The sequence below is a fragment of the Schistocerca americana genome, chromosome 2, assembly GCF_021461395.2.
Source record: "Schistocerca americana isolate TAMUIC-IGC-003095 chromosome 2, iqSchAmer2.1, whole genome shotgun sequence".
NCBI lineage: Eukaryota > Metazoa > Arthropoda > Insecta > Orthoptera > Acrididae > Schistocerca > Schistocerca americana.
The window spans coordinates 877,058,576-877,202,754 of NC_060120.1; positions in this window are offsets into that span (position 1 = coordinate 877,058,576).

A 144,179-nucleotide genomic window follows, 5' to 3' on the forward strand; every position below is an offset into this window, starting at 1 on the left:
AAGACAAGATAAGAAAGCAAGACAATGGATGAAAATACTGACCAAAATCTATTCTACCAATCACTAAATATAACATGCTACTATAATGCTACGACGAGTGTATACCATGATAGGGCCGGCGTATGTGCTGGCCAGAGCTGTTCCGAGCAGTAGGTAAACACTGCCAGTCTGACTGTCTGGGCATGCTTATAAAGCTGGGTCAGCAGAATGCTACATGAGCCATATGAGTTCCGATTTGTAGACCACTGTCACATGTCATCTGGTGAAGTAGTTCAATGTTTATTTGGAAAGCCTCTTATTGTTCATACCCGCTAGCGATGTTTCTCTCTGCACTCCTGCAAGGAGGTCGGCAACCCATCTTGCGTTTCAGTAGTACCGGCACTCTAACTAATAAGGGGCCGCTACGACGTTTTATCCCTGGGGAAAAAAAAGATATTCTGCACCACGAATGTCCACAGGAGTAGGGGCATACTGGTTGACGTCCATGGGTTCATGGCCAGCAGGGGCAGCAGCGATGCAGTATGGCCATCTGGCGGCGGGGACTGTGGCTGAGGCGGAGGTGGAAGTGAAGGTTCGCATCAGGGAGGCCAGCGATAGGCACCTTCAGATCCTCTAGTGTGTCATGGTCCACCAGATGGAGGCGGAGCTGGTTCAGGTGCTGGCAGGTAGCGGAACCATCAGCCAACCAGAGAAACACCATCGCCCACCCACAGAGCTTGGTGCTGATTGCAGGCATCCAGCGCACCAATTGATGAGCGAATATCTGCTCCCAGACTTCCTGCCCGACACGAAAGTACTGCGCCGACGTGCAGATGGGACTGTGAGAAGCAGAATGTACGTCCACGAAGTATCTCCACTGGACTTTTACTGGCATGGGGGGCAGCGCAGTATGTGTCCAAAAATGGACAGCCTCCTCCAGTGGGTGATAGCTCAGAAGCTTATCGAGCTGGGTCTCTAATGTCCACACATGACGCAGTGTGAAAAGGGCAGTTTGGACGAGGGAAATTATATTGGCGCTACAGAACTGCTTAAACTTGGTTGAAGTAATCGGTGGATCATTATCTGTAACAATTGTTTTGAGGAGTCCCTCGACAGCAAAGATGCGCTGGAGAATTTTGATAGTTTCAGCAGAAGTGGTGTTCCTCATGTAGGACACATAATGGTATCCTGACCTGGAGTTGATCGGTATGGGGCACTGTGAACCATGAAACGGCCATGTGAAATCCAAATGGAGATGTTCCCATGGAGCAGCTGCATCTGGCCACAAAAAATACAAGTGCAGGATCGCTGCCTGACGTGATTGGCAAGTAGTGCAGGCTGACACCAGGGAGGTAATGTCTTTACCCAAACCGAACCAATGAAGGTGTCGCCAGGTCAGCTGTTTGGTGAGGACGATACCCCAATGGCCTGGTTGGAGGAGGTCGAGGACTTGGCGGCGCAGCGCATGCATTATGACCACCTGGGGATCACTGCAATCTCTATGCAAAAGGATGACGCCACTGTGGAAAAAGAGACTGTGCCAACGATCCCAAAAAAGCTGGACTTCTGCATCATGGACTCTACAAGGGCTGGTAGGCTAAAACGCAGTGATTTGGTGGCGAACAGCTTGCAGTGTCTGATCCTGAGCAGTGGCCTGCCAGACTGCATCGGTATCCAGTGTAAGCCCGTCCAGAGCTGTGTCCACGCAATCTCTATGCAAAAGGATGACGCCACTGTGGAAAAAGAGACTGTGCCAAAGATCCCAAAAAAGCTGGACTTCTGCATCATGGACTCTACGAGGGCTGGTACGCTAAAACGCAGTAATTTGGTTGCGAACAGCTTGCAGTGTCTGATCCTGAGCAGTGGCCTGCCAGACTGCATCGGTATCCAGTGTAAGCCCGTCCAGAGTTGTGTCCACGTCCAGTTCCACATGGAAACAAACCAAGGGGGAGTCGTCAAACTCAAAGTATGCCCTGGCAGGCAGCCACGATGTAAACTCGGCGTTTGCGTGCTGTTCAGAGGTGCGATAGACAATGTCAAAGTCGAACATCACCAGAAAGGGAGCCCAACTCTGGAGACAGCGTGCCGTCCAGGTGGGCACTGCAGCATCTGGGTGAAAGAATGAAACCACAGGTTTCTAGTTGGTCTGCAGAGTGAAATGACGACCATACACGAAATTGTAGAATTTCGTCAGGGCGAAAACCAGGACTAAAGTTTTGATTTCAATTTGACTATATTTGGTTTGAGCATAGGTAAATATTTTTGATGCTAAAGGCACTGGCCTCTCAACGCTGTCAACGACTTGCGACAGGACTGCATCCAGGCCATAATCGGAGGCATCGGTGGTGACGATGAGAGGCAGGGGAGGATCGTAAGTGGCCAGACAAGGAGGGTGGGAGAGGGCTGACTTAGGACATGTGAAAGTCTTCCAACGTGCACCATTGTGCAATAACGCTGACAGGGGTGACGAAACCCTGGCGGCGTGGGATATAAAACGCACGTAATAGTTGATTTAACAAAGGATAGATTCACCTCGAAAGGACAGATTCAGTTGCTTCACATTGGTTGGAGGAGGTAGGTTTTGAATCACCTCGAAATATTCCTTAGATGCGTGTAGGCCTCGGGCATCAATCGTGAGCCCGAGATAGCTGACCTCTCGGGCAAAAAAATCATACTTTTCCGTCTGGCAATGCAGGTTACCATCGGAATGAAGCTTGAAACAACCGATCTAGCTTGTCCGCGAGGTCCACAGCGGATGAGCCACCGACGATGACATCGTCTAGATAATTGGCCGCACCAGGCACCTGGCTTGTGAGGCATTACAAATAACAATAGAAAATGGCGGGGGGGGGGGGGGGGGATGGGAGGCGGTTGTACTGGAAAAGGCCACACGGGATATTGATGACTATGATCTGCTGCTATTTCTCGTCCTACAGCAGCTGCCAATAAGCATCGCTCAAATCAATCTTGGCGGAAACGGTCGAGCCAGCAAGATGTGTGAGTTTGTCACCCACTGACGGGACAGGACATGCATCGATGTTGTTGTTGTTGTTGTGGTCTTCACTCCTGAGACTGGTTTGATGCAGCTCTCCATGCTAATCTATCCTGTGCAAGCTCCTTCATCTCCCAGTACCTACTGCAACCTACATCCTTCTGAATCTGCTTAGTGCATTCATCTCCTGGTCTCCCTCTACGATTTTTACCCTCCACACTGCCTTCCAATGCTAAATTTGTGATCCCTTGATGCCTCAGGACATGGCATACCAACCGATCCCTTCTTCTAGTCAAGTTGTGCCACAGACTTCTCTTCTCCCCAAACCTATTCAATACCTCCTCATTAGTTACGTGATCTACCCACCTAATCTTCAACATTCTTCTGTAGCACCACATTTCAAAAGCTTCTATTCTCTTCTTGTCCAAACTATTTATTGTCCATGTTTCACTTCCATACATGGCTACACTCCACAGAAATACTTTCAGAAACGACTTCCTGACACTTAAATCTATACTCGATGTTAACAAATTTCTCTTCTTCAGAAACGCTTTCCTTGCCACTGCCAGTCTACATTTTATATCGTCTCTACTTCGACCATCATCAGTTATTTTGCTCCCCAAATAGCAAAACTCCTTTACTACTTTAAGTGTCTCATTTCCTAATCTAATTCCCTCAGCATCACCCGACTTCATTCGACTACATTCCATTATCCTCGTTTTGCTTTTTTTATGTTCCTCTTTTATCCTCCTTTTAAGACACTGTCCATTCCGTTCAACTGCTCTTCCAAGTCCTTTGCTGTCTCTGACAGAATTACAATGTCATCGACGAGCCTGGATTTTAATACCTACTCCAAATTTTTCTTTTGTTTCCTTTACTGCTTGATAACGGACTGATAATTGACCATGACTTTAATATCACCACAGGTGGCAGAAAGGATGCCTTCGTCTTGTATGCGGCGAAGTTCCACCTGGAGCCTGTCTCGGAGAGCAAAGGGAACCGAGCTGGCCTTAGAAAAACGAGGAATAGCAGAGGAAAGAAGCTGAACATGCGCGGTAAAACCCTTCACCCCCGTGTGGAGAATGAGAAAAACGTTTCGTATTTGCCGAGTAATGGGGCAAGGAGGGTATCCGATGAGGGAATCGTCACTGCCTATATCGCATCCTGCACTGATAAACCTGGACGACCAGAAATGTCGACAATCAGGTTAGTAGTGCCGGGGGATCCGACCACCAAAAACTGAGCGGTGGAGGAACGACTGTTCTAAGAGATTTTTGTGGAAAAAACGCCATCGACTGAGTGATTACTGAAACTGCACAAGGTGCGAGTGTATGAGGATAAATCTGGTTAGCCCAAGCATTGGTACGTGGCACCATACACAATAGAAACAGATGGCGCCATGTCAATTTAGAAGACCACCAGAATTTGTGCGATCTCCAAGGTGAGTAGAAAACAGGCACCTGACTGGGGAATGATGAGAATACTTTGCTGTCAATGGAATGCGAGGCTTCCAGATCTTGAGGTGACGATTTGTGAGAAGACTGTGAGTCCGCAGGAAGCGCGGCATCCATGCAATGTTTCTGCGAAGCCTGAAACACCACGGCGATATGGCCCTTTCAGCTGCAAACCATGCGTCTTGCTCGGCCTTCATGGGTCCAGAAACAGTCCAGACAGGATGGAAGCCAGGTGAAAGACCTCCTGTCACGGAATGGACAAATGGATCAACGAGACTCATGCTCGGCGCTAGGAAACTGGCGAGCCGCAAAAACAGATGGATAAAGACACGGTGAGGCTGTTGAATCTCATGAACGATCGGCAGACAGGTGTCGAGGGAAAGGTCTTTTAACTTCAAAATATCAACTCGAAGACCCTCATCTGGTGCATGAAACACCACAATATCACGAATAAACCAAGAGGCATAAGACAGCTTGCATGCAACATTGGCGCACTCTAATTTCCAGTCGCAGGAGAGACCCTGGAGCGTCGTAATCCAATTCTGATTAGTCTGACCTGGTGACTTTCGACAAGGAAAGATAGTCTGACAGGCGAAGGTGACGTGTATTTGTGCGTCAAAGTACTCAAAAAGGCAGCCTTTTATATGATAAATAAGAGATTGTGAGGCGTCTGCTCAGTGTTCAGTTGTTGAATTAAACGAAACACCTGTGGACCGACTGTTGCTAAAAAAAAAAAAAAAGGCCTGACTCTGATTTTCGTCTTGGATCCTATGTGCCACTAAATGTTGTTTAAACCATTCGACATAATTTGACCATGGTTTGACAGAACTATCGAAAGCTGTCAATGTTGGTGGAGCCATGTGCAAAGTGTTCAATTTACCTGCACTCGAATCAACTCTATGAGCTACCTCTTGCCACGGTGGTGAGTGATGGCGAAGTTCTGAACGCATGAGCGCTGCCTGTAGAGTTGCCACCAAGGATTGAAGAAGTTCCTCACAGGAGTCCATCTCTTTCGAAAATGAAAGTTTTATCCTCGTCACCAATAACTGTTGTGTACTGTGGTCGGTAGGAAAGAACTACCAGTCAATTTGAAAACACTTTATTATAATTAAAGAAAAAAACACCTTCTTGGCATACACAAAGTTTCAAATGCAAGGACAACAGGAAAACCCCACAACTCTTGTGGTGGCAGACCATTAAGGAAACAAGGCAATGGAAGAAAATACTGACCAAAATCTTCTCTACCAATTACAAAATATAACATGCTACTACAATGCTACGGCGAGTCTATACAATGCTAGGGCCAGCGTAAGTACTGATTGGAGCTGTTCCTGGTGGTGGGTAAACACTGCTGGTCTGACCGTCTGGGCGTACTTATAAAGCCGGGTCAGTGGAGTGCTACATGTGTCATATGAGTTCCAATTGCTGGAACACTGTCACATGTTGTGTTGAGTAGTAGTTCCATGTTTGTTTGGAAAGCCTGTTATTGTTTATATCCGCTGGCGATGTTTCTTTCCACGCTCCTGCAAGGAGGTCGCAACCTGTCTTGCGTATCGGTTGTACCGGCCCTCCAACTAATAAGGGGCCGCTACAACAAAAACGACTATTCATGATGGTGTGTAGAATTTAGGAGTCTCGCGATAAACCATTTGACTTTCGGAAAAACATCATTCACTCAATTTTGAAGATTTCAAGAACTGAAAAGGGTGAGAATTATCGCACTGTCAGCATAACAGCCCATGCATCCAAGCTGGTGACAAGAAAACTAACTGAAGAATGGAAAATGAAATAGATATGTGAGATGACGATCAGTTTGGCTTTAGAAAAGGTAAAGGCAGCAGAGAGCTAGTTCTGAAATAGTGATTGACAGTGGAAGGAAGACTAAAGAAAAGTCAAGACATGTTCATAATATTTGTTGACCTGAGGAAAGCATTCGGCAGTGTCAAAATGTGCAATCTGTTCTAAATTGTAAGAAAAATAGGGGTAAGCTATAGGGAAAGACCGGTAGCATTCAATATGTACAAGAACCAAGTGGGAACAATAAGACTAGAAGACCAGCAATGAAGTGCTCGGATGAAAAGTGGTATATTAAAGGGGTGCAGTCGTTGGTGAAGCAACAACAGAAATAAAAGAAAAGGTCAAGACAGAGTACAGAACATAGATTGAGAGAAAATGAAAGAAAGACGAAAGTAATGAGAGTTATCAGAAATGGGAACAGTGAGGAACTTAACATTAGGATTGGTGATCACAAAGTAGATGAAGTCAAGGAATTCTGCTACTTAGCAGCAAAATAACACATGGCGAATTGAGTTACAAGGACATAAAAGCAGACAGGCACTTGTAAAATGGGTATTCCTGGCCCAGAGAAGTCTTCTGCTATCAAACATAGGCCTTAATTGAGGAAGAAATTTATGAGAATGTACTTTTTGGTTAGGTTAGTGGTGTTTAACGTCCCGTCGACAACGAGGTCATTAGAGACGGAGCGCAAGCTCGGGTTAGGGAAGGATGGGGAAGGAAATCGGCCGTGCCCTTTCAAAGGAACCATCCCGGCATTTGCCTGAAACGGTTTAGGGAAATCACGGAAAACCTAAATCAGGATGGCCGGAGACGGGATTGAACCGTCGTCCTCCCGAATGCGAGTCCAGTGTGCTAACCACTGCGCCACCTCGGTTGTACTTTTTGGCACACCATTGTATGGAAGTGAAATACAGACTGTGGGAAAACCAGAGGAGAAGAGAATCGAAGCATTTGAGATGTGGTGCTACAGAAGAATGTAGAAAATTCGGTGTGCTGGTAAGGTAAGGGATAAGGAGATTCTCTGAAGAATCATTGAGGAAACATATATATGGAAAACACTGACATGCAGAAGGAATGGGAAGGTAGGACATAAGACATCGCGGAATAACTACCATGGTACTAGACGGAGCTGTTGAGGGTAAAAGCTGCAGAGGAAGACGAAGATAGGAACAGACTCAGAAACGTAAGTTGCAAGTGTTACAGGAAGATGAACAGGTTGACACAGGACAGAAATTAGTTTCCGGTTTGCGTCAAACCAGTCAGAAGAGTGATGACTCTATATTAAAAAAAAACAAAAAAGAAACCAACCGGTTCTGTGAATTAGACACAAGTTTTTAATGTTCTGGTACTCGGATATTTTTTGTGTGAGCGCCGGCCGCAGTGGCCGTGCGGTTCTAGGTGCTTCGGTCTGGAACCGCGAGCCTGCTACAGTCACAGGTTCGAATCCTGCCTTGGGCATTGATGTGTGTGATGTCCTTAGGTTAGTTAGGTTTAAGTAGTTCTAAGTTCTAGGGGACTGATGACCTCAGATGTTAAGTTCCATAGTGCTCAGAGCCATTTTTTTTGTGTGAGCATTGTGATGGCCACCAAAAATGATTATGAATGTAAAGATGTTTCATTGTTCTTGACCCTTGATATATATAGTGTTTCGTAAAAGAATCTGCATAAGAAAATAAAAAGGAGAAACCTTAGCTGATTAACTATTAAATAGATAATTGTCATGTTGCTGTTGTAGTCACCAGCCCGAATGTCGGTTTGATGCAGTGATAGTCTCTCTTTTGCTAGCCTTCCTGTCACTACATAACTGCTGCAACCTGCAACCATTTGAACCTGCTTGCTACAGTGAAGTCTTGGTCTTCCACTACAGTTTCTTCCCCGACATTGCCCTCGATTACCAATTTAACTATTCCTTCATGTATTAGGATGTGAACTCAAAGCCTCTTTTTATAACATAATGCTCCTTCCTGTCCTAATTCTAACGAGTACACTGAATGTGCAGATCAGGCACACATTAATGTACAGAGCTACCTGTTGCCTGTTGTACATGTGACTGCAGGGTTGCCAATATGTCTTTCTTTAATGCGAATATTGGTTCATCTTGTATACCTTCCTAGTCATAACCTTGTAAAATAATCAGTGCTTTGACGTAATTTGTCTAGCTGCATCAGAAAAGGAAATAAGTTCAACACTAAGTACATCATGTGGTTCTTTAAGAAAATATATGTACGTGGGGGGAGGCCAGAGTAAATCTGAAATGTCGGAACATGCGTTTACCTCAGCGTGATGACTATCCTGAGATGAAGAAGAGACACAAAAGGTACATCGAAAGTGGAAACGTCAATATTTAATAGCAGTATTGACAGAATTTAAGCAAATCTCCCACTGATTCCGTACTCTGTTGCCCCTTAAGTTCCCTGATATGATAAAATTAGGCACAGAGATGATGGCAGGAGAGTGATAAGTTGTGTGATGGTTGATCGTGTTAAAATGCAGCACAATACTATAATGGTTGTATGTTACAGTGTGCTGCGAGTGTAATCTGATTTGGTATAACGAACAGCTTAAATTTTAGGATCTATGCGAAAAAATACAAATATCCGTGTGATAGCATGCTGACGGCGCGTAATCGACACATCACGAAACTTTCCCTTGTCAACGGCATTAAGCTGTTGAAACATACAATAAATCTGTACAGATAATAAATAATGTTCGAGATACATTTTCTGTAAAATAATACGTCGTTTTAACTAACAGCAACGTTATTATTGACAATTATCTTACAGCTACAAAATTGGTGGCCCTACATCCGTCAAGACAGAAGAAGGGGAGATAGCGAGGAGGACTCTAAGGGAACTTCCTTTGTTGTATACAAAAGACCAATGTAATCATTCCATCGCGTGTAACACACTGAGCACAAAGAAACAGATATTTCTCAGTACGCCACTTAATTAAAAGAACCAATATAATTTGTTAAACCGTTAAGCAAAAGTGTGCCGAAATACATTAACGTTAATACAAACATTGAATATAAACCCAACACTGATGACTCCAGTTTCACACGTGCGGGTCAGTGATCAAACAAATCCCTGGAAATCGAACAGTGTCATGTTGGTGTTTGTATACTTACGGAAACATTCGTTTGCGCCAAGTATGATCTTTTTGAAATTTTGTAGAATTCGAGATACTGTTGCAGATTAAAGATTTAGAGGCTATTTGTGTCTTGTCCGAATTAAGTATTCGTATCTTGGGAGCTGACGACAGAAACAGAAGTAAGTCTGAAGGTAGAGAGCAAAGATGATTTCGAAATATTAGCCTGCAAATTTCTCTTATCACCTGAAACTAAAGGGATTATTGGTAATTTTCATTTGTGTGCCAGTTTCTTAAGCATAGCCAGGTATTTTTTTTTCCTTTATTATCATTTTGAATCCTCATACAAGGCAGGCCGGCAGCGGCATGACTACGCCCCTCTTCGGCCACAGAGAATACATTCAGTTACAATTGGAGACATCGAAAAACGAAACAACACGATGGATAGACAACAGTTGACATACAAACTTAAAATACATGAAGTCGTTCACTGGTGCAGCGTCCAAATAAAAACGTTCAGCACTCGGACACTAACAGTGACGACAGAAATGGCACACGCGAACGAAGGAGCACAAATGAGGAAACACTGAAGCACTAACACGACGGCACACACACATACCGGCAACGATCTCTGGCGTGCGAATGTTCACTGTCGTGTACGAGTCAGGGGACCTGTCAAAAGGGGAAAAGGTGGGGGAGGAGGGAGAAGGGAAGGTGTAGATGCCAGTGGCAGAAGGGAGGGGGAGGAAAGAAGGTAGATGGGTAGGGGAAGCCCGGGGGGAGGAGGGAAGGAGGAAGGGAAGAGGGAGAGAAGGGAGAGAGGGTGCCCTAAGGAAAAAAACACTGGGGGAGAAGGGGTGGGTCATAGTTGGTAGGAGGGGTAGATGGAGGGGATGAGGGCATCATCAGGGACTGGGAGTTGGTGGAAGCCACCTTGCATAACCAGGCATGAAATGAACCTGCTTATATATGGTTATTTGTCAGAGTATATACTTTGTGAATGTATATGGGATCGCTCAGCGACTCTGCAACTAACTCTTGAACACGCGAAAGGACGTTCGCAGATAACATTTTGTTTGTAATTAACGTATTCCTTTTAGCTGTCGTTTATGCATGTGAGATTTTCGTAAGATTCCGAGAATGAATACCAAGTGTACAGCTACTCATCTACGTCTATATGGCTACAATTAAATTCACAGTGAAGTCCTTGACAGAGGGTACATAGAACCTCTTCCAAATTATTTCTCGACCGTTCTTCTCTCGAATAGCACGTGGGAAAAAGTCTTTCTGTGCGAGCTCTTATATCGTTTATTTTATTAAGATGTTCATTCCTAGCTATGTAGTACAAAGAGAGAGAGTAGGACATTGATTCCAACATTGTACGAACAGAAAGACTAAAAAAATTTGAACGTATTCTAAGAATTTCCTGTAAACGGAGTAAAAAAAAGGTTTCCAGCCTCTCACATTACCGAAGAAAATATGTGACAGTGTTTCACCATTGATTAATCGTCAATAAAACAGAGGGCGACATCATTGCCACATGATTCACTGCCGTCACTGTAGTTGCTAAAGCATTTTTCGAAGGAACTACTGATAACTTTGCATTTACTTACAAATATCTGTATTTCCTCTCCCATTGTTTAGTGAAAAACAATAGGCACACATTGAAAAGGGGTCATGGAGCGTTGGTAAGGCGTCGTATTAGTATTCGATTGTTAACACCCTGGTCCGGCAGTACAGACCTAGTTTTTCTTCCCACCTTTCTTTAAACGAGACAGGGTTTGAAACGTATCTTGAAAACTAAAATTCTTTAAGTAGATGAGTGTTTTTGCGGTTAATACTAGTCAAAACTGTAACCTTTCCTGGCTAGCAAGTTACAACATTCGTGAGGAGGCTTTAGGATGGATAGTAATCAATATTCTCTGCGTCTAAGGTTTGCAGGTTTGTGTCAGAACTGTGTTATCCACTGAAAGATTGCAGGAATTACGACTGCGAATCAATAACTTCTGTGAAGTATGGTGGTAGAAATGGTTCAACATTAGAGCAGATTACTGGCTGATTAATACTGTGTGCCCAACCGAGACTCGAACTCGGGACATTTGCCTTTTGCGGGCATGTGCTCTACCATCTGAGCTACCGAAGCACGACTCACGCCCGGTACTCACAGCTTTACTTCTGCCAGTATCTCGTCTCCTACCTTCCAAACTTTACAGAAGCTCTCCTGCGAACCTTGCAGAACTAGCACTCCTGAAAGAAAGGATATAGCGGAGACATGGCTTAGCCACATTCTGGGGGATGTTTCCAGAATGAGATTTTCACTCTGCAGCGGAGTGTGCGCTGATATGAAACTTCCTGGCAGATTAAAACTGTGTGCCCGACCGAGACTCGAACTCGGGACCTTTGCCTTTCGCGGGCAAGTGCTCTACCATCTGAGCTACCGAAGCACGACTCACGCCCGGTACTCACAGCTTTACTTCTGCCAGTACCTCGTCTCCTACCTTCCAAACTTTACAGAAGCTCTCCTGCGAACCTTGCAGAACTAGCGCTAGTGAAAGAAAGGATATTGCGGAGACATGGCTTAGCCACAGCCTGGGGGATGTTTCCAGAATGAGATTTTCACTCTGCAGCGGAGTGTGCGCTGATATGAAACTTCCTGGCAGATTAAAACTGTGTGCCCGACCGAGACTCGAACTCGGGACCTTTGCCTTTCGCGGGCAAGTGCTCTACCATCTGAGCTACCAAAGCACGACTCACATCCGGTACTCACAGCTTTACTTCTGCCAGTACCTCGTCTCCTACCTTCCAAACTTTACAGAAGCTCTCCTGCGAACCTTGCAGAACTAGCGCTAGTGAAAGGATATTGCGGAGACATGGCTTAGCCACAGCCTGGGGGATGATTCCAGAATGAGATTTTCACTCTGCAGCGGAGTGTGCGCTGATATGAAACTTCTTGGCAGATTAAAACTGCGAAGGGCAAGAGTCCCGAGTTCGAGTATCGGTCGGGCACACAGTTTTAATCTGCCAAGAAGTTTCATATCAGCGCACACTCCGCTGCAGAGTGAAAATCTCATTCTGGAAACATCCCCCAGGCTGTGGCTAAGCCATGTCTCCGCAATATCCTTTCTTTCACTAGCGCTAGTTCTGCAAGGTTCGCAGGAGAGCTTCTGTAAAGTTTGGAAGGTAGGAGACGAGGTACTGGCAGAAGTAAAGCTGTGAGTACCGGGCGTGAGTCGTGCTTCGGTAGCTCAGATGGTAGAGCACTTGCCCGGGAAAGGCAAAGGTCCCGAGTTCGAGTCTCGGTCGGGCACACAGTTTTAATCTGCCAGGAAGTTTCATATCAGCGCACACTCCGCTGCAGAGTGAAAATCTCATTAGAGCAGATTGTTATACCTTCGTCTACTTTTCAGGCTTCCGCTTCCAGCCAGCTCTCTATTAGAAGTTTAGTATATTTTCTTATACGATGTTTAAATGATAGAATTCACTCTTTATGTGCAGTAGTCGTTTTCTGGAACTACCACAATAACTCCGGAAAGTTAAGGTTTTCTATATGTAAAGACATGTTCCAAGGTAGAACGTGGTCATATACCTGGAAACAAATATTCGATTAACTTTTAAAAGCGTTATAGTGTATTAAATTGCCCTCTTTGTTAAATCGTTACTCTACGTTGCTAATTACTAAGTAAAATCAAGTTAAGCAGAAGTATGATCAAAAACCAGTTACAAATTAAATACGTTTAGAAGCAGAAACAATTGGAAAGTAGCTCGAATATCCATTTTCAAGTCAGGTATAACTGTTAAGACATTAAGGAAATTTAGTTCATTTGCTATTATCACATGTTCTCTGGTAAGAGAAAAAAATGTTCAAATGTGTGTGAAATCTTATGGGACTTAACTGCTAATTTCATCAGTCCCTAAGCTTACACACTACTTAACCTAAATTATCCTAAGGACAAACACATACACCCATGCCCGAGGGAGGACTTGAACCTACGCCGAGACCAGCCTCACAGTCCATGACTGCAGCGCCTTAGACCGCTTGGCTAATTCCGTGCGGCTATAGGAAGAGAGCTTCTTCTGATACAGGGTACAAGATGGTACACGACCAACGAATTGTGACCTATTCGTCAATATATAATATCATTAGTTCTAAAAATATATAGCAGTTTCTTCATCATAATATGTACACTCTAAGGCAAAAAGTGACGCACCAAGAGGTGATTATCCGACTAGCACGAAAATCGGTAGATGTGGTGGACATGTACAGACAAACAAATGGCTACAATTTCAGAAATAGGGATGATTTATTGAGAAGAAAGAAGTTCAGATATTGCTCAAGTCTACCTCTGGTTCATATGCAAGCAGTCAGTCAGGGGGCATTAACTGGTAGAGTCTGAGGGATATCGTGCCATATTATGTCCAATTGGCGTCTTAGACTGTCAAAATCCCGAACTGGTTTTAGGGCCTGCCCATAGTGCTCCAAACGTTCTGAGTTGGGGAGAGGTACGGCGACCACGCTGGCCGATGTAGGATTTCGCAATCACGAAGTCAGGTAGTAGAAACTCTCTCCGTGTGTGGGTGGGCGTTGTCTTTCTGAAATAAAACCTAGGGATGGCTTGCCCTGAAAGTCAACAAAACTGGGGGTAGAAATCGTCGACGTACTGCTGTGCTGCAAAGGCGCCGTCGATGACAACCGAAGGGGTCTTGCAATGAAAAGAAATGGCACCCATGACAGTAACTCCCGGCTGTCGGGCCATACGGCGTGCGACAGTCATATATGTGTCGCACCTGTGTCTGCGACGTCATCAGTCACATCTTCGCTGGTCATCGGGGCTCAATTTGAAGCGGAACTCATCACTGAAGACAACTCTACTCCCATCAATGAGATTCCAGATGGAGCTGTTAGGACATAGGTTAAATCCACAATAGACAACGTGAATGTTGCACACAAATCAAGACATCCAAATTCGTATCCTCACGTTTGCTTCATTCATGCCACATTACTTCCCAAAAAGCAAGAGTTCTTTCTGTGCACAGAATATCTGTTTTAAGACATCGATATACACTCCTGGAAATTGAAATAAGAACACCGTGAATTCATTGTCCCAGGAAGGGTAAACATTATTGACACATTCCTGGGGTCAGTTACATCACATGATCACACTGACAGAACCACAGGCACATAGACACAGGCAACAGAGCATGCACAATGTCGGCACTCGTACAGTGTATATCCACCTTTCGCAGCAATGCAGGCTGCTATTCTCCCATGGAGACGATCGTAGAGATGCTGGATATAGTCCTGTGGAACGGCTTGCCATGCCATTTCCACCTGGCGCCTCAGTTGGACCAGCGTTCGTGCTGGACGTGCGGACCGCGTGAGACGACGCTTCATCCAGTCCCAAACATGCTCGATGGGGGACAGATCCGGAGATCTTGCTGGCCAGGGTAGTTGACTTACACCTTCTAGAGCACGTTGGGTGGCACGGGATACATGCGGACGTGCATTGTCCTGTTGGAACAGCAAGTTCCCTTGCCGGTCTAGGAATGGTAGAACGATGGGTTCGATGACGGTTTGGATGTACCGTGCACTATTCAGTGTCCCCTCGACGATCACCAGTGGTGTACGGCCAGTGTAGGAGATCGCTCCCCACAGCATGATGCCGGGTGTTGGCCCTGTGTGCCTCGGTCGTATGCAGTCCTGATTGTGGCGCTCACCTGCACGGCGCCAAACACGCATACGACCATCATTGGCACCAAGGCAGAAGCGACTCTCATCGCTGAAGACGACACGTCTCCATTCGTCCCTCCATTCACGCCTGTCGCGACACCACTGGAGGCGGGCTGCACGATGTTGGGGCGTGAGCGGAAGACGGCCTAACGGTGGGCGGGACCGTAGCCCAGCTTCATGGAGACGGTTGCGAATGGTCCTCGCCGATACCCCAGGAGCAACAGTGTCCCTAATTTGCTGGGAAGTGGCGGTGCGGTCCCCTACGGCACTGCGTAGGATCCTACGGTCTTGGCGTGCATCCGTGCGTCGCTGCGGTCCGGTCCCAGGTCGACGGGCACGTGCACCTTCCGCCGACCACTGGCGACAACATCGATGTACTGTGGAGACCTCACGCCCCACGTGTTGAGCAATTCGGCGGTACGTCCACCCGGCCTCCCGCATGCCCACTATACGCCCTCGCTCAAAGTCCGTCAACTGCACATACGGTTCACGTCCACGCTGTCGCGGCATGCTACCAGTGTTAAAGACTGCGATGGAGCTCCGTATGCCACGGCAAACTGGCTGACACTGACGGCGGCGGTGCACAAATGCTGCGCAGCTAGCGCCATTCGACGGCCAACACCGCGGTTCCTGGTGTGTCCGCTGTGCCGTGCGTGTGATCATTGCTTGTACAGCCCTCTCGCAGTGTCCGGAGCAAGTATGGTGGGTCTGACACACCGGTGTCAATGTGTTCTTTTTTCCATTTCCAGGAGTGTATATTGTTTTAAAAATCCTTATTTTGCTCTGGAGACATAGTAGCCTGATACCATAGAGCGAGTGATGTGCGTGTGTTGAGAATAGCTACGTACTTAGAGAAATTTACTTGCATCCAATTCTGATGCCGTGTGAGACTTCGTTATTTGCAGCTGTTCATTACTGCGAATGGGAGTTTTCTTTTAAAACGGAAGTTTTAGCAGCTTAGACTAAACGCTGGGCTACTGAATTACGTAATACGTAGTGAAAACCTACAGTGTTGACAATGTTGACTGGAATACTCTTTTTCAAATTCTGAATGTCGCAGGGGTAAAATACAGGGAGAGAAAGGCTATTTACAATTTGTACAGAAACCAGATGGCAGTTATAAGAATCGAGGACACGAAAGTGAAGGAGTGGTTGGGAAGGGAGTGAGACAGGGTTGTAGCCTCTCCCCAGTGTTATTCAATCTGTATTTGAGCAAGCAGTGAAGGAAAGAAAAGAAAAATTCGGAGTAGGTATTAAAATCCATGGAGAAGAAATAAAAACTTTGAGGTTTGCCGATGACATTGTAATTCTGTCACAGACAGCAAAGGACTTGGAAGAGCAGTTGAACGGAATGGATAGTGTCTTGAAAGGAGGATATAAGATGAACATCAACAAAAGCAAAATGAGGATAATGGAATATAGTCGAATTAAGTCGGGTGATGCTGAGGGAATTAGATTAGGAAATGAGATACTTAAAGTAGTAAAGGAGTTTTGCTATTTGGGGATCAAAATAACTGATGATGGTCGAAGTAGAAAGGATATAAAATGTAGATTGGCAATGGTGAGGAAAGCGTTTCTGAAGAAGAGAAATTTGTTCACATCGAGTATAGATTTAAATGTCAGGAAGTAGTCCCTGAAAGTATTTGTATGGAGTGTAGCCATGTATGGAAGTGAAACATTGACGATAAATAGTTTGGACAAGAAGAGAATAGAAGCTTTCGAAATGTGGTGCTACAGAAGAATGGGAAGATCACATAACTAATGAGGAGTTATTGAATAGAATTGGGAAGGAGTTTGTGGCACAACTTGACTAGAGGAAGGGATCGCTTGTTAGTACATGTTCTAAGGCATCAAGGGATCACCTATTTAGTATTGGAGGGCAGCGTGGAGAGTAGAAATCGTAGAGGGTGACCAAGAGATGAATAGGCTAAGCATATTCAGAAGAATGTAGGTTGCAGTAGGTACTGCGAGATGAAGAAGCTTGCACGGGATAGGGTAGCATGGAGAGCTGCATGAAACCAGTCTCAGGACTGAAGACCACAACAGCAACAACAATTCGATGCATCCATAATAGGCATTGGGTGGTTTTCATACATTGATATATACTGCCCATCCCTAGAAGGGTTACACTATAGTACCAGATTGGTGTAGTAAGGATGCCCCAGTTCGGACCTTAACGGGAAACGAAGGGAAAAAAGAAATCGGGTGAAAGTTTGCAAATGCAGAAAGCTTGCGGCAGCATAGCTGTTAAGGCGTGCACAGTCTGCCATAACCGACAAAAATAGAAATGAAAACAACAGTAGTCATCTTGTGACCCTTCAGTCACAGCCCATAACATAGTCACAGCGGAAACAGCAGCTTGTGTCGCTCCTGGTAACGACGTCCTCCTGAGTAGTCCCCGCCCTATTTTACCTCCGGAATATTTTACCCAACACAACAGTGCGAAAACTTATCCTGGCGCCTGTTACTTCCGAAGTGTGACTGGTAAGTTGTAATGTTATTGCTTGCAAATGAACGTCTTAAGAGATACAGTTTCTTCTTTTTGTACATTGATAATACTGCTTAGTCACTATACAGAACTAATTACAAAATTGCATTCTTGTAGGGTGAATCCGATCATGCAAGTATACCAAAAGGTTCTGCGACCAACACGGAAATCTTACTACAAACCAGAATTTCTTATAAATGTGGTGAAAGCCAAATCAGGAAAATCAATCCATCGGAAAGCTTCAGAGCAATACGCAGTTCCATACCACATTAAATGACAAACTCAAGGAAAGGTACAAATACGAAATAGACGCCAACCAGCGTAAGCCAATAGGGAGGAAAGAAGTCTGGTTGAACGGTAGTTGTGTAGTGCGAAATGGATGTTTCCTTTCAGCAATAATGATGTTAGGGACATTGCACATGCGTATCTCGATCGAGCACCGAGGAATGAAAAAAGATTTCGTGACAATCGACCTGGGAAGGAGTGGGTAAAATCTTTTCGTAAAAGAAATAAAGAACTAATGGTAAGAGTAAGCGAAAATGCGAAGAGCGCAAAGGCAACAGTTACCTAAGAAACAGTGACTGATTATTTTAAAAACCTGGGAGTTACCTTGAGTGGTGTCCCTCCCGCCAACATTATAAACTATGACGAGACAAACTTTTGTGACGATCCTGGACAAGTGAAAGTAATAGTGAAGTGAGGGACAAAACATCCTGAAATGGCAGTGGGTAGTTTTAAGTCAAGTATCAGTGTCATGAAAGCAGCAGCAGCCAACAGCTCCATCCTCCAACCATACACAGTTTATAGGGCAAAACACCTGTACGAAAGTTGGACTGAAGGGGCCCTTACTGGTGCTGGTTATAATAAGAATCAAAGTGGTTGGTTAGACCCAAAAAATGTTTGAATCATGGTTTGTTGAAATTTTCTTGCTTCATGCCCGGCAATTATAGGGACCCGAAGTGATCATAGATGACTATCTCTCGAGTCATCTGTCATATAACGTGATTAAACTGTGCCATGAACAGGCATTAAATTTGTGCTTCTACCACCTTATTTTACTCATTTGTGTAACCCCTTGATGTGACCTTTTTTAAAACTTTAAAACTTGCTTGAAGAAATGTGCTAGATGATTGGGAAAGGAAGAATAGAGGAGTGGTGCCAAAATCTAAATTTCCTAAGTTATTGAAAAAAACATTTGAAAATATAGCTATAAAGTCCAAATCAAATGCAATATCTGGGTTCAGAAAGCAGGAATTTTTCGATTCTGTCCTGACAAAGTCATTTCATAGATTGCAGAAGCAACCGATAACAATACACATGGCACGAGCTCATCAGAAGTTTCTTGGGCAGCAGCCTTCGAAATGCAATTGAAACATGTTAGCTCTAATGAAACAAAAGGAAGCCTGTGCCAAGCAAAGCGTTGAGCATTAACTCCAGGAAAAGGAATTGTTATCAACGACTTCAGTGTAAATGACAAAAAAATGGTTCAAATGGCTCTGAGCACTATGGGACTTAACATCTATGGTCATCAGTCCCCTAGAACTTAGAACTACTTAAACCTAACTAACCTAAGGACATCACACAACACCCAGCCATCACGAGGCAGAGAAAATTCCCGACCCCGCCGGGAATCGAACCCGGGAACCCGGGCGTGGGAAGCGAGAACGCTACCGCACGACCACGAGATGCGGGCAGTGTAAATGATAGTAACGGGGCTGCAGGCAGTGAGTGCCTATCCGGAACATCTAACAATTATCTAGAAAAGCACGAGTCAAATGAAACTGAAGAAATGGACACGGGGAAGGATAGAGATTGGCATGAAATTAAAGAAAATGATTTCACCATGGTAAAATTTCCTGCGAAAAAAGCTTCAGGTTTCTTATTGGTAAAATTGAAAGCATCTCTAATGAAACCTATGGAATGACATTTCTGAGAAAGAAAGATCTTGATGGTAATGTTTATTTTGTCCTTCCACAAATTGACGATACAACTGAGATAGAAAGAGTCCAAATTATTAAAAAAGTTGTTCCTGAATATAGAAGGCGAGGTAAATTTATTTTTGTTGGGTTAGATACTTACGACATTGAGTAAATACTTTTCATTGTGATTATGAAATACAAAAAGTAAAAGTTAATATTTCTTTGTCAAATTCCGTGAATACAGTTGTTTTTATAGCAAAAATCTCAAGTTTAATGTGGTTGTAATAGTTTGTTTAGTCTAGAAATTGTAATTATTTTTGCAAAATGCGGCAAGATATTTTTTAAAAAATCAAAATAGCGATCTGATTCACTCCACTGGAAGTCTGATTCCGCTCCTGCATACAAAATATAATGGTGAGCATATTCGCCCCAACTGAGGAGGCGACACCAATCAGCAACTAAATTACAATAATTACTGCACTTATAAACTAAAAGTGACGTAATACATTAATATATCATTATACTGGTTGTGAAATTAACATACTGAACTTTTATTCCGATATCACAACCGTAAGTGGACAAAACTAAAAAAAAAACTACCGATTTTGATGTGATTCACTTCATTTTACGGTATTCTCTTTCTGTCCATCATTTTCCGTTTACTGATCACTTCATCTTTGTGAACTTTGAAGACATTCAGAGAAATAAAATATCCCTGTCTTTCCTCTCTGCTTGCATTAATTGGTTTTGCGATACTGTTTCCTGTGTCCTTAACAGTTTACGAGCTTGTGTATTGAGTCTTAACAGCATTTATGAGGTGAGATGTATAACCTCATTCAGTCATTATACTTCACGGCATTGCTTTGGTCACATAGCAAATTCCTCTCCAAAATATACAATGCAAGATGGGTTTTCTTATTGGATTCTCATATCTTTCACCTAACTTATTGTACTGAAAATTATTGTCAGCACTTGATGGTCCCTTTCTAAAACCATTTTAGTCTTGCTTTCAGAATTTTGGTACATAATTTATAGGCTGAATCCAGACTATTATGCCTATTTAGTTATGTATTTTATCATCCTTCTTAAAGGTAGACATTACTTTGGCTTTTGGCCATTCTTACTTCTCCAACACTTATTAAAAATGTGAATAACTCTTAGCTGTAGGAATAATGCTCCATATTTCCCCAGTACCATATTAATACGATCCACACCGCTGGCTTATCTATTCTTCGTAGCTTTAGGATATTCCATAAGTTCTCTTACATCAATATAGCCCAGGCCTTCTGTGCCATTTATTTCGAGTAATGTCTGAATTACATGGTCATATCCTATAATTTTGTATAATGATATATCCTCTCTTTCTCTCCTATTTCATTCTTCTGTGTTTCAGTGTTTTCACCGCTTTATAAACAAGATAGTAAATCATCCTCTATACTGATAATAAATCATTCCCATGATTCTGAGTATGCTTTCCGACTTAAGTTTTCAACATTTCCTTTCTCTTTGTGATCATTATAGATTTTATTTGTGTAGTTATTTAAGTAGGTCTTCTTCTTATTATTCTTGAAATGTGTTTCCAGTTCTTGTGTCTATACTCTAACTTTCCTGTATTCTTTCTTCATCGCATGAATTTCTTTAGTTACTAGCTATGTTTGTTACAGTTATTTTTAAGTCTTCCATTGTTCTTCTAAGTCTTTTGCCGTTTCCAAATTTACTAATGTTTATTCCATCCGAGTTTGCTAAATACTTATTGTATTGCTATCTTCCGAAAGGTACATCTTGAAAACTTGCTCTTCCTTTGTTCCTTAATTGCCCTGTTTGGTTTTTTCCAATTTGCATAGATGTCAACTGTAGATACCAATAAGAAGGGGTGCCTTCTAAAATCCATTCGTCGATAAACTTAAGTGCTTGTAGCTTGTTCAGGAAATCCCTCGTTTATTATTATATAATCACATGTCATCTTATAACCTCTTTCCTAGACACTATTTATTCCTAACTGCTCTTGGAAGCTCATTGTCGTCTCTGCAAAATTGTAATATCGTCAGAAAACCACAAAGTTTTAATTTCTTTTCCATGAATTTTAATTACAATTGAATATTTCTACATGGTTCCGTTTATGGCCTACGTATTGTGCTGACTGACGGAGGGGGAGGAGGTACAACTTTCCCTTCCTTCTCAACTACTGCTTCTCTTTAAAGTCCTGCAGTCTGCTTTCTGTAGAAGTTGTACATAACGTTTTTTCCTGCTCCCATCAGAATTTCGAAGAATGTATTCTAGTCACATTGTTAAATGCTTTCTCCATTTCTACAAATGCTATTAACCTAAGTTTGCCATTCTTCAATATCAGTACGACTTAGTGTGTCTCTGTATTTTCCGAAACCGTAACTTATCCACCCCTAGGTCGCCTTAAGCCGATTTCTCCATTCATCAGAAAATAAATATTAGCGTTTGTATTTCGTAATTAAGACCTACTAAACTGATGGGCGGTATTATTCTCGCCTGTCAGCACCTGTCATCCACGGAATGGGAATTGTTGTATACACCCGCAGTCTGAAGACATTAGGTCTGTCTTATATGTATTGCACATCAGGTGAAATAGTTTAGTCACCAATGTCAATAATTCTGAGGTATATCCTATACCCCAGGTGTGTCCTTTCGACTTAGATCTTTTGTTGTTGTATTAAAATGTTCTCTCAGTATCACACATCTCGTTTCTCCTTCTTCATTTACTTATTCTTCAGCTTCCATAATACTGTCTTAAAGTTTCTTTACATCGTACAGCCCATTCATAAATTCCGTCCCCCAACCAGCCCTCCCTTCTTCGCTTTACCTTGTGCTTGTCACGTGACCTCTTAATATTCATACATGTGAGTCCCTTTTCTCCAAATCTCCATTTAATTTTCCTGCACACTATATCTATTTTTCATGAAGACATGAGTGCCTCTTCTGTCTTGCATTTCCAGGTTACCCACTTCCTACTTTGAAAGTTTCCACTTCCTATCACTCTCATGTTACACGTCTGTTTTCCGTTTTTCTGCTGCATTTTTATATTTTATTCTTTCATAAATTAAATTCATTGTCCGCTGCGCCTTTTGTTATTAGGTTGGGCATAAGTTCGTAGTGGTTTTGTTTTGTACGTTAATATTGTGGTTTATATGAGTTTATTTGTCGACTGCGGTTTTATTTATCGATTGCCATTTTTTATTTGTTGTTCACTGTAGCAATTTGAGTCAACATATTGTCACTGCATCATATGGAGATAAGTGAATGGAGCTGTGGATGCCAGAAATTGTGGCGCCAAGTGGAGAAATCGGAACATTTTCGACACATACTTCAGTTTGAGTTCAGTAAAGGGATGTGGCAGCGTAGGCAGCCAGAAACTTTGCGTTGTGTATTGGGCCAATGCCACTGGATAGAGCACGCCAAGAAAATGGTTTTCTTGGTTTAAGGAGTATGATTCTGACATTAGCGACCCTCCACGTTCCTTCGAGGTTTGACGAAGGCCGTCTAAACGCATTAATCAAAAATGAACTACGTCGGTGCACTCGAGAACTGGCAAATGTGATAAACTGTGAACATTACACATCGTACGACAGTTGCACGCAGTGGGGAAGGTTCAAAACTCAGTTGTATGGGTACCGCAAGCTCTCATCAAAAGTCGTAACATTAATGAACGCCATCTGTTGACTCGTGAACAACACCAACCATTCTTATCCAATATCGTTACTGGTGACGAGGAATGGTATCTTTATTTTAACATAAGGAAAAGAAGGGAATGGTGGAGCCCAAACAAAGCAGCAAGTACCCGTGGAAAGACCTGCGCTTATCCACGAAATGTAATGTTACGCATCTGTTGGAACAGCGACGATGTGGTGTACTACAAATTCCTTCCTCATGTTGCGAGGTGTAACCAACAGTGTTGACACTTATTGTTAACAAGTGACATCTTCCAGACGCAATCACCGAGTGAGGTGGAGCAGTGGCTAGATACTGGACTCGCATTCGGGAGGACGACGGTTCAATCCCGAGTCCGGCCATCCCGATTTAGGTTTTCCGTGATTTCCCTAAATCTCTTCAGGCAAATGCTGGGATGGTTCCTTTGAAAGGGCACGGCCGACTTCCTTCCCCATCCTTCCCCAATCCGATGAGACCAATGACCTCGCTGTCTGGTCTCCTTCCCTAAACAACCCAACCCAGACGCAATCTAGGAACAATGACCGGCCGGCCGGTGTGGCCGAGCGGCTCTAGGAGCTACAGTCTGGAACCGCGCGATCGCCACGGTCGCAGGTTCGAATCCTGCCTCGGGCTTGGACGTTTGTGATGTCCTTAGGTTGGTTAGGTTTAAGTAGTTCTAAGGTCTAGGGGACTGATGACCTCAGAAGTCAAGTCCCATAGTGCTTAGAGCCATTTGAACTATTTGAACAATGACTGGGAAGATTGAGTGAAGTGATGCTATCCCACAGTAACGCCTGCCCGCATTCTGCTAGACTGATAAAAAGCGCTGCACAGGAGTTCAGTTGGAAAGTCATTCCGCACCCACCTCATTCATCTGGTCTTGTGTCCTCAGATTTTTACCTTTTCCACTCTATATCGAACAACCTTCAGGGAACTTCGTCTCCGGATGGAAATGTGCTCCGATCATGGCTCGAATAGCTCTTCGCTTCAAACCCATGTGATTTCTACAGTCGCGGAAACGAAAAGTTATCCCAGCGTTGTATAGTGAATGAGACTATACTTCTGATGCCTAAAGCTTCTGTTATGTGTACCTGTTGTGTTTATTAAACTTATAGAAAAAACGCTACGAACGTATGCACAGAACCAACAAATGGTTTAAATAATTACGATAATATGAAAATTAAAATTTACTATATGCATTCTTTGTTCGTGAAGTACTTGCTACGGAAATCGATCGAAGTTATTTAATCGATGTGCATTATGTGTTGCGTGCCACGCTGTAATCTACAACTTTTGTTAGATGAAAGAAGAGAAGAATATTTCTGGAATGTAGGCTGTTTTCTGTAAAGGCCCGGAGCTAGTGCCCGCATGCAGATGTGATGGGCAAACACGGCGATCGGATAGCGGGGCGCGCCATCGGCTGCATTCGCAGGGCGCTCGCAACCCTTTACAGGGCCTCGTTTGACGCCTCTACCCTTGCTCGTTCACGCTCCGTTAGGCAGCAGAGGCGCGGAGCCTATATGTCAGATTCTCAAGTTTACTGTTTGCGGACATTTAAACCCGGTTACGCTGATGAAGTGCTTACACAAGCAGGATTCAAAATTCTGGCTTCTCCTCTTTGGAAATCACCGTTCGCGCTTATATTCCCGAGAGTCTCGCCTTTTTATGGAACGAGCCCTATTTCCGAATCACCGCTTTCGCCTTTACTGTTCTTTTCTTTGTTCCCCGAAGTTCGCACCCTACATTCTTCCAATAACTGTAACAGGAGTTTCGGAGAGGGAAGTAAATTTTGCGGGCGACTGTCGATAGACAATTGAGCTTTACACTGTTACGTATCTCTCTGCAGCTTAAGGTCCACACATTTATTTTCTTTGTACGATCTATATTTCCGGTAAAATAATATTATCGCCAAGGACTGCTGTCAGAAGTAAACTTGTCGTGAAATTGAAGTAGATACTTCCTGTGAGTTGGTATGGGCAGAGGTCATTGTTGGCAACCGGAATAAAATAATAATTGCATCCTTTTATCGACCTCAAAATTCAGATGATACGGTTGCTGAAAGGTTCTAAGAAAACTTGAGTTTGATTTAAAACACGTACCCGGCTTATACGATAATAGTTGGTGGTGACTTTAATTTACCGATATGTTGGCAGAAATACATGTTTAATTCCGGATGTACTCATTAAATATTATCCGAAATTGTGCTAAACGCATTCTCTGTGAATTATTTCGAGCACTTAGTTCATGAGCCCACGCGAATAGTTCAAATGAAAAGTGGTTCAAATGGCTCTGAGCACTATGGGACTTAACATCTGAGGGCATCAGTCCCCTAGAACTTAGAACTACTTAAACCTAACTAACCTAAGGACATCACACGCATCCATTCCCGAGGCAAGATTCGAACCTGTGACCGTAGCGGTCGCGCGGTTCCAGACTGAAGTGCCTAGAACCGCTCGGCCACACCTGCCGGCACACGTGAATAGTAAACGGTTGTGAAAACACACTTGACCTCTTAGCAACAAATAATCCTGAGTTAATAACTAACATCAAAACTGATTCAGGAATTAGTGAACACAGGGTTGTCCCAGCGAGATTGACTATTGTAATCCTCAAATCCCCGAAAAATATACCAGTTCAAAAAATCAGATAAAAATTCACTTGAAGCCTTCCTGAGACACAATCTCGAGTGATTCCAAAGACCAGATGTGGCTTAAATTCATAGAAATAGTATCGGCAGCAATTGAGAAATTTATAGCAAATAAATTAACAAATGACGGAGCTGATCCTCCTTGGTACACAAAACCGGTTAGAACACTGTTGCAGAAACAACGACATATACATGCAAAATTTAAACAGACGCAAAATCCCCAAGATTGGCGATCTTCTACAGAAGCTCGAAATTTAGCGGGGACTTCAATGCGAGATGCCTATAACAGTTTCCACAATGAAACGTTGTCTCGAAACCTAGCAGAAAATCCAAAGAGATTCTGGTCGTATGTGAAGTACGTTAGCGGCAGGAAACAATCAATGCCTTCTCTGCGTGATAGCAATGGAGATACTATCGAAGACAGTGCTGCCAGAGCAGAGTTACTAAACACAGTCTTTCGAAATGCCTTCACAAAAGAAGACGAAGTAAATATTCCAGAATTCGAATCAAGAACAGTTGCCAACATGAGTAACGTAGAAGTAAATATCCTCGGAGTAGTGAAACAACTTAAATCACTTAATAAAAGCAAGACTTGTGGTCCAGACTGTATACCAATCACATTCCTTTCTGAGTATGCTGATGCATTAGCTCCTTTACTTAACATACACAACCGTTCGCTCGATGAAAGATCCGTACCCAAAGACTGGAAAGTTGCACAGGTCACACCAATATTCAAGAAAGGTAGTATGAGTAATCCACTAAACTACAGGCCCATATCGTTAACGTCGATATGTAGCAGGATTTCGGAACATATATATTGTGTTAGAACATTATGAATTACCTCGAAGAAAACTGTATTGACACATAGTCAACATAGGTTTAGAAAACATCGTTCCTGTGAAACTCAACTAGCTCTTTATTCACATGAAGTGTTGAGTGCTATTGACAACGGATTTAAGATCGATTCCGTATTTCTGGATTTCCGGAAGGCTTTCGACACTGTACCAGACAAGAGGCTCGTATTGAAGCTGCGTGCTTGTGGAATATCGTCTCAGTTATGTGACTGGATTTGTGATTTCCTGTCAGAGAGGTCACAGTTCGTAGTAACAGATGGAAAGTCATCGTGTAAAACAGAAGTGATTTCTGGCCTTCCCCAAGGTAGTGTTATAGGCCCTTTGCTGTTCCTTATGTATATAACCGATTTGGGATACAATCCGAGCAGCCGTCTTCGGTTGTTCGCAGATGACGCTGTCGTTTATCGACTAATAAAGTCATCAGAAGATCAAAATAAACTGAAAAATGATTTAGAAACAATATCTGAATGGCGCGAAAAGTGGCAGTTGACCCTGAATAACGAAAAGCGTGAGGTCATCCACATGAGTGCTAAAAGGAACTCATTAAACCTCGGTTACACGAAAAATCAGTCTAATCTAAAAGCCGCAAATTCAACTAAGTACCTAGGTATTACAATTACGAACAACTTATATTGGAAGGAACACATAGAAAATGTTGTGGGGAAGGCTAACGAAAGACTGAGTTTTATTGGCAGGACACTACTAAGGAGACTGTCTACGCTACGCTTGTCCGACCTCTTTTAGAATACTGCTGCGCGGTGTGGGATCCTTACCAGATAGGACTGCCGGAGTATATCCAAAAAGTTCAAGAAAAGGCAGCACGTTTTGTATTATCGCGAAATTTGGGAGAGAGTGTCACACAAATTATACAGGATTAGTGCTGGAAATCGTTAAAAGAAAGGCGTTTTTTGTTGCGACGGAATCTTCTCACGAAATTCCAATCACCGACTTTCTCCTCCGAATGCGAAAATATTTTGTTGACACCGACCTACATAAGGAGGAACGGTCACCACAATAAAATAACGGAAATAAGAGCTCGTACGAAAAGATATAGGTGTTCGTTCTTTCCGCACGCTATACGAGATTGGAATAATAGAGAATTGTGAAGGTAGGTCGATGAACCCTCTGCCAGGCACTTAAATGTGATTGGCAGAGTATCCATGTAGATGTAGATATTAATGGACCATTGTGATATGAACACAAGAATATATTCATCAACCGAGGTACATATCAAGGTGCTACATTGCACGGTGTCTGGATATGAAATTAATAACTACAAAGCTTATTCCATTCCATGTTACGCGCCGGCCGCCGTGGTCGAGCGGTTCTAGGCGCTTCAGTCCGGAACCACGCGACTGCTACGGTAGCATGGATGTGTGTGATGTCCTTAGGTTAGTTAGGTTTAAGTAGTTCTAAGTTCTAGAGGACTGATGACCTCAGATGTTAAGTCCCATAGTGCTCAGAGCTAATTGAACCATTTGAACAATGTTAAGCTGATGGGTACGGCAAACGGTTTACATAATTACGTAATGAGGCAGTCTTCATTGCAGGCGTTTCGTCTGGTTAAGGCCTTTTCAGAAGTATCTAAAAGAAAAGCAAACGCGAGGATATAATTATATAAACTTTTCCAAAGCAAATTAACTCTCACGAAAGGGCATCAAAGCAAAGCATATTACCGGCTTGTAGGGCGGTTAGTAAGAACGATGGTAACAACCTTATAAAGGAAGAACCGTCGAACAACTGGAACAAAACCAGATTTATAAGCAAGAAAAATACGAACCAGAGAAAGACTGATGAAGGAAAAAATTAAATGTAGGGGGACCAGGCAAATAAAGTAAATTACTTTGAATTAGTCATAGTAACTTAGAGTCACACGTACTTTGAGTAAACCTGGAGAGCAGCTGTGGAAATGGTCTAATGGACGGCCGCAATGAAACTAGAGGTGCCACCTCATCAGCTTTACTTGTTTCCTGTAGCTACTTTCCATAATATTGCGCCTAGATTAGTTTTTACAGACACTGGCGCCTTTTGTTGACGTACTGTCCTACTAACGAGGCAACCATCGTTTTCCTCTGCACTGCACTTTCAATCAATTAAACCGTTTTCGCACCTGCTCTCTACGTTCATTTAGTGTCCCACGAACACGTATACGGCAAACATTACATGCGGAAACTTTGTCCCCATTTCACATACTGTATTTCAACAATGTTCACATTGACAGGAACGCCACACGACTTGAGCTTCGTCACTGGTTAAATGAAAATTGTTTTTGCTTCCATTAAACCATTCACTGATGAAACCACGTTTACACCGAACTGAAACAACAACATAGGTAATAATCATCGATGGTCGCAGGAAAATTCACACACTACAGTGGAAACTAATTTCCAAGTTCATCTTTCGATCAGTGTTTGGTGCGGCGTGATCTTTAACATCTCGACATGTCCAGTGATTTTAAGAGAATGAATGGAAGGAGAGTAACATTTGCATTTCGTTTGTTCAACACCTTGAGGACGTTCCTTTGGTTACGTGGACTGCAATGTGCTTCGAGCAGCACGAAATCCCTCTCCATTTGCCAGACTTGTGAGGGGTCATCCCAACCGCACATATCCTAATAGCGGGATTTGTCGTCATAGTACAATTAATTGGCTACCAAAATCGCCAGACCTTACGCTAGTAGACTATTGTTGATGGGATTGGATGGATTTCGAGGTGTACAAACAAAAAGTGAATACGAGAGATGAACTGCTTGGTCGCATCGTCGGCGCTGCTGCCCTTCTACATCTACATCTACATCTACATGCTTACTCTGCAATTCAAATTTAAGTGCTTGGCAGAGGGTTCATCGAAACACAATCATACTATCTCTCTACCATTCCATTCCCGAACAGCGCGCGGGAAAAACGAACACCTAAACCTTTCTGTTCGAGTTCTGATTTTTCTTATTTTATTTTGATGATCATTCCTATCTATGTAGGTTGGGCTCAACAAAATATTTGCATTCGGAAGAGAAAGTTGGTGACTGAAATTTCGTAAATAGATCTCGCCGCGACGAAAAACGTCTTTGCTTTAATGACTTCCATCCCAACTCGCGTATCATATCTGCCACACTCGCTTCCCTATTATGCGATAATACAAAAGAAGCTGCCCTTTTTTGCACCCTTTCGATGTCCTCGGTCAATCCCATCTGGCAAGGATCCCACACCGCGCAGCAATATTCTAACAGAGGACGAACGAGTGTAGTGTAAGCCGTCTCTTTAGTGGACTTGTTGCATCTTCTAAGTGTCCTGCCAATGAAACGCAACCTTTGGCACGCCTTCCGAACAATGTTATCTATGTGGTCTTTCCAACTGAAGTTGTTCGTAATTTTTACACCCAGGTACTTAGTTGAATTGACAGCCTTGAGAATTGTACTATTTATCGAGTAATCGAATTCCAACGGATTTCTTTTGGAACTCATGTGGATCACCTCACACTTATCGTTATTTAGCGTCAACTGCCACCTGCCACACCATGCAGCAATCTTTTCTAAATCGCTTTGCAACTCATACTGGTCTTCGGATGACCTTACTAGACGGTAAATTACAGCATCATCTGCGAACAACCCAAGAGAACCGCTCAGATTGTCACCCAGGTCATTTATATAGATCAGGAACAGCAGAGGTCCCAGGATGCTTCCCAGGGGAACACCTGATATCACTTCAGTTATACTCGATGATTTGCCGTCTATTACTACGAACTGCGACCTTCCTGACAGGAAATGACGAATCCAGTAGCACAACTGGGACGATACCCCATAGGCCCGCAGCTTGATTAGAAGTCGTGAAAGGTGGCTACACTGAGCCACTGCGCCAGAGATTGCGCCAAAGAGTATTATTAAGCCGCCTACACAGTGCCTATCGCGAGCTCGTAGTAGTCAGTGCCTGTCGAGGTCTCGTGGTAGTCTGTGCTGAGATGTCGTAGCAGAGAGTGTTTGTTGAGATGTGCTAGTAGGCAGTGCTTGCTGAGATGTGATACTGAAGAGTCTTGTTGAGATGTGGTAGTAGAGAGTCGGTGTGGAGATATATTGTAAGGATTAGAGTGATTTTCATCAATATAAATGAGGTAACAAACTCCGTTTCTTTTTTTTCATTATTTCAATGTCCTGAATAATGCGTCATTACAGGTTCAGTCAACAAAGCATCTGGCGTGTGTTCTTGTATTAGAGTTTAATTCTGCTTTCCTTACGCAATTATAGTAGTTCTAATTTTCTTTTATCACGTCAGTAAAATTGGTATTTAAAAATTCTTGTCTTGTTGAAGAAGAACCGTGCCAGATGTGCGTTGAGTCATACTTCCACATACAGAACAGTTATACTTGTGCTTGGTTTCGTAGGTTTCATAGTTGCTGGGGACTTAATTAATTAATTGTGTCAACGAAAATTTTCATTTCATTCTTTGTTGTTGTTCGTTGTAGTCAGATAGCGTAATAATACTAGTCAGGGCCAACCGTTTACGAAACAGCGTAATCGGACAAACAGCTACCAAAAAATATTTTCAAACTAAATAATTAAGCCCCCATGCACGTGGCGACCGCTGCTTCGGATCGTCCCTTGGAATTCTTCTGATTGTAAAAATAGTAGACCGTAGTATTGTATTTGAGTTTAGTAATTGTAGTCTGTACTGCATGTGTAGATTTGGTAATTGTCATTCTTCTAATGGTATTTTTCAAAATTTAAATTTGTATCTTGTCTACGGGTTTGACAATTTAGTGAAATTATTTCAATTGTTCGATTAATCGTGTTTGAGGGAAACTTTTCATGTAAATGGTATTGTCGGAGATAAAGAGTCATTGTGTGTAATTTTCGTACAGTGACGAGTTTTGTATATTTTGTAAATGATTACGCGATCGATGAAAAAGGCAAAAATGATGAATAGTGAGAATGACGAAATTGTTGACATGGCGAACTCGCCAGCACAGGACAACAGTATGATGAATAATGGAATTGAAAACAATTTAATAAGTCGGGAAGACAGTCCGGAACCATTTCAAAATTTTTCTCAATCAGAAAATTCACAGAATACGAGATTAACGATAGAAGATTCTGAAATAGCATTGAACACAGATAGCCTTACAGCTATGACAAAGGAAGTTGGTTTTGTGGGAAATGTTAGGGGCGAAAAGAATTTCGAACAAGTTAGTATGGAGCAGTTGATGAATGCAATATTAAATTTACGATCTGAATTAAAAAGAGATAGGACAATGGAAACACAGTTTAGATCTGAATTAAAAACACAGATGGGAACAATGGAAACACGGTTAGACTCATTGGGATCACAAATAGGAACAATTAAAACCGAGATGGGAACTTTGAGATCTGAATTAAAAACTGATATGGCAACACTGGAAACACGGTTAGACTCACGAATAGGGACATGTTTCAAAAATATGAAAGATGAGTTAAAGAAAGAAATCAGAGAAGAAGTACAACCGATTTTGAATTCTCACAATAATAGATTAATTGCAGTAGACATTAGACAAAGGGAACAGGATAGAGAACAGGAAGAAAGAGATCGCGTGATAGTACAAAAATTTTCAGAGTTAAATTTACAACGTGCACACGATAAGAAAGAAATATTTGATAGAATCGAGGAATCCGTACCAAATGACAGAATAAATAATCTAACACAACAATATGAACAGTTAACTACCAAATGTGTCAATACTGAAACCCGAGTCGCAATACTTACGGAAGACGTAAATAAACAGAAAGAAAAAATAGGTGATTTAGCGGAAAGAGTTGAGGAGATATCAGATAAATTGACAAATCTTAGTTTACATGGGGACAGAGATTCGGATGATACAGCTCCATTACCATTCGCAGAAACCGAAGAGTATCAGAACATAAATAAATATGTTGAAAATCAGGGAAAATTTAATGAACGCGTTAAAAGGGAAGTTGAGGCATTACGAAAGCAAGTCAAACAGATCGAAGGCGAAATTGTAGGAAAAGACAGCAAAAGAAATTTGGAATCACAGATAGCAGAGGGGTTTGAAGAAAATAATTTGTTTCATTTACGGGATGCAACAAGAGAGCGCCAGGCGCGCGAACTTGACAATAATCGTCATTGGGACTGGGACAGACGCGGTAGGTGTTTGTCGCCACGAGGCGAAAACTTTGACTATAAACACTTTTTGACTGTTCGGAAATTTAAGATCTTTCGGAATTCTAAGAATGACATACATCCATGTTCATGGTTAGATCAATTTATGTACGCACTTCCGCCAAATTTGCCACTAAATCACAAACTAGAATTTATGTGCGGCTATTAATGTCCTCAGGGGATTCACTACACTAAGTGAATATGTGCCGTAGCGAGCATAGGGCCCCGAGCTGTAGTGGTGCTATTTCCCTTTTAGTTTTCTGCACCGCTGCCTACTCTTTTACTATTCTTTGCATCTGACAAACCAACTCTTCGACTATCAATCTATCTAGTGAGTAAGTAAACAATAACCGGATATGACTATTTTACCTAAAAGTGATTTCGGAAATTACCGATTGGACTTACTGTATCTTCAGCAGCATTCATTCGTAGCTTAAATGAAATTTTACCTGTTTATATTCGTGACAATATTATTTCATATGTTGGCGATATTCTTATTGCTAAACATTCTTGGAGTGAACACAACAAAATTTTGGATTCATTGTTACATATCTTTGCAAGAGTTGGCATTACAGTGAACTTAGAAAAATCTGAATTTGGTCGTTCTCAGGTGAAATTTCTCGGTCACATTATTTCTACAGAAGGTATTCTTCCTGATCCAGAAAACTAGATGCTATTCAGTTCGCAATGACATTCTTTTTAAACGAAAATCGGTCGACAACTCTGTTTGGTTAGTTTGTATTCCTGATGAGTGGGTTAATAAGCTGATTTGGTATACGCATTTTAGTTATGCACACTTTGGTCCCAGAAAATGCTTTCATATATTACGAGAAAATTGTTATTTCAGTAATATGGAAAAACGTATTCGATCTGTTCTGGCCAAATGCAAATTATGTCAAAAGGCTAAGCCGCCAACAATTTCTCACAGAGCACCGTTGTTTCCTATCATTCCAGCGAAATTAAAGGACATGGCTGCAGTTGATTTGTTCGGTCCAGTGGTTCGATCTACTAACGGTTTTGCGTACATTTTCATAGCAGTGGAGTTGACATCAAAATATGTGTGTTTTACACCGTTACGCAAAGCAACAGCTCGTTCAGTATCTAACGCTTTCATCAAACATTTTCTTAAAGAAGTTGGTCACGTTGATAAGGTTATATCAGATAATGGATCACAGTTTCGTTCTAAAATTAGGCTTCGTACTCTACGGCGTCGTAAAATTAAACCTATTTTCATTTCACTTTTTCACCCTCAATCTTACGCTTCAGAGAGATGGATGAAGGAAATCAATAAATTGTGTCGCCTTTATTGTCATCAGAATCACAGAACGTGGGATCAGTATCTTCATATTTTTCAAAACATTCTGAATGAACTCCCTAATGATTCAACTTCTTTACCGCCTATACTGACATTAAAAAACAAAGCACCGACAAATCGCATATCTGAAATCGTTCCTTTTCCGCCTTTACCGAAACTGCGGCATTCAGAAGTTGTGAGCCTGGCTCTACAAAATATTGCATCTGCGGCTGCTAGAAGAGAGAAATCATCTAAGCGTCCTGGTCGTTCAAAAATCTTGTCAGTTGGTCAGAAGGTGTTAATTAAGTCTCACCGTTTGTCTCACAAAGGAAAAGGCTTGTGTCGCAAATTTTTTCTGCTTTATAACGGTCCATATAGAATTCGTAAAATTATTCATGATAACACTGTCGAAGTAGAAACTCTTAAATCTCGACGATCTAAAGGAATACATCATATATCTAACGTAAAAATTTTTGTGGAATGACATACTTTAGAGAAACTCACAGCTACATGTGAACATGCAGAGAGTACAAGGATACCGCGCTGTGTTTTGGCGGCGGCACATACTCAAAGCAACAGTTAAGTCTGCGCGCCGCACAAGGCAGTCGTTGACCGCGAACAATTGCTTCCAACGTCACGCGCCTACAGCTGATCGAGCGCTCAGTGCGAATGCACTGACAGCCGTAAACAAATACACAGTTTAATTTCTCCGATTAAATTCAGTATAAAGCTATAGTGACTTGATGAATTATGTTATTAACATTCAGTATTTTTCAGGATACGGTTGTATAAAATATTTAAGAACTTCAGGTAAATTCTGTGCGTGTCCGACGTTAAGACGACTTGCTATCGAGAAATTTTCAGGAAGAATGTAATTTCGAAGAAGAAACTAATAAACTAAAAAAAGGTAACTATTAATTGAGTTCATTTTTCAGGTAACAAATTTCCACTTAGGTACGTACTTTAGACGTAATTTGCTGCTCGCGATTACGTGATTCATACTTTGTGCTAATTTCATGTTCTATGAAATTACTTGTGAAGCGACGTGCTTGCGTACGTTAACTGATTTTGACAATGATTATTAATGAACTGGGTTGTAACTTGTGTATATTATGCATCGCTTGGCTGCACTGCTTTTTCACTGATGTCATATTTTTTCTATTATGTGCCTGCTGTGCTTATTTATTTAAATTATAATTGTCACCTGATTAATTGTGCTGACTGTGGTTATGTATGTAGGTTACACTTTGTCATTTATCTGCTTGCGCCTTCATGTTTACTTATTAAGATTACATATGAACATTTATTTGCTTATGCTGATATGATGCTAATGACCTGTTTATTACGTAAGATATATGTTTACTACTATGCGTAGGGATTGCATATTTACACATTTCTGTTTTGTCGTCACAACTACTCTTTAATTTGGTATATAGAAATGCTGATGTACTGTGTACGAACAGAGAGTTTAGGTCACACTATGGTATTAATTATAGATTGTTCGCTTGGCAGAGCCTCGTTGTAAGAATTGTGCTGCATCCACTTGTTGACATTCTGTTCTCTATTGGTAAGAAAATGAACTGCTATAATTCGACGAACAACATTAGTACAAGAAACTTCATAGAAGTCACATGAGCTGGAGGTTTTATGGAAGCTGTATAAATTTATGCTAATAGGAAGGAAGCTAACGACATGACATACCAACACTAGGTTTAGACCATTGACAGTCATTACACTGCATTTTTCGTGAGCAATTGAAATAGTAAGTGACACATGACACAAAAAATACTCCACATGTTTGCTTCTGCCATAATTCTTGAAGTGATGTACACACTGTGAAATATTATGATCATTCACACTCCGTTATCGTACTCAATTACTGAGAGTTATCCGAACTAAGTCTGTCAGAGGTCATGTATGCATTTCTTTGTTTATAATTCATAATGAGTAGAAGATTTGGGTCAGATGGATTACACAGAGGTTGTGTGTTGACAATGTGTCTTCGGATTGTATGGGATGATGAGGTTTGCATTAGGATTTTATCTGTACTTGTTCGAGGAGACTGACTAGAGGAGAGAGTTGTTATGGAAGTGAATTGATATTGGTAATAAGGTTTATATGTATCGACGTATTGAAGAGGTATTATTGAGGTATTATTGAGATTATGTGAAGTTGATGATTATTAGAGTTTTGGTGGACAAGAGGTAAGGTAAATGCTATTAATGATAAGGTTTATATGTATCGACGTAAGAGGTATTATTGAAGTATTGAGATTATGTGATGCTAATGATTATTGGAGTTTTGGTGTATAAGAGGTGAAGTAAGTGAGGTGCATTTTTTTTTTGTTGGTCTATATGGAACAAGGAAGATGAAGATAGCAGACTAGAATACTAAAGTGGAAGGAAGATTGTCTACACACACTTTGTTAAATCGCTAAGCGGTATATACTTTTTTTGGAGAGAGGAAGTAATTGCATATCTTGGCTCACTGACAGTTGTTCAGCAACCGTACATTTTGATCTGGCTTGGCAAACATTGGTCTTGACATGATGACTATGACGTTGACTTAACTATTATTGACTGTTATACATTGCTGCCACTACTACTTGATACACATGATGAACATCAAATTTTGACAGAATTGCATTTACACAGTTAACACTATTCAATTACACAGTAGTACTTAATGTGGATGAAAGATGAGTGAGTGTGTTTTGTGTGTTTTCCTTTCCTAATCTTACCCACCTATCTCCTAAATATTATTTTATTTGTTTGTAGTGGCTTGCACTGACACCCATAAATATTATGGGTTTACTGATATTTGAGTATTTGTAATAGTTAATATGACAATTATCTGATAGCATTTGTGTGTTTATTAGAATTTATATGTCTAGTGTGTAAAAGCATTTGTATGTGTATTCAAACTATTGTTCATGCCTGAATTGTCTTATTAGTGATGGTGAATATTATGAACTGTTACCTGCACCTCTTCAACATAATGGGTGCCACTTAGAAAAGTTTAATTTCTGTTGATGAACTGTGTGATCAGTGATAGTGAATATTATGGACTGTTACTTGTACTTTTTCTACTTGATTGATGCCACTAGGACATGTTTAATTTCTGCTTATAAACTTTGATGAACAGTGTGATCAGTGATAGTGAATATTATGGACTGCTCTCTGGACCTATTCAACATTGCTGAGTGCCACTAATGGAACTGATTCTACTGAAATGATGTCACTTGTTGCTGTTTGCACCTGCTCAACATTGCTGGGTGCCACTGATGAACTGCTTCTGCTGAAATGATGTCACTTGTTGGTGTCTGCACCTGCTCAACATTACTGGGTGCACAGATGGAGCTACTTCTATGGAAATGATGTCACTTGTCGGTGTCTGCACCAGCCCAACTTTACTGGGTGCCACTGATGAACTGCTTCTACTGAAATAATGCGACTTGTTGCTGTGTGTACCTGCTCAACACTACTAGGTGCAACAGATGGAACTGTTTCTACTGAGATAATGTCACTTGTTGGTGTCTGCACCTGCTCAACATTGCCGGGTGCCACTGATAGACTGCTTCTACTGAAATGATGTCACTTGTTGGTGTCTGCACCTCCTCAACATTGCTGGGTGCCACTAATGGAACTGCTTCTGCTGAGAAATGTGACTTGTTGCTGTGTGTACCTGCTCAACACTACTAGGTGCAACAGATGGAACTGTTTCTACTGAGATAATGTCACTTGTTGGTGTCTGCACCTGCTCAACATTGCTGGGTGCCACTGATGGACTGCTTCTACCGAAATGATGTCACTTGTTGGTGTCTGCACCTCCTCAACATTGCTGGGTGCCACTAATGGAACTGCTTCTGCTGAGATATGTGACTTGTTGCTGTGTGTACCTGCTCAACTTTACTGGGTGCCACTGATGAACTGCTTCTACTGAAATAATGTCACTTGTTGCTGTGTGTACCTGCTCAACTTTACTGGGTGCCACTGATGAAACTGCTTTTACTAAAATGATGTCACTTGTTGGTGTTTGCACCTGTTGACCATCGCTGGGTGCTACTACTGGAACTAATCATTGAAAGCATTTTATGTGAACATTTGTATAAACTGATTTTTTGTGTATTGTGTAAACTATTATGTAAAGCCACATGTATGAAAGAATTTGTATTGCCTACTGTATTTTATATATTAAGTTACCGAAAGGTCAGTGCAAAGCCAAAATTTTAACTAATTATGTGAAATTTAGGTATTAATATTATCTTTTATTTTTGTCTGTATTTTTGTGAACGAATTTGGTGGTATTTTCACCACCAATGCTGGCAAAAATACCATCAAATTCTGGCCTGTGGAGGAGGGGCATATGAAAGGTGGCTACACTGAGCCACTGCGCCAGAGATTGCGCCAAAGAGTATTATTAAGCCGCCTACACAGTGCCTATCGAGAGCTCGTAGTAGTCAGTGCCTGTCGAGGTCTCGTGGTAGTCTGTGCTGAGATGTCGTAGCAGAGAGTGTTTGTTGAGATGTGCTAGTAGGCAGTGCTTGCTGAGATGTGATACTGAAGAGTCTTGTTGAGATGTGGTAGTAGAGAGTCGGTGTGGAGATATATTGTAAGGATTAGAGTGATTTTCATCAATATAAATGAGGTAACAAAATCCGTTTCTTTTTTTTTTCATTATTTCAATGTCCTGAATAATGCGTCATTACAGGTTCAGTCAACAAAGCATCTGGCGTGTGTTCTTGTATTAGAGTTTAATTCTGCTTTCCTTACGCAATTATAGTATTTCTAATTTTCTTTTATCACGTCAGTAAAATTGGTATTTAAAAATTCTTGTCTTGTTGAAGGAGAATCGTGCCAGATGTGCGTTGAGTCATACTTCCACATACAGAACAGTTATACTTGTGCTTGGTTTCGTAGGTTTCATAGTTGCTGGGGACTTAATTAATTAATTGTGTTAACGAAAATTTTCATTTCATTCTTTGTTGTTGTTCTTTGCAGTCAGATAGCGTAATAATACTAGTCAGGGCCAACCGTTTACGAAACAGCGTAATCGGACAAAGAGCTACGAAAAATAAAAAGAAGTATTTTCATTTATATATAATTAAGCCCCCATGCAGTCGCTTGTGAGGAACGGTATCAAAAGCTTTCTGGAAATCTAGAAATACGGAATCAACTTGAGATCCACTGTCGATAGCGGCCATTACTTCGTGCGAATAAAGAGCTAGCTGCGTTGCACAAGAACGATGTTTCCTGAAACCATGCTGATTACGTATCAATAGATCGTTCCTCTCGAGGTGATTCATAATGTTTGAATACAGTATATGCTCCAAAACCCTACTGCAAACCGACGTCAATGATATAGGTCTGTAGTTCGATGGATTACTCCTACTACCCTTCTTAAACACTGGTGCCACCTGCGCAATTTTCCAATCTGTAGGTACAGATCTATCGGTGAGCGAGCGGTTGTATATCATTGCTAAGCAGGGAGCTATTGTATCAGCGTAATCTGAAAGGAACCTAATCGGTATACAATCTGGACCTGAAGACTTGCCCGTATCAAGCGATTTGAGTTGCTTCGCAACCCCTAAGGTATCTACTTCTAAGAAACTCATGCTAGCAGCTGTTCGTGTTTAAAATTCTAGAATATTCCATTCGTCTTCCCTGGTGAAGGAATTTCGGAAAACTGCGTTCAATAACTCCGCTTTAGCGGCACAATCGTCGGTAACAGTACCATCGGCACTGCGCAGCCAAGGTATTTACTGCGTCTTGTCGCTTGTGTACTTTACATACGACCAGAATTTCTTCGGATTTTCTACCAAATTTCGAGACAATGTTTCGTTGTGGAACCTATTAAAGGCATCTCGCATTGAAGTCCGTGCCAAATTTCGCGCGTCTGTAAATTTTAGCCAATCTTCGGGATTTCGCGTTCTTCTGAACTTCGCATGCTTTTTCCGTTGCCTCTGCAACAGCGTTCGGACCTGTTTTGTGTACCATGGGGGATCAGTTCCATCTCTTACCAATTTATGAGGTATGTTTTCGCAACCAATTACAATTCGCGTGGGTTCGTGGACTGACTGCTCGAAATAATTTTCGGAAAAAGCATTTAGGACAATCTCGGAAGTTGTTTTCTGCCTACCACCGGTTTTGAACAAGTATTTTTGCCAACATATCGAGGGAAGGTTGAAGTCCCCACCAACTATAATCGTATGAGTGGGGTATTTATTTGTTACGAGACTCAGATTTTCTCTGAACTGTTCAGCAACTATATCATCGGAGGCTGGGGGTCGGTAGAAGGAGCCAATTATTAACTTAATTCGGCTGTTAAGTGTAACCTCCACCCATACCAATTCGCACGGAGTATCTGCTTCGACTTCACTACAATATAAACCATTACTGACAGACACAAACACCCCACCACCAGTTCTGCCTAATCTATCTTTCCTGAACACCGTCTGAGATTTCGTAAAAATTTCTGCATAACTTATTTCAGGCTTTAGCCAGCTTTCTGTACCTATAACGATTTCAGCTTCTGCGCTTTCTATTAGCGCTTGAAGCTCAGGGACTTTCCCAACACAACTACAACAACTTACAACTACAATTCCGACTGTTCCTTGATCCAAGCACGTCCTGCATTTGCCATACACCCTTTGAGATTGCAGCCAACCCCTTACTTTCCCGAGGCCTTCTAACATAAAAAATCGCCCAGTCCACGCCACACAGCCTCCGCTACCCGTGTAGCCATCAGATGAGTGTAGTGAACTCCTGACCTATTCAGCGGAACCCGAAACCCCACCACCCTATGGTGCAAGTCAAGGAATCTGCAGCCAACACGGTCGCAAAACCGTCTGAGCCTCTGATTCAGACCCTGCACCAAAGGTCCGCAGTCGGTTCTGTCAACGATGCTTCAGATGGTGAACTCTGCCTTCATCTCGTAAGCAAGACCGGCAGCCTTCATCAAATCAAATAGCCGCTGGAATCCAGAGAGAATTTCCTCAGATCCAAAGCGACACACGTCATTAGTGCCGACATGTGCCACCACCTGCAGCTGGCTGCACCCTGTGCTCTTCATGGCATCCGGAAGGACCCTTTCCACGTCAGGAATGACTCCACCCGGAATGCACACGGAGTGCACACTGGATTTCTTCCCCTCCTTAGCCGCCATATCCCTAAGGGGCCCCATTACGCGCCTAACATTGGAGTGTGCAAAGATACTTAGACGAGTAACACAATTTGTTCCCCGAACACTGCACGAATGCACTGAAGTTGACGGTGGGATATTTGAATATTTATTGTGAACTGTACAATGACTGTAATATGATGTGTACGATGATGCTTGGATATTAATGTGCTAAAAATACATGTTTTGCAATCGATATTCTGTAAAACGATTGTTGTAATGCTTACTAAACGTTGTACATGTTACATGTGTCAACACGACACCGTATTGAATAATACAAAGAATAAATAACAGTTTACATTAAATGCTGTTATGGTAAATCCCTATAAGAATGAATACGAAATGTAAAAAGCCGAAGCGGCTGAGCGCTCGTCTTGTTGTGATATAAAATGCACACGGCTGGATCAGTGCTCGTGTTTTGACGTCTAGCAAGAGAAAGCCGCGAGGCTCGGATCACGGATTTACTTCAGATTCTGTTGACTTCTGGTAGTCCATTAAGACAATAAAATGTGTATGTAGTAATGCATACTACATAGTTGAGTTCGAGGAAATTGCAAGAGAAGTTTAATGCGTCATTGACGTACCGGTACGTTGAGGTTCTGACCATGAGATGGCGGCGATCTTGTGGATAGGATTCAAGCTACATGATCAGTGACTCGCTGGATCGAGTCCCGCTATCGGTTTCTTCAAGTTATATTTTCTTATACTCTATTCACTATGATGAAAAGACAAGAGTATTTGCACCAACTTGTGCTGAATTTCCAAAGTATTTGGTTGTTTGGTTGTATTTGTTATCACAACAAATATTAGATAATAGGTAAACGATCAAGAGTATCAAGTTTTCCTGAAAATGCATGCCCATCGTGATTTCCAAAATCTCTCATATCTGCAGTTAAGTAAAGCATCGAAAATTGTATTCCACCTGGAAGCTTCGTTCTGCAGTCACAGGTCTGAAGGACGACGGACTGGCTTGGAAAGCCCAAATCTAACACCGATAAATGTAGGTGTAAATAACTTTATTCGGTATCACAGTGAATTACAAAGTTGACAATACACGACTAAATGTATTTTAATGGCTTCTTCAGTACAAGCAATTCCTCGTTCGTTTTTAAACAAATATGTGGGTAATGTACGATTATCGTCTGGTGTGCTTTCGACATTACAAGCTGCAAGGTCATATTTTTCATACAGTAACGAAAAACATAAATTAAAACGGCATCTGTTACATTGAATAAATGCAATGTTTACGACTGCCCTAGGAATCTTCAGAGTTTCTCAGGAAAAGCGAAGCTCGCTGACGTGTTGAAAAATTTTTTTTTCTTCCGACGCTTTGGATGGAACACGTGTCAACGTAACGTTTTCGTAAATATCGGTGCCGAAAGTTAACAATATACGACTAAATGTATTTTAATGGCATCCTCAGGACAAGCAATTTCTCGTTCGTTTATAATCTAATATGAGCAAGTCTGAAGACGTTTCATAAAATATTTAACTTTCCTATGGAATTAAAATTCGCTTAATACCTGCTATAACAATAAAAATTAGTAAGCAAACAAATAACGTGAGGAATTCAGTAAAAGTTCATATAGACAGACGTGTCTTTTCCTCGTATTATCTTTCATGTGTAATATGTACGAAGTAACAGGAATAGTGTTGATAAAATATAGATTTAAAAAAAAAAGTTGGATTCAGTCCAGCGACCCACCAAATTTGGAGATCGAGCGGCAACCACATGACCGCCGCCAGCTGGTGCTCGGGTCACAACGCACTATTACTTCCCTGATGGCTAAACTTCTCTTTCGATTTCCTAGAAATTGTCTAAGAAGTAGACCTTACTACTTACGCTTTTTTTTGTCCTAATGGTCTACTAAAAGTGTACAAAGTGAATCTGTGATAGGAACGTCTTGGTTTCCCTTTGCAATAAGGCTTGCCAGCCTTGGAAGACTGTGCTCAGTGAGCCAACCAAGTTTCGGGGAGTCGTCGACAGGTGACGGCATCTACGAGTCCTAGTGACTGTCGCTCACAATGAGTATGAGAAATTATTTGAATGCGCAGCAGTGAAATGAGGTATTTATATTGAAGGGGGTCACTGCTGCAGTGGGACATTAAGCGAAGCGCCAACAGCGGCGACGAGCACCGGGATTCGAACCCGGGATCTCCTGCTTATTAGGCATGTGAGTTAACCACTCCGCCACCTGGGACACAGGGTTATCGTAACTGCACGTACTATCTCGGCAAGTCTCATGGCTGATCCACATTCTCACAGAGCGCCACCTTTACGCAGTTTCTGTCCATTATACTCCCTTTCACTACTCTGAGAATCCCAGAGTATGTCGAACCCATTTGTGCATCCGCACCGTAGAAGGTATATCCGTTGTGTGGCGTCTGTTCTTTCGGTTCCTGGATTCAAATCCCAGGCCAGTACTTGTTTTCGCTCGTCGCTGCTGATTCCGCGTTATGTCCCTCCGCTGCTACAGCTGCGGATTCTGCGTAGTGTCCATTCTTTTGGGCATTTCTGAAAGAACAGGCATCACACATTCATGTAATTGATATGTCCAGCTGGGCATTGGGTCTACCTTCTTCAGTGCGGATGCATAAGTGTGTCCAACCTCCCCTGGGAATGTCAGAGTAGCGAACGGGAGAATAATTACCAGGGGCTGCAGATAGATGGCGTTCGGTGGGAATGTGAATCGGCCGTGAGGCTTGCTGAGTTATCCGCGCAGTTGAGATGACACTGTGTTGAGGATGGTGCAGTCTTTGATGCACCTGCCTATTAGAGGAGATCCAGGTTCGTTACACATTTTCACCTGTCGCCACTGATTCCGCCTAATGTTCTGCTGCAGGTGAGAGCAGTGGTCCCCTTCAGTTTACACAGTATGGGAAATAGGCCTACCATGTCTGCAAGAGAAAGGGCAGATAATTGCACTCTCGGACAAATGAGCCGTCAAAATCAGAAGATGTTGTTGACTGAATACATGGAACGGGAAACCGCCACCATTGCTGAACTGAGTGACAAGCTTAGACCTTAAATAATATTCAATAAAATCTGATCCCCTCTAGCTGCAGAAAAAATAAGATGAGTGCGTGGATGATAACACACTGTAGATCGAAAAAGGAGTTCCTAAATTGTATAATACGAAAGGTTTAGCAATAAAAATGAACTGTGCAAGTTAATATAATTAATGTATGGACCTCAAAACAAGAAATTTGCCTGAGTAGCTATAGAGCAGTTTCCAAAAGGTATTGACACAGCGTTTTGCATCCATTTAGCATAGGGAATCAAAGAAAGAAAGAAAACACATTACATTGCATTTACTCCCTGTTCCATGACAAAAATAAATTATTTGAAGAATCTCCTGTGAAAGGAAAAAGAACAGGATGTGATGCTCTAATTATAGCGCACTGGATCAGAAACAATTAAATTAATTCTGTGCCACATTGATTTATTTCATACTAGTGTAATACAATACTCATAAAATAAAAACGGTTTTGTGCCTCCGTTGCTACCGAGTGTGAAACACAAATTGTAGGCAGGTTTTATGGGTCACCACTCAACAGCATTACACCATTAAGAGTGAGGAGTGGAGCAGATGTTATCGGCAGAAGGTGAGGCAGTGCAGTGCCTTAGCCCTCCCCGGTAGGCAGCAAACAGGTCCCAGAGAACTCAGACGCATGTGGTGTTCAGAGGCAGATGGTCAGACAAGAAATCTCTCGCTAAAATATTTTCGAACCAAACTGTAATTAACAATGTGACAGAAAGTGAAATATATTGTAGATTCGCTTGAATCACCGAGAGGAGAGGGGCGACGTGTGCTTTCGGTTGCCAGATATTGTATTAGCTAGTCTCGCATTTTACCTCAAGACTATGGTCATACTCAAGAGTGATGTACTCAGACTGCAGTCAAGACTTCCTCCGGCAGGTGCTGCAGTTTTCAGTGTTGCCAGTTCGACCATATTGCTGAACATAGAAGTCTGAGGGGAGCACGTCTATGTTGTCCACCTTACGTGAACGACTTGGTGTTCAATGTTTTTGTCTATGGCTGTATCTACAACACATATTGCAGGCTGAAGGCCCAGAAGAATAAAAAAAACAAAATTAGTTTATGAGAGCAACGTTAACTATAGCGTTCGAAGTATTCATAGTATTGTATACGTATGTGTAAACACCTTCCAATGCCAACTCAAGACAAGGATACACAGTCTAGCTTCAATATTATAAATACGCCTCAGATTTTGGATGAACTCAGACTTAGGTTGATAATCATTTTGAATATTTAGGAGTATTGTACCCATTGGTGTTAAACTCGTTTTCAAACCAATGATTCCCACAGCTACAGGAACACTACTTGTGATACTTCTTAGGCAAAATACTTATACAGTGCTATCAGAAGTAAAGATCGACCTGACACCAACTGTGGGAAGTTTGTTTTACAACCTTCATACCCGGGTAAAGAGCTTTTCCTATTTGAGATATCTGTGTACGTTGCTGCATAAGACGATTTAAGCAGAAACTAAATTCCTTCAGCTACGACAATGTTTTAAGATATCGTCTTAGCGGCACTAATTCGCGTTTGTGAATCGTACTATGCCGCATTTCGCTGGTTGGAAGGCAAAAAATTTTCTGACAAATTTCATAGAAGGAAAAGAAGGAAGAAATATCTCCCACTGGAAGGTCGTGGGTGTTTTATTTAAATGACTACAAAATCGGGTAAAACGAACAGTGAGGTTGACAGTGTAAGCACATTACTGTTGTCAGTATGATGTTACACTGCCCAGGGCCTGTAATGATAAAGGGCCGGTTTAGGTCAGGCATATTGTATACAGAAGTGTTATTCTACAATTCGTATGCATTGCATACACACAGAAATTACTGTTATAGTGTACTTATGGAGCCCAATGAGTGAATTGCGTATTTTCCGGTGAGAAAGAGCAGTGGCAAACAGTCTTCGGTACGTTAGGTTACTTAAACTGGTGTCACTCTGAGGTAGAATTTATGGTCAGCGACTAAGTGTAAAGTCAATGACTCGGATGCGGGTTCTGCAACTGTGAAATACTTTCCCACATTATAGAAGCGAATATTAAATTTGAACTAATATTGCGAAAATTTTGAACTTGGATGGCTTAGAATGAAAATCTTTATGTTTATTGCAAAGTAAAAACAATTGATTTTGTGAAATATTCTCTGCCATACACAACTTGTGACAGGTTACGTCGACCAAATCATATGGAAGAACTGACAGCGACATACATCGGAAGGCAGTAAGATCCCTTGGCTTTTGGTTTGGCAGTATTCGACAGCCATTTCTAGGCGCAAGTAAATGAAGAAGGGCAGCTCGTTTTTATTATCAAGTAGCGTCTTCAGCAATTACTTCAGTTTTAATGTAATCTACGAGTAATGGCTTATATTTGATATTAACATGAAAAGGATCTCCGTAGAGAGAGAGAGAGAGAGAGAGGGCCTGTTCTTGGGCAACTACTTCTATAATGACCAAAAGGCATTAAATGATCTTCAAGCACATGTGTTCCAGCAGCGGCATGAAGAAAATGATAGTAATAATGACGGTAATAATCGAAATATCCCGTAGCTTCACCCTTCACACTGGATTTTATCGAGCTAAGAAATTTTCTGAATTAGTGAAAATTGTAAAATGGCTTCACATCGAGGCTCTGATGCCTAGAAGGGTCTTTACATCCTGCTGACATGAGAACAGCATAATCTTCACGTCAGAAGCTTGCTTCTACTTAACCATTTAACAGACTCGCATTTTTTCCACCGTGACTAATTTTGTAAGCTAAGCACATCATCCGTTACAGCACACTCCTGGGGCAGGATATGTGGTCACAATGGTCTGGTGGAACGAACTGTCACAAGTGCAATGCGTGGGTTCAGGCATTTACTTTTAGGAGGCACAAACAGATTTACTTTACCTCTGGTAACCTCAAGAGAAAGACGTTGTAATCCAGAATCCCTATCAAACATCACGTCCCTTCATTACCAACTGGGCAGAGCCGGTTTACGTTGGGAAATGACATAGGCGGAAGTCATGGTAAGCATAAATATTGTCGGCAGTAAACTTACTTACATTAGGAAATTTTATTTTATTTGATGAACCGACAGCCATTTAAATTAACATGGCTCTTATTTTACTTGTACTTGATTGAACTAGAGACGTTGAAAAATTTGGTGCTGCACTTTGATTTGAATTCGTATCTCCTCTTTCGAGGATCTGAATCTCTCGGAACAGTATAGTTCAGTCATATCGTTCCTTTACCGAAGACTGCAATCTTCTCTAGGACACCTCCAGAGGTAAATGTGTGGGTCCGAATCCTGAGCCAGTACAAACATATTCATAATTTCATATCAAGCCCTATCACATGCACACCGGCGTGCTAGTGAAAATTACCATCCATTTTTAATGTCTGTTCATGTATTGCCAACAATCGCAATAGGTGTCGTTATTTCCGGTCAAACACAAACACATCTTACTGTTGGTGAGTAAGCAACTGATACTTAAGCTATATTCGTGGATGATAAAGAAAGACGGTAGGTGTGCGGTTCGATTGACGCTCAGGCACAAAAATTTGTATCCTTACTTTAGAGTCAAACGCCTAACACCTAGTAAGAAAAACCGATACGTAACATTTGATTTTACTTAGTTAACGATCCGATTATGTGTTGGGTTCGTATCTCCGTCACAGAACTCCACATCATGCTCTTCATCTTTAAATGTGTGCATACTTTGTTACTTCTGAATGGAGGTATATCAGACATCTTTCATGGTTAGTTAACAGGGACGAAACGGTCTTAACAGGAGTCCCGGTTCATTACAAAAACTGTCGTCTTTTATTTTACAAGTTTAGATTTGGTTACTGATATTGCCGAAAATTTCTGTAATTCATGACTCTTCATGGCTAGTCAGCAATATGATATGATTATATTAGATTAGATTAGATTAATACTTGCTCCAAAGATCGTGAATACGACATTTCATAATGATGTGGAACGTGCCATTTTAATGAATGATTTCCTTACATACCATGATTCAATTTCTTTACAACATTTTTTTTTACTCTCTCTCTCATTCTTTTTTATTTATCTCCCTTTCTCTCTCTCTCTCTCTCTCTCTCTCTCTCTCTCTCTCTCTCTCGCTCTCTCTCTCTCTATCTGTCTCTCACACACACACACATTTTTATTTTTTTTTTTTATTTGCTAGTTGTGCTCGACTATCGGCGACGCACGGAAACGTCTGTGAATGGGTTCCTTAGTTTTGAGTACACTTACCAAAGAAATATAGAAACAACTATGAGAGTTACTGATTTATGATTCTTAGTTTGAAGTCAGTTCTGAGTATTATTAGTAACTACGCTGCAGTCCCTAAACCTAGTTACAGAAATGTGAATCAGATGCATTACGTATTCCAGGCCGTAGCAGCCGCGTCTTTGAGAAGCCAGCTGTAATTACTTCCCAGCCCGCTGTAGGATCTCATCAATTCTTCTTCTTCCTGGTGGTACTGCTACTGAGATTTGGCAACAAGGCAAGGTATGTTTGACAACTCTGTGATCGACGAGTTACTTCCTGGTGAGCACGGAATTAAGCCTCAAAGTTCACTTGTTTTTCCTGTCATTTACATTGAATAATCTGAGTTATTATCGCTTGAGGTGTAGCAAAAAATTGTAAATTTACGTGTTTCAGCCCAGGAAAGTCGTTGCAAGTGGAAACTAATCTCGTCCTTTAAAAAGCGGTTTACGAGTTCTAGCCACTATTGGCTCGTTAGAGAAAGCCAAGACACATACCTCTGTGGTAACGTGCTGACCTTTGATAAAGCATCTTTCATGGTTCGCGGTTCTAGTCTCGCTGACTGTAACGTTTTCATACCTTCTGTGAAAGAGCTACAAGCAGTCAGATCAGACATCGATAAGTAAATCCTAACGAAATACTTTCGGCTCATAGTGCAATGGTGAAAAACTTATAATGCTGCACAACAGGTAGCGCCTCTTTCGGCTGCTGACAAGCAAATTTTGGGTTTCTAGGAATACATAACTTTATTTATGAAATGCCACATTTGCATGCCTCTTGAGTATGACACAGCATACCAATCAAACACAGACACAGTCGAAATGTAAGTGAGTAGTATTTTATTAGTTTGTGTCGATAGAGGCATGATTGTGTACAGATACTCAGTTTTATTAAAACAGAAGTTCGTCGCAAGGTTATCGTGGGTAGTTTTATTTCATTTCTTATAATACAGGGAAACAATTTTCGTCAGGGTTCTTTGAGTGTTGTTAAAACAATACTAAACATGAGAGAGAAATTAATCATCAACGATATATGTGAATTCTCTGATGTTATCTGTAAGAGCCTGACAATGGACATATAGTTTATTGATTACATGCATGTAGAAAACTTGTTCCGAGTTAAACCTGTCAAACAAGGTGTGAAGAAGAATAAAATGCCACTACCACATGACAGCTAATGTAGAAAATACTTTTCTGACGTATTTTGGCACGATGCGCTCTCCCCATACATGATACAAAAGTTTCGAGATGCATCTGCTGCTTGGCCGTCTATTAAACCTGAAAAGAACAAAATGTCGCGGAAGTTAGCTCTTTTGCCACATGCGGCTATTTTTCGTAGAGAAGTGAAAGGAATTGTGTTCAGAGTTCTATTAGATTGATAACTTCAGCTGACAGTACGGGACACTTACCATTATGCTACTAGCTGACACGTAGCTAGAGCAGCTCCAGAAATCAACAAAAATTCCTCGAGAACTTCCGTAGTCCACAGTGCTGTGAGATAATGGATATGGCTGGATCTAGAATTCTGAGAGACAGACAATTACAGCTTTTCTTTTGCACTGCACGACGTTTTCAACAAACAGATAGCGCAATAGAGTAGCTCAAGTGGAAAAGAACACTTCCTATATAAATTTCTGCGTCCTACAGTGTTGGCAGTTCTGCGTAGGTGTCAGTTACGTGATTTTATTTCGGTGATTACGAAACAGAGTCGAATGTATGCATTGGATAGCCGAGGCAGCTAGTTCATGGCGATTCGGTCAACCAAGCAAATAAATGTACTGAGCATGCTGCAAACCACTACAGGGAGCCTATGTGTCAGAATTCTCATCCAGTGTGGTGCAATGGCGTTAAGATAGAAAAATGAGTCACAGAGAAGGGGATTTGGTTGAGTTGTTGGATTGATGATAGGTTCATTTACTTATGTTCTGGGTTAATTTCCAACTTCTCCTGATGAATTTTGATAGGGAGAGACAGATTCTTTTCTCTTCTCACTACGCCAAGTGAAGAAGGTATAATGGCATTGTAGTCTGAAATTCACATTAAACATGATATTCCTTCTCTACCAAGTAGACGTTAAATTGAAAGACAATCAAGTCAAGACTGGCGACATATAGAAACAGTATCACCAGTAACCTTTCTTATACTAGTTATTTGTTGCTAGTGTCGAAACAAACGCTATGTAGGGTCACAGGAGACTTATTCCATTTTTATTTGGGCTTCTGTATGTCGATAAAATTGGTTCGGAACTGGGAATGCAACTCAGACCACCCTTAACGCGGAATTTGATCCCTTCGTGACAATACAGCTCGAATACAATGTGTTGTTTGTTCAAAACTGGAGATTCCTCAACATCTCCGCATATTGCGCGTGAATTGATTAGAATCCTGGCCCGGCACTAAAGTTTTCATTATGTATTACCAAGCTCTAGCATCAGAACACCTATCTGCTGGTGGATAATAATTTTGATTTTTAATGTATTTTCTTTCGTAGTCAACACTAACGATATCTGACATTTTTGACTCCCAGTGAGACATTGAATTATTTGCGAAATCACTGTAAGTTCGAGGATGTTATTCGGCGCTGTGGTGGAGAATAATTCGGTAACGGACGTCTCTTTGTGTGTAGTCATCAACGACGGATTCCCAGTCAGCAATGAACTCTTCGTCATATTATTTCTAGTTCATACATGCTGATGGTGCAACAAACCCATATTTAACGTTCGTTTTTTCTCTAGAATGTAACAGCGATAGGTGCCGGGTTGGAGTACTGAGAAGGACTTTCAAATGGTTCAAATGGCTCTGAGCACTATGGGACTTAACATCTGAGGTCATCAGTAGCCCAGAACTTAGAACTTCTTAAACCTAACTAACCTATGGACATCACACACATCCATGCCCGAGACAGGATTCAAACCAGCGACCGTAGCAGTCGCGCGGTTCCGGACTGAAGCGCCTAGAACCGCTCGGACACCGCGGCCGACCCAAGGACTTTCAGATTCATCCTGTCATTGGTCTCCTTACGTTGACATATGCTTCGTTCAGCTCAAATCTGGGAGGAAGGTGTCTTTGGAACACGGCTATTAAGCCACGGTGGTTCCTCCCGTCCCTTAAAACATTGCTCGGGACACACTTGTTTAAAGGATGTTGAAATATGCTTTTCCAATTTTATTCATTTGTACTCCACATCTTCGTCCTCAGACCTGAATAGTTGTTGTTGACCACTCAGGTATTCTGCAGTACGGATCCTGTCACTCTTAAATATTTTCCATCCGTCCTAATATTTCTTGTTACACTCACAGCCATTGATGCCCTCTTTTACGTTAACTGATTCGTAAAGCTTGGGTCTCTTTGCGGGTAGGAGTTCTAAGATGTGACCCTCTGTCTGCTCGAAGTAATTTTAGGACAACAAATTCAGAATAACGTAACGCCAATCCAACTCTCTGGCAACCTGTTTTGAAATACAGCACTGTCGAGTTTCGACTAATAGCGGTTGGCAACACTGATTAGATAACAACGCTCTCAACTTTTCTGCCTGTCTCCGTATGCGTTTCACAAAGTTTATGTATTTTTGTATATTTTTTAATTTGCCATTGTCTGTAACAGCGATGTAACTTACATGGAACAAAGAGGATGAGCGGTGCGCCAGTCTGCTAGTCTTGGCAGTTACCTCAGCGTCGCTCAGTACTGAGTCCCGGCAGCTGTGTAGTGGCGGACACAGGGGCTGTCTTAGAAGATTGCGAGCAATCTCAGTAATGAAGCGGCCGCGCAGCGCCACGCCTGTCGGAGACCCACACCAGAGCCACAGAGGTCTGCGCCCTTCTGGGCCCGCTATTGGCGGCCGGCGTTTGAGGTGGCTTCCCGCGGTGGCCCTCCGCCACGCACAAGTTCGTAATTTTCTGCGGACCGTTGCCAGCGCCGCGCACGCGGCAGGCGGAAGGACGGCAAGAGCCCTCCAGGCTTCCTCCGTCCGACATATCTCGGCTCCTTTCCAGCGCCAAACCGCAACAACCAGCTAAAAGTGGAACACACTGTTATTTACTCAGGTGTAATTAATCTACTCCCCAAGTGCAAAGTGTGATGAATAATGCTTAAGAACTAAAGTTCTTGTAAGGGAGTCACTGTGTAGATTTTTAGGGATTTTAGGTTACCCTTCATTACTCCCCTGATTTCTTATGAACAAGATACTGTGGTGACCTTGGTACTTACGGATTCTAAAGCGCTTAGTAGTTTGTCACTCGCCATGCTATTTCTTAGGCTACCGATTTGCAAGGGACAGATCCCTACAACGTATAGTCTCTGCCACTGCGTTAATAACCGCCGCCCTTGACCGATGACTTAATGGTAATGACTGCTGTGACTTCCCTTCTTGGTGATTTTGAATTACATTCGTTGCTTTCGAGAGAAATTATATTACACTACCTGCCATTAAAATTGCTGCTCCAAGAAGAAATGCAGATGATAAACGGATATTTATTAGACAAATATACTAGAACTGACATGTGGTTACATTTTCACGCAATTTGGGTGCATAGATCCTGAGAAATCAGTACCCAGAACAACCACCTCTTGCCGTAATAACAGCCTTGATACGCCTGGGCATTGACTCAAACCGAGCTTGGATGGCGTGTACAGGTACAGCTGCCCATGCAGCTTCAACACGATACCACAGTTCATCATGAGTAGTGACTGGCGTATTATGACGAGCCGGTTGCTCGACCACCATTGACCAGAAGATTTCAGTTGGTGAGAGGTCTGGAGAATGTGCTGGCCAGGGCAGCAGTCGAACATTTTCTGTATCCAGAAAGGCCCGTACATGACCTGCAACATGCGGTCGTGCATTATCCTGCTGAAATGTAGTGTTTCGCATGGTTCGAATGAGGGGTAGAGCCACGGGTCGTAACACATCTGAAATGTAACGTCCACTGTTCAAAGTGCCGTCAATGCGAACAAGTGGTGACCGAGACGTGTAACCAATGGCACTCCATACCATCACGCCGGGTGATACGCTAGTATGGCGATGACAATTACACGCTTCCAATGTGCGTTCACCGCGATGTCGCCAAACACGGACGTGACCATCATGATGCTGTAAACAGAACCTGGATTCATCCAAGAAACTGACATTTTGCCATTCGTGCACCCAGGTTCGTCGTTGAGTACACCATCGCAGGCACTGCTGTCTGTGATGCAGCGTCAGGGGTAATCGCAGACATGGTTTCTGAGCTGATAGTCCGTGCTGCTACAAACGTCGTCGAACTATTCGTGCAGATGGTTGTTGTCTTGCAAACGTCCCCATCTGTTGACACAGTGATCGAGACGTGGCTGCCCGATCCGTTACAGGCATGCGGATAAGATGCCTGTCATCTCGACTGCTGTGATACCCTCGAATCTAGCACGGCATTCCGTATTACCCTTCTGAACCCACCGATTCCGTATTCTGCTAACAGTCATTGGATCTCGACGAACGCGAGCAGCAAGATCGCGATACGACGATAAACCGCAATCGCGATAGGCTACAATCCGACCTTTATCAAAGTCGGAAACGTGATGGGAAGCATTTCTCCTCCGTACACGAGGCATCACAACAACGTTTTGCCAGGCAACGCCGGTCAACTGCTGTTTGTGTATGAGTAATCGGTAGGAAACTTTCCTCATGTCAGCACGTTGTAGGTGTCGCCACCGGCGCCAACCTTGTGTGAATGCTCTGAAAAGCTAATCATTTGCATATCACAGCATCTTCTTCCTGTCGGTTAAATTTCGCGTTTGTAGCACATCATCTTCGTCGTGTAGCAATTTTAATGGCCAGTAGTTTATTAATATCTGCTGTGTGTGAGAAGCAAAATATTACCTCTTCTATTTCGGAACGAAGGAATTACGATATTTAATCTATTTATTGCTCTTTTTCTACGGTACCATTCTTTTAAGATTCCTACTGCTTTACGTCGTCCCTAAATAGTCGTAGTGCTTTTTTTATTTTCTACAATACTCGGATCTTTTTCTTTTTCTGATAGCCCGGTTTGGATATACTAACATACACACATATACTGGGTGATTCACCTGCCCCTACCTATGTGTTTTAAGGATCTCGCAACATCTTCCAATAACGTGTGGAATATTTTCGTGTTCCCTCGGCCGCCATATGCATATTATTAGTGCTACAGAAAAAAATGAGTGGAGCCTTTTTTGTAGAAAATTTAATACAGTTAGACTTTGGACTAGGGTACGTTTTCGCCATAGCCCGTAGTTCTCGAATCTAAAGAAAAAGAAAAACAAAACGAAACCAGTACCGTAAATTTTTCCCATATGACTCAATGATCGCACTTAGCGTGTGAGAGAATATGAAAATCTCGCAGATTGAAGGAGGTCCAGGCTGTATAAAAGCCATGTATAGGGTTGTTTAGTTTTAGGTAGTATTGTACTTCTTAATCTATGTGATGACAATTTCCACATTCTGCTCAATATTATGTATATTCATAACTGCTTGCCGCCGTCTCCACTTGAGCTGTATTGTTGAAAGGTACTTTTTGGTACTACTTCCTAGTTTTCACGAAACATATTTTATTTTGAGTTCGAACTGCGTATAGATACCTACACTGCAGCTGCAGGCCTATTTCTACGGTACCCGATCCGGTTTCTATTCAACAAACAGTTCTTTTCAAAACCTCTTCTATTTACTATATGAAACTATTACATCAATTTTCGAAACTGCGTGTTCCAGCCTCCAGTTTAGTTTCACAGGATAACGGTAAAAGAATCAATTTTAGGTCAGAGATCCTCGTCCGGAAACGGCCGAGTCGTAACTGGTAAGAGAAAACCGTTCTGATTCCTATGACAGTAGGACACACGTACTGGTGCTGTTCTTGCTAAGATTATGGAGTAGACATCTTAAAGGGATGGTAGTATGGATCAAAACAAGAAAAACTGTCTTGTAAACATACGCTCTAAAATGCATACCTACAGAGCTGTGAACACTTGTTTATCTTCGATGCTGTGAAATATGTGTCTGCTATTGCAAACTCCTTGGTGTCATCTTTGAAGGAGCCAGTATGAACCAAAACAACGAAAGAGTGTCTAGTGAATATTGGCTTTAAAAAGCTTGCCTTAAGGACTACGGCCACTTATTCGCAGTATCGAGATGAAGAAGTGCTTATAGCTCCCAAGATATGCTATTTAGAATCCATGTTTACTCGATATTGTTTTTTTTTTTTCGTATGGTACCACCAGGATTGTAGCCTCTTCCCGATGTTATTCAATCTGTATATTGAGCAAGCAGTGAAGGAAGCAAAAGAAAAATTCGGAGTAGGAATTAAAATCCATGGAGAAGCAATAAAAACTTTGAGGTTGGCCGATTACATTGTAATTCTGTCAGAGACAGCAAAGGACTTGGAAGAGCAGTTGAACGGAATGGATAGTGTCTGGAAAGGAGGGTATAAGATAAAGATCAACAAAAGCTAAACGAGGATAATGGAATGTACTCGAATTATGTCGGGTGATGCTGAGGGAATTAGATTAGGAAATGACACACTTAAAGTAGTAAAGGAGTTTTGCTATTTGGGGACCAAAATAACTGATGATGGTCGAAGTAGAGAGGATATGAAATGTAGACTGGCAATGGCAAGGAAAGCGTTTCTGAAGAAGAGAAATTTGTTAACATCGAGTATTGATTTAAGTGTCAGGAAATCGTTTCTGAAAGTATTTGTATGGAGTGTAGCCTTGTATGGAAGTGAAACATGGACGGTAACTAGTTTGGACAAGAAGAGAATAGAAGCTTTCGAAATGTGGTGCTACAGAAGAATGCTGATGATTAGGTGGGTAGATCATATAACTAATGAGGAGGTATTGAATAGGATTGGGGAGAAGTTTGTGGCACAACTTAACTAGAAGTAGGGATCGGTTGGTAGGACATGTTCTGAGGCATCAAGGGATGACCAATTTAGTATTGGAGGGCAGCGTGGAGGGTAAAAATCGCAGAGGGAGACTAAGAGATGAATACACTAAACAGATTCAGAAGGGTGTAAGTTGCAGTAGGTACTGGGAGATGAAGTTTTCACAGGATAGAGTAGCATGGAGAGCTGCATCAAACCAGTCTCAGGACTGAAGACCACAACAACAACAACCACCTCTGCATTTCCATACTGTACAGTCTTAGCAACAAGGATTCCGGTAAATGTCTACCGCTGTCAGAGGTGTCATAACGATTTTCTCCTATAATTTAGGAGTAGATCTTTTTCAGACCATGGTCCCTTACCTCCAATTGATACATTTATCTTTCTCATCGTTCCTGAGTGTTTCTAACATCCACAGGAATCATACTGTACACCTACAGCTTTTTTCTGAGACCACCTACGATTTATTTACGATACATAATGTTTTAGTTCGTATTGGCTGTTGCGATCTCCCTACAACTGTAGAACTTGTTTTTACTATGTTTTATGGACGCCATGTTGTTTAAGACGTTTTTTGCACTTTCTCTGTGTCACTGGTAGAAACTGGCGGTTAGTATTGCAATATCTTCTTTCTCCGAGTTACGAGGGCAACCGACATCTGCAGGGAAGTTTAACCGCACATTCCGCTGTAGAGTGATAATTCATTACAGAATATGAAATACCTGTTAAAATTATTGCCCGTAGCAGTGATGTCTAATGTCTACCTCACTGGTGGAAAGATTGTACATACACACATCAAAAAAGTTTTGCATCACCTCGGTTCCGAAAGCTCCGGGACTTCTACAGAAAACTGGAATAGAGGTCAACATAAACATCATTTCTGCCCACTTTATTGTTCATGAAAGCCACACATTGCATGTTCTACCACCATACATCGTGACCTTCAGAGGTGGTGGTCCAGATTGCTATACACACCGGTACTTCTAATACCCAGTAACACGTCCTCTTTCATTGATGCGTGCCTGTATTCGTCGTGGCATACTATCCACAAGTTCATCAAGGCACTGTCGGTCCAGATTATCCCACTGCTCAATGGCTATTCGGCGTAGATTCCTTAGAATGATTGGTGGGTCACATCGTCCATGAACAGCCCTTTTCAATTTGTCCCAGTCATGTTCGATAGGGTTCACGTCTGGAGGACATGTTGGCCACTCTAGTCGAGAGATGTCTTTACCCTGAACGAAGTCATTCACAAGATGTGCACGATGACGACGCGGACTGTCGTCCATAAAGACAATTGCCTCGCCAATACGCTGCTGGTATGGTTGCACTACCGGTCGAAGGATGGCATTCACGTATTTTACAGCCGTTACGGCGCCTTCCATGATCACCAGGGGCTTACGTCGGCCCCACATAACGTCACTCCAAAACAGCAGGGAACCTCCACGTTGCTGCACTCGCTGGACAGTGTGTCTAAGGCGTTAAGCCTGGCCGGGTTGCTCAATACACGTCTCCGACGATTGTCCGGTTGAAGGCACATGCGACACACATCGATGAAGAGAACGTGATGCCAACCCTGAGCGGTCCATTCGGCATGTTGTTGGGCCCATCTGTACCACGCTGTTTGTGTCGTAGTTGCAAAGATGGACCTCGCTTTGGACATCGGGAGTGGAGTTGTGCATCATGCAGCCTATTGGGCACAATTTGAGTCGTCCTGTGGCTGCACGAATAACATTATTCAACCTGGTGGTGTTACTGTCTAGGCTCCTCCAAGTCATAATACGTAGGTATCGTTCATCCATTGCAGTAGTATCCCTTGGGTATTCTGAGCGAGGCTTTGGTTCACTCCGAGACGCATGGACACTTCCCTTGTTGAGAGCCCTTCCTGGCACAAAGTAACAACGACGACGCTATCGAACCGCGGTATTGACCGAATAGGCATGGTTTAACTACAGACAACACGAGCCGTGTACCTTCTTCCTGTTGGAATGACTTTAACCGGTCGGCTGTCGGACCTCTCCGTCTAATAGGCGCTGCTCATGCGTGGTTGTTTACACCTTTGGGCGGATTTAGTGACATCTCTGAACAGTGAAAGTGACTGTGGCTGTGATACAAAATCCACAGTCTAGTCTATTTCAGGAGTTCTGGGAACCAGGGTGATGCTAAACTTTTTTTGATGTGTGTAGTTTTTTTCTAAAATGGGATACACACAACCAATCAGTTTACAGATACGTGCTATCGGAGAGTGGTTTCCATGCACAGGCTGTTTTTAATATAATTAAAAAACACGGCGTAAAGAGTCACTGAACTTCAAGTTTCTTTTTTTTTTTTTCAACATTTGTCGGACGCTTTTCTCAAACATCAGGTGGCAGTTCAGCTGTGTAGTTGGTGAATTCTCCACGAAAAGCAACGATGTCGAAATATCTGCAGTTCTATGCATTTTCACCGTGCACGTTCCTCGAGAGCACTACATTTAAGAAAATATCAACAACGCTGACTGAACGAGAACGCAGCTGGAGATTAAATAAATCAGACTCCACCTTTGATGAACATGTGCTCAAAGAAGGACACAAATATCTAACTCACACAGAAGTGCTACATATAGCCAAGAAAGGTAGAAACTCAGCCTACTAGAAGCACTTGAAATTAACAGACACATAGCCCTAAATCCCCAGCTGGTCCTAAATGACCAATTGCAACTGAGCACATCACCACTCTTAAACTTTACACAATACAGTAAACCCCGCTACTAACCACAAAGTGTCTCAATAGTAAACAAATAATACCCTAATATAATGTAATATCCCTTATGTGTTCAAATTCCTAACTGTAACTCAACTGTAACAATGAAGTATTTGGTATTTATTAATGCACAATTTTTCTAATAACAAAATGTAACCCCCAAAGTAAACATCGCTGTTGTACATCAACAATTAGTGTCCAGTGCAACTGTTCACAACCAATACAAAAGATGGCAATTTTGTAATAATGTGTATTCTAAATAATTCTAATTGTTGTCATACATGGTACTCACAAACGATAAAATGTGATTTATTATGTTAAAGAACAGTTTTACAGAACAAAAAGTCAAAAGACTTGTTTGACAATTCCAAAGACAATACCACAACTAAAGATCGTATGTAAGTGCGTTATATCTTAGTCCAGAATGTTTGGTCCGTAAGAACACAGGCTGCTTGTAAACAATAGCCAGTAGTTATCTGAAGATGGCCTAATAAGCCGAAAACTAGTTCATACAAATAAAAATCGGCAGAACAAAGAACCGCTTATGTGTTATTCAACCCTCAACATTAAGTTCTCTGTGTTGGAAGTATCATTACTGAGTGACCTTGCACACGAGAGATCATGACACGAAGGAGGACAGGCTATGCGTCGCATACAATCCCTGAAAGTGGACGAGCCAGTCCCGCGCCTCTCCTTTCCACAGTCGGCTGCAGGGTTCACCAAACGCAAGCGGGCCACGGCGAACATCGTTGTATGCATAAGCCAGGCTGCAGCGCTAACAGCAGACTGTGTGTACAAGCGGCCATTCTCATTTGCCAGTGTAAACTAAGCAACGAGCAGCCTTGACCACATGCAAAGTGTTTTCTGCCACCCACAGATCCGAAACGCTGATCGTAAGTACTTCAGGCGACCATGGAGTAGGGGGGTTAGAGATGATTTTCCCAGTCCACTGTAATTAGAAAAACTGTATTTGCTTTCGATAGTCCTATTTTAATGTTGCTGTAGTTTTATGCTCTTTGTGTCAGAACCACAAATCTAATGATCCGAACTTAACGTCACGATCCCAGGGAATCAGCACCATCAGCAACGTCACATGTCCTCGCTCTTTGGGACACTGCAGAGAAGAAATTTAACTAGACACGACGAAGATTTTTAATATCATATAAGAGACGACGTAAGTAGTTATATAAACACAATTATTTTCTCACATTCTTCGACGTAAATAGACTGTGGCAAATTGAACTTCTTTCTGTTATCACTTTACTGTTCATTAGCTGCAACGTAATCTGCTACATACCACTAAAACGGCAATATTTGGTCGCGTCTGAAAAGTAGCTAGTAAATCGAGATGCTCCGTCGTTGCTGTAAGGACACAATATTTCGTGCAAACTGTTTATATTTTTGGCGAGTAACTATAATAATTTCTAAACTACACTTAGTCTGTAAATCATGTGCAAGAGGAGAGCGGAAAAACGTACCTCACAAACTACTCCCACGAACACAACATAGGATTTCCAAGATTACAACACCACTACCGAAAGAAAAGTGTGCATTTGCAAAGATCCTGCAGTAACAGAGACTGCACTAATTTTACATAGTTACGGCACAAAAACGTACATTAGGGACAAATAAGAGATTATATAAATGATAAGCTGAATGAATAGATGTAATATGAATATATATTAATAAGAAAAGGAAATTCTGGAAAATGTCAGCGCGAAATATCTAGAGCTGCTCTCATTCTGAAGGTTGTGTCAATTATGGAATGCTTTAATAACCTTGGTTCTGTTAAAGATAGTTCGCATCTGCCTTTCGCCCTTCCTACCCACCCTGATACTGAAGTGCAAACTGGCATTTTCCTCGTATTACACATAATTATCAGAGGTAACAGAAGCGCTACTTTACCGCAAAGTAGTGAACACGTCGCGTAACAAAAAGAAACATGCGAATCACAACCGTGATCAAACGAATAAAATATATGAAAACATAAATGTTCTTCGCTGTTATTCAGAACAGGCTCAGATTAGACCTTGCAATTTTTAGTTATAGGAAATGACAAGACGTTACACTTGGGAGATATTTGTTTTGAATAACTTGTATTTACCTTCTCTCTCTCTCCTTTTTACATCCTTTCTACCTTCACATCCATTAAGGAACTTTTCTTTCTCTACCGACCAATAGGAGAACAAAATTCAGACTCAACAAAATGTCTTACATCGAATTATCACATGCTTAACCCTTAACAATCATACATAGTTTAGTAGTACAAACAATGCTAATTTATTCCGTGCACTAGAAAGTCTTTGATACACTGAGCACAAAAATGAAAATAATAAAATTATAATTACATTTTTAATATCATGAATACTTCTTTAAATCATGTAAATAAGGTTTGACATCGTCGTAATATTAATTTTCATCGTTGTAGCACTACATTGCCCCCTTTGGATGTACAGTCACACTTGTTTGACTGGACATCCAAGCAGGCTTATTTTCCTTTGTTCTGTTTAAAGTTCACTGTGTTCTTTCACTTGGAAGCATGTGCTTTGTTTAGTTTTAAGTCTCAGGGATTTTGAGTTACGCTTCCCCATTCGACCAAAGGCCAATGGGAAAAACCCCGGAAAAAAACCACGGCGGAGCGAGCACATCTTCCATAGCCTCTTTTTTAATCTTCAACATTTGAATATTCACTTCGTATGACATTTAATAACGGTACAATTTCGTGATAGTGCTGCTGGTGACGACGGCTGGCGACTTGGTGTACTGCAACACCGATGTCTCGCCCCATCAGGTAAGTCTGCGATGACGTGGCAGGGTGCGGCAAGGGATGACGGATGATGTCGCTGCAGTATGCTGCCCTCACCGACACGTGTGCTCGGCATCCCAGCATAAAGTCACATGAAATTCAAACAGCAGTATCAGTTCCATAAATTAACATCTAAATTACATCATCTGACTATCTGCAGTTAAAGGTTCATGTAATTCCGTTCCAACATTGATACAGTTCTTCAACGGGTTTAATGATATAGTCAGTAGCAGTTCCCAACACTGTTACGGCTCACCACTGTTGCTGACTGATCGATAAAAACACTTGCTCTTGAGTTTTAGTTTGGCGGAATGTTACGTCCACGCATGTGGTCCCAATAACACTCTGAATATTTGGCATTACTAAACACATGTAGCACAAAATTTGAAAACGAAATCATGGTAACACAACGCTTTCATTGAGCGTCCACCTTTGTGTTAAATTCCACTTTTTCGCTAGTGAAATAAAGTTTGTACGCGTAGAGGATAATGTTCACAGGAAGTCTTTGTTCATAGGTCATCTGTGACATGTTCACTCCACCACGTAGTCACTTGATCACAGTTATCATGTCTGACAAGGTAAAGTCCTTGTGCTACCCATAAGAATGTCTTTACACAATACATTCTTAGTTTCGCCAGGCACTTCCTTGAACCGAAATGACACCAAACATTATGTGTATATATTATTAGCTTTTGCTCACATTGCTGCGGAATACATACTAGCCAGTTTCGTGAATCCTCATGTCTTCTAAAAAATAACACATCCTGATGTAACCTGTGATATTTATGCAATTTCGAAGTAGGATCCGTCCTCAGTTAATCCCTGATCTCGTGCCAAATATTATCTATATCCTGTTTTTGTGCCATATTTTTACACATGTCTAGAAAATATTAACGCTTATCATTGTCCGCCATTAGTAACACTTTAAATTCCGATGCTTGCTCTGTGAGTTCACTAAATTGAGGTAAACCTTTGGGTAGCCTACACAAAGTATCTGCCACAATATTATTACTTCTTTTGATGTAAATAATCTGGAAATCATACTCCTGCAAGGCTAATGTCCAGCTTGCCAAACGTGCATGGAGAAGTTCACAGGTCAGCAGGAAACTCAAAGCCTGATGATCACAGTATACCCGAACGTGTCTACCATAAACATAATAATGAAATTTTCGAAACGCCCATACCACTGCCAATGCTTCAAGCTCTGCAGTGGAATATGCGCGTTCGCATTCCGATAATACACGACTTGCGAAAGATATTATTTTTATTTGCTCGTGTCCGTCTACTGTTTCTGTTTGAAATAAACACGCACCTAACCCAGTACATGAAGCATGTGAGGTTAGGCAAAAATCTTTACTGAGATCTGGATGGTGCAAGATTTCAGCATTTAACAAGAAATTCTTGATCGTGTCGAAATCATTTGCACACTGGTCAGTCCACACCCACGGCGCATTCTTTTTCAGAAGCCCCAATAGATGTTCGCTGTTACGCCATTGATTAGGCACGAACGTTCGGAAAATTCAAGACCCATATATGCCTTTAATTATCTTTTGTTGGCCGGATATGGACAATTTCTGATAGCCTCGAGTTTCGTACTATCCGGGAAGATTCCTTCTGATGATACTGTATGTCCTAGAAACTTTATCTCCGTCCTCCCAAACTTGGACTTCTTAAGGTTAACCGTAACACCTACAAGTTCAAATTTGTGTAACACCAAGTTAATTAGTTTGATATGCTCGTCCCACGTTGGTGAAGCAATCAATAAATCGTCCACATAGACACTAACTTGCTGTAACAAATCCGGGCCTAGGACAGTGACAAGCGCATTAATAAAGACTCCGGCACTGACATTCAATCCGAATGGCAATACTCTGAATTGATAGCTTCTTCCTCTATAAACAAATGCTGTATATTTCCTAGATGTTGGCGTTAAGACCACCTGCCAGTATGACGCGCGGAGGTTGAGGCATGATAGATACTTTATCCCATGGAACTTCTGTAATAGTTCTTCTGGATTCTCAGGCCGCGTCCTGACAGGCATAATAATTTGATTAATCCGGCGAGCGTCGAGAACCAACCTTAGGCTTCCATCGGATTTCATTACCGGTAAAAGTGGGTTACTATATGGTGATAACGAGGTCTCAATAATTCCCCACTCCAGCATACGTCTAATTTCTTTGGTTACTGCTTCCCTTTTCGCGCTGGGTATTGAGTTCGTTTGATGACAGTAAATTTCATGGGGATACACTTGCATGTCGTACACGTAGCCTTTAATTAGTCAAGGTTTCTTCAAAAATACTTTATGATAATTAGTAAGTGTGTCCAATAATCGCTTTTTTTCCAGACTGTCAAGACCAGAGGATTGTTGCACTTTTTCTACTATTTCAGAGAGGTGGATATTCTCCTCGTCCTTCACGTCTTCCATGACCGGGAATGTACAGCAATTGAAACTATCTTGAAGCCGCCATAAATGTGCGCGAATCTGTTCTGTCTTTAAAATTTGACAATATTTGACATGCAATTCTTTGGTCTTTACCAAGTCTAACCTGACTCTCGTGTCACCGAATCACATACTGCATTCACGCTTTGCGAGATCGATTATAGTTTCCGTCTCTCGCAAAATATCTAATCCGAGGAGACAGTTCACGGCTCAATTCTTTACAATAAGGAATGTGCACTCTTTGGCTCCCACTCCAAAATTAATACAAATCCGTGTCTGTTCCCGAACTAGTTGGGCTTTCTGACTAATGGCTCCTGTAACTCGACAATTAGTGACTGGAAAAACCGGAATCATTCTAATCTTCTTTAAGTGAAGAAAGAACGATTCATTCAGCACAGAAACAGATGCTCCAGTATCTAAAAGCACCGTAGTTTGAATACCATAAATATCACAAACTATAGCTGCTTGTACAACTTCCCGTTCAAACAAATTACACTTCTTCCGAAAATCTTGACATAATTCCTCTCGTATATCGACTCCGTCATTATATCTTAACATCTGCATAGTTGAACTACGTTGCTGAGCAACATCAACAGAATTATTCCTACACACTGCATCTTTTGCGTCGTTCGACCCGATCGCTGCTGATTCTATGAGACACACATTCTCATTATTACTACAGCTGGTTGTCTGCACGTTTGGTTGCTCGTTATTACTAACATCATTCATGCAAGTGCCCCCTAGACACCCAGCGATTGACACATGGGAGCAGAATGTCGTCGCATCTACTTTGACTGACTGGTACTGGTTGATGGTTGCGGTTCACTTACCTCATTGATCTTGATATTTTGATTCGGTGGTTGATGCGCATTCATATGCTGCTGCATGTTGTTTGACATATTTGTATTGTACGGGGGTTGTACATGATTGTTGTTGTGATATTGAGGTGGCCTAGGCTGCTGCCATTGTTGTTGTGCATAATTCTGTGTTGACCAGTTATGTGGTGGTTGCATGTTTTGCTGATTATTTGAAAAATTACCGTTATTGTAATTGGCGTTAGCTCTAAAATCTCGTTTCCGTTTCTTTGAAAAGTTTCCGCTATTGTTTTGTCCGCTATTGTTCTGTGGATGATAACTGTGATTCGGTGCGTTACTGTACTGTCCATTTGTGTGCATATTGTGGTTCTGCCATCCTGAATAATTCGGACTATTCCAATGATTTTGATTCCCATAGTAGGTGTTTCTATTACTATTGTTCTTGTGGTTTCGCCCATTGCCATTACCATTACCATTACCATTATTCGACGAATTATTCCCATAATAGTGTCTGTCCTCATCGATAACCAAATCTAAAGAGTCCACTACAGATAGAAAATGTTCCACGTTGTCTTCAGGGATGTGAAACAATTTCTCCTTTAGATCACGCGGTAACTTTTCCTTTAATATCTTTAACACATCACACTCAGGCATTGGTGTGGATAAATATTTCACTTTGTCCAGATACTTTTCGAAATATTTCCGCAAAGTACCGCCTTTTCTGTTAAATGGCTCAGGACTATAAACTTCTTTTCTTAATCGTTCTTGTACCCCACGCGACCAATACTTGTTTAGAAAAGCTTGTTCAAATTCATTGAAGGAGCTGCATTGTTCAGCTTTCTGTATCGCGAACAACGCTGGCTCACCTTGAATATGGGTAATGGTAAAGATAATTTTCTCCCGTTCGTTCCAACTTTTTGCCATTATTCAGCGGATCCGTTTGATAAACACAATTGGATGAGGTCCGTTCTTATCATTGGTAAACTTCTGAAAGTGGGAATTCTTCACTAAAGCATCCTGAATCACCAATGATTGTGTATGGTCCTGATAAACGGATGTTACTCCACGTGTTGGATTGAAATTATTGCCCGTCTGCCCCATACTTTCAGTTAAAGGCGTTTCATAACGATCAGGGTGTGTTTCTGTGATACTAACACACCCCGGTGAACTGTTATGAGATGTTTGCATACGTGTTTGATTAAGCACTTTCTGCACGTTTAGTAATTCAGTCTGGAATTCATGAATCTTTGTGTTGTTTTCATGTATCAGTTGTGTTCCTGCTCGTTGTAACATCACAGGTAGTTCCTTCTGTATAACAGTACTAATTTGTTTGTCTTTGTCATTTAGCCATGTGTTGAATGTGGTCACAACGCGTTCTTCTTGTTCTTTGCATTTTTGTTCTATTACGTTTTGATTAGCAACCGTAAGGTTTTCTATACGTGTACTTATGTTGCGTATTTCTGCTTCCAAAGAAGTGCGTGTTTGTTGTAATTTGTCCACATCCTGGGTTACTTGCTTTACATTCTGTGGTAAGTCTTGGTATTTTTGTTGCGTACTTGAAATGTTGTTCTGTATAGCAGACAACTGGGCATCTGTTTGCTGTCGCAGCTGGCGATCGTGTTCTTTTAACCGGTTTTCAAGCTTTTGATCTATCTCTATTGAGAATTGTGAAAAGCCTAACTGCGTACGCTCGTCTAATTGTCTGATGCGTTCATCCAAGGTCCTAATCCGTTCATCTACTCTGCTAATACGTTTATCTAAATTATTATTAATCTCAGTTGCACACTGTATCTGTGATTGTTCCTGTATTTTAAACATTTGTTCCATTTTCATCATTAAGACAGAAAATGGATCCATTATTGTTTGTGTTGCCTCTACCGGTGGTAAATCGACTGTAACTGGTGTTTCTTGGGGTTCTGCTCCAGTATGCACTTGAACTACCGTCTGTATTCTGCCTGAGTGTTCTACAGCAGATGGACCACTGACTTTAATATTAGTGTCCTGTTCTGTATCCTCTGTCTGATCTGAAAAAAATATTATCAATTTCTACATCACTAGTTATTCCTGAATGCTCTACAGTTACTTCCTGCTGTGTAGCTTTTCTTACACGTCGCACTTTTTTCACCATGTTTGCAAATATTTGGGTGAAAGTCTAATCGGGAATACGTCACACGCAATACATCAATTATTCCGTCACACAAAACATAAAATAATTACTACACTGCACCAGATTGGAATCAGTACTACAAATGTTCACTTTCGTTTGATTAAAATTCAGTTCCAATCTCGTTCAGTTAACCTCTACTGAAAACACTTGATGCTGTATTTTACTGATTATTTTACTAATCCTTCTCGCAGTTAGTTAAATATATTTGACTCATATAGTTTCCTAGGAGGTGTTTTATCTTTGCTCAGAGGGTGGTACGGGACTACATAACATACTGCACCAGTTCGAAGGAGATGTTGTGCCCACCTTACGCAGTGCTACGCTCTGCTGTCGCTGGGATGGAGTAGTACAGCCAAATTATCGTGCTGAGGGTCGTCCTAGGAGGCTTCATCTTTGCTCAGAGGGTGGTACGGGACCACAAGTCCCACCGCCACACCTCCAAAGTGAATTGCATATTGTAACATATCACAAAAAAAAATTTTTTTCTTTGTCTCGCTTCTTTAATTAATTTTGTTTTTATTTAGTAACATACCGCACCAGTTCGAAGGAGATGTTGTGCCCACCTTACGCAGTGCTACGTTCTGCTGTCGCTGGGATGGAGTAGTACAGCAAAAATATCGTGCTGAGGGTCGTCGTAGATTTCAGCTCATTACAGCACGAAACAAATAGAAAAAAACACACATTAGCACACATATAAGCTACACATTAGCACACACATATAAGCTAGTCCTGTTAATAGGTTGCCACTGAATTGCCCCTTCTGTTTATTGATTGGATAGCCACTGAATTGCTATTTATTTATTTAATGGGATAATAATAATTATTAAAAGGTGGCAATTGTATTTTAGCACCGCTTTTACTCTTTCGATTGTTGCGAGTCAGCGATAGTGCGATGCTGCTCGCTTTGGAGAATACACATTTTATAAGAATTATTTGGTCCAGGAAACACTTTTGCGATCACGGTTGCGATTTAGACGGTATTCGCGTAATCGCACTGATTAAAAGTTATCGTTTCCGAAAAACGCGTGTAATGAAAATATTCATAACACGTCGCGTAACAAAAAGAAACATGCAAATCACAACCGTGGTCAAACGAAGTAAATATATGATAACATAAATGTTCTTCGCTGTTATTCAGAACAGGCTCAGATTAGACCTTGCAATTTTTAGTTATAGGAAATGACAAGACGTTACACTTGGAAGATATTTGTTTTGAATAACTTGAATTTACCTTCTCTCTCTCTCCTTTTTACATCCTTTCTACCTTCACGTCGATTAAGGAACTTTTCTTTCTCTACCGACCAGTACGAGAACAAAATTCAGACTCAACAAAATGCCTTACATCGAATTATTACATGCTTAACCCTTAACAATCATATATAGTTTCGTAGCACAAACAATGCTAATTTATTCCGTGCACTAGAAAGTCTTTGATACACTGAGCACAAAAATGAAAATAATAAAATTATAATTACATTTTTAATATCATGAATACTTCTTTAAATCATGAAAATAAGGTTTGACATCGTCGTAATATTAATTTTCATAGTTGTAGCACTGCAACACACAATTTCCCGATTATGGTTAACTGAATTAATTGTGAAGTCGCTTAGTGGGATGTAACTAGACTTGGCTTACGTGAATAGGTAGTCATTGTTCAAATGTACAAAATAGAACGTTAACTTAGTCTTTAAACAAACAAATTCGCTATATCATCTTAGAAGATAAAAGTAATTTCATGTGTCAACTTTCTATCACTTACTGAAATGTTTGTATCCATGTCGTGAAGCTTTTGAAACCTTACTAACACACACCGACTTAAATCACCCTGTAGTACTTTAGTAGAAGGCTTTTGTGGGCTAAACACCATCACTAATTTTCATAAAACGGTAAGATACTAGAGTAAGACGAAAATCTGTCGTGCAAGGACAGACAAGCGAAAGACTTCTGGGGCAACAAATAGTTATAATCATGCTCTAAAAACGTCATAGGTATTTTACAACTAAACAAACAACCTGATAGAAATTCATAGGTCTACAAATATCACAACTGACCAAGACTAAGCAATAAAAGAACTAAATGAAGACAACAAAAGTATACTGGAATATTTAATACTTATAACTTTTGAAAATAAGACAACTTACTTTTTATAATCGGTAGCCTGATGACAAGGCACTGTCCTTGCACTTCTGACTTGTCAGAAGTGTAATTTTATGATGTGCGTAATGCGTGAGCCCACAATAGGCATCTGAAACTAAGTGTGTGACGATGAGCATTTGTCTACTTCGTAATAACTCTACGTTTGCATCTCTCTTTACTTTCAAAATTGTGATAACGATGCTTTTCCTCCCAGAAAGTCAGCCATATACGCTGGGGCCGCGTATAAGAACGGTTTATGCAGATACAGCAAATATACAAAAACCTTCAATTTTTTTCGTAGTGTTTCGTATTTGTGAAGGATTCTAGTGTCACCTTTTAGCATGTAAGGAGAGCGATTTCTGAGAAGTAAATGTGACGTCGGACACGTAGCTGAGTAGTCAAACTCATTAGCAGATGACCTGTACTTCATTTAGCTGATCAGCCTAGAGACAATACGCTGTGAGGCACTTTCTGCCCAGAGCTCATCACTGCTATCGTTGCAAGTAAAAACGCAAAGCAATCAGTGCAACTCAGAAACTGGATATTTCACAAATGTTTTGATAAACAAGTACAATTTTGCTATTTTGTCTAAAATTGACATAGTGAGACCGTGGCTGTGTACAATTAATGCAAACTGATTCTTACAAAGAAGAAGAAATATACTTAGAATACTTCGCCACGGTGGAAGAATAAAAATCGAAAACTGACGATTATGTAAAGTGCATCTTGGAAGTCATGTGAACAGCCGTCTGATGATGAACTTGCCAGTTCGAAACCGGTTACGGCGCTGTTTACTTAAATAAATAGCAGTATTAATAGTGGCTGGTTGCTGTCTTCTTCTTTGTAAGAATCAACCTACATTAAGTACAGTTTTCAAGTCTTGGTTAAATCAATTACATGTTGCCTTAATTCGTCTGGATAATTCATTGATCAGATACACAGCACGTTTCGTATTTCAACTCTGTACCCTTTATACTTCTTAAAATGAATATGTAGTAAACCATAACTCCTCCGACTAACTTTCATGGTGGAAGTACAAAACAAGAAGAGAACGTCGAATAAAGATGGGCTCTAAAATGCAAAGCGTAAGAGCTATGAGCACTTGCGCGTCTTCGATTCTGTGAAATACATTTCGTCTATTGAACAAGAGCATCTAGGCCTTAACAAAAGCATTTTGGAGCCCAATATCTGAACATTTTTTTCCTGTTTTGGTCAATGCTATCACCTCTGAAAGATTGTGGTGGAAATTCTGGTTCACCCTGAATATGACATGAATTTGGTGACCAAAAATTGAGAGAGGATATTATTGGAAATACCGTGTTATAATTTTTACAGAAATGTACAGAAAGACAAATGACCCTCATGAAGAGCATATCAACTGTGCGACTGGAGGAAAGACTGTTGAATAAAGGCTTTTTTTTAGAAACAGCTGTCGAATATGTCTGGTGCTCAACACTGTTAATAATTCCCTAGTGGTGCAGAAATGTTTTTCGGGGATATGGGTTGCGAATATAGTACAAGCGAAGGTTACATCACATACAATACCTCTTTTTTCTATTTTGAACGTTGTCAGTCAAGAAGTTCAGTAACGAGCTGTCACCTCTGCATACCTACTACGCTCTTACAGTCAACATTATCAGTATTCTGTTTTACGTGTTTCACTCTTTTATTTGTTCCTGTTGTTTTCCCTGTGTGTCGGTCCATTAAAAAGAAGGTACCAATAAGCTCATTTACCTTCCCAACATTTTAATTGAAGAGAAGAACTCCCACGTGCAAAACAGCTCCGAACTTCACGAATGAGTTGCTGTTTAAATATTTGATGTCAAGCATGAAAAAGTATAGGAATTATTTCAAATCATGTATAAATTTAGCTGGAAGTCGTCATATGCTTTCATTATCAAACAGTGGATGAATGTAGTCTGGATTATTGGAGCTCCGTTTTAAGCAAAACCTAGTTTCTCGCCCAGAGATGTTTATGACGTCACAGTCCTTTAACTACAAGTCGTATAACGATATAATTTTGTAGGTATGTGCAGTAGTATATGCGTACACTGTGTGCAAACATGTGTTCTGAATAGAATTATTACTAAAGAAGTAATAAAGTAATACGTAATGGCATATGCTCAGATCTGACAGCAAGAACAGCGAAAAGGTAATAAACTATGAACTTCTTTCGTTTCATCATTTTGTCGGGCGTGTCTGCATATATGTTACTACTCTGCTATTCACAATTAAATGTCTGATCGAGGGGTCATCGAACCATCTTCAAGCTTCAAGTTTACCACTCTTGAACAGCGCGTGGGAGAAACGAATACTTGCGAACTCTGAGTTCTCTTGTTTTATTATGATGACCATTTCTCTCTATGTATGTGGGAACCAACAAACTATTTTCGCATTCGGAGGAGGAAGTTGAAATCTCGTGAGAAGATCTCGCCCCCAACGGTACGTCACATTGTCTCACCTACTTCACGATAGTACGTAACGAACTTCCCTTGTCTGAACTCAGACCATCTTTCCCGATGCGGAATCCATACCGCACAGCAATAGTCCAGAAGAGGACGGAAAATATGTGTGACAGTCTCTTTAGTAGACATGTAGCAGCTTATAACTGCCCTGCTAATACAGGCCAATCTTAGGTGCGCTTTCCCCACAATACTACCTATGTGATCGTTCAAGTTTAACTTATTGGTAATTGTATTTAGTTGAATTGACAGCCTTTTTATTTATGTGATTTATAGTGTAACTGAAATTTAGCGGATTCTTTTTGGTACTCATGTAGATGACTTCACAGTTTTGGAGTCAACTGCCGATAAGCGCACCATATTGTTCACTAAATACTTTTGCAATTAATTTTGTTCTTCTGTGGTTTTTCGAGACAGAAAAGCACAACAGCATTCGCAAACAATCAAAGAGGTTTGCTCATATTTTCTCTTAAATCGTTCATATAGATTAGTAACAGCAGAGAGGGTATAACACTTCCTAGGGGAACGTCAGATATCACTTCAGTTGTACTAGATGACGTTGTGTCAGTCATCACAGACTGTGGCCTTTCAGTCAGAAAATCACGACTAGAGTCACACAGTGAGACCGTACGCACGCGATTTTATCAAAAGTCGCTTGTAAGAAACGGTGTCAAAAGCCTTATGGTGGAAAATTCGTTTGAGATCCCCTCTCGATAGTAACAGGCACAACCCTGTCGATAGCGAGAGCAAGTTGTGTAAGGGTTTGAAATCACGTGTAAAGTTTGTTGGAAGTCGCTCAGTGCTCACATTCTCAATACTGGATGAATGTAGTCAGAATAACCTGATACCCCGTGAGTTGCGCGGCCTCAAGACACGTCCTCTTCAGTTCCGAGTACATATTAAAAGTACAAGTCGACTACTATAGTGTCAATTGCTGTGTGTTAATGCTAGTTAACAAAGAATTACCCTCAAAAAATTTCTTAAATCTTAGTTAATGTTTTATAGATTGCGTTATACCTCGGGACTGGAGCAGGAGAATTATACACACAACACTGCAGCTTAATGTGGCTTTATTAAACAAAAACTGTCACATACGTTACACATATTCCTCATATCTGCCGTAGATTTCAAAATATGTCAAAATATTTTGCATCAAAAGTTTCAACAACTTTTTGTCTTCACCTTTTTTCGCCGAGCGATGATGTGCAGTTGCAGTTTTCAATCGGTGCTGCGACTTAATGGTGCTCGGCAGAACAATGAACAAATGAGTGAACAAGTGGACTGTGGCTAGTGCCATGTGTATTGTGCATGATACGACAGGCCAGGAAAGGTTCAGCTGCTGATGCAGCAGCGGAAATATAAGGGCCTGGTAGTATCATATATGATGCCTCGGGAATGAAATACAGTTTCTGACACATTATGTGAAACTTTTAACTTAATGTAACGTATATGCAGCTAATATGTATCGTTCCTACAGCAAATATGCTTATGTTCGTCTACGAAAATGGATTAGATAAGCAAGCTGAGCTATCAGTAAACGGAATCTAACCTGTATAACGCTATTTGCGTGTAGTACGAGTATCAGTTTCAAGCTACTGTTTCACCAAAAATGCAGTGTCTCCAGACACTGTACACACCGCTGCATAATTCTACCACACTCTAGTTGAGGTGTTAGTGATATAGACACTAAACACACCTCTACACACAGTTTACGATATTGCTTCTCCTCATATTTCTACAAGCGTGCAAAGTACGAAACAATACAAAACTCCCTGTGCAGTGAATATTCCCTTTTTCACAAAACAATACCACTGTACATGTTTTTCTCTGGACTTAGCAGGTTGAAATTTTTCGTGTATTAAAATGTGCCTAATTAATTATTTTAAATGGCTCACAAAACGGTCACGAGGTAATTGAGCCAATAATGAACAGTCCTAACATTAATAGAACCTTTACATTTTTTGTATTTTGTCTAAATATTTGAACATTTTTAGTAAGCAAGAAATGCTTAGCTACATTGTTTGTAAAAACAATATTTGCGGTCTAACCCACATGCTTATATATACATATCTTTCATAATTAAGAATTTTTAGCTCCTTTTGTCCTATTTGTACATAAGTCCCGTTCAAATTCTTAAAGAAGCGACAGGGATTCTATGTAAGGAGTGTATCAGCACTCTCGGTTACATTGAAAACAATATAGTCAATCAAAATCTATTCTTTGCATTGTGTAAGAACTCAGATATCGATAGCAACAATCTTAGGGCGAAACATGGGAGCGCGATGCTAAGCACTGTTGTGAGACGAGGTCTGTCTCCAAGAGTTGTAGTGTCGGGAGAGAGCTCGGAGACAGAAGACGTGTCATGTTGCCCTCAGGCTGGTGACGGCACATCTTAACACATTCAAGGCCTGATTTCATTTATATATCCGGGAGAGATTTAGATGGCTTATCTACGCTTGAAGATGCAATTCAAGGTAAATATTTCTCAAGCATAGCGCAAAAGTAGTTGCACAGTTAGGCTCGCGAGTGTTAGTCCGAGTTTGCAAAAATCCCATGTTCTGCCTGTCAGGTAAGGAAGCCTCCTCCTCCTCCAAATAATAGTAATAATTGTCTACATCTTATTAATAAATAAATACTGTGGTTAGTAAATGTTAATGGAACTTTGACATTAAAGTAATTTGTTAATCTGGCTCTCAGCCATCATTGATACTTATACGGTCATTGTGAGGCATTTCGCCATTATTAATACTTCGTCACTGTGACTGTTAAGTTTTAATTAGACTTAATTTATGAAATCCTTTCGCACAAGTTATTTAGTAGTTAACAGAACCCAACCAAACTCCTTTTGGTTAAATTCATTCTTAGTAACAATAAGCTTTAGCCGCTGCTGCTGCATCCAGCCGCGAATTGCTGTAAACCACACGGAAAAAGGCAGTCATCTTAAGACGTGAGTGCAAAAACGTAGGGCCAAAAATGAGAAAATGACACACCACAACATGTCATGTACTCTAAGCCAGTAAATCCTGTTACATAAGTCAGATTCTGTATCACTTGCAAATTCTTACTCAAAAACGCAGTCATATAGCTTAGGTGTTCATTGTTACAGGTTCATTTGTTCCTGTAGATTTTTATACTCAAATACGCAGTCAGATAGCTTATCCAAACGTTAGTTTTATGTTTTTCAGATAACGATCTGTTGAGGGCTTAAGGGACAGTGAAACTCTCACTCATACAACACGCACGCAGTGTTGTGCAGGTTGGATTCCATTTACTGATAGCTCAGGTTGCTCATCATTTTCACATAGGCATATTTGTTGTAGGAACATCTCATGTTGGTTGCATATACGTTGCAATAAGAGTATAGCACCTTATGAATGGATTAATAAAGCAATTAAAATTTTTGAATTAGATCAATAATTGTCTGAAACGTAAAACAAATTCTTCTTTTTCTGGAGTCCGTTAGATAGGCAACCTGCGATTAGTAATGTGCCTCGAGATAGCCGTTTAGTAATATAGTTATTAAACTTCCTGGCAGATTAAAACTTTGTGCCAGACCGAGACTCGAACTCGGTACACAGTTTTAATCTGCCAGGAAGTTTCATATCAGCGCACACTCCGCTGCAGAGTGAAAATCTCATTCTGAATATAGTTATTATTTGCGGGAATAAACACTTCCGCTCATGATGCAATACGTCAGTCTGGAGCTTACATTTATACGCTGCTGTTTCACATACGATAATGGACGATTGCACTCGCTCTAGTAATGTCCGTACATGTCTGCAGCGCCCAGGCGTCAAAACTGCACGTCGTTGAGCTCGCAGCCGCTACATTGGCGCAGTGCAGCCACGCAAGATCGACTGCAGACCCAAATTGCCCTGCAGCCGGACGCCGACACGTGTCGATGCGGTAATTAGCGACACAAATCAAGCGCTCATTTCGCTAAAACGAATTTATCTGTTTAATCAGTTTTTGGAATGCGCTCTCTCGGCAGAAAACAGGTATTCCGGGGCGTTACGATCTCTTTTCGATGGGTCACATTTGTGTACCGCAGCGGCAGGAGGAAAAAAAAAAAAACGAAGAAGAATTGCCGCATTGGCCGAACGGGAGGCCAATAAAAATTGCCCCCGTGCGGCGTTCTCGATTTATGCCGAGCGGCAAACGCGCGCCGAAGCCCCTCTCGCGTTGCTCGCGTGCGGCGGCGGACGCAGTAACTCGGACTATCGCCGGACGACGGTGGCGCCGCCGGCGGTGGTCACCAGACACTACCTGTCGCTCGGCCCCACGCAACAGCGGTTTACCGTCGCAGGAGCCGACTAGAGGCGAGCCGGAGGCGCGCGGCCAGAAATTTATTGCTTTCGCAATGCCGCAGGCAGTGTGCGCCGCGCGGCGGGCACGATTGCTGTCCTTCGCGGTGCAATATTTCACCGATATTAAATCTCGCGCTCCGTGTCGCGTCCCCGTCCTAATAAAATTCCCTCTCTTCTTATTTGTTTGACGGCACACACGTTGCAGACAGTGACCAACTTCTGAAGGATTACGACAAAAGTATAATGTAAGCTATTAGGGAAATTTTGGTTCCGGGAATCGCTAAATTTAATGAATTCTAAGGTATAATGTAAAAGCTATACGCAAAATGTCGCACAGTTTTTCGATATTACGGTAATACGTGCCAGGATCAGGCAACATATGGTACAGGGATGATGCCTTTCGCTTCATTGACCCCCTCCCCCCCCCCCCCTGTCCCCCTAAATCAAAGGAGAAATGACTAAAGTAAACTTTAGGAGTGGGATAAAAACTGAGGTCGAAAGTACATCAATGAATCACTGATATCATTGCTGTGGTGTGCATACTGTAAGACCTTCGGTACACACACCATCAGGTTATTTGACTTGTCGTTCTAGCGAAGTAGGCGAGTGTCAGCAATATGTCTCGTGGTATTATTGTGGCGCATTTGTCTTCTGCCGTTAAGTCAGACGATAGAAATGCCACTTGCACGCTTAGAGTAGCAGATTGACGGTGACCAACTTCAAACAGAACTTGATTAACTTTCACACACATCTATTAAAATAATAAAAAGGATAGATATTACGTAACTTGATTATGGATGCTGTTTACAATTCACAATCTGAAGTTCCTTTGGTCTTGGTACGTTAATCTTATTCTCACATATCTCTGATACTTGACAAAGTGTCTATACATTTCTCTTCATGTCTATGTACAGGAATATGATAATCTTATTAGGTGCAGACTGAAACTTGACTATAGACTGGTGCAGACAAATGCAGACTAATGCAGACTGATGCAGACTGACAAATCGGGGGTCTGTACACTCGTTATAATACCTCGAGCGTTCAGGTATCACTGCGCGAGTGTGATCCGCGAGGAGAAAAGGTTCTACTTTAGCAGCAATCTCATTGGCTGCGTTACATATTAATACGCGGATCGGCGGAAGCAGAATTTGGTCCGTCTTGTGTGCGAAGACGGACGAGCGCTGCGCCTGCGCTGTTGTGCTTAGCGTGGCGCGCTCTATTGGGAAAGTTGTGTACGCGCTGACTACTCGGGACTATGTACACAATTTCTTTCCTCAGTGAAAGTCAGGAAGAATTTCAGGATGTGTTAAATGGAACGAATAGGCTAATGAGTACACATTATGGATTACTGGTTAACCGACAAGAGGCGAAAGTAGCGAGGGGTAGAAAAAATGTGATTAGTCACAAATTTGACAGTAAAATTTGGAAACACGAAGTAGACAAATTATGCTAATTTGGAAGCAGAGTAAAACATGAAGAAGGAAAAGTCAAAGACTGTGTGGCTGGTCCCGGTGGAGGTTCGAGTCCTCCCTCGGGCATGGGTGTGTGTGTGTGTGTCCTTAGGATAATTTAGGTTAAGTAGTGTGTAAGCTTAGGGACTGATGACCTTAGCAGTTAAGTCCCATAAGATTTCACACACATTTGAGCATTTTTTTTTATTTTTGAAGGAGGAAACAATGGATATACACAAAGCGTTCCAGCACGTGCAAAGGTGACATACCTGGCTAAAGGAAGTCTGTTAATATCAAATACAATTCTTAATTTGAGAAACAAATTTCCGAGAATGTGCGTTTGGAGCACAGCATTGCAAGGAATTAATCGTGGACAGTGGGAAAATCGAAGCGATCGGGAAGGGGTTAGTAGGTCTAAAAATTCTGTAAAACAGTTTCGATCGTAACAAAAGTTTATTTGGGTTCTTAACAAAATGTTCAAATATTTATGAATTCCTGTGGGCCAAACTGCTGAGGCCATCGGTCCCTAGACTTACACACTACTTAGACTAACTTAAACTAAATTATGCTAAGAACAGCACATACACCCACGCCCGAGGGAGGACTCGAACCTCTGACGGGAGGGGCCGCGCAGTCCGTGACATGCCGCCTCAAACTGTGCAGCCACTCCGCGCGGCGGGTTCGTAACCTGTTTGGATCTGCAACTTAGATGGCGGCTGGTGGCAGTGGACGGAGCGAGATCCATAAGAATAGGAACTATGAGTCGTATAACACGGAAATTGCCCTTTGAACTTATTTGTATCCCGAGAGAATTAGTTATTTTAAAGACAAGTGCCACAGCCAATCGTTTTAACAGTAATGTGGTTGACCCTTTCTTTCGTAAATTACAGCAGTCCAACACCACTCCTTAAGTCCATGGGAGCTATTTCAGACAGCATACAGATTATTTAAAAAAAACATTGCATTCACTACTAACAGTCTAATACTCTAATACAAACTAAACTGAGGCAGACGATTGGCGTACAATAATAAGTATTCAAATTTTCGCCATAGACTGTGACGAGCAGTTTACTGACAACATTCTCATATTTTTTGGGCCACAGTCATTTAATAATGTTTGAACAGTATTTCCGCCACTTCAGCGTACAAACTTCACGTAATAGAATGGCCCTACAGGAAGAAATTTAGCTTTGCGTTTTAAGAAATGTGCAATTGGTGACTCTCGCATCTAATCAGTATTCCGTCAACAGTTGCCGCAGAATAAGCATTCAGAAGCTTCCATGACAATAGCGTGAGAATTCTTCATAACACACCCAAGTGAACAATAGTTTGAGGATTCTTCATAGCGCGTCCAACGTATTACGACTTAACACCTTCGAGAAGAATGATACGTACTTTAAAAACAAACCACTATCGCTATTGAATAAACATCTTGATTTTAGGGAAAATTAGTTTTCTTAAGCCTTTGACGATTTACTGTAAGACTCCTACAGCCTTGTCTTTATTCTTTTATACTAAAGAAATCAAAAGCTTCATTAATTATCACTTACCACTGCAACTAACAACACTTGTTAAGAATGTTATTGTTGTAAGTATTCCAGTGACATAGTTATATTCATAGATCGTCACTTAATTTTTCTCCCCTTTAGCAGAATATTTCAGGATCTTGACAGTTTTAATATAAATTCTACACGGTGAGCTACTACAACTGTCATAAACGCACAGCATGTGACGTGAGTGAACTTAGAATCTTGTTAAATACCCTGTCATCAGCCGCCATCGTGGTTCTTATGGCCTGAAGGTTGTCGAAATTGTAGACCCTATTCGATTCACAGCCAAAATAAACGTCTTTTGCGACCAAGACTGTTTTACTGATTTTTTTACTGTTTTACACCGATTGCTTTTCACTCTCCATTGAAAGAATGCTTCCTAAAATTCTATAGTAGGATGCTCACAATTAAATGGAGTGTTTTATGAATTGATTTATCTACAAGTAGGAATTAAAATAGATTACAGAAACATTTAACGCGCGTTTGAATGGTCCTCAAATTCACATGCAGGAAATGTAGAGCTGACTGAAAATTTAAATTGGAACGTCTAATGCGGAATTTTGAAAACTGACAAACTGCGTACTGGCTTCTGTCTCGGGTTCTTCGGCCGCCGTTCATCTAATGATTTTTCTGACGTTTCGCCAGCACGAGTAGCTGGCATCGTCAAAGCTTCACCCTCATGCCCAGTTCACCACCGGCAATGGAGGGTGAAGCTTTGACAATGCCAGCCACTCGTGCTGGCGAAACGTCAGAAAAATCATTAGATGAACGGCGGCCGAAGAACCCGAGACAGAAGCCAGTAGGCAGTTTGTCAACAAGTGGCCACGAAAGCCTCAACAATTTTGTATTTTGAAAACTGCTAGAAGATACTTTTCTGGCGGATTGTGTAGCTCGCGCAGCCTGATGTTGTGTATCCTTGAGATATACTATGCGATAAAAAGTATCGGGACACCCCAAAAACATACGTTTTTTATATTAGGCGCCTTGTGCTGCCACCTATTGCCAGGTACTCGATATCAGCGACCTCAGTAGTCATTAGACATCGGAAGAGAGCAGAGTGGGGCACTCCGCGGAACTCAAGGACTTCGAACTTGGTCCGGTGATTGGGTATCACTTGTCCCATACGTATGTACGAGAGATTTCCACATTCCTAAACATCCCTAGGTCCGCTGTTTCCGATGTGATAGTGAAGTGGAAACGTGAGGGGCACGTAAAACACAAAAGCGTACAGGCCAACCTCGTCTGTTGACTGAGGGTCGTATTGTGTAATAGCAGACATCCATCGATACCATCACTTAGGAATTCCAAACTGCAACAGGATCCACTGCAAGTACTATGACAGCTAGGCAGGAGGTGATAAAACTTGGATTTCAAATAAATAAATAAAATAAAATATAAATATTAATTATTGTATATGTATGATAGTGATTGGTTGTAATTAATATTTGCTTATCTGGAACGTGGACGTTTAATTATTTGGTATCAAACGCTTGACAATGGCTTTTTCGTAAATGCAATGTTATTCGTAGTTGACCGTGAAATGTGATTCAAATAATCGGACTTCGTATTTAAATCGTTTCCAAAGACTGCTGCGGTAGGTGCGGACTCAAATCTAAATCTCAATATTAGAATAATTTGCCAGCCATGTCAATACGTCGTACAGAGGTGACTGTCTACTGAGCATAAAAATGTTTATACAGTTAGTTAAATCAGATATATTCAACGAATAAGCCTACAGTTAAATAATTCAACTTACTTTCATAAACACAAATTCTTTACATAATCGCGTGCCTAGTAAGATTGCAACTCGCAGTGTTCTTATATAACATCAAATATGGCGGTGTGCCAGTTAATAAAATATACGTGCTTCCAGCCTCAGCTATGCTCCTCGACCTCCTCCTTGTTAATCAAATATAAGAGCGTCATAATTGTATTTTATCAGGGGCATAGCGCTGCAGTTCTGTGCCATAGGCTTTATTTATTTGTCAGAGATTAATTATTTAATTAAGATTTCGTGTTTCCGAGGAAACTCACGCACGGCATGCAAATGTGCCTTTATACTAGGTCCGCTGTTTCCGATGTGATAGTGAAGTGGAAACGTGAAGGGGCACGTAAAACACAAAAGAGTACAGGCCAACCTCGTCTGTTGACTGAGGGTCGTAATGTGTAATAGGCAGACATCTATCGAGACCATCACTTAGGAATTCCAAACTGCAACAGGATCCACTGCAAGTACCTGACAGTTAGACGGGAGGTGATAAAACTTTGATTTCATGGTCGAGCGGCTGCTCATAAGCCACACATCACACCAGTAGATGTCAAACGACCCTCCCTTGGTAAAAGGAGCGTAAACAAAAGACGATAGAACAGTGGAAAAATGTCGTATCGAGTGACGAATCACGGTACACAATGTGGCGATCTGATGTTAGGGTGTGGGTATGGCGAATGCCCGGTGAACGTCATCTGCCAGCGTGTGTAATGCCAACAGTAAAATTCGGTGGCGGTGGTGTTATGGTGTGGTAGTGTTTTTCTTATATGTATCTTGCACCCCTTGTTGTTTTGCGTGGCAATTTCACAGCACAGCCCTACAATGATGTTTTAAACACCTTCTAGCTTCCCACTGTTAAAGAGCAATTCGGTGAAGTTGATTGCATCTTTCAACAAGATCGAGCACCTGTTAATAATGCAAGGTCTGTGGCGGAGTGGTTACACGACAATAACATCCCTGTAATATACTGACCTGCACAGAGTCCTGACTTGAATCCTATAGAAAACCTTTGCGATGTTTTGGGACGCCGACGTCGTGCCAGGCCTCACCGACCGACATCGATACCTCCGTGGAGAATGGGCGGCCATTCCCAAAGAAACCTTCCAGCACCTAACTGAACGTATGTCTGCGAGAGCGGAAGCTGTCATCAAGGCTAAGGGTTAGCCATCACCATACTGAATTCAGAATTACCGATGGAGGGCGCCTCGAACTTCTAAGTCATTTTCAGCCAGGTGTCCGGATACTTTTGAACACGTAGTGTACTATTGTCATGTCAAGTCAACCGGTAAAATGTTTTTGCAGTTGAGATACAGTCGCTATGGAAAGTCAAATGGTTAAATATATTTTTAATAAATGTCATGTACGTATACAAACAAATGACTGCAATTTCAGAAAAACTTTGTTTTATTTAAGAGAAATATTTCACACACTGAGCAATTCAATAGCGCGGTTGCCCACCTATAGCCCTTATGCGAGTTTGGCACTGGTTGACAGAAATTCTGAATGTCCTCCTGAGGGGTATCGTCCCAAATACTGTCCAACTGGCGCGTTATATCGTCAAATTTCCGGCTTGGCAGAAGGGTCCTGCGTCCTAATTTTGAGGTGAGATCCGGCGACTGGTCACGTCAGGGTTTTTAAGTGCGAAGACAAGCAGCAGAAACACCTGCCGTACGCAGGCGGGCCTGATCGTGCTGAAATGTAAGCCCAGGCGGCCTTGCCAGGAAGGTCAACAAAATGGGACGCAGAATATCGTACAGCTGTACTATAAGGGTGCCGCAGATGACTATGAAAGGTGTCCTGCTACGAAATGGAATGGCACACCAGACAATCACTCCTGGTTGTCGGGCCGTATGGCAGGCGATAGTCAGGTTGGTATCTCAGCACTGTGTCCGGGGCGTCTCAGGATACGTCTTTACTGGCCATCGGGGCTCAGTGAGAAGCGGATCCCGTCACGGAAGACAACTCTAATACAGTCAACGAGACTCCAGGCTGGATGTGGTGCACAGAGGTCAATGGTAGTCGGTGTGAGGAGCACCCTGACATCAGCTAGAGTGTTACCGCCTACTAATGGTGCCTGTGGTCAATGATGCACTTCACATCGATGATGATAATAATGAATCCGGAGCCCTGACTGTGTCTCTGACGATTGCTCGGGCCACTCATTCTGTCGTCTCTCTAGATCTACTTCTTCCTTCTTAACGTCTTGTTTAGCCGTGGTTCACTCATTCTTACCAGCACCGTCGAATAGCGGCATCGCTCTTACCCAAATGTCGAGCAATTCGCCGGTTACTCCAGCCGCCTTCCTTGAGCCCGACTACAAGTCCTCTTTCAGGTGCTGGCATCAACGTATATTATTCAGGCGCCTGTTTGCGAGGCACAGTTACTGTTCAACTCAGTACATGGAATGAAATTCGCAAAGACCTTATGCCCTCGTATTAACATGCCCACGATTACTATCTTTGTCAGCTGCGCGATGAAACTGCGCTGCAACTTCACGCATCCATCCACCGGCCACCAAAGCTTACCAATTCTGCGTCTTCCGTCGATACCTATACTGCATGAATATTGATTTGCGACCAGATTGCACAACTCCTTCGTGGTGCGCTACTTTTTATTCTTTATTTATTTATATCTTTATTTATTTGTCTGAGGGTGTATTTTACCAATAGGGGAACATTAACCAAAGCGGCTGAGATGCTCGTACGTCAGGGACCTAAGGATATCACAGAGTGTCATTCGGTAATCGATTCGAAATGCTGTCTGATTCAAGGTTACAGTTTTAGTGCATTTTATCTATTAACACTTTTGTAGTGTCAAAGTTTAGTGAACAAGAATAATGTTGTCAACACAGTGGGATTAGTGATTTACCACCAGAAAGAGGTTCTTACTCATTGGTCTGAAGATGACCACAGTAGTGGTCGAAACTGGTCACCATAATAAATAAATTGTGATCAAGATTGTTTTTGATAGTAAACAGTGGGAAGAGATGCGCTACTTCTCTAACTTCACGTATCAATTTTATGTTATTTATACGGTTCCGTAGGGAAAAGGTTTTCACATCTATTGCTGTATATCAGAGGAAAATGTCATACCCACACAGTAGACTTGAGTATTGCGAATAATATCCAGGAGGCAAATATTTCCAATATTTCCAAGAACCCACGAATATCACGGTTCGAACATATGGTTGACATTGCTGTGAAAAGTCAAGTATTTAAAAGATTAGGATCAGACGCAAAGGACCTTGCAGTTGGAACGCTCACACCTTAGTGATGTAGCAAACCACTAAGTACTGAGGTGTCACCGCCAGACACCACACTTGCTAGGTGGTGGCCTTCAAATCGGCCGCGGTCCGTTGGTATACGTCGGGCCCGCGTGTCGCCACTATCAGTGATTGCAGACCGAGCGCCGCCATACGGCAGGTCTAGAGAGACTTCCTAGCACTCGCCCCAGTTGTACAACCGACTTTGCTAGCGATGGTTCACTGACAAAATACGCTCTCATTTGCCGAGACGATAGTTAGCATAGCCTTCAGCTACGTCATTTGCTACGACCTAGCAAGGCGCCATGTTCAGTTACTATTGATATTGTAAATAATGTACAGACAAGAGCTACGTTCAACATTAATGGATTAAAGTTAAGTATTCCACCATCTGCGTTCGTTTTTCTAAGTTCTAAATTCCTTGTCCTGTTCCAGACCTCACGCCATCTTGTGTGAGCTTAAACGCGTGCCTTTCGGCTACCTCTAAATTTAGTGGGTTGGTCTCCTGCCAGCCCACAACAGGTACAATGTACATTATAACTGCTCTCTGATTTACGTTTCCGATTTTATTCTACTTTTTATACTTGTGTCGGGGAAAGCGAGCGTGCAAGGTCAATGAAGTCCACAGCACTTGCAAGGGAGACGTTTCTTCTTGCGCCACACTCATTTTTTCGTGACATTTAAGGGGTTCTCTACGAAAAAAATTTTAAACTGAAAAGTTGTTGAACTCTTTTTCCATTTTCATGTGTAGATGATAGAAATATGATATGGCCACACATCAACCCATTGCACGATCTACATCTTCTACCACAGAAATATCGTCTATTAGCATTTAAAAAGATGAACATTGAGCTTTGAATTCTCAATCGGCACTTCATCTGCTGTATATTATTTTGAGCATCATTCAAAGGTGTGTCCAAATATTTATCTAGGCTATTTTATTTTTTACTTTTCGACAAACCATTTACATGTACATCTACATCCATACTCCGCAAGCCACCTGACGGTGTATGGCGGAGGGTACCTTGAGTACCTCTATCGGTTCTCCCTTTCACAAAACATTTGCCCGTGTTTCATCATCGTTTTTCATTTTTAACTTTTGTTCAGTAATGATAAAATATAATACACTGAGCTGATAAGAGTAATGGGCTACCTCCCAGTATCGTGTCGTACCACCTTTTGCCCGGCGTGGTGAACAAATCGACATGACGTGGACTCAACAACTCATTGGAAGTCCCCTGCAGAAATATTGAGCCATGCTGTTTCCACAGTTGTCCATAATTGCTAGAGTGTTACCGGTGCAGGACTTTGCGCACGAACTGACCTCTTCATTATGTCCCATAATTGTTCGATGGGATTCATGTCGGACGATCTGGGTGGCCAAATCACTCGCTCGAATTGTCCAGAATGTTCTTCAAACGAATCACGAGCAACTGTGGTCCAGTGACGTGGCACAATGTCTTCCACAAAAATTATATTCTTGTTTCAGAACAGGAGGTCCATGAATGACTGAAAATGGTCTCAAAGTAGACGGACATAGCCATTTACAGTCAATGATCGGTTCTGCTGAATCAGACAACCCAGTCTGTTCAACGTAAACGTGGCTCACACCATTATGTGGCTACCAACGTCTTGCACAGTGCCTTGTTGAAACTTTTAGCAACTGAAACTGGGATTCATCCGACCAGACCACGGTTTTCCAGTCCTCTAGGTTCTAACCGACATGGTCACGTGGCCAGGAGAGGTGTGGCAGGCTGTTTCGAGCTGATAGAAAGGCGCTCGTGTTGATCATCTACTGCCATAGCCAAATAACGTTAAACTTCACCGCACTGTCTTAGCGGATACAATCACCTACGTCCCACGTTGAGTTCTGCGGTTATCTCACTCAGTGCCTCTTTTCTGCCAGTGCCGACAACTCTGCGCAAACACCGCTGCTGTCGGTAGTTAGGTGGAAGCAGTCTGTCACTTCGTTATCCGTTGTGAGAGGTAATGCCTGAAATTCGGTGCTCTCGGTACACTCTTCTCACTATGGAACTCGGAATATAGAATTCCCTAACGAATTCCGAAATGGAATGTCCCACGCGTCAAGCTCCAACTACCATTCTCGTTCGAAGTCTCTTAATTCCCGTCGTGCGGTCATAATCACGTTGGATTCAGTTGACATGAATTAGCTGAGTACAAATGACAGCTCCACCAGTGTACTGCCCCTTTTATACCTTGTGCACGCTATACTATCGCCATCTGTATTTGTGCACATCGCTATCCCATGACTTCTGTCACCTCAGTGCGTATTTAAATATCGACCGCTATTGAATTATTATTAGGAGTATAGAGATTAAGATAAACCTGAGAAATTTCAGTTTATGTTGTCATTTGATAGTAATCTAATTTTTCAGCAGGAAAATTCTCACTCTGATCAGAAGTGGAATTATGGAAATTCAGTTCGATGGCAGCTGTCCTTCAGTTCTACAGTGTTGCTCTGCTTCAAACGGTGGAAAGTCTCTCAAAAGTGAGTGCTCTTCCACAGCTTCTGGTCGTGCATCGCTGTAGAAAAGTCTGTTTTCGTCAGTGTCACCCAGAATGAAGAAAACAGTCCGAACATCTAAATCTGCTCAACATCAGATAGACAGTACCAGCATTATTCGTCTGCTTAGTTAGAACGCACCTGTTGGCAATGTGACGTCTTGTGGCTTGTGAGCAGTTATTGGTCAGCTGATTGTTAAATGCAGCTGAACTCTGTTATACCTCATTGGCTTTTCTAGTATCTTATGTTCTCGGAATGTCCTGAATTTTGTACTAGATTCGAAGGTAGCAATTTGACAGTTGAATATTACATTACCGCAACACTTATTTTCAGGCAAAAAATACTAGGCCTTGAAGGGCTGAACTTTTTGGCACTTCATTTACATAGATCGTAGAATCTGTTTCTAAAATACATCAGATTTTCCTTGAAATTACTTATTAAGTTTTTATTAACTACTCTGATCAGTTTCAGGCAATTAAATCTTTTTTTTCCAAAACTAAACCTCACGCTTCCATATTTGATACCTCATTTGCTCATTCACCATTCTTAGTTTAGCTACAAAAATTCGGACAAGACTTCTTTGTCAAATCATTAGTAAAGTCTCTCTTAATTACCCTGAATACTTTCGAGGAATTAAAACATTTTTGGAAAGCTACAACACATTGTCCTACGAAAATTTGGAAAACATGTCCATCGTATAATTTCTAGGGAGCCGAGTTTTCGCTCTGATCAATCATTTGGCCGATGAGAAACGAAGAGATCCTTCAGAACATCAAAGAGGAAAAAAAACACATGGAAAACATGGCAATCATTGACAAGAAGAGGGCACACAACTAATGTACAAGGTACGTCGAGGAGTTTCGGAGGGTAAAAATTGTAGGGGTAAGACAGGTACTGGGATATATATGACAAATAACTGAGGAAGTTTGGTGCGAAAGTTACTATGTAATTGGAGACTAAAAGAAATAAATGTCTTACGTGCTTTCTGAACCGTGTGTGAATACTGCTGAATAAAATGGTGCAGAATTATTGTGCACTATGTAATGTGGTATATTTCGCTCATATTCAGGGATTGGCGCATTCGATTCCTAATCGGGTAAGTGGGTTCGTTGTTCACATTGAATTCATTGTAGGGAATAGGATTTGATCCTTGTTGACTAATAGACGGTCTTTGACTAATATAATTCGTGCAGTGTTTAAGAAAACGGGAAATTCTGCTCCGATTGACACCTACACGCACGCGCCTGATCTTACTAATGAGTTCAACGTGGAAGAAGAGATCGCGTCAAGTTAAACGTAGTCTGCATCTTTGCTGGGCGGAAACAGTGCCGAAGGCATATTCAGGTAGTTCGATTATAAAGTTTAAATCAGGTATGTCAAACTTTTTCAATTGGCTCATCCGCAGCCCTGCTGTTGCTGAAGTTGCAAGGAAACTTGAGAAGTATGGCAGTTTGCTAAATCCAGGCAGTGCACATGACAGTCAAATATCCAGTTTCGAACTCTTATCTATCGCACTGTTATAAGTGAAAAACACTGACTTTATATCAACCGGAAACACAAATGCCCCTAGGTATTCTAGAGACTGTAAAGTGTGTAGAATACGTATGTGTTGTAAATACAACTGGGAAAGGAGCCTGTGGTCACTGTTTCCCAGAAGTGTACATTGAATACAGCCACGCATGATTAATTGACTCTGATGCTGGACGCATATTACGTAAGGGAACGGAAAAAAATGTGACTTGCTACAGGAAATAGTATTTGGTGAGGCCTAACATAAAATGCTGTTATTTATAGCTAACCATTTTATGATTTATTTCTACACGGATGAATCATGTAAAAAACAAACTGTTTGTCGTTTTCCTTCTCAGTAACAATGGTGAGGTCGTGGAAAATCTGTCCGTAATAGATTAATTTTCTCATAGGTGATAACCCCAAGCTCTGTGCCCGGCTGTCTGCAGAGTATGGAGAGAACAAAAAGGAGTCAACATAACGCATAAAAATACAGGTACGGTATCCAGTAAAGAAGGGAAAAACAGAAAGGGGAGGAATGTAGGAAAAAATACGAAGAGGATAAAGTTACTGACGCTACCAAAAGGGAATTGAGATTTTCGAATAAGGGATCAATAAATTGAGTGTACAGTGAAAGCGAAAGGGTACACGCTAAGCTGATGAATAATCACACTTAGATAGGTGCGTCAGTAGAATTTAGAAGATGATGAAGAGCAAAAAGTATTGCAAAACACAACTGCGTGAAAGAACTGAAAGTGATATGAATGTTTGAATGCCATGTATACCATGCACGATAAAAGATGTAAACAAAGAACAGAGAAGGTATGTTTATAAGCTTCTGTGGTACGAAATACGTAATGGATGTGTTGTAACTGCAGCACAAGGGTAATGGATGCGTGACGCCACGCTGCGGTATCTCGACGCCGAGTCACCTCAGTTAATAGCACCTGGGAATGCACCAGCAACGGCGGTCTCTGTGCAGACAGCGTTACGTAACGGCTTGAGGAAGGTCGTCACGCCAGCGGACGTACCATCCGTCACGCATGCATAGCCGTCGCCAGCACCAGGGAAATCTGCGTTTCAGACCAACTACCTGACACAAAAGGCTTCAAATGTAAAACGTATAGGGGATTTCCTAACGTTTGTAGCAAACGCCGAGTGGCTTGCAATATAAAGAAACGTACCCGGTGGTTGCATTTAAAGTGAAGCTACTCATGGAGAATCAGTGTTGGTTGTAATTGTCGTACGGCAACGAAACTAGGTAGGTAATCTAACGCGTTAATATGGAACCGATTTACGCTGGAAAAAATTGGTTCCAGTTATAGGCACCAGGTGCAAATCTGGCGCTGTACACTGTTGTATGACGGTATGACATTCAGGCTGTCAGTTCAAAAGCCATAACGTGAGTTACAGTATGGCTATTGAGAAGAGAGACAGTGCACTGTCACTGAAACTGCTTTATGTGATCGGCAGCAATTACAGTGCTGCGTTGAGAGAGTATCGCAGACTGAAAAGTCTGAGTAGAGGCCCATTGTCATTAAAAGGTTTAAAGTCACGGCTGCAAAATACTAACGCGTATTCTGTACAGACGAATGGAAAAACTGGTAGAAGCCGACCTCGGGGAGGATCAGTTTGGATTCCGTAGGAATATTGGAACACGTGAGGTAATACTGACCTTACGACTTATCTTAGAAGATAGATTAAGGAGAGGCAAACCTACGTTTCTAGCATTTGTAGACTTAGAGAAATCTTTTGACAATATCGACTGGAATACTCTCTTTCAAATTCTGAAGGTGGCAGGGGTAAATACAGGGAGCGAAAGACTATTTACAATTTGTGCAGAAGCGAGATGGCTGTCAAAAGAGTCGAGGGGCATGAAAGAGAAGCAGCGGTTGGGAAGGGAGAGAGACAGGGTTGTAGCCTACGACTGATTTCATTCAATCTGTACATTGAACAAGCAGTAAAGGAAACCAAAGAAAAATTTGCAGTAGGAATTAAAATCAAGGGAGAAGAAATAAAAACCTTGAGGTGTGCCAGTGACGTGATTCTACCAGAGACAGCAAAGGACTTGAAAGAACAGTTGAACGGAATGGACTGTGTCTTGAACGGAGGATATAAGATGAACGTCAACAAAAACGAAATGAGTATATGGAATTTAGTCGAAATAAATCAGGTGATTCTGAGGGAATTAGATTATGGAATGAGACCCTTAAAGTAGTAGATGAGTTTTGCTATTTGGGTAGCAAAATAACTGAGGATGGTCAAAGCAGAAAGGATATAAAATGTAGAAGGGCAATGGCAACGAAACCGTTTCTGAAGAAGGGAAATTTGTTAACATCAAGTATAGATTTAAGTGTCGGAAAGTTGTTCTTGAAAGTATTTGTATGGAGTGTAGTCATGTATGAAAGTGAAACATAGACGATAAATAGTTTGGACAAGAAGAGAATAGAAGCTTTCGAAATGTGGTGCTACAGAAGAATGCTGATGATTTGATGGGTAGATCACATAACTAATGAGGAGGTATTGAATAGAATTGGGGAGAAGACAAATTTGTGGCACAACTTGGCTAGAAGAAGGCTTCGGTTGGTAGGACATGTTCTGAGGCATCAAGGGATCACCAATTTAGTAGTAGAGGGCAGCGTGGAGGATAAAAATCGTAGAGGGAGACTATGAGATGAATACACTAAACAGATTCAGAGGGATGTAGGTGGCAGTAGGTACTGGGAGGCGAAGAAGCTTGCACAGGGTAGAGTGGCAAGGAGAGCTGCATCAAACCAGTCTCTCGACTGAAGACCACAACAACAACAAAGAAGGTCATCATGAAATACGACAACGTGGGTGAGCTTGGTGTGGTACCTGGAAGAGGAAGGCGTCCTATCCCGGTGGAAGTTATTAACGAGGTTGCTGATGCTGTAATTGACCATCCAGCACGCGCTTCGGATGTGCTAGTGGTCACGCGGTGTCAAGAGACTTACCCATTCCATGCTCTACAGTGCGAAAATAGTTACGTTCTGTTTAACGCTGGTACCTGTAGAAGATCCAGACGGTGCAGCAGTTGAAACCTCATGATCCAACGCAACGTTCTGAATTTGCTCTTCGGTTTCTGGCAGGGATCGTAGCTGGTAACATGCGCCAGGGCAAAATTCTATGAGGTGACGATGCTCATTTTACACTACAGAGTGCAGTGAATACACCCAACTACCGAATCTGAGGTATTGTTAAACTGCGTGCTCGTTTTATGTGGCTATGGCGTGGATTCATAAGCACCTTTATTCTCAGTCCGTTCTTTTTGGGATAAAAATATATCCAGAGGGTTTATGAGGTATGCCGTGACATCTGCACATGACGAGACCTCCTCGTGCAGCATGTGATTTCCGCTTTGTAAAAGCGAATCTGTGTGGAAACCACCGTTTTGATGCAAGATGGAGCAATACTTCTTGTCGCTCGCCCTATGAAAGATCTGCCTAATGCAACCTTCGATGAACGTGTTACCTCTAGGTGTTTTACAGATGCATGGGTTCCAAAATCACTTGATCTGAATCAACGTGACTTTTGACTCTGTGGGTATCTAACAGAACGCGTTTAATAGGGACACTTTCGGTTTCTACCTAATCTGAAGCCAGTGTACAGGAACACGTGGCTCAGGTTCCACGGAAACTGCTTCATCAAATCGTTTTCCGGATGCAGCGTCTCGTCCATGTCTTCACTGCTCGTACTGCACAAACTGTGTAAGCGGAGGTTAATGATAAAATCAACATTATGCCTTACTCACTTGTCTGACCTTCTCTGCCCACGTCCTGTTCCTAGTCCCTTCAAAACACACCAGGAAAATGCCGGACTTGTTTTTTTGAAAGGGCACGGCTGACTTCCTTCCCCATTCTTTCCTTATCCGATGGGACCGATAACCGTGTTTGATACCTCTCCCCCCCCCCCCCACCCCCCAAAAAAAATTCAACCAATCTACCGACCAATCCTAATCCACTGCATAATCTTTCTTGATTTCACAGCGCGAGGTTTTCACCAGGTGGCAGAAGTTCGATCTAATTTTTTCCTGGAGTAATTCGGTTTTGCATTGACGCATTAGTATATCTACTAAGTTCCACTGTCGTACGATAATTACAGCCCATCATTGACTTTTGTGAGTAGCTGCAGTGTAATGATAACCACCCCGTATTCGCAATACGTTGTTAACGAGGTACAAGTTCTGCTCGAAGTGAAGCGCCGTGCATGCACACCGTATCGTTGTCTTCTGAGATGAGAGCACATCTGGATGGGATAGCATCGCATAGTTATGTGAACAGCTCTGGTCAAATGGTAATCATACGATCGTTCCTAATGTGTGGTGTGATAAAGCTTACCAGCCTCCTGCCCCTAAAGCACAGAACGTTTGGCTGTGGGAACACAGCAATCTGTGGCATACGGTACGACAGTCACTGTCACCGTTGACTAGAAACAGTCAGCAGTGGTGGTGTTTCACTAGAAGCTTCGGCAGTCCATGCTTAGTTTTCAAGGAAGCATTACTACTCATGAGCCACACTTTGAGCATCCCCTGCGAAGAGTTTGTTGTACAGAGGACAGAAGATACTGTAACGATCATTTTCACAGGATCACATTATTTCGATTGGACCCCACGAGCTACACCCTTAGAAATGCTTGCTATAACCAAAAATAATAATACACTCCGCCTCATTTTAATTTCATAATTTTTCAACGAATAAATCTACGGTGCAACCAAAATTCTGAAACACACATTCAAATGGAGATGATAGGCAGATGAAAACACATTATTTTTCTCAGTTGTGCCACAATTTTTGAAACATGCGACGGCAGCAGGAAAAAATCATGGCACAAAGTAACTATAGATGTCTGTTTAACCTTTACTTTCTGGATGTTCAGAGATTCAGCAGGTTTACTGGACTATATGCGAAGGAGCTGAAATGAATCGTTGACAAAAGACAAAGAAGGTGAGTTTTTCTAATCCTTTCTATAGATGGAAATCTTACTCCTGAGATCTACAAAGTCAATCAATTTTCGGTTCATATTTGTCTCGCAAAGGGAGAAAGACAGGTGTCGCAACGAAGAAAGAATTCCACATTAGTCGTAAAATTCAGCAAACAATTGGCCTTCTGGAACCTGTAAGGTACAAGATAAGATAATAGGCTATCCAGAAAGAAGGCGTACATCAGTAAGTTGAATGAGAGAAAGAAAAGTATACCAAGGAACATGCGAATGGTCTAGGAGTGTTCTGTCTACAAAAAGTGTACATCGTGCATTTAAACTTGGCGTAGAGCCTGAAGCGCTAGGAAATGCGGAATATTTCGACCTCCGTCTCAGCAAAAAACTGAAACACTTTGCTCAAAATGTCCATTTGTGACTGCTGCAGCAAGTAACAATGAAGATGTATTAGAAGCGAAGGTTCAAGAAATCATTTTGTTGTGAGTTTCGCCCATGCTATTTTCTTGTGATTTAGGATCGGCCGTGACACAGTTTCTTTTAGTTTTGTTTAAAATAAACTAAATCTACGCTGATGGAACACATTGCAACACCAGGTATGTTTCTACATCAGGAAGATGTCACATAGGAGTGGCACAACTAGCGCCATTATGAGGATACGAATCAGGTTTGCTTTAAATACGCGCTGTAACGGTCGTGAGCGTTAGTTATCTTTGAGATTGGACGAGTTTATGTTAGTCACAAATGCCTTTAAGAAGACAAAGACGCCATTTTCAGCACCTCACTGAGTATGAGTGAGGTAACGTAATAGAGCTACGAGAATGTGGATGTACCGTCTGCAGTACTGCAGAAAGACTTGGCAAGAAGGTAGACATTTTACATGACAGGTGTAGATCTCTGGCAGCAGTGCTCACAACAATGTGTAGTAGTAAGAAGACTGGACACTGGAGTAAGAGTCGGCAGCATACTGGGACAACGAACTGTTACAAATCGGTTGCTTCTGTAAGTAGGCTGTTTAGGTTTTTTATTGGTAATGCCACGTAGCGCTCTGAATGAAAATCACTGGCTGTGCTGTGTGCAATCTGTGGCTGGTTTGCATTGTTGTTTGCTATTGTAGTGTTGGGCAGCTGGATGTTAACAGCGCGTAGCGTTGCACAGTTGGAGGTGAGCCGCCAGCAGTGGTAGATGTGGGGAGTGAGATGGCAGAGTTTTGAGAGCGGATGATCTGGACAGAGACAGTAAATTTGTAAGACTGGATGTCATGAACTGATATATGTTATCACTTTTGAACACTATTAAGGTAAATACATTGTTTGTTCTCTATCAAAATCTTTCATTTGCTAACTATGCCTATCAATAGTTAGTGTCTTCAGTAGTTAGAATCTTTTATTTAGCTGGCAGTATTGGCCCTCGCTGTATTGCAGTAGTTCCGAGTAACGAAGATTTTTGTGAGGCAAGAATTCATGAAAGGTATAGGTTATTGTTAGTCAGGGCCAGTCTTTTGTAGGGATTACTGAAAGTCAGATTGCGTTGCGCTAAAAATATTGTGTGTCACTTTAGTGAATGAGTACGTTCAGTTTTGCTCGGCTGCTTGAACATCAAATAATGTAAGAGGTTTATCAGCACAGTAATTCATAAATTTTTCTAAGAGGACGTTACACTTCAAGGACAGCTCCACGACACACGCCCTTTAGCGTGCATTCTACCGCCATCTGTAACTTCAGTGGTGCAAGCAAGAGGTCATTGGAGGGCAGGGTGGAGGTCTGTTGTGTTTTAGAATGAAAGTCAGTTCTGTCTCGCTGCCGTGTGTTGGTTATTTAGAGGCCAGGTTAGCATCTTCAACCAATTAGTCTGCTAAATGATGAGTAACTGACAACCTTAGCTGCCGACAGGTATTGTTGATATACCTCGACGTGGACAGCTGAAAATGTGTGCCCCGACCGGGACTCGAACCCGGGATCTCCTGCTTACATCGCAGACGCTCTATCCATCTGAGCCACCGAGGACACAGATGAATTGCGCGACTGCAGGGACTTATCCCTTGCACGCTTCCCGTGAGACTCACATTCTCAACAGTCCACAATACTACATATGTATTGTAACTTATAGACATTTGCCCACCCACTCATTACTCGCGCACGCTTTGGCGATTCCCGTAAGAGTTTGGGCAACCTGTGCGCATTCGCACAGACGAAGGTTCAAATGGTTCAAATGGCTCTGAGCACTATGGGACTTAACTTCTGAGGTCATCAGTCCCCTAGAACTTAGAACTACTTAAACCTAACTAACCTAAGGACATCACACACATCCATGCCCGAGGCAGGATTCGAACTTGCGACCGTAGTGGTCGCACGGTTCCAGACCGTAGCGCCTAGAACCACTCGGCCACTTCGGCCAGCCCAGACGAAGGTCAATGGCTGGGTAGCCTTTAACTATATATACGGAGACAGTAACTTGTTCTCGAAAGAACAGTTACTGTTGATGATCATGCAGCTTTTCCCTGGATTAAATGATAATTAACTGACAAGTCCCGTTCGGGGCACACATTTTCAGCTGTCCACGTCGAGGTATATCAACAACACCTGTCGGCAGCTGAGGCTGTCAGTTAATCATCATTTATTCCAGGGAAAAGCTGCACTGTCATCAACAGTAACTGTTCTTGCGAGAACAAGTTACTGTCTTCGTATATATAATTCGTCTGCTGCCTAGACACACTGGAGCTACACCTGTGGTTATGGTCGGGTGTGCGATTTCGTATGACACCAGGAGCACTCTCGTGGTTATCCCACGCACCTGACTATAAATTTGTACGCCAATCTGATGGTTCGATCTGTTGTGCCACCATTCTAGTAGGTGTTGTACAGCAGGATAACGCTTACACACGCACCACTGTTGTAACAAAACATGTTGCCTTGACCTTCTCGATCACGAGATTTGTCTCCAATCGAAATCATACTGAACATCATTTCACTACATCTCCAGCATCACCCCACCTGTGTTGACCGGCCGAGTGCAACATTCATGGAACTCCATCTCACAAACAGACATCCTGCCCGGGAACAACACGTTTGCATGCTTGAATGCAACATTCACGCAGTTACACCTATTACTACTGTACCAGCATTTCACATTTGCAATGTCGTATCTCGCGATTGCGTTAATCTATTTTCTTGTAATGTTAATCACTTACATTTGGTAACTAGGCAGATGTATTCCAGAAATTTCATTACTCTACATTAATTTCTTTGTGATATTTCTCTCAGTGTAAGTTTGCCTGTATAGAAAGTGTCAACTAGTGTTTTCTTGTGCAGGAACCGAGATAAAATACATGATTTAAGGTCAACGTTTTGTGTTAATATGTATTACATTTCTTTTAGAGAGAATATGTTTCTTCAGTATAGCATTCTTTTGCATTTAATACACCAGGTCACAAGAACTGGAAACCTCTGAAAACTTAGCAGATATTCAAAACTGTCACTTTCATATAAAAGCGTCTGTGAATATGCGTACATTGAAATGAGAAATTAAAATAAACAGGAATCATCATACTGATTTGATAGTTGAGAAAATGTTGGAACATTATGCTGTTCATCCAGAAAATTAATAGTGCAAGTAGTTAATATCTCTCTCACCGTCGCCGGCCGCGGTGGTCTAGTGGTTCTAGGCGCGCAGTCCGGAACCGCGGGACTGCTACGGTCGCAGGTTCGAATCCTTCCTCGGGCATGGTTGTGTGTGATGTCCTTAGGTTAGTTAGGTGTAAGTAGTTATAAGTTCTAGGGGACTGATGACCACAGAAGTTAAGTCCCATAGTGCTCAGAGCCATTTGAATCCATTTCTCTCACCGTCAGTTACAGTGGGGAACCAAGGTGAGATTTTAAACTCGAGTATTACCAACGAAATACACTAACAGCTCTACGTGGAATTCCGTTCTGTATTAGATATTTATGGAAAATAAGCGTCTGTAATTGATGTGAAGAAGTTACCTACAAAAATTTGTGGCCGTCTAACCTTTGAAAGAAATTCCAATTGGTATTTGGAAACTGGGAATTGTGTTTGTGTTTGTAACATTCTTTGTCATTCTCCAACGTAATTAGTGAAATTAATTTTATTGAGATCAAATTTTGCGTTTTAAAATAGAAAATGTAGATAAATATGGGCTTTCTGTTGTTTTATGAATGATTTCGGTCCTGTATTCTATGTATGCTTTTAAATTGATGTGTCTGCTTTGTGGGAACATGTTTTGGAGCATATTAACAATGGTTCCTTCAAATGACTCAGAAAGCGTAACAGCTTTTTTAAACCGCCCTAAAATGGTAGAGCAGCTGCCGGGCTCCAATGGATTGAGACATTCAGCAGAGGCAGAGCCTCTGTATGGTTTAGGAGGCTGTATCAGCGACTGCTCTAGGACATCAACGTGTGTGGCGGTTCTCTCTGGGATGTCTGGTACCTGTAGCAATGGAACATTCAGGGGATTTTCATTTTTTGCTAGCGGTATCCATGGACAAAAACATTGGACTGCCGCTACAACGTGGCAATAGATGGTGATCTCTATGAAATAATGATGTATGTTTAAACGGGATGACAGTGTTATTAGCTTTCTGCGCCTAGAAGAACCGGAAGCAAGTATACGATTTTGGTAATCGGAAGGTATAAAACTTCGAGAACCTCGTAATATGAAAGCGGTTGATTTCATACAACAATTTCAGTGTTCAGCCTCCAGAATGTATCAGATAAATTTCTAACATTCTGCGTGGTGTCTGCTTGTTCTAAGTCGTGTCTCCCAACCACTTTCACGCAACGACGCTCTGAGCGTGTTTTTTAGGGAGTTGACTAGTTTGAACCTGGGACCTGTCGCTGGTAGGGAGACGCCACACCACACATGACATGTAGAATTCAGAAGAGTTCAGTGAGACTAGCGATGATATAACCAAATACTTAATGATTTCAGCGCCAGCTCCACTGCACTCCCTGTAAAAGAATCTTAATACTAACTAAATTTAGTGGAAGGGTTCAAGGCTCTCCTATTTTTAGTTAGCTGCTAAAATAACGTCGATAAAGCAGTTAAGTTTACCATTGGAATTTTTATTCTATTCACAAAACATTGTTTATAAATTGCACTATTGATAAAAGGGAATATTTTAATACAGGATGATAAAAACCAACTGCGTTCAACAAAAATGTGAACGAATATTCCCTGAATGGGTTTCCAAGTTCTACAATGGATCAAAGGATGACCTATGCCATATCACATCTATAATCTAGGTTTAAGTTAAGTTTCACAAGAGAGAAAACTATCAAAATGGTCTACAGCGACCCTCAATTATCTTTAATTACTTATTTAACTTGTAAATTACAGTGGCTGATGTGGCTTCTCAGTAATTATATAACAGAAAAATCAACGCGTTTCAGATTTTAACTTCAAGTGGCAAATGTGAATACCATGAAGTTCAATTGACGATCGACACTAGTGTTACGTAAAAAGGGGATGTAACATATGAGACTTCTGCAGTTATAAGTGAAGCCTTATGCGCTCTTATACCGCATCGCGTGCGTTCATTACCTTGTCAGTGGTTAGGCAGCGTCAGGTCGAATGGCGGCGCAGCTTCACACACCTCGCCGTCTCGGTAGCAACTCTCTCGAACTTCTCCTTACTACTGTTTACTAAAGTTGGTTTGAGAAAAAGGTATCTGGCTGTGTTTTCAACTAACCAATCAGTGTCCCAATGTTAACCTTAAGCTCCGTCTACAAAAATTCTGTCTATCCAATGAGAAACGTTAAACTTTTCGTGGTGGGGCAATCTTTTTTAATGTTTGCTACGAAACAGAGACGCATATGGTCTCACGCGAAAACTTGCAGCTGGTGTGGCCCTTTAAGTGTTTTCGTAAGATCTGTACTGTTCTTCTGAAGGGCTCAATCTTTTAACATGGGCTGGGGATGCTCTTGGCGTTTGGCCGGCGATGTGGGTGTCCCTTATCGTAGGGCCTTCTAGCCTACACGGCTCTGCCCTCGGCTTCTGTTCTCGTTTCTCCCCTCACAACTGAGTCTGTTTCACGGCGGGAAGGTATGACATGCATTTAGGCGTTCTTGTGTTAGTCTGTGGTATTCCATTTGCTCACTCGTTGATCGTATTACTGTGGTTAATTTAATGTCAGGATTTATTCGGAGCTACGTGACATATTGCCGAATTTGCTATAATGTCAGGGTTTTCATGGAAGGTGTTGGATTTGCCTGACACCTTACAAATTCCTCGGAATATGCTGTATTGATATAAGTGAAACTAGAGCGTAATAGTGAGTAGACGAATTTACTGAAGCAAAAGATTGTTTTTTGTGATGTCAGTATGGAACTGGCATAATCTTTTGGGAATTTTGCACTTGGATTTCAGTTTTAGTATGGGATCCGCTCTCGATCATTGTGGAATGTCTCAAACGCCAAATTGGTTGTACCCTTTCGAACACAAGATGTCATTTATGCAGATATTTCTACCCCTTCTGGTGAGGTATAGCACAGAAAGAGACTATTTTTTGGCCCGTAATACCACAGAGGAAGATGCGTTTATAGCATAGACATATTCTCTCGCCAAAAAGTACTCATGATATCGTCGCACACGTCATACAACCACCATGTTAGCTGTGTTTATACAAGTTACGAAGTCACTTCTGTAATCGTGGATGCTGTCTGTATCTCACAGAAGAGGCCAATTTACTAAACATCTCTTTCCGAAACAGTTACACAGAGGAAGGTCACACTGTAGTCGCACAAGCTACTGAATTACAAACACTGCAATAAATTACCGTGGGATAGAAAATCAACCGAAATCGCTCCATACAGGAAAGGCAACAGGGCCTGCCTGGTTACCAGTTATACTCTACACAGAGTCTGTTAAAGAACTTGCTCTTCTTCTAGCAGCACAGTACAGAACGTCTCTTCAGGAGCGAATACTTCCTAATGATTGGAGAAACCGCTGGTCAATTCCGTTTTCAAGGACGGTCGTCACGCAGGCGCATAAAACTATAGGCCTCTATCTCTCACTTCGGTTTCTCTGGAATTTTTGAACGTGATTTATGCTCACGTATTATGACAGTTCTGGAGGCTGAAATATAGGAATTAACATGGGTTCAGAATACAACGACCGTGCGAAACCCAACTCGCTCCGTTCATCCGCGAGCCCCAGAAAGCAGCAGTTACAGGCACACATGTACCCATGTAGATGACACATTCTTTGAATTCAGCTGTGTGACTGGGCTGAAGGGTTTCTAGAAAACTGAACATGGCACTTTTCTTCTTTTTTTACGGAGAGAAGTTTTCAAACGTAAAATAACTTCAGACTTGCCCCAGGGGAGTGTTATACGACCATTACTTTTCACAACACACTGATAAGACAGAACACTATGACCACCAACCCGCTATCGATATAAACTTGTCCAGGCGATAACAGTGTCATCTGGTGAGGAATGACTGCTAGTGTGACTCATGCACGGTGCATGTGTTATCGCCGAGTTCGCTGGCAGTGTGTGGAATGGGGAAGGCGCGCTATTTATCTGAGTATCACAACGGCACGTTCTGATGGCCTCGAGGCTCGGTGAGAGCGTTTCGGAAACTGTCGGCTGTTCGAGGAGTGCTGGAGCGCTGTTGTGAGTGTCTTTAACCCGTGGTGAAACCAAGGCGAAACCACGCCCGTACGTTGTGGGGTTGGGCGGCCACCCGTCATTAGGGTGTCGGACGTCGAAAGCTGGGCAGGCTGGTAAAACAGGACAGGCGGCAGACTGTGGCGGATGTACAGCTGTGTGTGTGAACACACACTGCACCGAACACACCTAACAATGGGTCTCCGCAACTACGACCCATGCACATGCCAATGTTAACACCACGACCTCGACAACTACGACTGAAATGGGCACGTGACCATCGGCACTGGACGGTGGTGCAGTGGTAGGGCGCTACGTGGTCTGATGAATCCGAATATATTATTCATCATGGCGATCGGAGGACGCGAATCTGTCGTCTTCCAGCTCCTAGAAACCTGTACTGTGGATTTCATATGCCTACAAAGTGTGACATCCTGGTGTTTGTATGAGATGGTCAATTCCAGGAGTGTCTCATTGCTATTTAAGTCGTAGCGGCGGCTCCATTATGCTCAGGAGAACATTCATGAAGACATCCATGGGCCCGGTGGAGGTACCATGACGGCCAAGAGTGTCGTACACTGGTTGCAGAGAGTATCGCACACTAGTTGCCGACCACGTACACCCTTTCATGACAGGCATGTGTCCCGGCAGCAGGAGCATTTTTCAGCAAGACAGTGCGCTATGTCGCAAGGCAAGAAGTGTGATAGCTGGTTCGAGGAACACAGTGGCGTGCTCCAATTAATATGTTTGCGCCTAAACTCGCCACGTCTGGTCCACACATCTGGCATGTGATTGAACGTGGCGTCAGAGCTAATGCCCCTCGTCCACCGTCCCTGCAATCAAGTGACTTGTGTGTGCAGATGTGGTGCCAAAAGAGAAGTCACGACGCTAGAAAACTGTAGCGAAGTGCAGGAAGACTTGCAACTATTCTTCTGTGTATTATTCTTGTCAGCAAGTTGGATGTATGAGTTTTTAAGATGATTGTGCGATAATTCTCGCGTTTTTCGGAATTGTATGGATGTATTTTCCGAAAGTTAGTTGGTACATCTCCATAATCACAGACTACACACCAACGTGAATAATATTTTTTCCCCATTTCCACAAATAATATCGGAAATTCTGATGGGATGTTATCTATTCCTACAGCCTTATTCGACCTTAAGTTTTCCGAGATCTTTTAATTCTGATTCTACTACTGGATCCCTCATCTCTTCTATATCGACTCTTGTTTCTTCTTCTGGCACGTCAGCAGACAAGTCTTCGCCCTCATAGAAGCCTTGAATGTGCTCAATCCGCCTAACCATTCTCTCCTCTGCATTTAACAGTGAATTTCCGTTGCACATTTCATGTTACCGTTCTTGCTTTTAATTCCGCCGAAGGTTACTTTGACTTCTCCAGCTGTCGGCCGGGGTGGCCGAGCGGTTGTAGGCGCTACAGTCTGGAACCGCGCGGCCGCTACGGTCGCAGGTTCTAATCCTGCCTCGGGCATGGATGTGTGTGATGTCCTTAGGTTAGTTACGTTTAAGTAGTTCTAAGTTATAGGGGACTGATGACCTCAGAAGTTAAGTCTCATAGTGCTCAGAGCCACTTCTCTAGCTGCTGAGTTAGTCCTTCTGACAATCTTTTCTCATTCAGTTTCTTCACATTTTTCATGCATTCATTTCGCCTTAGCTGACTTGTGTTTTTTTTATTCCTGAATTTACCGGAGCGTCGATTCTTTCGTCGATTAGCTGATTTATTTCTTTCGTTACCCGTGGTTTCCTCACATTAACTTTCTTTGCACCTGTTTTTCCTTCCAGCTTCTGTGATTGCCTCGCCTCTTCACCTGAACTGCCCCCTGAGCAATTCGCAGTTTCTATAGCCTCAGAGAACTTCGTTCCTAAGTACTTCTGTAACCCACTTCTTCTGCAACGATTCTTCCTGATTAGTGTCTTCAAATTCAGCCTTTTCTTCGTCACTACTTGATTGTATCTGAGTCTATGTCTACTCCAGAATACAGTCCAGTACCTGATTTCAGAATCTCTGCCTGACCATGACGTAATCGAACTGTAATCGAACTGTAATCGTCCTGTACCTCCCGGCCTTTTCCAAGTACATCTCTTCCTGTTGTGATTCTTGAACAGAGTATTCGCTATCAATATCTACAACTTATTGCAGATTCATTTAGTCTTTTTCCTATTTCTAGTACTAAGCCCATGTAACCCTTTCTTCCATTTCTTCCCCTAAAAACGTATTTCAATCCCTCATGACTATTATATTTCCATCTCACACACTGAATTCCCCATTCAATATCCTCTTAAACTTTCTCTATCTTTTCATCTTCAGCTTGCAACGTCGGCATGTATACCTGGACTGTCGTTGTTGGTGCTGGTTTGCTCTCGATTCTGATGAGAACAACCCTATCACTGAACTGTTCACAGTAACTCACCCTCTGCCCTACCTTCCTATACATAATGAACAATAATCCAGTTATACATTTTCTGCTGTTATCGTTGTTTCTCAACACTCATCTGACCAGAAATCCTTGCCTTTCCATTTCATTTTAATGAGCCCTCACTATACTTAGACTGAGCTTTAGCATTTCCCTTTCGGAGTTTCTAGCTTGACTACCACGTTCGGACTTCTGAAATTCTACACCCCCACTCATACAATGTTATTCAGTCTTAGGTTATTCCCGTATTGTATAGTAATAGTTAATCATATTCACTTTTATCAATTGTAATGTTTTATCAATTGAAAGAAAGGCGAGCAGGCGATCAACGAAAGATAAAGGGGGGGGGGGGGGGGGTCTTCAAAGGCTAAAAACAAGTGTTGCAAGATGGCATCAGGTTGCTCGTATGGGTTCCTTCAGTTGGTCGTGGAACATCAACAGTTGCTGAACATGGTAAAAGTACGGAAAGGAGGGAGGGGGAAAATTTGCACCATAGAAGGGAAATGGCTAAAAAATTTGGTCCACTTGTTTTTTCTCAGTATCTTTACGAAATCAGAAGTACGGACCACGAAGAGTATGAGGGTGAAGAGAGAATCTTGGTGAGCAGTGGTCATGAGTAGCAGCGTCCAAGAAGAAAGACCTGGGGGCACTGAGTGGGGAAAGGTGATTAGCCGTGAATTATCAGGTAGCTTGATTTTTAAGAGAACACTGATATGAAATTCTACGTTATTACGGAGAGCAATGGACAGTGAATATCAGTAAACAAGATTTTCAGTTACAGTATGAGACTGAAAAGGCGGGAGTTAGCAAGACGATGTCTACCCGTTGCTAAAGGGGCGTGGTGAGACCTGACAAAGGTGCTTAATAATGCTGATTTGAAAGGAGCAGGAAAGCATTCGAAATAAAATTAAGAAGCTTTCGCGCTGGACTATAGATTTGCAACATACATTTTCAGTTACTCTAATTCCTTTGCGTTTGTAAGTTGCTGCTGCTGTTGCTACGCGTATTATGCTTGTAGGTAGATCGCTCCGTTCCTAAACTCCAAACTTCTCGGTGAAGTCTAGGAAAAGACCAGTAGGAACCTCAGTCGATAGTAGTCAGTGGGCGTGGTCTAAAATAGTATACAGTGCACCAAGACTGAATTGGCATTAATTCGTAGATGAATGTGGTGACCTTGGTATGCGTAAAAGCAGGAAGTACCGTAAGAATATAAGTGAAGGCTGATTATTCATTATCATCACTAACATTACCGGTACTCGAAGAAATTCACTTCACAGCCATCACTTGCTTTCAGCGAATAATGAGCTCACTGTAGCTTTTCATAGAACGGACTAAGTATTTTCCTAACGTTTCCTTATTTCATGCCGATAACACTTTGCTCATGTGTTTCACAGATAACCTTCTTTTTATGTATTACACAGTGAAATTCCTTTACTGTAGCTACAAACTTTCAAATGCAAATGTGTAATACTCACTCGTGCTTTGTGTAAGCACATTTAATTCCCATGACCGAATGTTTAGTTCCGCTTGTTGTAAGCTATGAAATTTTTATCATATACTTCTTTTCACATAATGTGTGAAACGTATTCATTCTCTTGGGATACGAAATTCAGTGTAAAACACCAAACGTTTATGTCTGTGTCAGAGTTCGCATTACAGTCAGTGGGCAGTACCCTCTTTGAAATACTCATGTTTGTAACAGAGCTGTTGTCACGTTTGACAGCAGAAGCCCCATTTTCAAATGTTGGACCTATTGATGTGCGTCGCATTACTGTGCCACATCTGTGTCGAAATGTGATGTGGAGAACGGTAGTACAGAAAGTAGTTTATTATTTTACGTAAAGGCATAGTGGCCATTGTGTAACTGATTCAACGGCGCCAGTCGACGAATTTAATAGAGATTCGTTTCCCATATATGTGGTGCAGTGCGTACATATGCTGACCTCTGAAAGATGGTTTCTTTCAGCTTTTGATGGAAATTTTCCTGACAAGGCAGCTCTTAACTAGAATATGACTGTTTATGTGTTACTCTGTCGTATCAAAACGTTTTTTACTATAGTGTATTTCTATGTGAGCATCTACATGTAACATTCGGTACGTTATTGTTATGCTTAACCTACACATATTACTAAATTGAAGTCCCCTATCGCGTTTTTCTGCCTCTGTGAAGGCTTATCTAGGGAACTGGTGTAGAGATTTTGTAATGATTTCCCCTATGAGATACACTGACATACGAGGAAGATTTGCGTACATAATTTGTAATTATAGTATTTATGACTGTGTAATAAATATATTGTTATCTGTTCCATATTTCATTGGCGTTTTGAGTGACACCTTGTAGCAGTGATGGCACCTATGAGCTGGCCAGCTACAGAGGAGGTGATATCCGAAGGAAACATTGTCAAGGCAACAGCCACCACAACTCCAGAGGGCAGCAGAGCCTGGCCGGCATCTATACGCCGAGGGGACAAGACTTATGGAACAGCGATCTGCACATATACAGATGGCGGTAGTATCGCGTACACAAGGTATAAAATGACAACGCATAGTCAGAGCCGTCATTTGTACTCAGGTGATTCATGTGAAAAGGTTTCCGACGTGATTATGTGATCACGACGTTAGTTAACAGAAATTCCTGGCAGATTAAAACTGTGTGCCGGGCCAAGACTCGAACTCGGGACCTTTGCCTTTCGCAGGCAAGTGCTCTACCAAGTGAGCTAGCCAACCACGACTCACGCCCCGTCCTCACAGCTTTACTTCTGCCAGTACCTCGTCTCCTACCTTCCAAACGTTACAGAAGCTCTCCTGCGAACCTTGCAGAACTAGCACTCCTGAAAGAAGGGTATTGCCTGGGAGATGTTTCCAGAACAGGTTCGCAGGAGAGCTTCTGTAAAGTTTGGAAGGCAGGAGACGAGGTACTGGCAGAAGTAAAGCTGTGCGGACGGGGAGTGTCGTGCTTAGGTAGCTCAGTTGGTAGAGCACTTGCCCGCGAAAGGCAAAGGTCCCGAGTTCGAGTCTCGGCCCGGCACACAGTTTTAATCTGCCAGGAAGTTTCATATCAGCACACACTCCGCTGCAGAGTGAAAATCTCATTCTGTTAGTAAACAGACTTTGAAAGCAGAATGGTAGTCGGTGCTTGACGCATGGAACATTCCACTTCGGAAATCATATGGAAATTTAATATTCCGAGTTCCACAATGTCAAAAGAGTGCTGAGAATACCAAATTACAGGCATTACATGTCACCACGGACTACACAAGTGGCCGACTGCCCTCACATAACTTCCGAGAGCAGCGGCGTTTGCGTAGAGCTGTCAGCGCTAACAGATAAGCAACACTGCGTCGATCAGTGTGGGACGGACGACAAACGTGTCCGCTAGGACAGTGACGGTGAAGTCCGGCGTTAATGGGCTATGACAGCAGACGACCTACGCGAGTTCCTTTGCTGACAGCACGACATCACCTGCAGCGCCTCTCCGGCGCTCGTCACCATATCGATTGGACCCTAGACGACTGGATAATGGTGGCCTGGTCAGTTGAGTGTAGATTCCAGTTAGAGTGGATGGTAGGGTTCGAGTGTGGCGCAGATTCCACAATGCCATGAGCCTAAGATGTCCACGAGACACTGGCTCCATAATGTAGTGGACTGTGTGCACATGAAACAGACTGTGTCCTCAGGTCCAACTGAACCGATCATTGATTGTAAATGATTATGTTCTGTTATTCGGACACTGTTTGCAGCAATTCACGAATTTCATGCGCTCTGTCATGGGTCTGCAATTTTTCGTAATTGGTGTGAAGAACATTCTGGACACTTGGAACGAATGATTTGGCCTTCCACTGATCATTTGTGGGTCAGTTCGTGCACAAAATCCTGCACCGAGAATGCCTTTCCAATTATGGACGGCTATAGAGGCAGTATGGCTCAATATTCCTGTAGAGAACTTCCAAGGACTTGTTGAGCCCTTGCTACGTCGAGTTGCTTTTACTGCACGGGGAAAAAAGAAGGTGCGGCACGATGTTAGGAGATATCTCATGACTTTTGTCACCTCAGTGTAAATTATTGCTGTTTACACTTGAATACTCATTTCAAGAATCACGGCTGTGATTTTGATACGGATTACATCACACTGATTCGTGTGGCAGGTATGTGGCGTTTACTACGGCCTCACAAGACAAAGCGTCCGGCCGCGGCTTAGTGCTACCAGTGCGATGCTGGGGCGATTCGCTAGTCTAAAAATAATTATATATAGATCCATACCTAATTGTGATGGTCTTTTGGTAAATAGATTGACTTGAAAATAATCATCAATAAAGCTTTGTTCACTAAAAGCAGCAGACGATGGTTACACGAATTTCTTAAACTATACTAGAGCTGTGGAGTACCTTTAAAGTAACTGATTGCTGTATCATTGGTATTTAAGGCTCACTACATCAAATTTATACGTGTTTGTGGTATACTATTCATAACAAGAAAATACGATGCACCGTCAAGGGTACTCCGAAATTCTTTTACTGTTACACAGGAACAGAAGTTAAGGGTACAGAAGTCCGGGGTACAGAAGGCCAGGGTACGGAAGGCCAGGGTACGGAAGCGGCTACGCGGATAGCGGGGGATGTATGAAGGGGATGGGCGCTTTTTACGTTAGTGGATCTCGGGTACTACAGAAAGGGCGTCAATCTGTAAGGATGCAGGGCAAACATTGCAAGGTTGACCTACAAACAAAAGGTATTGTAGTTGTAAATGGTCGCAGCTGTGCTCGGGAAGAACACCAGCTTGAAACCCTGACAGAAAGCAAAGAATCTCAAATCGTGAGCGTTGCGGCAAGCTGGCTAAACCCAGAAATGAAAAATAAAAAGACAGACATTTTTAATAAGTACCTAACGGTGTTCTGAAAGGTGTCTGAAATTGGTAACCTTGTAGTGAAATTAAAGTAGCTAGGTCCTGTGAGCTAATATGGGTAGAGGTTATGCTTGGCAATTAAATAAAAATAGTTTCGTTTTACCGATGCCCTGATTCAGATCATACAACTGATTCGCAGTTCAAACAAAACATTTTTATTTCAAACAGGTACACCACTCATGCAGCTATAGTTGTTGGAAAAATGCCGTAGGCATTAACAGTCATCCAAAATTGTTATGAACGTTTCCTCCGAAAACTATTCTGAACAATTACTCCGGGAGCTCGCTCGAAGTGTAAATAGTTGCGAAAACGTACATGACCTTTTAGCAACAAATAATCCTAAACAAACAGGGGTCATCAAGACATACGGAGATTAGTCACAAGGCTGTTGTAGTGAGACTGAATAGCGAAATACATAAATCCACCAAAAATTTAAAAAAATATATTAAATCGCTTGACGCTCTTCTAAGACACAGTATCAACCCCCTACAATCTGACAAGGTAAGCGCAAACAAGATGTGGTTTGAATTCAAAGCAACAGTTTCGAAGGCAATTGAGAGATGTACAGCAAACAAAGTAATAAGCGGTTGTCCTGATCCGCCGGAGTATACAAAACGGGTCAAAACATCGCGCTTCTGAAAAACGCATGCTAAATTTAAAAGAAAGCAATGTCACGGATTATACTACCACTAAGTGACAGTTACTAAATACAGTTTCCCGAAATTCTGTAACCAAAGAGGACGAAGTAAAAATCCCAGGATTCGTATCTTTAGCAGTATGCTGATACAATAGCTTGATCTTAGCACTTGTATACAAACGCTCGCTCGTAGAAAGATCCGTATGTAAAGACCGGATAATTGCATAAGAAACTCCAATCCCCAAGAAAGGAAGTAGGAGTAATCCGCTGAATTACAGAACCATATCACTAGCACTGATTTGTAGGATTTTGGAACAAGTACTGTTTTCGAACATTATGATTTACTTCGAAGAGAACGGTTTATTTTAACAAACAGCCAACACGGATTCAGAAAATATCGATCTTGTGAAATACAACTAGTTTTTTAATCTTACGAAGTAATGAGTGCTGTCGACAGGGGATGTATACTTTATTCCATATTTGTAGACTTTCAGAAGGCTATTGACACCGTTCCTCATAAGCACCTTCTAATCAAATTACTTGGCTATGGAGTACCGCCTCAGCTGTGTGACGGCATAAGTGAGTTCCTGTCAAAAAAGTCACATTTCATAGTAACTGACGAAAAGTCAGAGAGTAAAACGGAAGTAATATCAACGTTCCCCAAGGAAGTGTTAGAGATTCTCTGCTATTCCTGATCTACATAAACGATATAGGAGACAATCTAAGCTACCTTCATAGATTTCTTGCAGATGATACCATCATTTACATTCTTGTTAAGTTATCAGATGGACCATATCAACTGCAAAATGATTTTGACAAAATATCTCCACGGTACGAAAAATGCAGTTGATTTTAAATAATAAAAGAGTGAGGTCGTGCACATGAGTACTAAAAGAAATCTCTAAATTCTGGTTACATGATAAATAACACGTCCAAATTCTGTAAATTAAAGTAAATACTTAAGGATTACAATTACGAATAACTTAAATTTTAACGATCACATAGGTAATTATGTGGGGAAAGCAAACCAATGACTGTGATTTATTGGCAGAACACTCAGAAAATGTAACAGGTCTGCAGGAAGGACTGCTTATACGACGTTTGTCATCCCTCTTCTGGAGTACTGCTGCGTGGTGTGGGCTGTGCATCGGAAAGGACTAACGGAGGACACCGAAAAAGTCCAAAGAAGGGGAGCTCGTTTTGAACTATCGCGAAATACGGGAGAGAGCGCCGCGGATATGATACCTGAATTGCGGTGGCAATCAAAGCAACGGCGTTATTCGTTGCTGCAGGATCGTTTCGTGAAATTTCAATCAACAAATCTCTCTTCCAATTGAAAAATATTCTGTCGGCACCCACCTGCGTAGGGAGAAATGGTCATCACGATAAAATAAAAGAAATCAGAGCTTGCCGAAAGATATTTAAGTGCTCGTTTTCCCCGCGTGAAGCGCGAGATTGGAACGGTAGAGAAGTTACTTGAAGGTGGTTCGCTGAACCGTATGCAAAATACTTAACTGTCGATTGCAGAGTAATCATGTAGCTGTAGATGTAAATGTAATTATTCGCATTTTATGCCATTACTAACAGGAAATGAAGAGGTAAACCTCACACGAAACCGACGTAGTACACAGTGAATGTAGAATCGGTTCTCGGAACGCAAGTGTGCTCCGTGATCGAGCCCGGCAGTTTGGCGCGTCCCGTGAGAAACTCTGGTATTTAGCCTGGGAAACCGTTAGCCGTCGCTAGCAGCGGAGGCGTACTGTAATTGTCAAAACAACTCTACCCCACCCCGCCGCTGCCGAGAGTTGCCTATTGTGCAAACGAAGCGGAGAAAAGCCCCTAACTTGGCGGCAGAGTGCTGTTCGCCTCTCGCGGCTTCCAATCCGCTGCCGCGAAATGTTACGGCACTTTCAGAGAATGTGCTGTAGAGTCCTAGCTCGGACTACGCTATCAGACGTCCAACTTTCAGGACTTCTGTAAGCGGAGTAATTATTGTTTACCGCCATTTCCCGGTATATTACTCTTCCTCGGTGGAGACTTTAATTCTTAATCTACTGAGCAAAATGTTTTAGCGAATTCATTACGGTTTCACATGACACACAGATACAGTCAAAAATATGTATACAGGTGAAAATTATTCCGACCAACAAATTCTAGGAGCTGGCAAGGGATACCAAAATAAACATTTTTCTCTAATGATATAATTACGTGTGAGAATTTCTGAATCCGGTAGAGGACGTAATCGCTCTCAGCTTTCGTGCAATTGCGCGTAACTTGGGGATGAATCAGCCGACTGAAAGAAACGTCCATTGTAAGGTGTCAGGCAAATCCCACACCTTCCATGAAAACCCTGACATGATAAGCAAATCCAGTAGTATGTCACATAGGTCCGAATAAATCGTGACATTAAATTAACCAAAGTAATTCGAGTAACGAGTGAGCAAATGGAATACCACAGACTAACACAAGAATGCCTAAATGCATGTCATACATTCCCACCGTGAGACAGACGCAGTTCCGAGGGGAGAAACGAGAACAGAAGCCGAGAGCAGAACCGTGTTAAGCGAGAAGGCCCTACGATAAGGGACGGACGGACACCCACGTCGCCAGCTAACTGCTAGGAGCACACCACCCGCAAGTTTTTAGCGTGAGACTTTTTCGCGTCTCTGTTACGTTAGGACCACCCCCCAGCCCATGTTAAAAGCTAGAGCCCTCTAGAAGAACAGTATAGATCTTACGATAGCACAAAAAGGGCTACACCACCCGCAAGTGGTTAACAGTACAATCACCAACAAACTTTACATATTCACATGTACCTTTGCCTTTGATCCACACAAATACAGTTTCATTAGTTGATAACTTACGTCTACCACGTGTATATAAGGTAAAAGGAGAGGGTGACATATAGGTAGATTTTCCAAAATCTTTATTAGCATTTTCAGAAACATGATAAGTCCTATATGCGATGACATCACGGTCGACAAAGCTCTCAAGTCCACTTACATTTGGAACACCAGAACCACCTCGTACAATAGCAACTGTCAACCATCCGTTGCCATGTGTGAAGGAATCATTAATGTCAATGCTGAAGTTCAATCTGCATCCACAGAAGACTGATGGTCCATCAAGTAAGGAGTGTGAAGCAACAGATTTTATAGTATTCTTCTTTTTATCTGCTGCAGATGCAGTCATTTCAACATCTTCTATAGTTTTATACATTGTATATCGTGAACGTCGCGCGGCCGCATTCCAAAAAAAAACTCCCAACCTAACCTCAAGTGGGCTACGCTACAGATCAATGGGTCTTGTAAATAAGTTTTATTTATGAAAATACACAGTACAATCACCAACAAACTTTATATATTCACATGTACCTTTGCCTTTGATCCACACAAATACAGTTTCATTAGTTGATAACTTACGTCTACCACGTGTATATAAGGTAAAAGGAGAGGGTGACATATAGGTAGATTTTCCAAAATCTTTATTAGCATTTTCAGTAACATGATAAGTCCTATATGCGATGATATCACGGTCGACAAAGCTCTCAAGTCCACTTACATTTGGAACACCAGAACCACCTCGTACAATAGCAACTGTCAACCATCCGTTGCCATGTGTGAAGGAATCGTTAATGTCAATGCTGAAGTTCAATCTGCATCCACAGAAGACTGATGGTCCATCAAGTAAGGAGTGTGAAGCAACAGATTTTATAGTATCCTTCTTTTTATTTATTCCAAATGTAAGTGGACTTGAGAGCTTTGTCGACCGTGATATCATCGCATATAGGACTTATCATGTTACTGAAAATGCTAATAAAGATTTTGGAAAATCTACCTATATGTCACCCTCTCCTTGGTTGGGAGTTTTTTTTGGATACTGTTACGTTAGGACCACCCCCCCAGCCCACGTTAAAAGATAGAGCCCTCCAGACGAATGCTAAAAGGACCACACCTGCTGCAAGTCTTAGCGTGAGACTTTTTCGCTTCTCTGTTACGTTGCAAACCTTAAAAACATTGCCCCACCACGAAAAGTATAACGTTTCTCATTGGATAGACAGAATTTTTGTAGGCAGAGCTTAAGGTTAACATTGAGACCCTGATTGGTCAGATGAAAACACAGCCAGATAGTTTTTTTTTAAACCAACTTCGATAAATTGTAGTAAGGAGAAGTTAGGGGAGAGTTGCTGGAGAGTTGCTTCCGAGACAGCGAGGTGAGTGGAGCTGTGCTGTCCTCTGCCCCCTGACGAACACCGACAAGGTAATGAACGCACGCGATGCCGCATTTTTGAGCGTATAAGGCTTCACTCAGAGCTGCAGAAGTCTCATCTGTTACATCCCCTTTACGTAATACTAGTGTCGATCGTCAATTAAAGCTCATGGTGTTCACATTTTTCACTTGAAGTTAAAATCTGAAACGCGTTGATTTTTCTGTTATATAATTACTGAGAAGCCACATCAGCCACTGTAATTTACGACAAGTTAGATAAGTAATTAAAGATAATTGAGGGTCACTGTAGACCATTTTGATAGTTTTCTCTCTTGTGAAACTTAATTTAAACCTAGATTATAGATGTGATATGGCATAGGTCATCCTTCGATCCAATGTAGAACTTGGAAACCCATTCAGGGAATATTCGTTCACATTTTTGTTGAACACAGTTGGTTTTTATTATCCTGTTTTAAAATATTTCCTTTTATCAACAGTGCGATTTATAAACAATGTTTTGTGAGTAGAATAAAAATTCCAATAGTAAACTTAACTGCTTTTTCGACGTTATTTTAGCAGCTAACTAAAAATAGGAAAGCCTTGAACCCCTTCCACTAAATTTAGTTAGTATTAAGATTCTTTTACAGGGAGTGCAGTGGAGCTGACGCTGAAATCATTAAGTATTTGATTATATCATCGCTAGTCTCGCTGAACTCTTCTGAATTCTACATGCCATGTGTGGTCTGACTTCTCCTTACCAGCAACAGGTCCCAGGTTCAAACTAGTCAATTTCCTAAAAAACACGCTCAGAGCGTCGTTGCGCGAAAGTGGTAGGGAGGCACGATATACTGTAGAACAAACAGACACCACGCAGAATGTTTAGACCATGAGGAATTGTTAATCCATTTCCCTTATAGCAAGTGCACAACATGGAACCAGGTGACTGCCCACTCGGAGCAGTTTTCTCAGTGGTACCTGGAACAGTGTCCAATGCATCCTAAAATCCCGTACTGCATACTGTTAACAGATGAAGCAACGTTCGGGCGTCAAGCGGTCATCAACATCTACAATTTTCATATAGGTTAAACCACATGCCACATATACTCCAGCTCATCAATTGTGGTTCTAGGTGAATATATGCGCAAATGTTGATGACTGTTTAAACGGACAATATCTCCTACCTGCGCCTCTAAATGACAAACTACAATTTTCACTCCCGGGCAATGCCAGAGTTGCTGGATAACGTCCCACGCGCTGCGAAACAACGCATACGGTTCCTGAATGGCGGGGCGCCCGCACGTTTCAGACCTCCTGTGCGTCGATTCTGGAACCTACAATTCCTAGAAAAGTGGACGGGAAAGCGGTGGTCCTGTACCATGGCCTACTCGGTTCCCTGATTTGACACCTCTGGACTTTTTCGTGTAACGAGAGATGTGCAACCTTCTTTACAAAACCGCTGTTTTATCAGAAGAGGGTCTAGTTGCCCGGATAATAGCATTAGCAGTAGGAATTAAGGAGACTCCTGCAGTCTTTCACCACTTTAGAAGGAACATGGGCCACGGATGTGTACCGCTGTTTACAAGTCAATGGAGGCATTTTTAAATCTGTACTATAACTAATGTAATTGTGATAATGTTGTTGGTCCCTGGTAATAAAGAATTAAAACTTGTTTGTGTCACTTTTCTTATTCATAGGAAAACACATTAGAAAAAGTGCTTGCATTGTTACATGAAATCCCCCAGAGTTTGTTAGTTCAATTAATTTTCATCCAGGGATAACTACCTCGCAGGAAAACACATTAGAAAAATAAAATTTTGAACATAGTTGCTAAGGCTCAGTGACCGTGTAAGAATTATATTAGAACAAACAAGCCCTCGGTCACAAATATTAAGTCAAAATGGACCAGGTTTCGACGCTACTATGAGCGTCTTTTTCAGAATTAGACTAACTGTTCTAAAACATATTAGGTATATAATACGTTAATAAAATTAAAGTTTGTACTGACTGGAAAAAGATGCAGTACTTACAAGTCACACATTAAAAAGGATATAAGCCGGAAAGGTGACGTCATGAATAGTTGTAAGTAAGATGGGGAGCCGCTAAGGGCTGCTCGTACTTTAGTGAACAAGGGTTGCAATATTTTAATTCTTATATGTGATGTCCGTATAACTGAGAAGCTAAAAACGTCTTTTAAAAAAAAAAATAGCTGACACCGTCACTGAATGGCGACAGTTTTTCTATTTAAAGACTTTAGCGTTAATCTGAATATCTCTGTGCTGGGTTATGTTACTAAACTGAAACCGACATGATTGTTTTTAGAAAATTCTTCTCTAGAATACTGTTTGTTAAGGAAAGTACCTTAAATTCACAAATAATTAGTCAAAATAACAGGCGAGGATTGGCATTGAAAATTTAGAAAATCCACTTTTTAGACCCAAAAATAAAAACCAATGAGTGATTTATCAGAGAGTATTCCTTTTTTTTTTGCGTAGATATCGTATAGAGCAAGAACACTGACAAGTGTTTCCTTCATTATTTATAACATTTTGAAATATGAAAATTTCATTTTTTCAGGCTTGGGGCTTGTTATCTCTGGTAATACTGCATACAAAAATGTTATATTGTGCATTTTGTACACAATATATGAAAGCAAAGTACTGTAATAATTTCAACACTGATATTTGACTGTGAACAAAGATATGAGTTTTGAAAATGAGGAAATTAATCACATTAAGCTACAACTAATCTTATGGTAGTTGCCTATTTAAATTGTTTATGGTGTCACTGTAATAAAATTTAGTTGTAGACTTCATTTTCTAACATTATCACCATATATTTCTCTCATACTATTTACTTTAATAACAAAATATTAAATAATGGGAGCTGTTGTTTTTGCTCTGTGTTAAAAAAAAATCCCTGTTTATATCTAGGTATGTTCTCAATTAGTTAGCATATTATTACAAGTTGAAAATGTTAAAATAAAATTAATATACATAGTAAATTTCTCTATTATTGAGAAGACTACAGTTTTGTGCATGAGTTAAGTCTTTAAGACAAGTGTGTGCAGGAGCTCAGTGGACAGAGTAAGAAGTATGCACAGGAGCCTAGCAATCTTTGACAAGTCTGTACATCAGCTGTGTACCCCCACTACATTTGCTGAGTGTGACATTTTTGTCGTCAGTCTGTCAGAAACCTCTGTTATAGTGGATGTACATACTTCATTGAGAGTGTAGAATATGTTATGTGCTTTTGTCATGAATGTAATTTTTAATTATCTAAAATAATTTTAAAATTAAATAATAAATAAATCTGAAAAACTAATTGTAATGCAGATAGTAATCGAAGTGTGTCACAAAAAGGTGGTGGTTTACTTTCAAACCACGTAAAAATGTAATTGACTTTGCTGAAGATAGGAAAACACTATTTAAATCACAAGTGAGTTCTTCTGTATCATAAGTTTGTATCACGAGAACAAATTTATTCTGAAGTGCAACCGCATTTTGGAGCAAAAATGCTCTGATCCACTCAAAGCTCATAAAAAGCCAGTTACTATTAAAGATTGAGGATAATAAAACATTGGTTTGAGGGAAATGAAACTTGAACATTTGTCCTTGTTAAGTTCGAGTGATACCCGGAAATATTCCCCGTGCACTACTTGTTACTCAAATATATTGTATCCAGAACCCGAATTACGAAACCTTTTTAATGACATTTATATTCCTAATGACAAAGCTAGATTTGGCTTGTTGTAATTTAGAGGTACCCACTGCGTCAAAAACAAGAAAACTGAGTAGTGGAAAAAGTAAAGCTCTATTGAAAGCAAGATACAATGAATTTCAGACAAAATGAGAAAACACTTAGAATCATGCGTTAATAATGCAGATACCACCAGCATTTCTAAAAAAGGAGAAAACTTTCCTCCAGAATCATTTGAGACGGAATATTTGAGCTTAATAGAGAAATTAAAAAGTAAGTGTTCACACACAGCTAAAGAGAAAAATGTTATAATTTTACGTTTGCTCCTTCACTCTCGGTCCAGAGAAAATGTAGTTCATGAATTCTACATTTCTGATTTACTTAGACTAACCTGAAAATTAGTGAAAAAAAGAAGGCATCTACCAGTTTTAGGAAAGAAGAAAGTAGTAGTTACAAGTCAAGAAACAACTGAAAAGATTCAGCAGTTTTTTAAAGACACAAAAATAGTAGAATGGGCCTTGGTAGCAAAGACAGGAAAAGAGTTGATACAAATCGAGTTAAAGTAAAAAGGCAGAAACGACTAGTGCTGTCAGATTTAAATGAACTTATGTAGCTTTCAAATATGCTTATCCTTGATTCAAAATTGGAATGTCAAAATTTTGTCACTTTTCCCTTAAGTAGTGTATTTTGGCTAGCACCTGAGGAAGACACTCGATATGTGTTTGATTATACCATTAAAATGTCAAACTGACGACTGTGGGTACAAAACACTAACAATTAAGACAATTTGTGTGATAAATGCCCTGATGTAGAAACCGCTCTTGGATTATTTAGTGGGTATGAGGAGGAAATGCCCCACACTATTATCTTCAAACACTGGGTCGCAAATAACAAGTCTGAAATGATAACAGTGGTAAAATCTCAGGAAGAATACTTAGAATCGTTAATTGGTAACTTAGAAGTCACCACTATGTTTCTAAAATCCAAAGCAAGTTTTTGAAGGACATAAAAGCACAACTTCATGAAACTGAATGGATGGTCCTCGCTGATTTTGCAGAAAACTTTACGTTATCAAGATGAAATACGAGGCTACCAATTGGTCAATGATGAGGCAACAGTGCATCCGTTTGTTCCACAGTTCAAAATGAGGAAGATGAAGTGTAGAGTTCTTCAATTTGCATTCTAAGAGATTACATGGAACTCAACACTTCGGTGGTCCATGTGTTTCAAAAGTATGTAACAAATTACACAAAAGAAAATTTGCCCAAGGTTGAAAAGCTCATATTATTTTCAGATGGAAGTGGTAGATAATACAAGAACAAAAAGGAATTTTTCAAATCTTCGCAGCTACAAACTATACTTCGAGTTGGAGGCCAAATGGCATTCTTTTACCTCTTGCCATGGTAAAATGCATGCAATGGAGTAGGAGGTACAACAAAACGTGAAGTGAATAAAGCCAGAGTACAGAGCAAATTCCTACAGTATGCCTTTTGTAAGGATAATTAACGGCATCACCTACTTTCTCATTAGGAGGTAGTTCTTCATATAAAAAAATACTTCAAACTAGAGTTTAAATGTATATAGCAATAAAAGGAATGAGACAATTCCACAAATTTCTTAGCATTGCGGGTAGCTTTGTTAGATGTTATGCAAATTTGGAAAACAATGATGTTTTGTGCATTTCTACAACTCTGCTGGCTTTAGAACGTCACTCAAGAAATCCACTAGTGACAAAGTTTGACTACCTATAAAAACGTATTAAGGAAGCTTTCAGTGCTTGCACTTATTACAACATCAGGGACTTCTTATTCCATATCACAAATGTTGTGTGAAGAAATAAGTGTTCTTAACAATCACCATTAGGATTAGGAAGCACCGCATCTTAAATGTATGTTAAACGAAAATATTTACTTTAAATTTGTCGAGATAATATAAATGTTCAGTTCAGTAATTTTTTGAGTTTTTTGCATATAATTCAGTACCTTAACTTCACTAATAATTGATACATCTAGCCAATACCACACATGAATTAGACAACAGCCATAAGATCTTTTGTAGTGTGCTATGAATTACTTCCTCATTTTCAAAAAGTCATATCTTTGTTCACAGTCAAACATCTGTGTTGAAATTTCTAGAGTTAATTACTTTCATACAGATCTACAAAATGTGGAAAAATAAATTTTTTATGTTCAGTACTATCAGAGATAACCAACCCCAAACTTAACAAAAGATGAAGATTTTCCAATTTCAAAAATTTATAAAAAATGAAGGAAAGGTTTGTCAGTATTCTTGATGTATATCACGCAAGTAGTTTACGATATCTAACTAGACAAAAAAGAATTCAGTCCGTAAATCACTCTTCGTTATCATTTTTGGGTCTAAGTAGTGGATTTTCTAAATCCTTAATACCAAACTTTGGAGGTATTTTGGCTGGTTATTTTTGAATTTAGAATATTTTGGGTAATAATGTTGTAAGGGAAACTTTTCTAAAAGTGTAGTGTTGTAGACCCTCTTCTGTTCCTTATCTGTATAAACGATTTACGTGACAATCTGAGCAGCCCTCATAGGTTGTTTGTAAATGGTGATATCGTTTATCGTCTATTAAAGTCATCAAATTGCAGAACTATTTACAAAATATGTCTCCATGGTGCGAAAATTAGAAATTGACCGTAAATAATGAAAAGAATGAGGCCATCCACATGAGTGCTACAAGGAATCCGTTAAACTTCAATTACACGACAAATCTGTCAAATCTAATGGCCCGTAAATTCAACTAAATAACTAGGAATTACAATCACGAACAGCTTAAACTGGAAAGAAGAGACTGAAAATGTGGGGAAGGGGAACCAAAGACTGCGTTTTATTGGTAGAATATTAGAAGCTGCAACGCATCTACTGAGAGACAGCCTAAACTACGCTTGTCCGTCCTCCTCTGAAGTACTGCTGCGATCCTTACCCCTAGAACTTAGAACTACTGAAACCTAACTAACTTAAGGACATCACACACATCCATGCCCGAGGCAGGATTCCAACCTGCGACCGTATCGGTCGCTTGGTTCCAGACTGATGCGCCTAGAACCGCTCTGCCATACCGGCCGGCTAATGGAGTGCAACGATAAAGTTCAAAGAAAAGCAGCAAGTTTTGTATTATCGAGAAATAGGGGAGGGAGTGTCACTGACATGATACAGAATTTGGGTTGGACGTCATTAAAACAAAGACGTTTTCCGTTGCGTCGAAATCTTCTCACGAAATTTCAATCACCAACTTTCTCCCCCGAATGAGAAAATATTTTGTTGACACCAACCTACATAGGGAGAATCGATATTCGTAGTAAAAGAAGGGAAATCAGAGCTCCCAGGGAAAGTTACGGGTGTTCGTTCTCTTCGCTCGCTGTTCGAAATTTGAGTACCACATATTTATTGTGAAGGTGGTTCGATGAACCATCTGCGAGGTGCTTAAGTGTGATTTTCAGGGTATGCACGTAGATGTAGATCGCCCCTGCAACCTCCAAGAGTTTGTTGGTTTTAATTAATTTTCATCCTGAGAAAACTACCTCTACCGGTTTAATAATCCTCTCAGGAAAGTATGACATTAGGCAAACAAAAAATTGTTTCAGTGTCCCGTGCAACCTTCCGGAGTTTGTCGGTTTAAATAACTTTTACTTTGTATACCCCTCTACTGTCGGTATTTTGTTTTATTCAGGTTTTATTACTGATGAATGTTTCGGAGAGAAAGTTCTATCATGTTTTCCAAGATTCATCCGAGCCTCTCCCCATTAGCTGATGAATCACTAGCATTTAATTACATACTGCCTAAATCCTTGTTTGTGCTCCATTGGTTCAAATGGCTGTGAGCACTATGGGACTTAACATTTCAGGTCATCAGAGCCCTAGAGCTTAGAACTACTTATACCTAACTAACCTAAGGACATCACACACATCCATGCCCGAGGCAGGATTCGAACCTGCGACCGTAGCGGTCGCTCGGTTCCAGACTGTAGCGCCTAGAACCGCTCGGCCACTAACGGCCGGCTGTGCTTCATTACTCATGCGGTTATACACTGATGAAGAAAAACATGACCACTGCACACCGCGAGAATGAATGCGGCCTGGTGCCGTTGCGGGCACGTGTCGCATTACGGAAACTATGTATGCTGGGAAGCAAGGAATGGAGTAAAATTCTAGCGACGATACGCGCCGGAAACAGGGAAACCTCTGCGCCTAGGAATGAGCATCTCGGAACTGCTAAGCTGACCGGCTGTCAGTGTGCAACTTGAAACGTTCCCTTAGAATAATTTATTGAATTACTGTGCTGGTTACGTTATTTGATTTTCAAACAGCTGGGCAAAATTGAACGTACTCAGACATTAACTCTTTACTTATTCTGATCATCACTAAACTGACACACAATATTTTTTGCGCAACGCAATCTGACTTTGAAAAATCCCTACAAAAGAATGGCGCTGACTAACAATAACCTATACCTTTCAAACTGGTGTCAGCGTATGTGGAAAGACGTTGGGCAGTGAAACCGAAAGTAGATCAGAAGCTGTAAAGAAACTAAGCCATAAAAATGCTGTGTTACCTAGTCCTGTCACGAACTGAGCCATATGTGAGTCAAACGGTTCTGAGAGATCTACTTCGCTTAATTTTGACCACAAATCTTTGGTTATCTAAACTTTAAAAAAACGCGTTTTACTTTCAAACTAAACAAAATCTACAACATCAGCTTTTGGCAGCAAACACCAAAAGGACTTAAAACACCAAAACTCCTGCAAACATATTCGTAAGTAATTTAAGAAACTGCTTTAATTTTGTTCAGTTATAACTGTAAGAGCCAAATAAACTCGCACTTGGTCGTGAGTATCTCATAATATCACGTCTTATTGAATGTGAAAGCAGTCTACGTAGTTGACAGCTGTCAGATTCCAAATCCCCCACCTACAGCGTGCCTTGCATCATTTGGGATCGAGACCCTTGTGATGGGTCGGCGCTCAGAATTTAATGACAGAAGCGGCAACATGAGCTGGCAGGCACATACCAGAACAAAACACGTAACTGCGACAAATAAGAAACCCTACAAACATGGATGAGAACACACCTCTCTAACAGAATACGTAAAATATAAGCAATAACCACTAGAATAAAATAAATTAATAAGATAATTATAGTAAAAAGCAATTACTACTGTTCATAATAGGTGACCAAACAACATAGATAGTAAACACGCGTCACTGAAATTACATACATACCTAAGGAAGCAAATACTGAGAAAAGTTTATCACAAAATAGAAAGAAATTACAGCTACGCGAAGTACTTTGAATCTTAACAAGGAGAGAGCGCTTAGCTTTTCAGCCTATCTTTTTGTGAACGATGCGTTGTAACTTCAGCGGCTGCTTTGTGATCCTGGTGATATAATGATTATAGCTCCATCAGCCATGAAATTACAACGGATTTTTTCTCTTGCTTTGCGTATGATTCTCCAGGTGGTGATATCATCATCCGTATCATTCCTTCGGTCACAGGCCGTTTGGACGTAATTGTTGCTGTAAAAATTCACGTTCATTAATATATGTTAGAGAGTTCTTCATAGAAACTTTTCTGTTTCTAATATCCTGTACATAGTTTTAAAACAATGTACAATGAATTTTTGCTCGCCGACAGCAAAGTAACAGTCCATCCGCTTTTACCAATCATGATGGTGAATTTTCAGTTCTGGTGAAATCAATACCACAGCTTTCAAGTGCCCTCGGCAACAGTTATGTTTTATCGCGCGGCAACTCATTAAGTTGCACACAAGATGATAAATCCAAAGTACATTATTTCCTGCGACTCAGTTACGTGCAAAACAAAATGTTGAAATGTGTGTGAATTGCTAAGGGAGCAAACTGCGCCGGCCGGGGTAGCCGAGCGGTTCTAGGCGCTACAGACTGGAACCGCGCGACCGCTACGGTCCCAGGTTCGAATCCTGCCTCGGGCATGGATGTGTGTGATGTCCTTAGGTTAGTTTGGCTTAAGTAGTTCTAAGTTCTAAGGGACTGATGCCCTCAGATGTTGAGTCTCATAATGCTCAGAACCATTTTGAACCTAAACCGCTAGACAAATTACTTTGTAATGTAAATCCAAAGTGCACGCACTCACACACACACACACACACACACACACACACACACACAACACAGACGCACAATTTACACAAAGGGCGATCCAAAATTTTCTGTTCAAAGACCATACTGTCAAGAGGTGGTATGTCAATCAGGCAAAATCTCTGTGAGCATTACGGCAATCATCTCACCGACATACCAGGTTGAAGGTAGCCGTTTGGTAAAACACGTGTCCTGCTGCTTGAAGAAGTCAGTATCTGCCTCCTGCACGATCTTGTCTGAAAGGAATCGTCAAACCTTCAAGACCTTCTTTAACATGTGGAAGTGTGGTACGTCCGCTGTTGTTTTATATCTACATAAATGATCTTTTGGATAGGGTGGATAGCAATGTGCGGCTGTTTGCTGATGATGCTGTGGTGTACGGGAAGGTGTCGTCGTTGAGTGACTGTAGGAGGATAGAAGATGACTTGGACAGGATTAGTGATTGATGTAAAGAATGGCAGCTAACTCTAAATATAGATAAATGTAAATTAATACAGATGAATAGGAAAAAGAATCCCGTAATGTTTGAATACTCCATTAGTAGTGTAGCGCTTGACAAAGTCACGTCGATTAAATATTTGGGTGTAACATTGCAAGGGATATGAAGTCGGACAAGCATGTAATGGCAGTTGTGGGGAAGGCGGATAGTCGTCTTCGGTTCTTTGGTAGAATCTTGGGTAGATGTGGTTCATCTGTAAAGGAGACCGCTTATAGAACACTAATACGACCTATTCTTGAGTACTGCTCGAGCGTTTGGGATCCCTGTCAGGTCGGATTGAGGGAGGACATAGAAGCAATTCAGAGGCTGGCTGGTAGTTTTGTTACTGGTAGGTTTGATCATCACGCGAGTGTTACGGAAATACTTCAGCAACTCGGGTGTTAGTCTCTGGAGGAAAGGAGGCGTTCTTTTCGTGAATCGCCTATGAGGAAATTTAGAGAAACAGCATTTGAGGCTGACTGCAGGACAATTTTACTGCCGCTTACTTATATATCGCGGAAAGACCACAAAGATAAGGTAAGAGAGATTAGGGCTCGTACAGAGGCATATAGGCAGTCATTTTTCCCTCATTCTGTTTGGGAGTGGAACAAGGAGAGAAGATGCTCGTTGTGGCGCGAGGTACCCTCCGCCACGCACCGTATGGTGGATTGCGGAGTATGCATGTAGATGTAGATGTAGATCGCATGAGGATATCCAGGATTATAGGGCTCGTGTCTCCCACTGGAGTTGGCGTAACTTTGGCATTACGACATTTCCTGTATGGCTACGTGCGTTATCATGAAGCAGCAGCACTCCTCGTCACCGGTTTCCCGGACGTTTCGCCTTAATTGCACGCCGTAATGTTTCCAGCATTGCGTAATACGGCTCCCCAATAACGGAGACATCAGATTCCTTGATTTACATAAGCAGTGCTCTTCAGCAGTGAGACAACGGGGTGAGAATCACTTTTCCAGCAGATGGTACGCAGCCTGGCACACCATTCGACAACGATTGTTTTTTACAGATATTCTGCACTACACATATTCTTCATTAGCTGATGCATGTCTAGCGGTGTTTGTCCTTCATTTCCTGTTTGGAAGCATGTGTAAATAACGTCACATAACGTCACATTTCTGCATTTACTACACACACACACACACACACTGAAACAAGAAACGAATGCCACACTAATAATTTGCTTACATCTCGGTGCTTGTGTACCCACATCACAGTCACGCTACGTTGCACATACATTGCAACAACGCCCTCAAATAGAAACTTTTTGATCGCCAGTTATATACAGGGTGAGTCACCTAACATTACCGCTGTATATATTTCGTAAACCACATCAAATACTGACGAATTGATTCCACAGACCGAAGGTGAGGAGAGGGGCTAGTGTAATTGGTTAATACAAACCATACAAAAATGCACGGAAGTATGATTTTTAACACAAACCTACGTTTTTTTAAATGGAACCCCGTTAGTTTTGTTAGCACATCTGAACATATTAACAAATACGTAATCAGTGCCGTTTGTTGCATTGTAAAATGTTAATTACATCCGGAGATATTGTAACCTAACGTTGACGCTTGAATACCACTCCTCCGCTGTTCGATCGTGTGTATCGGAGAGCACCGAATTACGTAGGGATCCAAAGGGAACCGTGATGGACCTTAGGTACAGAAGAGACTGGAACAGCACATCACGTCCACATGCTAACACCTTTTTATTGGTCTTTTTCACTGACGCAGATGTACATTACCAAGAGGGGTGAGGTACACGTTCGACGGGCGTTTCATAGGACGTGAAGGACGCATAAATTGGCCAGCCCGTTCTCCTGATCTTACACCTCTGGACTTCTTTCTGTGGGATACGTTAAAGGAGAATGTGTACCGTGATGTGCGTACAACCCCAGAGGATATGAAACAAAGCATTGTGGCAGCCTGCGGCGACATAACACCAGATGTACTGCGGCGTGTACGACATTCATTACGCCAGAGATTGCAATTGTGTGCAGCAAATGATGGCCACCACATTGAACATCTATTGGCCTGAAATGTCGGGACACACTCTATTCCACTCCGTAATTGAAAACGGAAACCACGTGTGTACGTGTACCTCACCCCTCATGGTAATGTACATGTGCGTCAGTGAAAAAGACCAATAAAAAGGTGTTAGCATGTGGACGTAATGTGCTGTTCCAGTCTCTTCTGTACCTAAGGTCCATCACCGTTCCCTTTGGATCCCTACGTAATTCGGTGCTCCCCGATACACACGATCGAACAGCGGAGGAGTGGTACTCAAGCGTCAACTTTAGGTTACAATATCTCCGGATGTAATTAACATTTTACAATGCAACAAACAGCACTGATTACGTATTTGTTTATATGTTCAGATGTGCTAACAAAACTAACGGGGTTCCATTTAAAAAAAACGTAGGTTTGTGTTCAAAAACATACTTCTGTGCATTTTATTATGGTTTGTATTAACCAATTACACTAGCCCCTCTCCTCACGTTCGGTCTGTGGATTCGATTCGTCAGTATTTGATGTGGTTTACGAAATATATCCAGCGGTAACGTTAGGTGACTCACCTTGTATACAGCCTCTTCTGTGCAGCTCATGAGCGCGTTCAACACATATACTGAACACACGTCCTCCTCTTTCCTTTACCTCCCTGCCCCCTTTATACATCTGGCTCTTAGCCCTCTACAACTTCCACCAGCCTCCTATAACGTTTATACCACCCAGTGACATGTAGGCTGCCATGCGAAGCAGGTCAGTAATTGTAGACGATCCTTCTCCCAAACGATACCACTGTTATGAAGGGCAGCCTGCATGGCACGGGCTGAAGAAAACGCTCATTTGTCAAGATCTGTGCTCCATTCTTATGAGACCGAGGGTATTCTAAACCACAAAAGTTACTTTATACAAAGCAGGCCTTATGGCTCGCTGGTGATACATCGATTCGCACGTTTGTGCGGTTTTCCGCTGTGCGATAGCTCTGGGAGGCAGCGTCGTCTGCTGGCCGTTTTATTGCAGCTGGGAGGCGTGGCTCCAGGCCGCAGGAGTGAGCAACTGACAACGGTTAACAGCGGACGTCTTCTGCCTGCTGCAACGTCTCCGGTGGCTTCAGCGCGTAGCCGGGATGGTGTTCTTCAAAATGGCTCTGAGCACTATGGGACTCAACTGCTGAGGTCATAAATCCCCTAGAACTTAGAACTACTTAAACCTAACTAACGTAAAGACATCACACACGTCCATGCCCGAGGCAGGATTCGAACCTGCGGCCGTGGCGGTCGCGCGGTTCCGGACTGTAGCGCCTAGAACCGCTTGGCCACTACGGCCGGCAATGGTGTTCTTGCGGAGCCGTATTGCCTCGGCTAAGCTGTGGAGATGCAGCAGGGCCTGCCCGCGTCTTCCCTGGGAAGCGGCTAGCGCGGTGCGCCGGACGGCATTTTCTAACCTCGACATTGCTAATGACACGTTCTTTGCTCATGTGACTGTAATGAGAGCGTGATATTGTGTGTCCAACGTATTTCTGATTCTAATTACGTGGCTTCTAGCAGTTTAAAAATGGTATGTTTTGCAGTTAGCCGGTCGGAGTGGCCGAGCGGTTCTAGGCGCTACAGTCTGGAACCGCGCGACCGCTACGGTCGCAGGTTCGAATCCTGCCTCTGGAATGGATGTGTGTGATGTCCCTAGGTTGGTTAAGTTTAAGTAGTTCTAAATTCTAGGGGATGATGACCTCTGCAGTTAAGTCCCATAATGCTGAGAGCCATTTGAACTTTTTTCTTTTCTTTTTTTTGCAGTTAAAGCTTGTTGGGTAAACTAAAGGGTGGTTACTGTACATAAAGATTTAAATCTTTAACATACATGATGATAAAGATTCTACCTTAGATAGTTAGGTTGATAGATATTCAGGGATCACAGGCCCTGCAGACCACGCGCTGCTTCCACAAACTGTCTCCATTCCTTCCTGTTTTGTGCCCGGTTCCACCAGGTGTCTTCAGTTCCCAGGGCTGCTAGGTCCTTCGTCAGGTCGTCCATCCAACGCTGCCTTGGTCGTCCAATGGGGAGTTTGGTTTTTGGTTTCCTCGCTAGTGCCATCATCGCCTGTCTTCCATCTGGCATACGGGCTACATGGCCCACCCATTGTATTCTTTTGCTCTTTATCTTCTGTAGGATATCTGGTTGTCGCATCAAAAGGTAGATTTCCTCGTTTTTCCTCTCCTCCATTCTCCATTATCTAAAACTGGTCCCCTTATCTTCCTCATTACTCTTCTTTAAAATATTAATAGTTTTTCCCTTTCTCGCTTAGTCATGCTCAATGTTTCTGGACCGTACATTACTGGTGGGCATATCACTGTGTTGTAGATTTTCATCTTCGTGTTGACTGAGATCGATTTAGAGCCAAGCGTCTCTCTGAGGGTATACATTCATTTCGTTCTCACTGCTATTCTTTCCTTGATGTCCATTTTTATGTAGTTATCCGTGGTAAACCACGATCCAAAGTATTTGAACTGGTCTACTCTCTTGAACCTCTTGCCATCTATCTCACGAAATTCTATCTGCTCTTGTCTTCTTCCTAATAGCATGAACTCTGTTTTGTCTCGATTCACTTTGAGCCCTACCTTCTGTGCATATTTGTCCATTGTCTGGTACGATTCTTTCAACTCGTGCTTTGACTCACTTAATAGTACTATGTCATCTGCATATGCGAGACAATTGAAGTTACCGTCCATATCCACTCCAGCCCACTCCTGTTGCCTACACTCTTATTACTTTCTCTAAGATGACATTGAACAGAACACATGAGTGAGCATCCCCTTGTCTGAGGCCGATCTCAATCTCAAATGTTTCTGATGTGGCTCCTCGTAAACATACTGCTGCCTTTGACCCTTCCATACAAGCTTGCACCTTTCTCACTAGCTTCTCAGGGATTCTGAAGTCCCGCATTGCATTTTATAGGCTACCTTATCGTGTTGTTTTTTTAAATGGCAAGAGTGAATTTGAGTGTCTTCAGCTGATGCTTGCCATAAATTTTTGATTTCGGAATTTTGGTTGCATGCATACATACGTTGGCTTCCATTGGCTCTGAGTGCTTTCCACTGTTTGCTCTACCGGCTTGCCCGGTTTATTTATTTGCGCTGTTAAGTCATTGAGCTGCCTTTGCGTATTCGTGGCCTGACTGTCTGCTAGCTGTTTGCTTGACTGGCTCCACTCGCTAACTCTTGTATCTCGCTCCCGCCCTGGATTTTCTTAGGTACACACCAAGACTTGAAAAATCTGCTGTCTTTTTACGTGTGTCTGTGACTGAATTTGATCCATTCTGTTCCTCCTTGCTTGTTGCCAATCATAGTCTGTTAAAGATGTCTTCCAGGATTTCTGTCGCCAGTAGTCTGTCGCGTGTGGCGACGTCACGGTATGTCACACGGAGACGGGAGTACTGGGCTACCTTACTGGTGAGGCCGCGAACTAAGGTTCCATATCTAGTGATATGTTGCTGTAATTTTTTAAAAATTCATTAGTAGTAGATAATGCTAGAAAAGACAAGTTAATATGTCTTAATCCAACTATCGTCGGCCAGTTCGCTCTCATATTAAATGTTTTAATAATTTGATTGTTCCTTGCCCTGGCCTGGAAAATTGTAAGAACTGAAGTCTTATCTCTTAGCTAAGCTAGTGTCTCGATCCATTTAGACACGATAGTGGTTTGCCTGTGAGAATGGCTAATTCTAATGCTAACGTTTATTAATCCTTCTATTATTTATGTATTTCTACTTTAGGTAATTCTTGGAGGACTTGCATTTAACTACCCTGCAGAAGCAAAACTATTTTTAAATCTCTTCTGTGTAACTTTTTCAAAGCCCTGGAAAATTAGCACTATTTGCCCCGGCTGTTTAGGTGTAATTAATTATTTTGTTGTTCTGTCATAATTTAGAGGACTTTAATGAACTTTCATTATTTGTACAGGAAGGGCATTCAATATTTCAACCTCTGTGGTTAAATGAAGTCTCGTCATGACTATGGTTTACCTGTAAATTTTATTTGCAATTTGAATTTAATATTGTCTACGAGATGCTCTGTTACAGTAATTTTAGCATAAAGTCGCTGAATGAGTACCCGTGGTTACTTTCCCTGATGGGTGGTACCAGTTGCGGAAATTCTTGGTGATTGTCGTATGATGTGTTATTTATTGTAGTCATTACAACCAGTTAAGCTGAGTGGTTATTCATCGAGTTCTGAACTTAACTCCAGACTATGTAACTATGAATGCTGCTGCCCATGTATTCCTCCACCCCACAGCCACTTCCACTGCACCTTGCGTCATTTTAGACGCTTCACATTGTTCGAATTCAGTAATCACATGTTCATTCTGTGCCATCAAAACGTCAGTTTCAGGAGAATTTTTTGTTATAAAAAATAAAAGTCGAATCTAATTGTGATGTAGCATCAATTTGTTTACTACAAGCCATGAAGTGCACTAGTTGGAAATTGGAAATTTTTGGTAAGGTCTGATGGGAACAAACTGCTAATGTCATCGGTCCCCAAGCTCACACACTACTTAATCTAACTTAAACTAACTTACGCCAAAAACGACACACAGCCCCATTGCCGATGGAGGAGTCGAACCTCCGACGGGGGAAGCCGCGCGGGCCGTGACAAGACACCTCAAACCGCGCGGCTACCCCGCACTGTTTGATAAGCTGCATTTTAGAATCACCTGTCATATTAGAAGCCCACTGCCTGGCGGCAGGGGTAACAACGGTTCCCGAAGGTGGCCGTGGCTAACAGTTGGATGGGTGACCGTCCAGGTCCGCCTAGTGCTGTTGGTAAACGGGATGCACTCAGCCCATGCGAGGCCAAACTGAAGGTAGAACTTATTGAGAACTAGCGACTTCGGCTATGAAAAGTGACCACGTCTGCAAGAGTGGTGTGCTGACCACATGGCCCTCCATATCCGCATCAAGTGACGCCTATCGGCTGAGGTCTGTCGGTCGTTACCGTTGGGGCTTCAGAGGCCTGTTTGGACGGAGTTCGTCGTGATAGAAGGCATATCATATACATGAAGAAGTAGTAGTCCCAGCACTAACTCCTGAGGAATCTCCCACATAAACGTGACCCAATCAGACTCAGCGTCATAGCTCTACTCATTACTGCGGAGACTGATCTTTTGCTGTCTGACTTTGAAGGATAAGAAGAATCAATTGTGAGCTGCTCCTGTTATCCCATAATGGTCAAACTTCTGCAGTAATATTTCGTCATCAATACAATGAAATGCCTAATTTAAATAAATCAAGATGCTGAGTATTCGCAACTTTTTGTATAATCGGTCAAGTGCCTTACAGACAAAAGTGAATATTCCATTTTCATTTTTAAACTGCTTCTAAAACCAAACTGTACATTTGACAGGATATTATGTGAACTGGAATGATCAACTGCAATGTATATTATACATAGTATTTTCAACAACTTTAGCAAACAAAGGAAGCATGGAAATAATCTAAAATAGACTAGATTAGCCTGTTCTCTTTCATATAGCTATTTCGCTACTGAGTACTTTAATCGTTCAGAAAGCTGATTATTCCCTAAGAAAAAATTACGAATATGGCTGATTACTGAGCTAATGTAATACTTAATATTCTGCTAGGTTCCCTTCATGTCTCTGAGAGTCCGTGATCAGGGATTTAATTTTTGTTTCAGTGCCCCCACTGTAAGATCAAGGAGGTGTATATCATACAGCAGTCTTGGAAATCATTTTCTAAGGGAGTTACATGGCGACGTTCTGAGCTTTCCTGAAGATTTGGTTCAAATGGCTCTGAGCACTATGGGACTTAACATCTGAGGTCATCAGTCCCCTATAACTTAGAACGACTTAAACTTAACTAACCTAAGGGCATCACACACATCCATTCCCGAGGCAGGATTCTAACCTGCGACCGTAGCGGTCGCGCGGTTCCAGACTGTAGCGCCTAGAACCGCTAGGTTCTTTTGTATCTCACTAGCCAACAGATGTTCCATGAACGTACTTCCTTGTTGCATTATGACTTACACTTACTCAGATTTCTTCAACGGATTGTGAAGGTAAGGTCCAAACTCTGCGGAAACCTCAATTTATCATTTGAGTACAGTAGCTGTACGGCATATACGAAAATAATGAGACGGAGGACGGAGTTGCTGATAAATAGGTAGGTTGTCAGGAATCTCTGTGTGAAGCGTTCTCGAAATATTAAGAACAGCACTTTGCATATGATATTCGAGTCAGCTGTTTGTCTTACAAGCCACATTGGTTGCTTTACACGCTGCCTGAGAAGCCAATGTTCAAACCATTAACAACTAGAGAGTCTGAGTACTTGGATTCTTCACCTGAAAGACGTAACTGTACCTCAGCGTTGCTGATAGGAAGCTTATTATAGCACTTTTGTCGGTCGTAGGAACATTTTTTTTTTTTCATATCACAGTCGGATGTGGAGCCTACGCGTGTGGCCTCCCGTTGTGCTCACAACATGTTTATATTCTCCTTCTGAAGAGGGCTGCCACAAACATTGACGCGAACGACAGATCGTGACTGGTTTGAAGAAGTCCGCATTGGCCGCGCAGAATGGAAGTTTACAGAAGAGCTAGGCAATCTCCCAAATGACAGCATTTCATCCCCGAAGTAGCGCTCACAGAATGGGAACGTGGTGGCGCGCTTCAGCCGGCGCCATGGGAAGAGAGTAACCGAGAGCCGACGTGACCGGCGTGCTGGAGTACCCTCAGCCAGTCGCTACGCCTTGCTGGAGACGCCGCGCAGTTTTCCCTGGCATCCAGTCAGCCGGAAGCTCCGGTACGGACGTCAGAGTGTGCCAAACAACTACTATTCTGACTCTGGTGTTCTTGTGGTTGAAGATGCAAGTTTATCAGTTACAATTACACACAATTAGATCCTATGAATTAAAGCCACTGTTCTGAAGAAAAATTCATATAGCAGTCATTAGTTACTGCCTTTCACGTTTCAGTAGTTCATCCAGATATTATCTCTTTATTAACGGAACCTGTCAGTAAACTAAAATCTTAATACGTTTGTTACGAGATATAATAAATTTGTAGGTCGTATCTTCAAACATTTTAAAATAATTACAAATGTCAGAATAGACAATAGTTTACGTCGAGACTTTACAGCTTCATCTGAGAGGAAATTGTAAAAAACTGATACGAAAATAAAGACGCTGTCAAGTGGCACCAGTAGCGGCCAGAGAGTAGAAACTATTCTACTGAAGTAAAACGGCTCACAAAATAAATGCTTTGCGTACACTATCTTAGAATCCAACAAATTTAATTATTTCTGCTGATGAAAATAAAATTCTCGCGACGTACAAAATACTATAAAATATTTATCAACAGACATAGCAAACGGAAAAACGTACCAGCATCTTAGACGCAGGGTATCTAGACAACGGTAATATTAGCAAGTACTTGTTTGAAGTCTACCAGGGAAAGTGGTCCACAGAACGAGAACATTATGTGAACTTACCAAAAATATTTACAGTAAAATGAGCTTCGATAGTGATAGGCCTGCTAGAATTTGTCTGAATAGGAGAATGTGTTGATTGAACACAAGTTACGCAAGTTATCGGCAATAAAAATTTATATTCTTCCTTTAAAAACCACAGAAGCTTGTACACTAAGAAGCAATGACTCAACTTTTGTCTGAGCCCCACAAAACACGTTTTTCAGTAGCACTGGGAAATTAAATTAACCACAAGCTACATGCTACAATATAAAATCGTCTACAAACATGCAAGATGAAAGTAGGAACAACAGCTGTACTGTGAAACACTTGAAACTGGGATTATAAAACTGAAAACCCTCCTGATACTTAGCAGACAGCAGAATGTATTTTTCTAATGCCCAAGAGAACCAAGTTAGCAACATGATCTGACTCGGGATGTAAATAGAAAATGTTTATACAGCACACACATTCGTAAACTCAGCAGAACGAAAAGAAATGAGGGCCTGCATATCTATTATGTGTAAATAGCATATAATAACCCTATACCCGCCTTTCCATCCGCAACTTTAGCGTTATCTACATTTCTTGTGACTCTACTGAAAACAGTAATATTGAAAATTGAACACTACATTAGACTAGAGTGAACTTTCTGAATAAAATTAACCTGTCTCGTTATTAATTATACGTCTTCCGGCAATCACACGTCTTCCGGAATGTTTCAAAAATGGTTCAAATGGCTCTAGGCACTATGGGACTTAACATCTGTGGTCATCAGTCCACTACACTTAGAACTACTTAAAACATACTAACTTAACCACATCACCCTCAGCCATGCCCGAGGCAGGATTCGAACCTGCACCATAGTGGTTCCGAACTGAAGCGCCTAGAACCGCTCGTCCACAACGACCGGCCCGGAATGTTTAGTGGGAAACCTTGCTTATGTTATCATACACTTCATTGTTACATGGAATTATCGCTCTGATAGTTCACGTTTCCCACTAAAACACAGTGACAGCATTTAACTGTGGGCCAGCAAACATTACTAACTCACCTTGCGAGTTTTCCTCGAGATAATCAATTATTCTACTTGCTAACACCGTTTGTCAAGTCCAATCACAGAAATGTAGTTATGGCTTTTGTGTACCAGAACGAAACTAACAAGATGTTAAATGATATTTTTCCAACTGTTTTACTATCAGGAAATAAACTTTGCCAAAAGAAATTTAGTCAAGTTCTATAACAATGTGACACATCAAAATTGTGTGTTTCCACTTCCTTAGTTTAATAAACCATACACACATGACATTCGCTATTATTATTTCTCCATAACATAAGTCGTAACTTTAAGACAGGATTTAAATAAAGTAAGAGAATTACTTTGAAAAAAAAATGGTAACATGGCATAAATTATTTGTCAATTTATTGAACAAAAAGCTATTTCCAACACAGTCGACGTTAACAGCGTCTGGCTTTATATTATATATATTATGACATAAATATTTATTTCGATATTTCTTGATGTCATATTAGCAAGTAGCATGGAAAGTCAAGGCCCCTATAATGTCACTCCTTAAACACAACAACTAGTAGATCAATAATTTATTCAAGACCATATTTATAAAAAACAGCTAACATGCAACGAACACGTGGTCGTCTTAAAACAATCTCCAAAACTACCAATGGCTTCCTTCTCAAGCAAGCAGCGAATTAGAATTACTTAATGAACAATAAATTTGAAGTAATTGGAAAGGGTGGCTCAGATAAAAATTTTTTGGGCATTAACAGAACATAATATAATTGATTGGCAAACAAATTTAAATTTTTTTAAAAAAATACGTGAGGGATGTTAAATTTTTATCAAATGGGCAGTGACGTCAGGCTGCCCTGGGCAAAATGTGATTTAACTTTAAATGCTGGAAGCAGAAGACCAGACGTCCAAAACAACACCTACACGCCGGGGCCCAACCGGGAGTCACTTCCCATTAGACGACACGTCACAGCTTCTGTGCAAAGAAGCAGAACGTAGCGCCGCTCCCACACACCTCAACTCGCAGAAAAACTGGAACACAAACAGACCGCAGAAAACACGGCAAACACATAGCAAACATCAATTAATGTAAGTTGAGAACCAATAAATAATAATATAATTTTTGAAAAACCAATAAGTGTTGTCAATTAAACGACTAAAATATCAGATTTTTACACTCTCATAGTTAGGCAAAGAATATTTTCACATATCATTAAGGCCGACCATGTGTACAAAGATGAAATGGAAGTAATTTCAAGATAATATTACGTTATTCAAATGCCCAACTTCAGCACAAACTAGGTTTTTTGCACTTTAATTTCCTTGCATAGATCTACAATTTACTGCTAATAGTGTAAGCTTGGTATGCAGAAAATTACAACTAGACTGTGACCTAATATCTTCAGTAGCTCACAGTTACTACTTCTTTTGGGGACGCTTATTTCCTTAAAGGAAGTAGTGACTGCTGGTCTCCTTGGGATCACACACTTTGCCGACTGCCCCACTTCAACAACACATACATTAGGGCAACAAACCAACCAACCAACAAGTGACTGTCGCTACAACGCAAATGGTTCCACGATACGAAGGCACCAAAACCACTTACACCTCCGACGGAGAGCGTTGGTCGAGATGGTCTCGAGGAGATGGTCTTTTCCTAGAAAACAGGTACCAAAACAAGGCGACGAGCAGCTCTCGGAGTTGACAGCAGGCAGGTGCACGACAAACTTGAGACCGTCCTGCAATGTAGACCGGCCACGTCGCTGCTGGCCGACCCCGCGTGTTTTGCTCCTTCGTCCCCATAAGAACTTCCTAGCGCCTCGTAGCGAGTCCCACGGCCAACTCCCCAATCGCAAATACCCGCCGTCGGATCACAACAGGGGCAAAGTTCGTAGTACAGGCGGGTAAGCGAAAGTCGTCCAAAGAGCTAGTGTGCCAGAAAAGGCGGACCAGGACTCAAGAGGCTACTTGAATATTATGTAACACAAAACTCATTTCGCTTTAGGTTTACCGTACCCATCGCTTCGCATCGTTCGTAACACGACGGCTCAGTATGAACACGGTATTATCGCATAAGTAAGGGAATCGTTTTCGTTACAATTCGACACCAGTTTTTACGGGCAGAAATGGAAAGAACTTTTACAGGGTTTGACTGTTTTCTGATGCGCTCTCCTTTATTCGTTTGGACTGGTAAGATAGGTGTAACACTGATTCCTTTTGCATTAACAATTTTACATTTGTGGCTCTTGTGAACTTGTGAGAAATTATACTTAATGGATTTCTAATATTCCGTTGTGTGACATTGATGTTGAGAAAAGTCTAACTTCATTTCAGTTTTATAAATAACTATAAAACAAAGACAAGAAACAAACCTCCAACATACGCGGGTTCTGAGGTGCCAGAGCGTCGTGTCATCGAACCATTTGAAATCTAAATTCGGCGAAGAATCACGGAGTCACGTGCGAGAGAACAATGCCCAAAATAAATGGCGCTTTGTAGTGTTATCGGTCATAAACGTTTATGGTAGGGTGTGCATTGAAAAGCGCTAAGATTTCCCCGGCAATAATATACTTAAGTTCTTTGTACGCTCGATTTGCATCCGGAGTCTTATTACAAGGAGATGGTAGAAAATTTTCGAATGTCGTAGAGTTCACCTGATGTGAGAGGGGCTAATGAAAGTTCAGTACATACAAATGAGATGGTGCTGAAAGGGCTCGAGGCACGGAACCAAAATCCGACACGAACGTCCTTGGAATACACTGACGGGAGAGTAATTGAAGACACCATGAAGGAGCTGTGTGACATAAACGAAAATTTTAAGCGTGTTTCTACATCTGAAAGATGATCTAAATTTAAATTCCGCCCTAATATGACGATGCCAATCAGGTTTGCTTTAAATACACTTTGTAACGGTCGTGAGCGTTAGCTACTTTTGAGATTGGATGTGGTGAGTTGATCTTAGCAAAAAATGTCTGTAAGACGACGAATACGCCATTACCAATACCTCACATAATTTGAATGTGGTCGTCTAATAGGACTACGAAAAGCTGGATGTTCCTTCTGCGATACTGCAGAAAGACTTGGCAGGAAAGTAGCCACAGAACATGGTTATTGGCAACGGTGGTCACGAAAATGTACGGTCACGAGAAGACAGGGTTCTTGGCGGCCACATGGTACTACTGAATGGGAAGACAATCGTGTCACCTTATGGCACGGGCGCATACTGCATCTGCTGCAGCAATGTGAGCAGCAGATGGCACAACAGTGTCAGAACGAAATGATGCAAATCGGTTACTTCCTGTGCACTTCCGAGCCAGACGCCCTGAAGCGTGTATTCCACTGTCCCCAAACCAAAGCTATTTGCGACTCCGGTGGAATCAAGCTGGAGCTCATTGGAGGCCTGCGGGTGAGGCCTATTGTGTTTTATGACGGAAGCTGATTCTGCCTCGGTACCAGTGATTGCCATGTCTTAGTTAGAAGTAGGAAACGTCCCCTTTGGAAAATAATTAATGACTGTGCTGATAAAACCTCTTACGTTATTTGATTTTCAAACAGCTGAGCAAAACTCAACGTACTCAGAGATTGCTCTCTCAACTTATTCTGATCAACACTGAACTGGCTCACAATACTTTTAGCGCAACGCAATCTGACTTTCAATAATCCCTACCAAAAATGACCCTGACTAACAATAATCTATAACTTTCATGAATCACATACCTCACAAAAATCTTCGTTACTCGAACTACTGCAATACAGAGAGCGCCAATACTGCCAGCTAAATAAAAGATTCCAACTACTGAAGGCACTAACTACTGATAGTCATCATATATATATATATATATATATATATATATATATATATATATATATATATATATATCGATTCATGATATCCAGTATTACAAATTTACTCTTTCTGATGGACACACGTCCAGATCGTCCGCTCTCATAATTATGCCATCTCTCTTCCCACATCCACCACTGCTGGCGGCTCACATCCAATTTCACAACGCTTAGCGCTGTTCATATCTAACTGCCCAACACTACAATAGCGAATATTCCAACCATGCAGACCAGCCATAGACTGCACACAGCACAGTTAGTGATTTTCGTACAGAGCGCTACGTGGCGTTACTAACATAAATACCTATACAGCCTACTTACAGAAGGAAGTTAGGTTTGGCCAGAAATAAATATCTCTTCGTGCTAGATAGACTGGATCTACACCTGTACTTATGGTCTGGGGTGCGATTTGGCATGAGCAGAAGCATTCTCGTGGTTATCCCGCACATCCTGACTACAAATTTGCATGTCAGTCTGTCTATTCGACCTGTTGTGCTGTCATTCACGAACAACATTTCAAGAGATGTTTTCGTACGGAATAACGCTTACCTGCGTATCGCTGTTGTAACCCAGCGTGCTCTGTAGACAACTTGGTTTGGCCGGTTAGATCACCAGATTTGTCTGCAGTTGAGCACATATCGGACATCATAGAAGGACAACTTCAGCGTCATCCACAAACAACAATAACCGCCGCTACGCTGACCGACCAATGGCAACAGGAATGGAACGCTATCCAACAAATTGACGTTCGACACCCGTATAACAAAATGCATACACGTTTACATGATAGCATATAGCGTTCTGGCATTTACACCGGTTGTTATTGCACCAGCATTTCACATTTGCAATGTCTTATCTCACGCTGTGATGTTGCTGACAGCATTGGTAGCCGAAGATTTGCGGCGTAATAAGTCACCCTCATTCTGCTAAAGGCCTTGTCTAAAATGGCAGGGCAGCAGAAAGAGGTTCAGGGCACTCATGGGTTGGAAATTGCCCGTAAAGGCGGATCAGCAATGGTCAACGGCATGGGGATGCAGAAAGCAATGGAAGCCACTGCATTAAGGACACATAACGTGTACCCTTGGACATATGGCCTGTAACTGAACTAGTGTCATGATGATCTCTCCATTGGTAAAAGCCGGCCGCAGTGGCCGTGCGGTTAAAGGCGCTGCAGTCTGGAACCGCAAGACCGCTACGGTCGCAGGTTCGAATCCTGCCTCGGGCATGGATGTTTGTGATGTCCTTAGGTTAGTTAGGTTTAACTAGTTCTAAGTTCTAGGGGACTAATGACCTCAGCAGTTGAGTCCCATAGTGCTCAGAGCCATTTGAACCATTGGTAAAAGATTCCGGAATAGTACTCCATTCGGATCTGCGGGAGGGGACTGAAAAGAAGCAGGTGACCACGAGAAAAAGATGGAACAAATAAAATGATTACTTCTACGAGTAGGGGAGTGGAATGTCAGAAGCTTGAACGTGTTACGGAAGCTAGAAATTCTGGAAAAAATAAATGGAAAGGCTCAGTCTAAATACAGCTGGGGTAAGTGAAGTGAAATGGAAAGAAGACAAGAATTTGGGGTCAGATGGATATAGGGTAATATCAACAGCAGCATAAAATGGTATAACGGGCGTAGGATTCTTTATGAATAGGAAGGAAGGGCATCCCTGCATTACAGTGAACAGTTCATTGATAGGGTTGTTGTTATTAGAATCGACAGCAAACTAACAACGACAGCAGTATTTCAGGTATACATGCCGACATCGCAAGCTGAACATGTAGAGATAGAGAAGGTATGTGAGGGTGTTGAAAGAGTAATAAAGTACGCATAGGGAGACGAAAATATAACTGTCGGAAGGTACTGGGATGCAGTTGTAGGGGAACGAGCAGAAGAAGTGGTTACAGGACAATATGAGCCTGGGACAAGGAATAAGGGAAAAACTAATAGAGTTCTGTAGTAAATTTCAAGTAGTAAAAGCGAATACTCTATTCAAGTATCACAAGAGGAGGACGTATACTAGGAAAGGGCCGGGTGAAACGAGAAGATTTCACTTATATTACATCACGGTCAGACAGATTCCGAAATCAGATACTGGATTATAAGGGTTACTCAGTAGCAATATCGACTCACATCACAATGTAGTAGTGATGAAGAGTAGGCTACAGTGTAAGGAATCAGTCAGCAAAGATCAATAAGCAAAGAAGTGGGTTAAGGAAGTGCTAAGGAATGAGTAGAAACTCTTGAAATTATTTAAGGCTATAGATTCAACAATAAGGAATAGCTTAGTAGGCAGTTCAGTTGAAGATGAATGGAAATTTCTAAAAACAGCAACTTCGTAAGTCGGAAAGATAAACATATATGTACAAAGAAGATAACTGCGAAGAAACCGTCGGTAACAGAAGAAGTACTTCAGTTGATAGATGAAAGAAGGAAGTACAAAAATGTTCAGGGAAATTAAGGAACACAGAAATAGAATTCGCTGAGTAGCGAAATAAATAGTTAGCGAAGCGAAGCTAAGAAAAATGGTTGCACGAAAACTGAGAAGAAATCGAAAAAGCAATGATTTTTGGAAGGACTGACTCAGCATGTAGGAAAGTCAAAACAAACTTCAGTGAAATTAGAAGCAGCGATGGTAACACTGTAAGTGCAACGGAAATCCCTCTGTCAAATGCAGAGGAGAAAGAGTACATTTAAGGCCTCTGTGAGGCAGAAGATTTGCCTGGTGCGATAGAAGAAGAAACAGTACTCGATTTATAAGAGACAGGAGATTCAATATTAGAATCAGAACTAACGAGAGCTTTGGATGGCTTAAGGGGGGATAACATTCAATCAAAATTTCTAAAATCTTTGGGGAAAGTGGCAGCTTAAAGACTATCCACATTGGTGTGTAGAATGTATGAGTCTGGGGACATATGTTCTGACTTTCGGAAAAATATCATCCACAGAATTCCGAAGACTGCAAGAGTTGACAAGTGCGCTAATTACCATACAATCAGCTTAACAGCTGATGGATCCAAGTTGCTGACAAGTGCGCTAATTACCATACAATCAGCTTAACAGCTGATGGATCCAAGTTGCTGACAAGAATAACGAACAGAAGAGTGGAAAAAAATTGAGGATGTACCAAATGTCAATCAGTTTGGCTTTAGGAAAGGTAAAGGTAGCAGAGTACTAAATCCGACGTGGCAGTTGTGAATGGAAGTAATACTAAAGAAAAATCAACAGACTAGCATAGGCAAAAAGAGCTTTACTTGCCAAGAGAAGTCTATTACTATCAAACGTAGGCCTTAATTTGAGAAAGAAATTTATGACGATGAACGCTTGGAGCAGAACATTGCATAGTAGTGAAACATGGACTGTGGAACGGAAGAGAGTCGAAGCATTTGAAGTGTGGTCCTACAGACGAGTGTTGAAAATTTGGTGGACTGATAGGAAAGGAGTACATGTAAAGCACAGGACGATAGGTTAACTATTACGATATCAGGGAATTACCTGCATGGTACTAGAGGGAGCCGTGGAGGGCAAAAACTGTAGAGGAGGACAGTGATAGGAATACAGCCTGCAAATTACTGAGAACGTAGGTTTCAAGTGCTTCTCTGAGATGAAGAGTTGGCACAGGAGATGAATTCGTGGCGGGCCGCATCAAACCAGTCAGAAGACTGATGACCAAAATAATTGTTACCTAGACAAATGGAATTTCATTATTCTCCCTTGATTATTTTTTGTTGTTGCGATTTCTTTCCGTCAGAGTATGAGTATAATGATTGATGATAAGATGTTTTGAATTGGGTTGTAGTAGTACGTATAAGAATCGTCTTCTGTTGTGTCAGTCAGAGACGAGATCGGGCATGGCTCGTGTATTGTATCATGCGATGTACGGACGCTGCGGTATTCGAGTTACGAATGAAGTCAGAGGCTCAACTTGGATGCTGCTGGGTGCCTGATTGATGATAGCATAAAGTTTTCTTCAGGCCACGTTATGTTAGAGGCTTGCATTGGGTGCCCCGTAATACTGACATATGACATGAAAGTCATACCCATTTTCTTACGAATTCAAGCGCCCTTTTGTAGCTGAAAGATAATACTTACTTTATAGACGATTTTAACCTTTTGTGTGAAAGATATACGAAGAGCATTTTTTCTGGTATAATACAGTTTTGTTTTTACATTTGGTACTTTCCACACAAAACAGATCACATCATCACTTTTTACTTATATAAAACGTACAAGTATCACATTTAAAATCAAGACAATATTATTTCAATAGGAAATCCACCAACGAAAGCTTCAGTACAGAAGCCGAAAGGCGCCACTGAAATGAGTATCAAAAATTGCAACAAGGAAATGGCAGCGTGGCCGCCAATAGATTGAGCCAGATGTTCACAAGGAGAAAAGGGAACCTCATACGTTCTTCAAGAAAATTGCGTGCGCACAGTGTTTTAGGCCAATGTTTCAATTTAATTCTGAAGTTTGACGAGATGTCTCGTCTAATAATTTTATACAAATTGATTCTTATTTTTGAATTAATTGCATTACATCTTTTAGCCAATATCTTCGTTACATTTTAATACCACAGAGTATTAGTGGTTTTCCTGTCCCTCTCCCAACTTACAGCCCCCACTGCCAATTATCCATGTCACATGGGCGTGTATGATCCCTTTGGGTTTATTAAAATGCTAGATACAACTCAATGTGGTCAGAAGTGTACTTCAGTGTTATTAATTTTGTTTTACAGTTTAAATTATTTTTTAAAAACTGGGCTTTCCACAACTCATGATTCAATCCATGCTCTCCACTTAAATAATTATTTTTTAATGTTTTATTTTATTTTATTTTTGAATATGAAGATGATCATTAACTGCGACTGAAATTTTATCAAATGTGGCTAACTGTAACTAAGAGAATTACAATAAATTTTTGTATGAGTAATTCGATGTTGGTATATCAGAAACTTTGACACCGCTTGACCGATCACCTTCGAAGATGGCACATATATGGTTTTTTCATGGAGTATGATCTTATGCTAACTAAGATAGCGCTACAGCATCTCAACTTGTATGCCGTTCAGTCGATCTCAAAAATCATTTCGTCGCCTCAGTCCTCAATAATAACAAATAATGATTCTGACTGTGATTAGTGATTGGTGACTGAGTTTGAAATGGAGCACCATTTTCATTTTGTAAACTTCTGGACGTCGATATGAATAGCTATTATCCTTTTGTTAATAGCCAAATAACGTTCTGTTATTCTTTTGTCTAGAGTTGGAAGAAATTTGGGTCACACACAAGTAAAATGTCTTTGGACGCCTCATCTGTTGCCAAACAGTAAGTAATGAAAACTATTTGAAAAGCCACCCAAAAGATCAAACATTGAAAGATTAACCACACATGCGCGGCAACTGTCAACCACTAGAGTTACTGAAACATGTAAAGAGCGAGACGCTAGACTGGAACCTGTGAGAATCAGAGTCTGTAATTCAAGAGCTGCTGAAATATCTGAAGAATGAGACGCATGACAGGAAAATGAACGGATCAGAGCCTCTACTTTAAGAGCTGCTGAATCATTTGATGAGTGAGACGTACGAGTTAAAAATTTGTGAGTGGGAGCTTCTAATTCCAGAAACACTGCACACCCGAAGAGCAAGACACACGGCTTGATGCTGAACGCCCACAGCAGAGTCGACCAAGAACGAGAACCGATGTCAAGATATAGGCATTCAGCTACGGCAAGGACTACGACTGCAGAATGCATAGCGATGTTGTCGTTGGTTCAATGACTAATTCGTGCTTTCACTGCCATACTTTGAAGTTTCACAATCAAACGTGTGGTATATGGATCCTCGGCCTTGGGCAGCAGCTGGGAACCGTTCTGTTGCTATGGATGTCTTTATTCGTTTTGTGTGGCTTTTGCCAAGTACAGAGGTTACCGCCTCGCTAACTACACTACTGGCCATTAAAATTGCTACACCAAGAAGAAGTACGGATGATAAATGGGTATTCGTTGGACAAATATATTATACTAGAACTGACAGGTGGTTACATTTGCACGCAATTTGGGTGCATAGATACTGAGAAATCAGTAAACGGAACAACCACCTCTGGCCGTAATAATGGTCCTGATACGCCTGGGCATTGAGTCAAACAGAGCTTGGATGGCGTGTACAAGTACAGCTTCCCACGCAGCTTCAACGCGATACCACAGTTCATCAAGAGTAGAGACTGGCGTATTGATACGAGCCAGTTGCTCGGCCACCATTGACCAGACGTTTTCAATTGGTGAGAGTTCTATAAAACGTGCTGGCCAGGGCAGCAGTCAAACATTTTCTGTATCCATCGCCCGTACAGGACCTGCAACATGCGGTCGTGCATTA